Below are 144,179 nucleotides of genomic sequence, written 5' to 3'. Positions count from 1 at the left end.
TCTTGAGACCCATTGGAAGAGTGCTCATAATTAAAATTCATTAATATAATACATCCTTTTAAAAGGTCCTTAAGTTTGGAGCTTTGCCTGCAATCACTCTATTAAAATATCAACCTGGTGATTAATCCAAATGACACTAAGCAAATGATTGTTTGTGTCTCTTCCTCTGATGCCCACACATTTGCCTGTACTGCTCAAAATTAGAATATTTCTTTCTTCCTTCCCTTTGTAAAGGTAATTAATTCCTTTGCCAGAGAATGTGTTTCTCAATTATGAACAAACAAGAATCTGAACTAGCTCTGAATACATTTAAAAATTACACATAGAAAAAACCCCAAATCTCACTTTGAAAAGACTTTCCATATTAAAAAAGTACAACTCACAAGATTTTGAGGGGTGGAATAGGTCAGAGCAATTGCAGATGAAATTCAAAGGATTGCAGGGGACTTTTGAAAGAAGTCAGGAGTTGTACCATAGAAATAATCTTCTACCTATTCCTTTCCTGTCACATAATTGTGCTCCTTGAATCACGTGCTCTTGAATTGGTATATATCCTCACATTGTTGTCTTAGCTAGAATTTTAAAGCTTACATTTCATGGGCACTTAGTGCCCATGCTCTCTCTTCTGATATTTTTACTGTAATTGTTATGGTTTCAGCTGTGCTGGTCACTTCAGAGGGCTGGTCTTAAAAGTGTGGGTACATACATTCAATATTTATATAGCCTTTTATCAGGAAACTGATTTTTTTCATTCACTTTCTGTATAAATCTAGAAATGAAAGGAATATTATTGCAGGAGTATTGGCTTTCCTCTTGTGTTAAGATTTTTCAAATGGAAAACAGAGTTACCTTTTAAAACATACCCTTGATAAGAAATGAACTCCAGATCTGTGCCACTTGAATTATTTAGCCTGACACATAACAAATAGAGCAGCTTAAGTTCTCCATGGAAGCAATTTACTTAAGAAAGAGGACACAAATCAAACTAGTTGCATATTTAAGTGTGACTGCACCAGTGTGTAAACCTCACCACACTATCATGTGATAGCCATTAAAGGAAGATGACATCTTTTCTTTCAGCTTTGGTCATTTAGAAGGTATGTAGAAGATTTCCTTCCCCTTGCAAGCCCACATTATGCAGTCTTGGGTTTTTTTTTTAATCCAATCTGTCTGTGTCAGAAGCACAGCAGTAAGTCTGCTTCTCTGTATGAGGGAAATTGTTTTCTACTAACTGATGACCTCGGCATAGCAGTTTCTTTTCCAGCACATCAAAGCTCACAGTCAGACTTGCTGCAGCAAGTGCACTTTTGTGTGGCTTTATGACATATAAAAACCCTCTTTGGCATTCATACTGTGCTTTTCTATTGTTTACAAGCTAGCGGTGAATTATTTATGGAAGTTGCTGGAGATACGACTCTCCTTTTGCCCAAAAGCTGTATTTTATCTTATGGTGAGATTTTATGTGAAAGCTATTTTAGGGGTTTATGTCCTTTTTACATTTATTTGACAGGTTTTATGGTACCAATCCCTTGATTCAATTTTTTGTTACTGATAAAATCATTCTCTGAAAGTGATTATTAAAAGCAGCATAGCTTTAACTCAGCTGATGAGCTTTTTCTTTGCTTTTCTGTTTTTGAGTGATTTCAGATGTGATCATATTGAACAAACACATAAATATTCTCAGCAAAGGAGCAGCTATTTTATTTCTTCCAATAAACTTTAGATCTTGGATTCCTTTATAGTCTATAGTAAAAATAGCCATTGAAATTAATCTGACTCCAAGATACTCTGTTGTTGTCAACAACACTGGAATGTTCATAGTGAAATAGTAAAAAATGTGGTATGTTCACATGATTATGATCATGGCTGATTGGATCAAACTTTTTTTTGGGGTTGGCATGGTTTTTCAGCTTATAGATATAGAATTTTGTGTGGGAGGTGTTTTGAATATATATAACATGGGATTTTCAGAAGTGGGTAGGACCATTAAAAATCTGGTAAATTTCTTTATAAGAGAGCTGGATTGACACTGAATGCTTTAGGATATACTATTTTTAGTGTGAGCTGTTCCTCTTCAGGGTTAAGTATTTATGTTGGTTGCTTCTTGTTTCTCTTCTTTGAGGAAATATGTGATCTTTTGAAATACATCATGGCTGCCAAATTTTAATCTGAAGGACTCAGCTGAGTTGCCTAAACATTGACATTTAGCATAGACAGAGGGCATCCCTTACATCTGAGCAGGGCTGACAGATTACTTGAGAAAGAGGGGAACTAGATGTACTGCTGGTTGAGCAGCTGAAGGCCGGCCAGAATACCCTAGAACATCTCAGATGGCATTAGCACCCTGTGCTTAGGATGTGAATCATGCCTTAATTTCCTTTGTGGTTTCCTTCAACTGTCCAGGTATGGTACTGAGGGAAAAGAAATTGGAATCAGCTTTGCTAATTACTTTTGCTGTAACAGAGGCTTAGTGGAGACGCAACACTTCCCATTTATTGTCACAGTAGTTGCAGTTTCCTGTTTGACTGACGTCTTGTATTTACATGTAGCTTTAAAGATCTCCATATGCAGGGCCCTGTTTTATGGAAAGGCATTGGCACAGGTCTTGGCAACAATAGATATTCCAAAGCCAGAACATACTCAACTGTACAGCTCTGCCTGTGCATTTGTCTCCAGAGGTAAAGACCCCACTCCTGCTTGTTTATTCCTTTTGTACTTACACAGCCCAGCAAATAGAACTTGGTCTTTATCTCAGTAGCTGGGTGCCTGGCATTTTATAAAGACCTAGTGCCTACTTGACTGACATTTTTAAATTTGCTTCTAAATCAAGGCCTCCCCACTCAGTCAACCACCCACAAAATGACATTTCAGAAATAAAAGTGTAACTTCTCTGCAGATATGTCCCTGGTTACTGAAGCATCTCTCAGTCTCCAAGATAATTACAGCTTTACCTGTGAGCTATGGTTCTATATGTGAAGCAGGACCTTGTCTCTCAAAATACAAAAGGCTTTGGAACCTCAAAAATGCAGATAAATTTTAGTCAGTGACTGTAAGACCTATTTTCTGCCTGAGTTAGGAGTCAATGTGGATATATGATGGAGCCAAAACCAGTAAGGGATAAAGCTTTCTGGCCCTCAAGGGAAGTTTTCATGCTTGCTTATACCAAAGTTCTGCATACAGAGCTTCCACCACATTCAACTACAGCTGTATGTGAGGCAGATATCGATACAGTCAAATATTGCAACCAAAATTAAAAAATGACCAACCAGTAAAAAAAAGCTCAAAGTGAAGAGAAAAATACTGGGTAGGTAATTATTTCAAAGGAATTTTGAAATTCCAAAATAGTTTAAAAATTTCCTTAGGAAAGCTATTTATTTTTTCCATAATGGGCAAAATTATTCTTAATCTCAGCCAGTATTTGTCCTATCAGTACTACTACTATTACTATATGCTACCACAAGTACTACAACAGCATACTAACTAGAAATATACCTGGTTTAACTCACTTCATTTTGTGTACCTGTATTTTTTTCTTAAATGCAGAAGGGCACAGTCAGGCCTATCATCTTAGAAAATCCCCTTAAGGTTTATCAGTAAAAAGTAGCCCTGTGTCCTTCACTGGAAAGCTGATTGTTTTGTTCAAACCACAGTCAATTGCTTTCCTCTTCCAGATTTCCACTGAGGAGCAGTGATGTTTTATTCTTAGTTCTTTAAATTCAGCAGACAAGCTTCTCACATCTGGTCAATTACCTGTGTCCTACTTGCCCTTTCTGTCTAATCCCCCTCTTATATACAAGTCCTTTATGATGTGACAGTTGAACATTAAAAACAATGTGAGGTTAGATCAGAGGCAAGCTGAAAGTAACCCCTGTCTGAATGACAGATGCCTGTGCTGTACTTACATTTTGCTTCTCCAGCACAAATGCCCATGAAGATAATCTTTCATATATGACTTTACAGAAATTTAATTTGGGATGAAATTGGTTAAGAGACTTTTTAAAAATTAAAAACATTGAAAAAATGAATTCTGCATAAATGAATTTGGTATTTATTGGCAATGTTTGTTTAAAGCTATAAGATCTTGTAAAATTCTTGTTAGAAATGACTGAAGAAACCCTGGATTTGATGCTTGGGCAGTGAAGTAAAAATAAAGCACCTTAAATGCCTCATGCTGATGGATGGCACCTTTATGTTCTGTTTATGAGTGACTTTAGTGCTATAATTTTGTGACATTTCAACGTGGGGCATTTTTTAACCCCATCCAGAGATAAGTTAATTTCTCTTTTTTGCAGTCTTTTCTTTCTCCTGTACCTCAGCCTTTCATACTCACAGTAAAAGCAACAAAGAATGTACTCTCACATTTTAGTTATGACCAAAATTTGCTTGGACCGGGCATAACAGAAGTGACCAAGAACATGTATCTATGGAATAAATATTTCTGAATAACTATAAGTTTTTTTCTGAGGGCCATGGAATAGACTTAGCCAGTGTCCTGGTTCTGGACTGGACAGGGTTAATTTTTGCAGTAGTGGGAGGGGCATGGCCAAGACACTGAGGTTATTTTATACCACCTCACTCATTGCCTGTGTCAGGGGGAAAGGAGTCTCTTCTGGGTGAGAGATTATGTCTCATGTGTCCCATAAATATGTATCATATTTGTCTATATTTACATTATATTTTCTCAGGAAATGTGCTCCTGTGCCTAAGTCACAGATCTCCAGAGATTTGTCTTATTCTTCACTTTACTATTTAGTTAATCATAAATGATTTTAAAAAGATTTTTCCAAATTGTGGTCTGAGGATGACTAGTGGATTGCAAAGCTGTGGAAATTGTTTTCTGGGTTAATTAAACTGTGTTTTCAATAACAGTTAGAATTTGAATCATAAAGTGTGCATGACTATCTACAAAAAATAAAGAGAGCAAACAATGGCCCACTACTTATTTCCACAATGTAGTGTGATATATTCTATCATTAGTGCTGACAGGGTGAATGAAGACTGCAGGTACTGATACCCAGTTACAACTAATTTTCATTCTGGCTATTCCAGTTTGCTTGGCTTGCTCATTCTTTCAAAAGCAGCAGTTTTTCAGGCACGCTGCATAATACTGAAGACTAATCTAGCACAGCATTAACTGAAAATGTTAAAAATATATTTTAAGTTTTTTGCCAATACTAAGTATAAACCTTATGATAAATGAAGAAAGGATATTTATATCTGTGTTTTCAGAGCTGTCAGAGAACAGAGGAAATCTGTATATTCACACTACAGTCCCCAACCCTCTGCCATTTCCATGCCCTTAACATGATATTTATTCATTGCAAATTAAAGTCTTATCACTTCTGCTTTCAATTCCTCTGTAATAGCGGAAGCAGCAATCTAAATAGACTGCTAGATTCCAATGACATATTCATTAGGACTGAATTATTAGTTTAGCACATCCTGAAAATAGGGCCTGCTTACTACATTTGTGCAGATGTCATTTTGCTGTGGGCACAAACCAGGAAAGGAATGACTACAAAACAAACTGCTACAGTTCTGTGCATACCAGTTGTTTTGGTAACCGTACCCTTCTTTCCTCCTCCAAACAGTATTCCTCTGACAGGGTTTGCCTGGCACAGCAAAGGCACAAGTTTATATCTGGAAGTCAAACTAAGAGAAAGAAGGGGATTCAAAACTGTTGGGTGGAATAGTTTCTGAACATAAGACACATCAGAGAATAAAACCCACTTTCTGCAATATAACTGCTGTTTTAAAATGGTAAAAAACCCACATAAGTTCACAACGCACCATATGTTGTTGAGTTAAATCTCCTTCATAGTTTTGAATCAAGAACATATGCACCCAATGAAGTGGCAGTTGTTATAGAAAATACGACTGTTTTGTTAGTAAATAACATTTGAAAGCTACAAACACTCCCTAATTTTTTTTCTTCTGCTGTAGATTATTATGCAGAACAGCTACTACCAGGAATGAGCATTTAAAGTCTATCGACTCCTAATCACTTTAGAGAGTGAAGGAGCAGGCTTGGTGTGAATGAGTCTGCACAAACTTGCTTGTCAGAAGAGATCACATAAATACATTTGTTATACTGCAGGTGGCATTTTAATGTTCCAGTGCCACCTTTTTGAATGAGGAATGATCAGGCTGTCAATCAGAGTGGAGCAAGAGAAACAGCCCCTTTTTTATCAGATGCATTTTCCCATTTCATCCCATATGTCTCACATGCGTAAATCAAGACATGAATCGTGCTAAGTGCAGGCTAAGCCAGGCTACTCAGCCTTTCATATTTACTTATTCCACTGGGGCAAAACTGGAGCTATTTTAGCTTGGTGCTCTGAACCTAGTGGACAGGTGTTGGGGCTCTGTACTGGGTGGTGGAGGACCAATGTGCCCCAGGCACCTGGCAAACTGGTGACTTTGTGCGCTGTCAATACTCGGTGACTGCTCTGTGGAGGACTGGGAGAGGGACAGAGAGCTGTAGAGGAAAAGACATAGAAAGAGATTTCTGAGGATACAGCAAGGACTCAGACAAGTCTCTGCCTTCTTGTTAACTGGCTTTTACTGCGTCTAGTCGCATTCTGAGTTTGGGAGCAGTAAGAGGATATTTTGGGTCCCTGCCAGGATTCACATAAGGAACTGTCCACACTCAAATACTTCACTGGCTTCAGTGCTAGTGCTGTCTAAAATAGCAACTGCAGTTTCTGCAGAGCAGCATGTCTGTGTGCTGTCAGGGATGTGATAAAGGTTTAGAGAGAAAAGCAGTGTGGGGAGCCCAGATAGCGCCCTGCCCTGCTCAGCTGCTGCCAGGCTCAGCCCAGGAGCCATCAGCCCGCCTTAGGCCCACTTGCACAAATCCAGAGGTGCACAGGGGCACAGTGGCAGGTAGGAGTGGACCTGAACTGAGGATTCCTTAGGGATCACCACCTGTCTGGGCCTCTCCCAGGGCTGCCCCAGCAAAGCTCAGCCCCAGTATCCAGGTGTGAAGTCTGTCACCATGGGAGCAGGGCTCTGAATCACCTTTTGGACTAAGAGGGCTACTGCCTAGGGGCAAGACCCCTAGTGTGATGCAGGGGAAAGGCAATTTGGCATCTCACAAGATTTGGGGGGAGGACTCAAAGGTGGAAAAGGGAAATGTTTAGATGATTCAGGGAGGAACAAGAATGGGAAATCTGAGGGTTATGCAACACAAAAGGGCTTGCTGTATGTAAATTGTGGGCTGGTCAGCCTGTGTGTCTGGCCATATCCCGTGCCTGGTCAGCAGTCTGTCCTGTCTTCTCATTAAGTTGCTTTCTAACTGTTTCCTGGGTCCGTGACCTTTGTTCTGTGTATATACACGTGTACATGCTTTTGTCCATGCATGGGGGTGTGAGTGCAGCGACTGCAGTCAGACCATGGGCTGGAGCAGCTCCGTGTCCCCGGTGTCCTGGCTGTATGGGTGTGGTGTGTCACCAGTAGTGAAGACCAAGCTGGTGAGCAGGCGAAGAGGTCTGGGAGCAAGGGGGTCTCTAAGGGCCATCTATGAGGGCCAGAGTGCCTGTGTACCTTTACAAGCCGAGGCTTAGGGCACAGGAGGATGGCTACTGGGACCTGGGAAGTGCCAGCTCTTTGTGTTTGTGTTTTTATGTGTTTGTATGTCTGTGCATGGTGATTTGCACTAGAAACTGGAGTGGGATCACAGCTTTGGGGTTTCATATGTCCAGGTTCCAGTAGCTGAGGAAGCTGAGATCACGGGATAGCTACTTGGCAGACTGTCTGAAACCAGCCATTGACACACAGAAACACACAGGTATATATGTATATATTTATGTGTATATAATTGTGCATATAGGTATGTATGTGGGGTGTGTGTGTTCAGTGTGTGTGCATGTCCCTGCTGGGAATACAACTTCAGCCTCACTTTAAACTGAGCCATGGGACATGGAGCAGCCTTACCTCTATCAGGGTTCTGAATCCAACATGATCTATTTTACTCTAACATATTAATTCTGTATTATGTTTATTCAACTGTTTATTTTGTTTCCTCACTCATCAGTCATGTTAAACCCCAGTGTTAAAAGGACAGCTTTCAAGTGCAGCAAATGTCTTACAGTAGTGCTAGTTCTGTATTTTAGTAACACATATCTCTTTCTGAACCCATGCCATTAGAAGCAATTATTTAAAGCCCATCCTGCTGGAGCACATGGATGCTGGGATAGACCCATGTGGTACCAAGAAAATGAAACTCTTTCTTATCTCACAAGCCACTGACCAGGAACAGAGTGCATGGAAATAAGCTCTTGGCAGCTGTGAGTCTCCACAACTTTTGCTCAGCTCTCCATGACTACCTTTTCTCAATTAATTCTGACAGAAGAAGGATTGGACATGTGACAGCTGCCTTGACAAATATTTTGATCATAGTGCTTAATCTTTCCTTGACAGTCTTCACAACCAATGAAACATAACTCCTATCTTTAAGCTTGACAAGATCCTGGAGAGCTCGAACTAATTGGTAATGTTGAAGTGAAAAAATGTTTAAAGGTTATAGTGGCATATATCTAAGTACAAAATTCTTTAACACCTCTAAGACACTGTGTTATTCTGTTCTCTGCTGAGGGCAGTTGCTTTACTTCTGCTTTTGCTGACCTTCCTTTCTCTCATTTTTGCAGTGCTTGCTCAGGTCTTGTTTTTATAATTCCCCTCCTGTACTGTAGCATGACTGTGTTTGAATTTACAAGATGATATTTGGTGAGTAGCTGATCTCTAACTAACTGGGGTGCTCATCCTAGTCAGCATTTTAGCTTTTAGATGAATAAAGCATGAATTTGCCTTCAAGGTTCTGTGAAACTCTGACTGCAATATTTAAGAAAACATCTTTGGCTTCTTTCAGTTCCTTGCCCCCTTTTGCCCAAAAGAGGGCACTCTATACCTGACTTTCTTTCAATTATTTTCACTCTTTATTTTCTTCCTTGCGTTCAATCATTAATTGCACAAAAGACAGTGCCACTTTTTATTTACAGTTCAAAATACGTTGCTCTCCCTTGTTCATCTCTAATGAGAATTATTCACAAAGTAGGGAAAAGAAAAACATTCACTGTAATGCAGTGAGTAATAAAGTACTTATTCCTTTTCAGTTGTTCCCCACATGTTAAAAACAGGAATTGGCTCACAATCTGACCTATAGTGCTAACCAGGAAGCAATTTCATTGGGGAAGTAGAATTTCCCATGGTGGAAGCATAAAATAATCCAGTCCTATGCTTTTGTGCGGCATCATGTTAGGCTTCCCTCTCTTAATCTTAGTGCTTCTTGAGACAAATGTATCATAGAATCATGGAATCAGAGTACCAAGCTGGAAAATACCTCAAGGATCCTCTGGTCCAGCATTTCTCAGCAAAAGAATGGTCTGGAAAGATGGGTAGGCACCCTATCTAGCTGAATTGTAAGAGAATCCAGTGTTGGGGAATCCTCCACTTCCTTGGGGAGATTATTCCAATGGCAGATAGTTTTCAATGGGAAAATTTTTCTTCTTATGTCCAGTAGATATCACCCCAGGAGTGACTGGCACCCATTACCCTTTGCCTTTTTCCTGGGACTCTGTGTAAAAGAGGAAATTTCCACCTTTGTGGCCACCCTGGGAGTATTGGAGCATGGTGACAAGATTTCCCTTTGGCCTTCTTTTCTCAGGGCTGAGCAAACCCAGGTCTCTCAGCCTCTGCTCATACATTTCCTGTCCTTTGGTTGTCTTTGTGGCCTTTCTCTGGACTCACACACTCACAGCACTCTCTCTGCTGTGTCCACATCTTTTTTGTATAGCAGGGACCAAAACTGAACATGTTGTTAAGGCTGTGATCTGATCATTAGGGTGGGATAAGGATTTCTTTGCCTCTGCTAGTGATGACATATTAGATTAGGGTTTTACCTCTATCTATCCCTAAACCTCTCTCTGTCTTTCTAACACATCATCTGTATCTGCCACATTATCTCTATCTTTATCCATATTCACAGAAATATATTTTTTCTTTGATTCAGTTTGAAGTCTTGCAGATCAAACTCTTAGAAAATCAATTAAAGGGAAAAAAAAGAGGACAACTATTTTTATACACAAAAAAGGAAGGTTATTTTTAGTTATTGCTTAAAAAATATCAGACCAAATGTTTAACTCCACATATTTTATCTGCTGACTTTGCTGCTTCTGAGCACCAATGTTGTCTTAATAGCTACTATTGCTCACTTCTCAGGGTCAGGTTTAACACACCTCTACATCTCTTCAAGCCTTCTTGATTTCCATTTAATTGTATGTATTTTAAATCAGCTCTGAACAGGTCTGCCTGTCTTTCTATTTGATATTCTGGGAGTCAAATCTCTCCTATGACAAGTGCAGGTGAAGCAAACCCACTTCATGTCTTCATGAAAAAAAACTTTTGACTTCAGAAATAATTTTTGTCAGTAACAGATTCACACATATTTATATATGAAGTTATAGTTGTATACACTTTTAAAGACTATTTCAAGAGCTGTAAAACATATTTTTAGAACTGTAGACTCCTATTCTGGCTGCTCAGCTACCTTAAAAAAATTACTGCTGATGCTTCAGTTAAAGAATCTTTACTTGGGTCTCAGTTGAAGCACTTGAGGCTTGACAATCTCTTCAAGGAGTCTTTGTTTATACCAAAAGGATGTTGCTTCCTCAGCCCAACGTGATTTCAGCTAAATGGGATTTTATGCAAATTCATCCATTATATGGAACGTTACCACTCACCTTATATGCAGAGAGTCTGCCTTTCTCTGCAGTCATAGGCCTCTCCAGATTCCCTCATGGAATTTCAACATTGGGACAGGAGTTAATTTTTAATCTAAACTTTCTATCCCCAAGTTAAACATCCAGAGGGTGGTTGGATATTAGAACAGGCTCCCCAGGAAAGTGGTCACAGCACCAAGCCTGACAGAGGATAAGCAGTGTTTGGACAATGCTCTTGGGCACACGGAGTGACTCTTGGGGATGGTCTTGTGCATGGGATTTGGGTTTGATGATCCTGATGGGTCCTTTTCAACTCAGTTTATTTTGTGATTCTGTGATCATATTTACCTGAATAGTCCTGAAACAAAGTACCTTTTACAAGGAAAAGTTTAGAAACTGATTGAGTTGAGGTATTTTATGTGCATATGCCTACACACGCACACACACAGATGAACACAAGCACACATATATATGTATATTTGTACATATATACACATCTCCCTAGAAAGAAAAAGAATCCAGAAATTGTTCAAATTTATTTTTTTTTCATGAAAGGACATTTTCTATGAGAATAAGTGGTGATTAGATAAGAAAGGAATTGTTTAAAATGAAAGACAAGAAACACGTAAAATCTGCTCCATGGTGCAGCATAGGATTTTGAAATTCTTTATGATAAGCAAAGCTTTATAAAGCATGGAGAAAATGAGTAATGGATCAAATAAGATTGTTTTCTCCATTTAAAAAGTTTTGAGAAAGAGTGAATTTGTTACATTCAAATACAGGATACTAAAAATGTGAATGGAAATATATTCTTAACATAGTTAGGGATAAGGAAAGATGTATGTGAAAAAGGAAAGTGACATCAGTTCAAGTAAACACTGTCATTTTATTCTAAAAAATACACTGGTTTATATTCATTTAAATATATAAATGGACTTTCAGGTTGATGTAGGAAAAAATAGAATGAAACAGATAAAGGAATCAAGTTGGCACAGCTGTGTGTAATATTCAGGAGGCCTGGTGTTACAGTATTTAATTAAAATATAAAAAGAAAGCAATTCAAATTTCCTCTAAAGAAGTTTTCAGAAGTTACGAAAGGGATTGTATCAGGCTTTTTGTGATAAACAATACTAAATTTGTTCACCTTGGAGAATGATTCAAACCATAAGAATGAGGATTCAGTAGGGCACATTTTGCTCAAAATTACTCACATAATAAGTGTGACTGGTTTTCTGAAATGGAACCCTGTAGGAAAATCATCTAGAATTACAACCTGTTAGTAATATTAACCCTGTGGGATATATTATTGGGAAAAGTGGTTTTAATAAATAATACATTTTTGTTCAAGGGACACAACACTGAAGATAAATGTTCTGAAACAGGGTATTGTGCATGTGAAAAATCTTGGAAACCAGGATACTGCTAGAATAATGCAAGAAAATTCATTAACTTTTGATCCAGCTGTCTTTTCCTGCTCTTAACACTGCTTATGGTTTAATACCATCTTGCTACCACTGCCATTAGAAAAAGTTGCCTTACTCTGGATATGCCATTGCATGCAGTGTTCAAACACAGTCCTCTCACAGGTTTTCAATTAAAATACAATAAACAGAAATAGATGTGCCTCTATTTTGTTCAATCTAATTATATATTGTGAGTAAATATGTAAGAAACAAGAAATCAGGAATACTGTATATTATTTTCACTGTGGGTGATCAAAACATTATTTAGTGCTTCTATAATTATGATGTATTAGGAAAATTCACATTCAAACTAGCAACATCCACCTGAATGGTTAGACTAGTTAAGAGTACACTGAGCTATAATTGAAACCATAAAAGAGAACAGTTTAAAACATGCTAGCAGACTTTTCATTGATAATGTATTCAACTAAGTTTGTTGTTAAAAACCCACAGGTGTAAAGCACATTAAACTGTAATTGCTCTGACAGTTCAAGGCAATTGTTACATATTACATATTAAAGCATATTTTTACTATTTATTTTTAAGATATTTATGCAGCTGAGAAGCCACATCTAAAACATCATAAAAGAGGAAGTGGTAAAAAAGGAGCCATAAACCCAAATGACAAAGAGAATAAGAGTTATGAGCACAGTTGGTGAGAACTGTAATAAGTGTATAAATGGACAATGAACTGCTGAATGTTCTCACAGACACATTTTCTACCATAGAAAGAAATCAAAATGCACTTACCCACAGACTGCTGAACACTACTGAGCTTTCACTAATCTGCTGGAACATTAATCACTTGCAAATTTTAAATTGTTAATGTGAATAGAAATGAAAGAAACAATCTCTTTCTCACAACACAGTTTATTTACTTTTCTCAGAAATTATTCATCAGTCTGCAATTGTTTATCTAGTTCTTAAGAAACCTTCACTCAACCTTAATGACATCTCCATCTCCAACTTGAATCAAATGAATTAGAAATTGCAAAAAAAAAAAAAACTGGATTGTGAAGCTAGCAAGCTACTACCATACAATTACAGGGGAAAAATCCCCCTGCTTGTACCCTCAAAATGAGAAGAAGTAGAGACTCCAGAAAGCCTATCTGGGACTAGATTGTGGTTATTGATTTTACATAGAAAGCTATCAAATTCACTGGTAAATCCCCTTCAGAGATAATTCTGTTTGAAGAGCAGACAAGTCTAATTGTTAAAACACACTTCTCTTGTCTACCTTTAGCATGTAGCACATTCACATTAGCGGCTTAATTAATAAAGGCTGGCTTAGAGCAAAGTCCAAGGAATTTAGAAACTTCAGTTTTGGTGTGAATCACAAACAGATTCAGAGAAAAGCCACACACAGTACCATGATCATTCACAAACTCGCTGAAAGATTTCTGCCTACTAGACTGGGATTTACACATTTAAAACACATAGAAGTTCCCAGAGAAACTTGTCTTTTCTGTCTTCCCTTCAGGCACAGAGAGGTTCTCTTGAAAACCTTGTGGTTGGCAATCATGGGTAGCCAATGCACATGCAGAAATGCCCATGCTGGGGAAGAGCATTCCTGATGTATGAACTTTTGCAATTGAATCTCAGAAGGTGGAATGGTGTAAATGGACATTTTTCCTTCTGAGTACAAATGAACTGGAGTACAATTCTGCCAAAATACATGCATATGTCCTGAAGACTCAGGTGGGGAGCAGTGGGAGCAAAACCAACTCTCCATCTAGCAGCTGGAATTGGGCCTTCTTTACATAAGCTGAAAATGAGAGAAGAAAAAGTTAAAGGAGGTTGTCTGTTGCTCAGAGGAAGGATACCCAAGTGTGGTTCCACAGAACAGGCTGTCCTTGCCTATTTCCCACAGCTAGTGTCACAAAGAAGCCTACACACTCCAGGCAGCAAGACTGAAAATCCCAGTTCTCATCAATTCTTGATATAAGTGAGACCCACTCTTGCTTCTGGCCACGACTTGCCCCAGCCATGACTTACCTCATTGGGAATGCATGTCTTCTGTGGATCTGTTAGTGTGCTACCTCTCCTCATACTTCTCCTCAGCTACTTCTCTGTGGCTGAGAATATCTAAACCCCATGTCTTAAAGCTGGCTGGCTGAATACCAGTTTCTGTAGCCTGTCACTTTCTCACAATTCACAACAATATACGCAGTTCTGAAGATTCAAGGGTACACTGGACAAATTGCAAATGTAATTTAAGTCTAAACATTTTCTGCTAGCCCTGCTCTCTAATGATGCCAGTTAGTTTTCTGTTCAGTGCCCCTTAGTATAGCCATACACCAAGTGCTTCCTTGTATGAAGCACTGAAATGAAAAAATCCATCTTGTAATATCAGCAACAGAGACATGACCAATATAGGAGGAAATGAACTATTGTTTCTGGAGCACAGAAGTTTTTGAAAACTGTTCTTGGCCTGCTGATTAGCAATTGCTTGCTGACTTCAGAGGTGCTGCAGCAAACTTGTACATCACAACAAAAAGCTTTTTTCTTTAAAAAAATCTTGATTTTACTTCGGCATTTGCTGTGAATCAGAATCTCATTGATCTGCTCATGACTTGCATCAGTTTATTCATTGGCTCATTACACAACTGCTTTTGGAGATGCAACTTCATCTTTGTCAGAGGAAAAGGGGACTTGTTTGAATTGATCCAAATGGTAGTAAAAAGCAAGACAGGAAAATAAGATTTCTTTTGTTTTATTAGAAAAGTGTAGTGTTCCCTTACTGATAATAAAAATTTAATGAAAAGCAATTAGCAAAAGAAATAATTTTCAATAAAGGAAGTAATGTTCTATTAAGTCATACTTGATAGCTCAATAGAACTGTGTTTTATATTCAGTATTAAACGCTATGACAAAGAAATTACAGAAGTTCTGCCGGGCATAATAGGATTTATTCACCATGAACATGCAATAGTGACTGGTAGTATCTTTTCTGTGACAAGACTAAAATTAAACTCAGGACTTTCAGCAGATAAAAATACCAAAGCACTATGAGCCATGAAGATCTCTGTTGGATCTTAACTCTGATGTTGATTAACATCCTGTGATGGAAGTCATGCTTTATTTCAAGGTTTCATTTGTAAGTATTGTACAAATTAATAATAAATAGACCTTCAATTAGTGTTTTATCAGTTTCTAATGCCTTCTGGGATGATGGACTCTCTATAATAATGTTTTATTGGCCTCTATTGATGTGCAGTCACTATTAATGAAATACTGCTGTCTGAAATAAGGAAATAATGACTATTAATCACATATTATCCATTGAGAATACATCCAGTAGAGACATTTGGGGTGATGAGATTATTCCTCCTGCATTGTGCTCTCCTTCAGCAAAATGCCTTTGCCAAATCTGGCAGCATTATTTCCCTAAATCTCCTGTTGCAGGCACCCTCAATGCAGTGGTAATCCCTTCTCATTTCAAAATGTTCATGAAGAGATGAAATTACAAATTGGTGTCTGTCTGATTGAAGGGCCTTATGTATGTAATGATGATATTGACTCTCTTAGCAATCAAAAAACCAGCTCCAAGTCTCTATATGCTTTATCACTCCTCTTAGCAATAAAGATTGAGGGGAGTACTAGGAGAGTAAATGTTTTTAATTTGGCTCACCCACTACCAAGAGATTTTTAAATGGAGCTCTTTGATCAGAGGAATGAAGGAATATTGCATTCTTTGTTGCTGATTTCCAGGTTTGAGTAGTGCAAGTTTGGAGGGAAGATTTTACTTATAAACAACTGATGTCATCCAGGCTTGTCCACTAAAGTTTTTATACATGGACAGATAAAATAAAATAACCAACTATCCTTCTATGTTTCCAGAATAGTTTTAGGTTATGGAGCAGTAAATCACTTAGTGTTTCTGTGATTTTAAGTATCTTTATTTTTTCAGAAATTCTGAGCATAGTCTTATTCCACTTCCAAAGTTCTAATTCCACTCCTGCTTGGGAAATATTTAAAGTGTTATTTGGACTTGTTAATTCTATGTTTAATGTCTTGGAGAAGGAAAGAAGAATGTTAAATGTTAGCTGGCATGAAATATAACAGTTATTTATCTTGTGTTACTTTGTAGAGATAGGCTAGGAAAATAGATACTGGTTGGAAATGTCAGAGAGGTCTGGGAAAGAAATTCCCAGTCTGGCAGAAGAGCAGTGGCAGTGCTGGGAAGGCAGGAGCATATCACTGAGTGTGGTGACATGCTGGCAGTGGAAGGGATGCTGGTGATGAAGATGCTCCTGAGAGCTGGGATGAGGAGGAACCCGTGGTGGTAGCTGTGTCAGCCTGTGCCACAGTCACCGTGTGCTCCTGCTCAGCCAGAGGGAGCCAATGACCGCCGAATCTCTGCAGTGCAGCTGCAGAGAGCAAATTTTCCATGTCTTTCAATATGATACAGCAGGTATCTGCTCCTGGTGTCTGAGGAAATGTTAGTTACTATCCCATGTCTTCACCTAAAGCCCTGGAAAAAGGAGTAAGGAGTTCCTGGCTGTGGTGTGAGAAGGAGGCAGTAAATTCTGACGGGAGCTTGGTGAGTGCCAGGGAGTGCTGTGGGCCTTGACAGCCTTTAGAAGGATTCTACTTTTCACCAATGGCAGCTGCTTCTATCACTTGGCTCTTCTACTGATTAGAAAAACTGGAGCCAAAATTCCCAGGACAACCCACGTTTTCTTAGGTCTTCTAGGATATATTGCCTCATTTTAAAATGTCCTGGTGGGTGAGGGAATGCCTTATCTAATGGAGTGGGACTGTCAGTAAATAAAAATCTAAATTAAATGAGGATCCATGACAGGAAAGGTGAAATGAGAGCTTCTCTAATTGCAAAATAATTTCATTTTGCCACACTAATTATTGAAGTATGAGCTTCATGTAATTATACATGACTGGAAACAGCTCCAGCTAACGCTCACTACGTTTGCCCAATTAAATTTTACAGCATTGTGTTTGAATACAGCCAGTTACACTCATTAATAAAACTGCAGGTGACAATAGACACGAAGGCCTTCTGAAAGGAAGGTTAGCATTTACTCTTTCTTTTTCTTTTGGTGCTGTGTCTTGCACATCTGTGCAGAGGAAGGACTGTACAGCACAGTTCTGTACAAGATTTGCATCCTCATGTACACACAGCACTCGTGTGTGTTATCCACTGGGAAGGCCTTGCTCTCAGACAACTTTGCTTAAGTTTCTAACAGAAAAGAGAGCAGGACAGAGACTTTTGGCAAAAGAAAAACTCCACAAAAAACCATTAACCTGTAAGACAGAACAAAATATTAAGCACAATGACCTGAGAAAATCTCCTGAGACTGAATGATTTCTAAATTTTTTCTCTCTCTCCTTTCTCTGAGCCTCCACCACTTTTCCACTGATTTGAGAGGTCTGAAATCACTCCTGAAATCACTACTCTGAAACATTTTCAAATAAATTTGATGCTAACCTGTTTTTACATTATCCTATTTTTCTTCAGTCTTTATCCATTCTCTCAGGTCATTTATGTCTGTTTCTGGCTTATATCCCAGTCCTCTTGGATAGTTTCAATGCAGTTTTTTTGGTGTGTTTTATCTTTCTGTCCCCTCTGTCCCTGGGCTCATCCCATGGTCTCAAAAGTGTCAGTGGCTTCCTCACAAGTCTTTTGGTAGATATGTATGCACACAGAGACACACACACAGCGGTTGCAAAAAGAGGGAAAGGTCTGTTACTCTTTTAGCCTTGTTCTTTCCTTCTCTTTTCAGTTATGAACTCCTTTTTTTTCTCCCACCTTTCTCTTTTAATATAGTTCTTTTTTGATATTTAGCAAGAAAGTTACTTTCTTGACCTTCATTCTTTATAATTGAGGCTGACTGCATAGCATACATGGCCCTCAAAAATACAGTGTTAAATATTAAAGTGATTAAAATGATTTTTCAAAGAGAAAGTCTACATTGCACATTTCTTTAGCCCTCAGACCAAAGATCCATGTATGCCTTATATTCACTTAATTAGCTACAAACTCAGTGAAAGAAACGAATAGATTCTGATTCTGATTCTGTGAATTCTTTGAATGGATTTTTTTTTATTTCCTGTGATGCGAAGGACCAATTTTCACAGGTTTCAATCACCAACATGTATTTACACAATTTGCCATCTATTTGACATTACTTGAGGAACTTGTAACTATGGGTAATTTTGTCTTGGAAAAGGAGCTGGAGGTGGCTGAGTCAAGTTAATAAGAGGTATAATAAAAGCAATATGTTCTGTATTATCTTGTTCTTTCAGTGAGGTCTGTGCCTACTGTACTGACCCTGCACCTCTTCAACCACACAGCACTTTTTAGGTGGTGATTAGAGGCTAAGGCTGTGTCAGAGACTGTAATCATGATCCTTCAGTATTACAACAATTAGCTTAAGACTAGAAGAGAAAACTTGAGAGAGACAGAGTAAAAGGTTCCTCCAGCAGCTAACCCCAACAAATAAACTAGTTTAAGCTTGATATTCTAGAAATTGTTATATTTCAGGTCCAGCCTATTAAAAACTTTCACTCACTTCACTCTCTGTGCTGGAGACATGGGACACAGAGGTGCTCAGCACTTCTAATCATGTGCACCTTCCCATCCCCATAGGTAATATGTGCTCTCTAATTCTAGTTACCAGTGGGATAGCGTGCACAAAGAAATATGTGCAAGCAAGAACTGTAGGAATTCAGCTATAACTGGGGGAGCTGGAGAGGTGTGGGAGTCACCCACCCCAGGTGATAGGACATAAGCCAGTGCTGCTCCCTCAGCAGCCTCAGTGTGTTCACGCTGTGTTCACTGTGTTTATTAAACCTCACCGTGTTCACAGGGACATGTGCTCCAAGGAAGGAGCTCTGCTCCAAGCACAACACCCTGCAAAGGGCATCTTTTGCCTTGACAGGCAACTGCAGCCAGTGCTGTGCTGCACTGCCTGATCCCTGACCTGCATTCCTGAAGGACCTTCCACTTGGCCTTGTTGACCTTCAGTAGGTTTGCACAGAGCCACCTCTCCAGGCTGCCAAGGTCCCTCTGGCTGGCATCCCTGCCCTCCAGCATGTCAACCAAACCACACAGCTTGGTGTCGTTGGCAAACTCGCTGAAGGTACCTTTGGTCCCACTCACCAAGTCCCTGACTAAAATGTTAAAAATTTCTGGTCCTAATACTGACCTCTGGGGAACACCACGTGTCATTGGTTTCTATTTGGACATCAAACCACTGTCACAACTCTTTGGGTGTGACCATCCATCCATTCTTCATCCACTGAGTGCTCCACCCAGTGCTCCATCAGAGCATGTCTCTCCAGTTTAGAGACAAGGATGATGAGTGGGACAGTGTCAAATGCTTTGCAGAAGTCCAGGTAGATGATGTCACTTACTCTTCCCTCATCCACCACTGCTGTAACCCTGTCGTACAGGGTCACCAACATTTTTAGGCAAGATTTGTCCTTAGTGAAGCTATGTTTGCTGTCATCAATCACCTCTTTATTTTTGTGTGCCTCAACATAGCTTTCAGGGGAATCTGCTTCACGATCTTGCCAGGCCCTGATGTGAATTATGATTTCATACTTGACACAAAAACAAGGAAGCATGGTTTAATTCCTACTTATGTCCCTGAGTAATAAAATAAAGACATCAATGCTGTAGGTGATAAGAATTAAAAAAAAAAAAACCAACCAAAACTTTTGCCTGCCAGTGTGCTCACAAGCACAGAACTTCCCTGACAGCATTTAAAATAGATCCAGAATGTAAACTTAGCCCCAGCAGTTTAATGGTATGTTTGCAGAGTATTCCTTATCTATGTTTGCAGAGTACCAAGTGTATGTATAAATAAATACATATTACTATAAAAATTGGCATACATATTATCTATAAATTAAAAAAAATATTAAGCAAAAAAGGCCATGCTTAAAGAAGCCTGTGTTACTTTTATGATATCTGAAGTCCAAAGACAGGCTTGCTCAGAATGTCTTTTAACTGCTCATTTATGTGATGTCTGTGACAGTAAATGGAAAAGTGGACGACCAGAGTCTTTCATCATACCTGAGTAAAGCAATATTTTACTGAGCTTGTTTTGTACCATCTACAGTTGACAAAACACTGAGATTGCTTTGCAACATTTGATAGAAATAAATTGTGAGCCTGAAAGATATCTTACACCAAAGAGCCCTCCAGAAATGTGAGTTTGCATCCAAAAGTTAAGTGTGGAACGAGAATATGAGTTAGATTTCTGTTCCAGAAAGACAGAAGCAAGGGACTAACAAAATTGTAGGTGACTTCAAGGACCAGATCTTCATGGCTCTCACCTGGAGTGCATGTGGAAGGAGTGGCAAGCACAGAAAGAGTCAGGGAACAGCTCTGCTGCTCAGCAGAGAGCAGGACTGCATTTAGCAGTTACTGCTTTTGTTTTTTCCACTCTGTATGTGACATGTTTGCACAGTAAGTTTCTTAAACAAACCTTCACTTTTAGGACCAGGGATCACTTTTCCTCGAAGAAAATAGACACTGAGAATCTTGAGGCCTACTGAGTAAAGAATCCAGTGCTTAAAACACAAGCCAAAACCTTAGAGGTTAGATTTCAAGCATGGTGGCTGGATAAGTTGGGGAATGTATTTATGCTATTGTGGTACAAATGCAGGGGAAAAGAAGTTAAAATTCTGACTGTTTTGTTTCACTCTGCTTTCAATTTCCTGAAAATGAAAGGAGTCACTTGAATATATTTGACCACCTGAGGAAGCAGGTTCTCCCTTTGCTTTAGTTCCTGGTATGCCCTCCTTTGGACATAGCTGATTGTGGCTTTGGAGAGTATTTCACAGGTCCCAGCTGATTGTTTGGCAGAGGCTGATCAGCCTTTTCTGCCATTGTTTTTTATTTCTTTTTCTGCTAGTTCCATCTCTAAGCGCTCAAAGAACATGGCCCATTACACTTGATTACTTAGAACATCTTGCAGTCGCCCTTCAGAAGAAAGCAATGAAAGTTTTAACTTACAAAGCAAGAGCAGGTAATAAAAGGTTGTTAAAATTAGAGAAAGAAAAAAGACAGGAAAAACTGACTCAGTAACATAAGTACTGCATAAAATAGCAAGAACACTGCAATGTCATTTGAAGTTATGATTTAGACAAATATGAAGCATTTGCATTTTCAGCCTTAAACATGTAGTTTCTTAATCACAGATTTTTATGTGATTACAGCTGCAAAACCCCTAGAGGATCTTTTTTTAAAGTTTTAATTTTTTTATTGTTTTATTTTTTTTTCAGCTAACTACAAATGGATTTGGGGGGAATATTAAAGATGAGAATTTGTGTTTGGCTTTGATCACTAAAACTTTTATTTTTATTTTTATGCTTTTCAGGGGTGTGTTAGATAAGAATGCAAAGTTTCTTGTTGAAATGTATTTTCAGTCAGTTTTTTTTACTTGGAAGAAATGAATCAAAATTTTTTTTCCAGTTTTATGAAGAGGAGAGTTGTTTATGATTTCCTGTTCAGCAGTGGAATCTATGTAAATATTATACATTTTAATTTTTTCTGTATATTCCTAACTGTGTTTCCTGTTATTAGTTCCTTTGCATCTCATTCCTCCTCATAAAGTAATAGATTGGTACCAGTATGCTTTTTTTCCCCAAATCAAATGTTTAAGTTCTTCAGCAAGTAAATAAAATTTCACTCAGACTGTGCTGAGTGGAGGGCTGGTAAATGAAATAAGTGGAGCAGACATGGAGTATGTATGACTGACTGCTGGCTAGAAAACGAGAGGGACAGCATTTGAATTCTGCCCAGCTCCTCAAACCCAACCACATCTTGGTTGCAAAGTCTGTGTCCACATTATAATTTAAACTTGGTTCTGGAGTGTGCTTTTGAAACAAATCTGATCTATTTAGTGTGGTTTTGTTCACACACTTAAGAGCAGGTGCAGAGAAATGGGTTCCTTTCAGACAAAACAGGCCAGATGGCCTGACTTGTGTGCTCCTTCTACTAACACCCATCCAGGCTGTGGGCATGGGTTACAGATATTCTGAAGCAGAAGTTGCAGAACAAGTGTAGTGTGAATGTTGGATCCTCAGCATTGTGTCTCTTACTGTGGCTGTTTCTTGCTTCTTACAGCTGCAGATTCAGCCAAAGTCAATGCTCAGTGCTCAACAACTTGGTGGAAATCAGAAAGAGAGAAATCTTCAATTATATACATACATATATATATATAAATACAAATACTTTTTATTATGAAAGTACATTTATATTTTAAATCTGGTATTTGGCTAATGGACAAGATTTTGCCACAGAAGTGAAGCCAGATGAATGAGAGAGAGTCAAAGGAGTTCCACATGAAACACTGGTGCTGTAGAAACTGAGAAATATAATTCAGAAAAAAGATAATTTGTGTTCTTACTAATTTATAGGCTGTCTTTGTAAATGCTGTCCAAAGCTTCTACAAAGTCACTACATTGTACAAGAACAATTTCACCTTCCTGACAAAATTTTATTCTATATAACTGTTTTCTAAGATTCTGCAGGTGATTTTGACTAGTATTACACAGTTAGAAACCCTACTCCAAAGGTTAATTGTAGCTCCACAACACCTTCCAGCTTTACATCTCATGTTCAAATGAATTATAAATCAAGTTCCTATTTAAAAAAAATCCTTTCACTAGCTCTTCATCTTCTGAAATAGATTCTTCCTGTAGAAAACAGACATAGTGTTGCAATTTCCAGGACAGTGCTGGGATACTTGTATGCAGAGTAAAGTTTGGACAGCTTTCCATGGTTTATCCATGAAGGCATCTAAGGTGTTTTCGGGGCTATCCTGCCTCAACCAAAGAAAGAAACCTCATCACTGGGGTTGCTAATGGGTTGAACTTCAAAAAAAGTATGTCAGCATTTTATTCAGGATGAAGCAAATGTGCTAAAAGCTTGCACTAAGAAACAGGAAACATATGTTTGCCTAAAGCAAACACAATTTTTGCTCATGTAAGTCATGAGTATGTGCAAGGAGTCTCTGAGGTTTTTGAACAGTTTTTAATATGAGACGAAGCAGCTAGGTAATAGACTTTTGTAATGCTGAGAAGAGAAAATGAGACGAGAGTCCATAATCTTTAAAACTATCACTCTTCAAGTATCTTAGAAGAGAAGAAATGGGAATTGGCTATAACCTGGTCTTGTGTGTTAGCATAGGTACAATTGCAAGCAATATTATTAGCATACAAATTGATATTGTGCAAAAGCAGTCTTTTGTTTGAAGGTAATGGCCACGACACTGCAAAAAAAGAGAAGCTTATGTTCTAATGTAGCAGAGGAAGCACATAAGCAATTTACACTGTAAAAACTTGCTGTTCCAGAAATGTGACTGGAAAAATTTTCAGTTTGCAAGCAATCATTATGTTGATTTGGGAAATTTTTGAATACAATTGCTTTGTTCATCAGTCCAACACTGTTTTCTGTTAAGGCACTTGCTCCTTTTGAAGGGTCAGATTTTGACACAGTGGCAGAACCGAGAGTATAAGAGGATCAGGATCTAAATGCTGCAATTGCGATTTCGTTTTTATTATTTTCAATGACAAGACATTAAGATGTATATCCCTGGCATAAGGAACACCTGCAGATCCTCATCTCACTGATGCATAGCCAGAGAAACACCCTCACCCAGCAACAACATATAATGTTACTCATTCAAAAGGCAGAACCTTAAGAAAACAAAGTCCAAATTCAGCAGTTGAGAGCTCTGAGTGTATCTTTGAAGCACTGAGTTATTCTTTATTAACCCACTAGGGGAGGATGTGTAGGACTTTTCAAAGACTTGGACATTGGGTATGAGTCTAAATATCTTGCTGAACACAACCTAAATGAATATCTAGGCAGTGCTTCTTGATCAAAGCCATTTTGGGGTGAGGTAGATGTGAAGCGATATGCAGAATAAATAAATAGACTCCACAACTTGGTGTAGTTATGAAGTGGGTACGTATTGTCAGCGCCCAGCACAAGTGAGATAGCTCTCCAAAAACTTGTGCCCCGTGCCTCGGTCTGACCCACACCTTTATTCACAAAGGTGTTCCATATGCAACATGTTACACAACTTTTCATGCCTATTCAACCCCTGGCCCCGCCTGTACTCTCGCCTCTCATGCTAAATAGGCCCACGCCCTTCTGAGCCTGCATGGTTTGCTGTGGTGGTCCTGCGGGGGTCTCTCGGTGGTCTTCTGAGGCTGAAGATTGTGGTCTTCCTCATGATTGAACTTTTGACTTTTCTCCTTTGCGCATGCGCTTTTGGTCTTTTGGTGCTTATCTGAGTACGTCTGTCAGTCTTGATGGGCTTGGAGACAGAGGAGCCTCTTTATCTGGGTTCTTTGCCTCCTCTGGTATTGTTCTTTATGCGAGAAGATTCAGAAATTTGCATTTTCCTATGCCCTTTGTACTATGGCAGAGGTTTCTTTAAGCAAAATGTTAAAATTCAACACATAATTTTACAAGCTAAAATTTAAATGCTTAATTCATTTTGTTAACTCAAGTGAACTCCAAAAATCTCTATTTCAGATGTTTCCACAGTTAAGCAAAACATGGCATTGTGCCTCTGCTGGAATTTTACAGTGCAAAGAGAGTGCTGCTTTGGGGTGTTTATGAAAAACAGTAGTGCAAGCTCTATTAGGCATCCAGTTAGAGGTAAAAACATAAACTCTGTGTGAAGATTATCTGGGTAATTAAATTACTAAGTAAGCATTATGTCAGGTAGGGGGAGGATATTGATTATATTAAATTTTGACAGCAGAGGGCAGACAGGTGTCTTTATTCCCCTCCAGATGATTATCTCTTGATAAATCCCCTCAGTGGTCTTGTTGGAATTTCAGAACAGGCATATTATTAACAATACTGTGTTGTTCTATATTGGAAAAGATAAACTTCAGCAGGCTGAACTGGACTGCCAGCAGAGCTGCACAAATCCCATGGATCATTTGGACTGTTAACCAGGACTTTCCCATTGCCTATTTGCCTCTGGAATGTGAACTTCCAGTGTTCATTTTCAATGTATATTCGGTGGGTAAACCTTCTGGAAAATTTAGTTAAGTTTAAGAAACTAAAATTACTATGAAGCTAAGAATAGTCACCTTCTCCTCATCATTATCCACCCCTGGTGGCCCACAGTAGTCTCTCTTTAAACACAGTAAAAAATTGGGCTCCCCAGGACAAACCGGGAGGTCCATGAAGCAAAGTGTGAACTGTGTAGGGTACAGATTCCAGGGGAAAGAGACTGCCCCATTACCTACACCAGAGGAGGCAGAACAGACTTTTCTAGCCTGACAAGCAGCACATCTCCAGAGCCCTCTGCTCCTGAGAGCTGGACACCTGACCCTGTAGCTGGGAAGATCCTGGTGAATGGAGAAATATTGCAGGGGACAGAGACAGGAGGAGGTTTCTTGCAGGACACAGGAGTGTTCAGAGAAAGGCGCCTGCTTCCCCCAGGGCTGTGATGGAGCTTCAGAGGGGCAGCACCGCTTCTATGGCACAGCCACTTCTCACTCCCCATCCTGGCTGCAGGGAGCTGCTCTGGAAGTTTCCTTTCTGACTGAGCTCTGGGACTGCTGAGTTGTCTCAGGTACAGATGCCAGCAGTTAAATCTCTCATTGCTGTGCAAAGCATGGGGTGTGACACGTGGTGCTCTGCTGGGCATCTAATCCTTATAAAAAGGACACACAGTTTTTTTTGTTTGTTTGTTTGTTTGAAAGAATATTGCAGACATCAGTTTTTCTCTCTTCTCACTAAACAGAGAAAAGCAAACCACAAAACATTTAAATGACATAGGTTAATCTGCTCTTATGTTATTGACATGATGTATTAATACAGGGATATAGACATGTAGCTTTGCACATACACAAAAATAAATCTGAAAAGAAATGGTTACTATTTTAGTTTTAATTTATACTCAAAGACAAGAGGTATGGTTTCTCTGTAATAGTTACATTTCAGCTATTTGAAGCCAGCTGAGCACCAGCTGTGTGCCCACAGCCTCTCAAGGGTGTGATTATTTAATGATAAAACTAATTTTCCTCAGTGCTTATGATTACCGTTGCAAAAATTATTTTAACATAAACTGAAGTGGTGAATTTTTGAGCTGTCAGAAGGCAGAGTTGGTTACTCAGAATATTGAGCAGCCTTTTCAGGAGAGCTGTAGAAAGTCCCATAAAATGATGCTACCTGTCAAAATCTAGGCTGAAGTCTAGAGTCCAATTTATCTTAGAAAAGCAAATAGTCTGCCCAGATGAAAAATAAAAATTTCTACTATGCCATAAGACACTAATTTCTAGTTGTCTTTTCTTTAAAGACAACAGCTATTCCAGGTCAAATGGGCTTTATAAGCACTATATTTGGCATCCTCTGATGCCAAGACACTGCATTGGGGAAAACTTTCTCTTCACTCATGTTCAGAATGAGCCAGACATGGTCCTTTGGATCACAGAACCATAGAATCGTTGTGTTGGAAGAGACCTGTAAGCTCATGGAGTCCAACCGTGCATGAAGATGAAGGCTGAAGGATGTGGTGGACCTTGGATAGGACCTAAGAAAATAGGATGAAATTTTGAGGCAAACAAAAAGGCTATTGTGGTGATTCTTATGAGATATACAGCACCCTCATCATTTTAAGGAAAGCATTTGCATAAATCACTAACTTTATACTTTCCCTTATTTTCCAAGTGGATGTATTCTCACCATTGAAAGGGCTGCCAAGGACCATCCTGTCTTCAGTATTTGGAAAGGCAAAGGAATGAATGATGTCTAATTTCTTATTTTTCTTCTGTCAAACTAGATGTTATACACTAAAAAAGAGAAAAAAAAGCATTTTAAACTTTGTGAGATAAATAGTTTTTAAGGTAGACCCAAAAAAAATGCTTTTAGGTGGGATCTTTCCAAAAATGGAAAACTATAAAAAACTTTCATTTTTAATTGCATCTAGAACTTGTAGATCTTGATGCATAATTTTTTTACATTTCTCTAAATTTAAAAATTTATTCTTAATTTCTCTTTCACTTTTCATTTCTCATTTGACACCTGATACAGTTGCCAAATTTAAAAAGAGAAAATCTAGTTTAAAACATGTTTTGGTTTACAAATAAAATATTTTTGTCTTATTAAAGTAAAACATTTGATTTTGAATCATTTACATTTTTCATATTAAAATATGTTTTTTATTTATGCCTCTCTAAAAGTTTAATATTTGGATAAGATTATTAGTAGGTAGAAAAACCCCAAACCCTCTAATTTTTGTGTTCATTACCAGAATCCACCACAGATCAGTGGTTCCAGTTGATGAAGACAACATAAGCCTAGAAAAACCACCATTAGTCATAAGCATGGGTTTTCTCTGGAGGATTTCAACCACCCTCTGTTTGGGTGACCTTGCCAGATGGCAGCTGATAGCAGTGCAAATTTTTAAGCACAAAGTGGTACCAGCATTTGCTGTCTGATAGCTGCCCAAAAATGCAGGATTAAAATTTCTATATTTTTAGGTGTACTGCACTGAAAGAAGCAGCCATCTTAAAATTAAAACCAAGTGATAGAGTATGGGATATAAAGACTATATCTGAGGGTTATTATTACCATGAGTTATTATGTAAATGATTCCCCTTGATCACAAATACACACACACTTTTTTTCATCCTGATTTAAGACATAATTGCAGTCCTTGACAGATTGCCATTGAATTTTTTCTCATAGAATGAATTAAAATATTGAAAGTAGAAAAGGATAGAATGGAACATTATGTCCTATTATACTAATCAAATGTACTAAAACTAACCCCTCCACCCCAAAACCACCTCCTGCTGCCATCTACTGCATCAAAGTGGGTTATGAATGAACAAATCCACTTGGCACTTTACAAAATGAGGTCATGATAAGTGCATGAAAAAAATTAAATCAAAGCCCTTTATAGCTGGCAGCATTCTGTCTTTGTAGCAATGAGTTTAAATTAGGGCAGCAAGATCATCAAAGTGTTTACAATTCCTTACAAGAGCAAATGATAATTTTCTGTTTCCTGACTGTCTTTTGTAGCTGTTGTGAAAGTTTGTTAAAAATACTTCCCTTCTTCCCACAGGATGTTGCAGAGCCAGTAGCAGAAGTTGACTGGAAAAAGAGACTTATCATTTGCCAGGAGGGTAGGTCCAAGGAAAGCTGCAGAAGAGGATGCACTGCATGTTACTTCAGAGGCAGGAAATCCATCTCTTCCTGATGGTCAAAGGACAGGGCAGCAGAAGGAGGCAAAATGGAGCAGCATCCACGCCTGACTTGGACTCCTGATTAGAACCTCTGTAAAACTTGTTTCCCCTCCACAGCCTTTCTTATGGGATCCCTTCTGCACTTATATTTAACTCAGGCTGTAACAAAAGGATGATGGCAAAGGTCCTTTACTACTGAGAAATAACCCGGGAGTGGGAATATAACTCACCATCTTCAGAGGGGCTGTTTTTCTGTGCTGTAGCAATTTCATTACTGTGACAGTTAGTCAATGCAATAGAGCCTTTGTGTAAATGAGCAGGAGATCTTTTTCCTTTATAAATTAACACTGAAGTACTTCTCTTCATTTAGGGATGAAGGAACTTGAGCCACCTCAAGCTCTTCGTGCACTGAGTTTTTTGGGAGGTTAGTTCCAATCTGGTTCTGAGTACTGTTTTGGTTTAGTAGACATATTAAACCAACCAATCTAAATAAATAAATAATTGACTTTTGCTTTGAATTGGTTGGAAAAGATTCCCCTACACACATCTGGGTATGCCTCACATTTATATTGTATGTGATATACACTACTCAATAACATTTGGTACATTTTAGAGACCATGGCTTCCTGTAGCAATTGCCCTCCTGAATGCTTATGCTTTAAACAGTTCTGAAAGGTCTCCCAGGAACCCATCTCTATTTCCTTTAACTTTCCTTTACACACCAATAGAAGAACATATTTAGCACACTGATCTTTGCACCATACAGCATTTGCTTAGGTCAGTGGTTTCTTGTGGTTTCATGTCCTGGAGCTGCTCCTCTGTGCTAAGTACAGCTTAGTCCTCTGTCAACTTTCAAACTATTTGAAAATGCACTTCAGATGTGATAACCAATTTGCATAAAGAAAAGACATGATCTAATGTACTAACCTGAAAGGATCTTGTGAAGAATAATTTCAGATGTTTGCATATATTGAAGTGTTAAGAAAGATGTTCTTCAATAATTTAATGTGCATACACATTTTCAAGAATGGTTTCTAAAAATGACTACTCAACACATTACACCCTCTTAACTTGTAGTCTGAGTAATTCAGGTATGATTCTATTTCAGGTAGCAATGAAAGGAAGAAAAAAACTAATAGAAGTAAAGATCACAGAGGTTACACTCTCCCCATAGTGATGCATTTTTGACTGTGGCAAGAAGAGAAGTGCTGGCCTGGTTTTTACATATCAAAATTTAACTTTGTATTTAGAATTTGCCAAAAGAATTTTTATTATGGTAAAGACTGATTTTTTTTTTCTCATTAATGATTTCAAAAACTGGCATTTTTTTGCTGCTGCTTGTTATCTAAGATGATGAAATGGTTTTCAGCTGCCTTAACACAGACCATTTTTACTAATTTAGACCTTCAAGGGGTGTTCCCACCTGCCTCCATCAAAAGGATGCAAGTTCCTCCTGGGTCCCAGGTTATATCTGCCAACATTCATGGATGCCTCAGATACCTGAGGGAATCCAGAATGGCACTGGGGGTTTGTGCTGAGGCAGCTGAAACACATTTTAGCTGCCTTTAAAATTCTAATTTGAAGTTACTTTGACATATTTGCAAAAGCTATTGATTTTCCCTGAGTGGTTCAATATGGACATTCAGTTTATTGCTTAATATCTGGAAACTGTTACGTGTGCCTTGTAACTGACCTCTTATATTAATATTTTCCCTGCTTAATAATTTGACAATAAACATAATTAAATTCACTGTAACCTAGAAGTGACATGCAATTTTGGGGTGTTGGTTAAAGTAAGAATTATCCAATCAGGACTCAAAAACTAGACAAAGTATCTTTGGTGGTTTGTTATAAATTCCTGGTTTGTCAGCTATGTAAATGATTAGTTCCTAATAACCTATCTTACAAATATATAATTTTTAAAAAGCATAAACAATAAACATGATTTAGACTAATATTCAGGTTCCACTGTGCTGGCTGTTTGGGAATAATGACATTCCTGCATGAACTACAAGTACTCAGCTCTGTGCTGACTGCAGAATTAGTAACTATATAATTAATATAAAATTAAAAGTTTGCAGTTGACATGGTTTTTAGCTAGCTTAAGCTAAATACTGACTCTTTGCAAGTTTTTGCATTAATGAAATTAAAGTACCTCATCTGTATGGGAAACAAACTTGAGAAGAATTGCGAATACAGTAAAATGAAACTTCTCTTTTGAGAATTTTGTGCTCAGACAGTATGGAGATGGGTAGCAGCATAAAAATCTTCAAACAAATTTGAACAAATGTTCAAATATTCCCCCAGCACGCATTTACAATATTTGCAGCTAGTCATCCATTTCCTACTGAATGCTGTGTTCTGGAAACCAAACAAAAAAACAATAGTAGAGAGGCTAATTAATCATAAATGAGTCTCTTACTAGAGGATTTTTATTAGCCCTAAAAGACCACAGTAACAACTCCACCCTATGTACACAAAAAGAATATGAAATGTTTATGGATTTACTGGGCTTTTTTTACTCATTTGCTGTTTTATACTCTAGGGAAGACAGAGTGTGACCTTCTCAGAGGCTCCTTACATACATTGACCAAAATCATAAGCTTCTGAAGAGGTGTAATTTTGGTAGACAACATCATTTTCATTTTGTTTCTTGTAAAGTGAATACCATGGAGATACCCTGTATTTTATTAAAATATGAGTGAAACACATAAATAGTTATTAATGGTGGGCATAAGGGAATTATTTTGATATTTCCATGTAATGGTCTTGGACAGTAGTTTGCCAGGCTATCACATGCAGATTGAACTGCACAGAACCATAAACTTGGTGCTTAGTGTACTAGTAATGTCTAATTATGAAATGATTTGGGTTTTTTTTTTTTTTTTTTTTTTGAAGAGGTTATAAATGAACACATATAGACCTTCTAAGAATTCTGTACTGACTTGCAGTTTTTGAATTGGTTGTATGAGAATTGGTTATATGAGTACCTGAAGCATCTGGACATTTGAAATCTTTATCATGGTATTTAGGTTATTTAGGAGAGCAAAATAGACATGCAGATCATCTGTCTCCTGAGAGGAATTTATATGACAATAAGCAGGATTCAGAAGGAAGCCAGCTTGGAATTTCTGCTTATTTGAGTATTGCTTCAAGAAATAACTCAGTTCAGGAATATTTAGTAAGTAAAACCAGAATAGTTTAATGCTGGTCCACATTTTGATTATTAGAAAGGATCAGTTTTCACTGTTTTAGGCAGTGCTGTGTTCTTTCCAAGGCAATTACTGCTATTTCTCCTCTTTTGGGTGTGAAAGTAAGAGCTAAAGAATTAGGCTTGTGGAAAAAGCCTATGAAGGATGAAAACAAGGGGATGACTCAGAAAAATTGAGCAAAAAGGTGGCTGAGGAGTTAGTTACATGTTTTAGATGCTCTTTATTTGCTCATTTCTCTGTTGATCTGTTTATTGATTTAAACATTTTTTTGGTTTTAAATTTTCCAAATAATTTAAGAATGAAAGTCTATGGCACAGTGTCAATAAAAGGGTATTTCTGGGTAGGTTAAGTTAATTTACATGGAAAAGTACTTCCATTTATAGTACAAATTAGAAAGAATATAGCTGAAAAAAATTACTCCTGTTAAAAACTAATTATAAATGAACTTCAGTGGAAAATTTATATGCTCATTTGAGAAGGATCTCTGGCTTTTGCCTTGGAGTGCTGAATGATGATTAGAATAAAAGGTATTCCTGCAGTGGAGCCAAATACACTATAAAGGCTGTACTACACAAGCCCCAGGTTTCCATAGTGTGGAACCCTTAGGCATCAACTCATATTTTCCAATTAGGACTGACTAATATTCCTCTATATGTGGCAAAAATATAGTCAGTCATTTATTCCTCCTGGAAGCATATGAGCAGAAGCCACCACTAAAGTTGTTTGTATATATATATATATATATATATATATATATATATATAACATTGTAGTTCTTTGCTATGATTGAATATATATCATGCTATTTTTTTACTGAAGACCCCCCACCCCTGAACTATTTAGGATTCATTATAGTATAGAGTCAGGTTTAGCCTATGCAAAATTGTTGCCTGCTGAGTTACAAAGACAAGTTATTTCTTCATAACTGAAAAAAGAAACTTACTAAACTATCCATAGCTTATCATGCATAGCTTGGATCATAAAAGATTAACCAAAGGTTGGAGCAGAGTTGCCCCAGCTCCTGCACTGTGTGAGTCCCAGCTAAAGTCTGTCACACAATATCTGGGCTGAGTATCCAAGTATATGAGTGTGGAAGCAGTATTAACTCTCTCAAACCTTATCTGAGCTTCTGGAAGCAGAACAAAAAATTTTTCTAGCATTTTACATTATGTAAGTAATTTAAACAATATTTTACATAATTGACCCTGGACACACTTCTGTCTTTTGTTTCCTGGATGACCTTGATGATGAACCCTAGATGCTCTTTGCTTTCCAGTGCCATGATGAAAATGGTAATGTGTGACAGACAAGGTATGAAAGAGTGATCCCTCTGGAGGCTATGGTGTTTTACAATCACTGGAATCATAAAACCCATTCCTGACCATCAGCTTTTAAACGTGGAATAACTGATTATGTAATTTTAATAAAATGCTTTTTGCGAGGCTCAAAAAGTCATGGAAAGTAAATGCAAGCACAGAAGGAAGAAAGCAGGTTGCGGACTTCCTCCAAGTTGGACAGGAATTAGGGCTGGGGATCTTTTTAGAAATGACTGACTCATAAGCATTAAGCACAAGAAGTACATATTTCATAATATGCCTGCATTATATACTGCTTTGCCTGAAATTATATTCCTCACAGAAGGTGTTATATTTATTACCACTTTTAATGGGAAATGTCAGAAAGGTTTGTAAAGCTCATTTTCCCAGAATTTTAGAACTATTTCTTCCTTTGTTGCAGTATATTGTATTTCTTTTATTCAATCCCAAGGATGTTTCTTTTTCCTCCCCATGATTTGCTCCTATTGGAGGAAGCTAGTACTTAGTCTCCTAGATGTCTTCATTAGATTAGCATCACAAAATAATACATAGCTTGATTTTAAACAAAAGCAGATCAATTTCAGACATGTTGAAGAGGTAGTGTACTTTCTCTGGCTGCCACTTCAAATGTTTCTGAGCATTCCACTGTGCCTTGATTTCCTTATCCATAAAATAAAGATGAAAATAACAGCCTTTGGCTTAATTTTTTTTAAACCAAAAATCTCCAAAATCTCTTGTGGAAGAATGAGATGTATATGCTTAAAGTTCATTACTATACCCACCACATGCATGTGATGCTTGATACCTCCCTCCCCTCCACTCCCCTCCCTTTCCCCTGTAGTCTACACTTAGATTTTGTCTGTGCCATCCTGTTTGACCTCGTTTCTAGTTCCTGTATACATCTGACCCATCATCTGCTCTTCTTAGGGTCTGAGCTGCTGCACTTTTCCCATGATGAATCTCTATCTATATTACCTGAAAACTTGCTTAGTTGTAAGAAAATTCTTGTTTCTTTGCTTCTAGTGTTTGCAGAATTTTTTGGATTAGAATCCTCAGCTGAGCTAATTAATGCAGCCTATAATGGTGTATTTATACATTTAAGTGATCTGAAAAATGTTAAATAAGTAGTTAATATTGGGTACTACAATGGGAATGCTCAAAGTTCATGAAGTTAAACCTAGGCAGGATGCTGGAGCATCTGAAGTCATTGATTGAAACCAGCACACATTCATTTGGGAGGCAACAAAACTCACTTGAGCTGGATGTGTTTTGACCCTGGATTTTCTTTAATTTTTTTTTTTCACATGGTGGTTCTTGACCCTCTGAGCAGTAAAGGCTGGAATGTCTTCAGGAGAGTAGGACGTTCCTTCTTGTCTTTATACAGACAGGAATACTGTCTGTAAATGTGACAAGATTGATCACTCAGACATTAGTATTGATAATAAAACAGTTAAGGAATAAACTAGAGGGAAGAAAAGGAGCAATAGATGGTAATACAAGATGATCTCTAACAGGTTGACTAAAATGACATGTGCCTAAGCTCTGTGCCTTTTCTAGCCTTGATGGTTTTTAAATGTCTCTGTGTCAGCTCTGAAGTCAATTGTCCTAGAAAAGGCAGTAGACTCTGGTGGCAGTGGGAGTTTGCTGTTGCACACTCACCCAGGACAGCTCATTGTCTGCTGACAGCTTGTTTCACATGTGGTTTATAAATGAACCCTCAAAGGCTTGATGTTTGGAAATCCAGTTGAAAATTAATGCTTCATCCAAAACCCTAAACCAGATGGTACTTGGCCAGTACTGGTGTTTGGAGCATTTCAGTGTATAAATAGCTGGCCATCTTCTTTTGCTGAGGGTCCTCTTCTGATTCAGTAAGCTATAATCCTCTTTTTAATGTTTGGACAAATCATTCACCAAAGTCATGGCAGGAGGCTGTGATTGAATGTGCAGTTCTACACAACTCCTAGAATTCCTAAAATACCTGGCTGAAGCTAGGGTCTGATACACACCAGAAGCTGTGGGAAACAAAAATAGTATTTTTTAATCTCAGTGACAGGAACTAAATTAGAGCTCAGAAGCCAAACACCTTTGCTGGAAATAGTCTGATACTTGCTGATGCCAGTAATTGCAGCTAGTCTGCTAAAATGAGCCAAAATGATCATTGTCACTGGCAGTCTGCTCTGAGATAGCAGCTATTGCAAGCAAAGGGCTTGATACCGAGGTAGCATGTGCTGATATCACAAGATGACATGCACAATTTCCCTGGAGGCTTCAAGCCCATGTCAGACACCTGGCCTGCCTTCCCCATGCTACATCTGCAGGAAGCCATTTCCTTGCTTTCTTTCTTTATGGGTTTGGGCCACACTCTACATTATTTGGCTGTAGAACAGTTTGGATACCAGTATTTTGCTCTAAAACATGGTTCTTTGCCAGATCTTTCACTTTAATTGTACACAATTTGTTTTAGTACAGAGAAACAGGGGGTTGGGCTGCTTTGAGCTGGAAATGTTGATAAAAATCTGGAGGAGTCATTTACCTCATTACAAATGTCTATGGAGACATTTTATTCTTATCTTTAGTTTAACAGTTCAGACTTTGGATGGTATGTGCACTTAAAAATTAATACCTTTGGAATAATACAGAAGGTGATGAGATTTTTGGAGACAATGAACGCATTCTAGCTCTGTAATAATTTCACTTTGCTCAAGGAAAAAAGGCTAATACAGGCAATACTTGGATTTTTCCAGCAGCGTGTCTCATGCTGCAGCATGCCAGGAGGAAAAGAAGAGCCCACGCGCCATGCACCAGATGTGCACAACTGTGTGTACAGAGAATAAATCTTCCAGACAGGCTGCAGTAATGTATTTTTCTTCATCCCTTACAATGTGCTTGAGAAGAGTGCCTTCTAGGCAGAACTCTGAGAAGGATGAATAGATATGATCCTCAGTTTTAAATGCTTGTGTGGCTGTGCTCACAGCTCCTCAGCTGTGCCCATGCTCAGTCCTGGAGGCGATGCTGCTGCCTATCTGCAAGGCACTCTGCTGGCTGCTTCTTCCAGAGGACATCCCTTTCTCATGCTATTCGTGGGACTTCTAACCAATGTAATTTGCTACTACATAGCTGCTCAACTGCAAATAACCTAGTGTTAAATAGTTCTGATCATTTTTAATGTTTGTGTGAGGAGGGAAAGGAGACTTTACAAACACTGCTGGTATGAAGGTTCACTTGACATTGTGGTACCACAGCTGTATCACTTACAACCATTAAGAACTGAAACTGTGCTCTAGTGGCAGTCAATAAGATCAGAATAAGACCAGAATAAATACCTGTTGCTTTATCCTCTGATTTATTGCTCAATAGCATGATAATTTTTTTAAGTTATTCTATAGATTATTGTCTGCCTAGATAGTACTTTTTTTTTTTTTTTTTTTTTTTGGTAAAACAATACACAGTGAGGAATTTATTCTTGGAAGAAATTTCTTAAACATTGATAGAATGCAAGTGGCACCTTCATACTGACTGCCTTTCATTATTCAAGACAGGAATGCTGCATTGTGTTAGCAGGTTTTAAAATAAAAAAGAGGAGTTTTTTTACATGCCTCTTTTTAAAATGTTTAATATGGAATTTGAGTAGTGGTTCATATGGCAATAATGACTCTGAAATATATACTGTTACTCAAGATGTATTTGTCCTTTCTGATGTTAAAAGCTATGGATATGTAAAGCAATCAAGATGAATCCTACTTATTGCTCACTTTCACAAGTACAAATCCATAGAGCTCAAGTTCTACTATGAGCAGCTGACAGCTTGTAAAAATAACTCTCAGTTAAAACTGTATGTGTTTAAAACTGTACCTGCCTGAAAAACTTCTGTAGAACTCCATGCTAAATCTTGTGATTCCACAAAGATATTTTTCAATAATGAAACAGAAGATGAAATGCCTGAAAAGAATCAGCTCTTGCTGACGCAGGGCAGAGATGCATGCATTAAAATGGTAAAACCCCCCAGTCTTAAGCCTTCAAGCTGAGTAAAGTTTTGAAAAATTTACCTAGCAGTGGGAATCCTGGATGTTTATAAATAAAGTGGTGACATTTTTAAGACTGTTGTGAAATGTTACCTTCATGTAGAAAGAAGCTATTTTGTGCTCTGATTCTATTCACTGCTCTGCTGTTGTTTGTGGTCCAGTTCATGGGGAACCATCAACCTCTGATACCTCTGCAGGCCGCATTTTTTCTTCTTGTAGTCCCTACTCAGCCACAACTTTGCTGCAGTTTGGTTACACATTCATTTTGACAGATGTACTTCAAAGTTCTGTTCAAATTTCAGCAACAAAAATCCTCCTCATCCAAGTTACAGCTCATTATTAGTGACTGTTTATGTTATCTCGGGGCTTGCTAGACAAAGAAACTGCAAACACTACACTGAGCATTAATCAGTGTATAATCTTATGCAAAATAAGGCCTGGTAGCTATGGCTATAGTGTTACTTATGAGTCAAAACACATCAAAGTAATCTTACAATAAAGTGGCCTCAGCCTTCAAAAGCAGTTTTATATATGATTAGGATAATTTACATCAGAGGATTATATTCCCTGTTTGGGAAAGGTTTGTAGACAGAGCTGGAGGCAGTGGAGGGACTGTGCCAGAGGATGCTTAGATGAGCTGGCCTGAGTGCCAATTCTTGTTTGTCCCTGGTAAAAGATTGCACTTTTTGGATTACAACCTTATCCAAGTGTCTGGGCAGAGGGGTGGATAAGCTGTGTGTGTGGTGGCTTGCTTGTAACCTTTTTCCACTTACACTGTTATAACCATGTTAGGCCATGCTGACATCAAACACTTTTGATGGAATTAAATTTGTATAGATGGTAGATTTAATTCTGGACATATAAATGAGATTTTTATGCATCAAGGGCATATGAAATGCATAAAAATGCATTTCAATCACTAACAATCTTTGACAATATAGTTTAAAAAACTCACATGTGCCAGCCAAAGGAAAGTGACTTTTGTATTAATTTTCATAGAAAACGTGATAAGATGGAAATGGAAATCTGCACTGGTCAGCCAGATTCTAGAGGCATTGCATTTTCTTGCCCTTTAGGAAATGTGTGGGAGAGAAGCATTTTCATGGATCTTACAATGCAGCACTTGGCACTTGTAATAACGATGATGTGGTTAAAGGTACACCATCATTTAATGGAGCAACTGTTTCCACCAGCTCTGCTTCTGTATTTGAAGAATTCGGTGGTATCAGGGGAATCCTGGCTGCCTTAAGCCCAGAGAAACTTTTTCCTGGGTCCTCTGTGCTAGAAGGCTTAAACTAGCAAGGAGTGATAGGGCTTTGCCTTCTTGAGCTTCTTAAGGTTTCATGGTTGCAGAGGCAAAGGGACTTACAGCTCTCCTTCTGCCTTTAAACCTTTTTATGCATATAAAATTTGAAGTGCTGAAGTGCTAAATTGGCTGAGCTCTAAGCCAGTTTACCTCTACATGCATAATAGTTTAAGCAGTTGAATGCAGTCAGAGGTTCCTGTTGAGGACAAAGTGCCTGCAAAACTTCTGTGGCTGGTAGATTTCCTGTGCTTTGCTTCATGTCTTACTGGCCATAACCGGTAGCCTGACATAAATGCAAAGACACTGTGGCTTCACCAGGAGAGATAAATCTGCTGGTTTGAAGGCTATTGTATGTTGAATTTGTTTTAGAACTCACTTCTCTAGATATCTGCTATCTATGTATCAATGTGGTTATCTAAATAATTTTGTGAGTCAGGGGACAGGGTTCCCCACAATTTTGTCTTGAAAGGTATGGCAATATTGAGCTTGCTGTGACATGAAAAATATGTGTTTTAAACAACTGGACCTATGGAATAAATTCTTTCTCTCAGTTACCTCAATATTTATTCACTCAGGAATTAACATAGGGCAGCTTGGTAGCCAGAAGTGCAGAAGGAGGAAGATGGGCTTCCTGAGCAAAAGAATGAACACTGAACAAGAGATTTAAAAGCAAAGGATAATATTTCTAAGCTTATTTCCACCACCTTCATGATCAACAAGAGTAAATGTGCAGCTAAGGCCCAGCTAACAACTCTTTCCTCTCTTTCCTTTCATATGCAGAGTCACTGTGTCTGATGGCAGTGCAGGCAGTGCAGCAGCTATAGACAGATTAGTCCAAGTGAGGGGCTTTGCTTGTTTGTGTGTTATACTAGGTTTGTACAGGTACTTTTCTGACAATGATCATATGCTCAGATTCCTCCATATGAAAAGCCCTCAAGAGATCCAGGAAAAATGAAGAAATCAAAATCAAGAGTGACAAGTTTGGTTTTTTTGTGTGTTTTTTTTTTTTTTTTTTTTTTTTTTTTTAAGCAAGGAATAGTGGGTCTACAGCTGCTTTTTAAGGTGTATTCTGCTGAATTATGAATCAAGATGAAGCTTATTAGCTTTCAGGCATAAAACTGCATTGTATGGTTGACTATTCTTTGCTGCTATTCTTTAAGTTTTCACATTCAAAATCATACTTGAACGAATTCTTAGGACTGAAATATATACCATGGAATTCCCTTTAGCCTCACAGGCATTTGGTTCTTGAGATTACAAACTCAACCAGGCTGCCACCAATCCTGTCTCCTTTAATGAACTCATCCATTAACATTGGATAATTCAACATGCAACATGAATTTATTAAAAATTCATCAAGAAAGTTCAGAATCCAGGTTTAGTTCTGTGTTTTTGGAACAGTTGACTAATATTTCTAAAAAGCTAAGCCCAGAAACTATCTCCAGTGTTCTTCAGGGATCTAATGTATAAACAGGAATTGTGCACTTCTAAAAGTGCTATAAATCAACACTTCCATGCACTGCTAAAATATTCAGCTCCTTAAGACAGGTGAATTTCAAAGGACAAGCAGGAGGCCTGTGATGCTGTCGTAGACCTTCAGGTCTCACTACCAGATTTTGAGACCACGTGCAAGTCGTACATGGTCCCACTCACCCATTTTCCAACACCTTAGTTACAGAATTTTAGGCAAATGTTAATTAGAATTCATAACAATATTTTTGCACCACTTTGATTCAAGCACAGGTGCTATTCTCAGCTTGTCAAAATACCAGTAAAATAAAGGAAGCAGAGTGAGGGAAAATTTCAACACAGCTCAACTTCTTAAGTGTGGTTAAAATATTCTTCAGATAAAAATGGTGCAAATAAGCAAATGGCCTTTCAATTTAAAAATACACTTGCTCTTTTAATTGTGCTAATTTGTTTCTAGCTAATATTGAGAGAAGACATGACTAATGCCTTTATTATGAGTTTATGGTTAATAAATGAGGAATCCTTCTCAATTTATTAGCAAAATAATGAATATTGTTGGAGAAAGGGAGAGACAAATGCCAGCATCTCAGAAAAAATATTCATGAGAATTATGATTCCGCAAGGCTCTATTTTTACTGTATGATTCTTTTGCCCCTACTGAAAAATTTAAGAATTGCATCAATTTTTAATACAATAGTTATAGAAGATGATACCTTATTTACTTTAATTCCTTATTTAGTTAGGTAAAATGTTCAAGATTATTACATTTCAATATTATTATATATTATTTGATTTCTGTGAAACATGGATGAAAGGACATGGACAAAATTTCCTAAATGTCAAAGAAAATAACACCTTCTGAACCATTAACCTGAATTTGTTACTCCTGAGTGTGAGTGAAAAATAAAGCAAAAGCTTAAATATTTAAGAATTTTGGAATATATTCTGTATCAAAATATTTTTAAGCTATAAATAATGCTAGATAAATTTGTTCCTTGCAATGATATGTGATTTTTTTTACTATAAAATTATAAATATACCCAAAGGAAAGGCTGTAACTCCTTAGTGCATAGCCAAAAGAAAATCAAATGAGTAGGTGGTGTAACAAAGAATAGGATGAATTTCTTCTAATCAAAAAATCACACAGCAGACACACCAGATCTTTAAAAATCAGATACTCTTAAACTACTCATCTCCTTGGCAAACAAATGCCAACAGAGCTGCAAATGGAGCAAGCACCTGACCTCTGTAATTTCTATAATGTGACAAACAGAGTAGGGACTTCAGAATCCCTGATGAGATGGTGTTTCCAAAAGTGATGTCAAAGTAATCTTCCACCTTGCCCCTTAATGCAGTTAATAAGATACTGAAACTCTGCTGTAATCCAAGTCACTAATTGTTCATCCTCTTCTATGCCAGACTGTTTTGACAGTGAATTCCTAGAAAAGAGACAAAAAATCTAACCTTCACTGGCAGAGAGAAATCTAATATGAATTAAAATTTGTTAATACCCCTGTGACAGTTTCAGGACTGCTCTTTAGATAATTTACCTTTAAATGAGGTATAAAGCTGTCTTAATTTAGATAAAGCTTAGTTACAATTATTTCTCCTTGCCAGATGGGATTCACCAATATCTCCTGTCTTTGTATAGAAGATATTAGCAATATAGGATGGAGCAAAGCAGGGCTTGCTGCTATCATCATGGGATGAATTTCTTTTTCTAGCTTACTTAGACTACAGTCTCAAACACATGGATCACTCTCAGAGACATGGTCCTTGTTAAAAAAGAGCATAAGGATGAATCTATATATAAAATGATATGTTCTTCTTTTCCTTCCAGCAAAATATTCATAATTAAGAACAGTTGTTGCTTAACATACTCTTAATGATAGCGTTTTCCAAGGTCTTCCACATTGCCAAAATGACACTGAAAGAGTTAACACTTGTTTCCCAACAAATTATAAACCCCAATCCTTTTACTTACTGGGAAGATAAAACTTAATTATCAGGGTATTTTCCAGATAATTCTATGTTCCAATCTCGTTTAGAGAGGGTAACCATTGTTATGGCCTTACAGTTAATTTAAATAATGAAAAAAGCAGCTGTGGTTTAAATGAAATTGTTTCTAGAAAAAATGAAATGCAGTATTGCATTCTATCAATTTCAGAAACTATTTTGAATATTCTGATTTCCAGACAGACATCAAGAGCTGGTGTACAAAGAAGAAATCAGGGTCAGAGTGAGATAGATTTTGGATAAACAAAATTAATGTGGACTCTGGGCCAAAGAAGTTGAAATAAAAGGTAGCCAGAGATTACACACAATTGGAGACAGCAGTTAATACCAAAACTCTATCAGAAAAGAAAGGGTAAATTAAGATTATCACAGGGCAGAATTTACAGAGCTGGTCCAGAACATCATTGTTGTGAACAATATCATTAAAAAAAACCATCTCCTATGGATGTATGTCCTTTATCCTCTCTCCACACACTGTAGATCCCTCAAATGTGAATGCTCCTGCCTTCTTGCAATTCAGCCAGTTCCCTGGGCTGTCCCTTCCCCCTGCAGCCTCCTCTGCTCTCTAGGCACCATTTGGGAAAAGCCCTGAGGATGAGTGCTTCCAGGTTGTAACTGTGCTGCTCAGCTGTGTGTATTTGCTGGCTAGTGTGTATTTGCTAAGCTGCCACCAGAGCAAAGAAAATAGATAATTGTTGAAATTGGGTGGCAAAATTTGTGTTAGATGAGGCACCAATTTGTGCTGCTCTCTCTATTCAACTGTCTGTGCTCATGACAGTATTTCCTTTGAGACTGTGCTCTGGTAGATTTGTTGGAACTGGCTAATGACTTCAGCAGCTAAAGGGGAAAGATACTGAGAGGCTTACAGAGAAAAGGGCAGGCACATGGTATTTTCACTCCTTGAGAAGCTTAGGGGAAAGAATAAAACTATTTTAAAGAAATTTTTATATTCAGTATATGATTTACTGATCTTTCATATCTTGAGGACAGTGATAGGGCAAAGCTTTAAGTATTCAGGAAACAGATCCAGAAGTAAGTTTTTCCTGTTCTCATCTGTGCCATTAGAAAAGAAGGTTTAGTGTGAGTCCCCAGCTGAGCAGACAAAAACCTGCACACCAGGGTAAAGTCCCTTAGAGCAGATAAAAGTACATATAAGTACATAAGAGCTATATTGCACCAGACAGGCTGAGGACAATGGCAAAAGAGAAGAGAGGGAGAGGAGGAAGAATTTACACAAAGCAAAGTACAGATTACTGTAATACATGGTAACACTCTCATCTTACCAAATAGTTTCATAATAAAACCACCAAGTACAGTACAGCAGTGGTCGCAGTCCTCCAGGTCCTGATTTCACCTGGTATAGAGTTCATTTCCTCAGTAACTAGTGCAGTGCTGTGTTTTGAATTCAGTAAAAGAATAACATTGATAACACATTGATATTTTAGTTGTTGCTGAGCAGTGCTTACATTTATATAGGCACATTTCAGGGTGTCATGCTCTGCCTGTGAGCAGGTGCACAGGAAGCCAGGAGGAAACATGGCCAGGACAAGTGACCCAAACTATCCCAAAGGATGCTCCATACCGTAGCAGGTGATTTCCATTGTTTCACCCGGGGGGGAATTGGCTGGGAGAGGCCAATTGTTGTCTGGGGATGGGCTGAGCAGAGGTGAGTGTGTGGAGAGCAATTGTACTGTGCCTCACTTGTTTCTCTTGGGTTTTATTCCTCTCTTTCTCCTTTTGATTGCAAATATTATTGCTATGGTTATTATACTTTTATTTTAGTTTACTTCAATTATTAAACTGTTATCTCAACCCACAAGTTTAATATCTTCTTGTTTCCAGTTGCCCTCTCCATCCTATTGTGGCAAGGGGAAGGAGTAAGCAAGTGGCTGTGTGGTACTTAGTTGCCTGCTGTGTTTACACCACAACCATTTTCCTGTTACTTTCAATTCCAAAAAGTCTCTAATATTTGCCCAGGAAAATTTGTCTCCAATCCATCACACCCTTTGTTAGCTTCCTGCCAGACCACTGCTGTCTAAAGGGGGAATGCCACCAAGACTCAGGGGGACACCTAAACTCATGAGGTAATTCATGTATCTTTACTTAGTCTCAGAGTACTGGAAAAAGCCTTAATGCTTTTTCCAGTCTCTCCTAACAGACTGGAGCATGCCATGTTTAGTGCTATTTCCCCAAGTGAGTTCTCCCATCCTGGAGAAAAAGCATAATGGCCCTGAACAAAGGGATTAAAAAAATTGCTGAGCATCAGCTGGCAATTTCTGTGGCAGAACTACATTTACCACAGGGTAGAGTATCTTCTCAACTTAAGAGTAGGGAGATTGGTGAAAACATTTTTTTGGTGTGTGGGTGTGTGTGTGCCCACACGAGGGCTGACATTTCCCATTCATTCTGCTTCAGTATATACTCTTTGGATTCCCACGTATAAATATCATCCTCTAGGAACATAAATGCTCTCATTGTTTTTTTTTGGGATTGTGTATGAAGTTTGAAGGCCTTGACAGTTTTATCCAACTTTCCAAAATTTTACCCTTTTATCTGCAGCTATAAAATACTTTGAGAAACATCCTTGGTGCACTTGAATTAGAGGAAAGGTTCAGTTTCACAGCTCTGTTTAATCCAAGCTGTTGCACACTTGCCAGTGGCAGCATTTGAAAGTCACAGTTTCACTTTCAAAGGCTGATCATAGATTTACTTAAGCTGTCTAGACAGTAGTTGTCTGTTTTATACTCCAGCTTTCCAAAATAGGTATTTAAATGGTGCTTTCCTTTTACCTCTGACTAGCAAGGGATAATAGTAGAGACCAGAGCAATAACCTAAAAGACTTGAAGAGGTCATGACTGCTTGCAAAAATGAAAATAACAAGGCATCTCAGAAGACTGATGGACTATTGCTTCTCAGGCCTTAAATCCAGTGCATTTCATTTGCTGTGCTGATATTTGCAGCCCATTTTAGCAGCTGTCCTCTCCCTGGTACTCTGTTTCTCTCTGGTAACTGAGAATTCAACATACCAATTTTCCTGTTATAACAGGACCATGTTGAAAAATAAATAAAAAATACATAAACTGAAAACCAACTGTGAACAAGACAGAAAAATACACTAGTCCTAGATTTTTTTACAGAAGTAAATACTCCCCCAGAGTCTGAAATATGATACAAAATAAAAAGGATCTTTTAATCTGCAGGATAGGGCTGTGCAGAGGAGTGAGAATTTATGGCAGTTTGTTTTGTGGTAAGTGATAGGGCAGAGCAGTGAAAAAGAGATCCCTATTGAGCCCAGCTAGGCTCCATCATGCACATCTCATCCTGCAGTTAAGGATGCCCAGGCTGGCTCTTGGTAACTGGTGTGTGCTCTCAGCACTGAGCTGCTACCCTGGGCCTTTGACTGCGCTGCCAGATCAGGGCAGCTTTCCACCTTGCTGAGAAGCAGAAGTTTTACCTGACCACAGAGACATCTACACAGCCTCTGCTTTGAGAGAAATGTTTCTCTGCATTGTGGAAAACACACTGGAAAATCTGTGTTTATCCAGGAATGGGCTTGCTACTGGCTTGATTGCCTGGGAGTCTGGCTCTCAGACAGGTCTTCTCATGTTGCTCGAGTCTCATCACAGGAGCCAGCACATTCTGAGTCATGTATCTGGCAGGATGTGAGACCGCAGGAGCTAAGATTGGGACATTTTGGCACTCTGGTGTGATGCTTTGGCTCTGAAACCAGGTTAGAGGCTGGGATAGAGTAGAGCCTTCTCAGGTTCATCAATTATCTTCCTTGGAAGGAAACCTGTGGCACAGTTAACAAATAAAATAGAGATACTACAGCAGGAAGGTGCCTCTGGGTCCAAGTGTGATGCTGGACATGCCAAGCACACTATGAAATACAATGCTTCTATCACCAGCTTCTATCCTTGCCTCAAGACGCTCAGGCTGCAGAGAGAAAGCAGCCCAAGACTTCTGATTGCTAGCTAGATTCACACAAAAGATAAGGCAGTGTCCAACAGCGGTGGATCAAGAATTTGCTTGCTCTGCTAAAAACACTGACTACTTTACCCCAGGGAAATTGGACACCACATTGTGAAGCTGAGATGAAACAACTTTCAAGTGAAATTCTGCCTCCATAGAAGAAGTGCCAGGGTAGCGACAGACATTGCTTTTACTGCCAATTTCATATGAGCGATATTCACACCTGTAGGATGGACAAAGAGATAAGATTTGTCAGATAGACAGAAAAAAATAAATAGTACAAAAGCAGAGACTTCTACAGTACTCTGTTCTACAGTGAGACATTTCTGGTAAGAACTGAAAGTTCATACCATGGACAGCAACGTAACAATGACTGTAGATTCCTATCTCAACAGCACTCAGAGATGTCATTTGGTTTTATTAAAGAAAAAAGGCACATTTCCAGCTTCTTTAAAAAGCAAAAATTCTTCCAATCACAACTGTCTTTCAGTTTGTCATTTCCGATATGCAAGTGCAATTATTTAGCCACAAAAACATTTTGTGAACAAAACAATTTAAAGAAATCATCAACAGAAAATGAATGGAAAAAATACTCAGCAGAAAATCTCTTTTCATCCTCTCATCTTGATACTTTCACATTATTGTGTATTTCTTTTCATTTTGTATTTTAGATGAGGGCTAATGCTATTGGATTTTTGGAAAGTCGGGAGAAAAGCCTACCTGCATCAGAAATAATTGTGCTGTGCAAACCATTATCATAACTTTGGAGTAGTTTTTATTGTGTCTTTTATTAATGCAAGCATATGTGTTTGATTCAAATGTGAATTACCTTGTCATTTTTCTGATATTTTTTAAATAACTTGTTCAGATTAGTTTATTTACACTTATTGTGTACCCTCTTAATGGCAGAGGAATTTAGCCTTGGCTCTAAAATCATGGTTTAGACAGCTTATTTGGATTTTGAATCTGCTCTGACCAGCCTGTGGGCATACAACATGAATCTAAACACAGGAAGTCTGACCTATCAAATGAATACATGTGGTACAGATGACCTGCATGTGCAGGAAAGGCTACTTGTTGGACTAGAGAACATTTGTAGAGGAAATGCATAAGAGGTAATAAATGACAGATAAATTTGATTTACTGCATTTGTTCTGCCTAGAAGTTCTTTGTTTTGTGTTAAATGCCCTGGATTCAGAACAAGTCAGGCTCACTTTACCCGTTGAGATGAACTATGCAAATCCCAACTGTAATTTATATTTTATAGCTTGGGTGTTGCTGTAGAAATAGAATTCTTCCATCCAGTTTCTGCATGTATTTTGACATCTATTTATTGCAACTGTCTAACAAAAAGAAAACCTCTTTGTTTTGCAATCACGTTGACATACATTAAGGGAAGCACATTTGTAATTTGTCTCTTTTTAATGATCTCATTAAAAATGATAAGGATGCTTACCCAATCTTCATGTCAAAATTGATTTAAATTCTGTATACAAGGTACAAGATATTAGATGCATTGGTATATGGCAAAGTCCATTTAGACTCAGTCTAGATGTAGGTGTTATAGACATCTGTTTACAGACTTGCTGCTCTAGACCCGGCTCCTGTTACAGACATGGAGAAAAATTCTAAAAGAGATCAGATGTCTAATGCCTACAAGTTCCTGTTTCTCTGCACTAGCTATAAAGGGAGCTCTGCTGTGTGATAAACTCAATTGTACAGGTAGTCTTTGAAGGTATTTAAAGTTCCTGCCTTGTTCTTGTATTTTCTGTAGTAAAAGAGGGGTTCACGCTCCTGGCAAAGCAGCTCGGGGCATAAGATGCAGCTTACAGACACAACTTGCATTTATAACAGAAATGTTTTTGTTGTTATCCATTATTATGATCAGAAACCTGGATTTCTGAAGTAATTGAGCCCAAATTTCTCTGTTTCCTCAAGACAACAACTGAAAAAGATGTTTAATCTCTTAATTTAGAAAACATTAAGATGGAAAATATAGCCAGCTGTGAGGAATCAGTTTTAAAATCAAGACAACCTAGTACAAATTCCAAAGGATTTAGAAAAAGGTTAAGAAAAGTAGAAACAGTTAAAATAGTTTAAGATTTAAAGGCACTGGGCGCTATTGAAATCTGACAATACCAGTTTTCTTAATGGCCTTCTATTTTTTCATTTCACACAACTTAAAATCTTCCCCCTCCCATGGTAAGTATGGAGGATTTGTGACTGTAAAGTATTACGTTCCCTTGGGGATAATTGTAATTTGCCATTTATTTGGCAATAATTGCTTATCTTTCTGTTCCACTCTAGGGAGCATCTGAGGACACCAGCTGACTGTACATTATTCTCCCTCCATCATCTGTATTTTTAGATAAATAAAAGAAGCCTTTGGGAAGAACTAATGCTTTCTTTTAACTTTAAAATGTGCCCCTTGGGATAGTATCACCCTTCTTTTTTAAATCCCATACTTCCTGCTCTGAAATTTTCATGACTACAGTATAGTTCCCACTATACCAGTATGTGTCCCAAATCATTCCATCTCCAGATCAAACATCAGGAATTTTTCCATACCCCAAATTCTCCTTGCTCTCTTGATATTAAGCTGGAAATAACATTTTTTCACTTTTAATCTCAGTGAAGTGCCTCCACTGCAAAAAGACAATAAACCATTGTGCTAGTAGTTTGAACAGTCATTTGTCATCCATGGAGCAATTATGCTCAGAAAGAGTTGACAGAATGGACCGCTTTCTGCTAATAGTGCCAACACTCTGCTTTAGAGCAGAAACTACCCTCAACCAGGCCCAGCTAATGTGTATGTGTCAAAAATGATGTTTCTGAAGCAAAATCTCAGGTACTTAAGGTATTCCTATTTCCTCCCCCAGACATCTGCTTAAGCTGATGAATGAGAAACTGCCACTCTCCAGTATAATTATTGTCTGAAACAATATTTGCTGATAGCTGACTGTCCTTAATATTGATTACCTGGAAAGGTCAGAATGATTCCTTGGTATTTTATTAGCTTTATAAATAGAAATGGCAAAGGCAAAACATGAAAGGTAGCAATGAGGAGATTAAATAGAATTAAAAGTGTGAAAATGGGAAAGACAGTGAAGATATCTCAGGTAAAAAATATCTGTGAAGAATAGCCATAAAAATTTCTTGGTTTTATGTGATGTATACACATAATTAAAAAAAGTGTTATGAGAAGTAAGACAGAAAGCCAAGAGAATTAAAAATATGCCACTAAGAATGATCAAGAAAAGGTCACATTTTCACTTAGATTTAGAAGCATCTTAGTTGCAGGCGTAAGAAAGAGACAAAATGTGATTGAATTGGTGCATAAAGCAGAACCACACAGGTATTTTGAGCTACATGAAGTGCCACAGCTATTAAAGTTAAAATGAGAATTTCAGTCAGCAGCAGCATTTTCTACCCAACAGTCAACAATACTCTAGAAATGGCTTAAGTCATATATGTGCCTGTGTCATGGTTCTGGCCAGGGCAGGGTTGATTCTTGCAGAAGTCAGGAGGGGCATGGCCAGAGCACAGAGGTTGTTTTACACCACCTCCCATCATTGCCAAGGCGGGGAGACGGGAGTTTTCCCAGGAGAGGGGGTTTCTTCTGGTCACTGACTGTGGCAGTGGGAGTGCTTGGGCGACACTGGTTCTGAGCAGGAGGGAGTGGGAGGGAAGTGGGGCCGTGGTTGGGCTGGGTTGGGTCAGGCTCTTTGGTGACCATTTTGCATGTCAATCACTCTCTCTCCTTTGTACACTTTTGTTATTAACATTGTTCCTGTTACTGTTTGTTTTCTTATCTCGTTGATGTTTCCAGTACATTTTTTCTTATTTCAGCCTGTGATCTTCCCCTTTTGTGCCTCCAGTTCTCCTCTCCAGCTTGAAACAGGGGAGAGGGAAGGTGGGTGAGTGGCAGGTTTGGCGTGTCTCAGTGGGAGCCCTAAATTGGGGCGTACCATTCCTAAATCCCAGCCTAATAGCTCATCTTGGTTAATATTTTGTTCTCTCATAATTTATACTCTTTCTCAAAGTTGTCATATGCTGTCTAGAACGCAACGTGTTTTACCTCTAAATAGGAAAAAGTGCCAAGAGATTTTCTGCTAAGTGGCACTGCCAAAGTGCTGAAGACTTCATGCTTGGAGGTCTCTGACCATCGTATTATGCAGATGTAGCTGCGAGTTCTTAGCAATGCACAAAAAGAGAAATAGTCACTATTAGTTTTGCTGAACCTGTCACATGTCACCACCAGCTGAAGTGCACTGCCACTGACCAATTGCTCCTGTCAGTCAGGGAAATATATTTGTTCCCTTTGTTGCTTCGTTTTCAGAAGAGGCTTGGGAGGGAAGCCCTACTGTGAGGATGCATAGCTGTCCCAGTTTACCTCACAAGCTGAAAGCATTGCCACCTAAGGTATCATTCTATTATCAATTCTGTTATCAAGATGCATCAAATCACATCTCATTGTACTGCCACTACGTAAAACTAGGACCTATTTACTACACAGTGTGTACATTTCTCATATTATTGCAATTTTAAAAATGATCTATAAGGTATGAAGAAATAGTTCTGAGAAACCACCCTTCCATGCCAATAAATTGTTTATGCTGCTTTAATTTGCATCAAATGACAAGACTGAAGCAAAGAAGCCTAAGTATTGATGGTGTTAGGATTGTCTTTTGGCCTGGTACTCTCCGTGGTAGTCTTTTTGCTAACAAATAGTTAACACTCCTAAGGGATTCCAGTCCTCTTACACCACTCCTATCCTTTCTCACTAATCTGGAACAGGAGAGCTGCAAAAAAGCCCCAAAACCCAAAGCCAAACTCTCCCTGTCTCTGACAGTGAGACTCTCTTCTTGAAACTATATTAAAAAAAAAAAAAAAAAAGATTCATTAAAGCTTTCCATGAAAGAAAATACATTTGGATTAAGTTGTTAATTTCAGTTTCTGCTGAAGAAATTTCAGGTCACTTAAATTTGGTGTTATTTTTTACTGCTGGCTTTCTAGATATTTATAAGCAAGTTTTCCCCTGAAATTGCTAGAGGAGTGTGTGTGACTTCAGGAAAGCAGTGCAGAAGTGACAAAAAAATCATGGTCCTACCTTTATGGAAACTAAATGCAACACTTCTCATATCACACTGTTCCTCAGATTCCAGGATGTGAATGGGTGCAAGAGATCTGTAATACAGAGCAGATCTTCAGCTGAGAAGTGAAGCAGAGAGATGAAAGTTCTGGCAAGATGTTTTTTCTGCCCAGTAGCAGGACTATTTTTCCTTTTCAAAGCCCTGCAGCTTCAGTTTTTGAATCCTTTCATGACCTGAGGTTCTCAAATGGCACAAATCATCCAAGCATGCCATCTTGCATTTGCGTCAGGCTAGGTACTTATCAACAGCCCTCTCAAAATATTATTTTACCATTGCAATTATCTAAGCTCCCTTAACAGATCAGAGTGCAGCCATCTGCTCTGCACTGGGCTAACCCTGAAGCCTAAGAAAATGTTACAACTCATAGAAATCACAGATGCTTATTTACTTAATCATATTAAATGTAAAATATTATCTTAGTTCTTTCCCAGATGAATGAACTTCATAATGTTTTCTGGAAAATATTCAAGATGTTTGTATCAAACTTTGGAAAGCTGTATTGGTGTTAAATACCAAAAAGGCTATCACTGATTAAATTACAATATAATGAAAGTAATATTCCCAATTTCAACACCAGGTGGTTGCTGCAGATTTTTATAATTGTAAAGCCTTTGACTGGACTTGATTCAACCTTTATATAAATATTTGATAGAACTAGAAATTTACTGAAGGGCATAATGAAAGGTTTACATTTTCAAATGCTTGTGCTTTAGAGAAAACTACTTATATGAATATTTATTTTTTGATAACATTGGGTTTTATATTTATTTTTGGGGTAAATGACCAGATCATATGTAGTGTGATATATGTACATGAACATCAGTAAAATGTACACTTACTGCAAGTAAATTGAAGAATCTTGAGGCAGTGTATTTTCTCAACTATATTAACATTAACTTAAAATTAAATCCTTAGGCACTAAAAGTTTCAAGTTACTCTAATGAATTAAAAACAACAGGCAACGTATAGCTGGACAGTAAACTTCTGAAAAATGTCAAAGAGTTTACATTTGGATATTTAAATTCACTGGAGGTAAAGTAAGAACTTTTTGCTAAGAAACTTGACCCCAAATTACAAGAAGTTCAGTACATCAAATGTTTAAAGAGGAATTATTAATTCTCAGTTAGATATTCCTCCCTGCTCCTTTCTATACCCTGCTGTTTTCTTGTCCTGAGTCAGACTTTTGGTATAAATGCAAATCTGGAAACTAAGAAGTATCATGACACATATCTGGAGAAATAAAATAAGACTTCTTTGTCTCAAGTATTAGTTCTTTACACTGATGGGCTCTCAAGGGTGATTCCTGACCAAAGTGAAAATGATAAACAACAGTCCGAAAATCAAAGCAGTTTTTCTTCAATCCCATTCACTTGTTGAATTACTGTTGCTCTTACTGTTTTCCCACTACTGTCTCTACATTTCCTAACATAACTGTCTTTAAAAATGTTGGGCCTCTTTTGAGTCTGCATCTTGCTGAAAATAACACTTGCTACACCTGGCAGAGTCAGACAGCACCTCAATTTTTGACAATGCTTTCTTGTTCAAAATGGGGTTTGACAGGTGTATTGGACAGGGCCTAAAGCCAAAGGCACCACTGTAGGAGCATAATTTCTGAGCCACCGAGGATAACTACTAATCACAGCCTCTGAAGGAACAGATGGAGTCTATTTGGTATCAACTGACAGCCTAACATTAGCTCAGACAAATTTCTTAACCTGATGAGAGGCCAAAATAAAGCCAGAGTTCAGGTGTTACAATTTGTTGAACAAAGGGGTACCTAAGTTCACAGTGCTGTGGGACTCATAGTATTACCTGTGCATAGCTCTGCTTTTGGACCAAAAGCTGCTTTGTTTAGCAGAGAGCAATGTTTGGGACTTTTGAAGCCGGACATAGCCTGTGCAAAAGAAATACTGGAATACAGAAGGCAGAAGATATTGGAGATCCATTCAAGGATTTAGCTACTCAAAGACATATCACAGTTTTTCAGAGGTATGCTTTTGTAGGTAGCTACTACAAATGCTCTCAGAGAACAGTTGCATTCTCTCTGCTTTGTCAGCAACTCAGCCTAGTTTATTCTTTTGTGTAATAAAGACTGGTGTGGTCATGGGAACAGTGTGGCTTTCTTTGTACATTTGTTCCAATTAAGATTCTTTGATTAGGACTGTGGGAGTTGAAAATTGCACACACAGTAATTTCTCCTCCATTATAGTTTCTAATTTCTAAGTTTTCTGCTTATAGCAGATAATATTTTTGTTATTCTTTAAAGACTTTCAGCATACTTTTAGTATCGCACATCATCTACATCAAAGTCCATTCACATCTCACAACATGATGCCCTTATCCTCTCCTGCACAGAATAAAATCTCTTATGCTCATGTTCAGAATTCTTAGCACATTCCTGCTTTGTTGTACTGAGGTATCTAACAAAACTGTAAACAATTTTTAGGGCAAATTCTTCTGGATTCTGAACCTTTATCCAACACCAGTAGTTTGTTTTCAGCATAACATTATTACCTCCTCATCAGGAAATTTAATAGACTTGTTATAAATCCAGTATTTCTCTTCATCTTCTCTATCTTCTCCAGCTGAACTAATTCCTGTATGTTCCCATGCTTTGTTGAAGCACATATAGATGAGATCTGCTGAATTTCCCTGCTCTAGTAAAATCAGTCCTTACCAGAAAAGTTGTCACATTATTCTCTAAAAATATCGTTGAAGGTCTGACACCCTGAATTTTATAATTTTTCACGATTTTACACTGTGTCTTTGATTTATTTTCACATCATTTGTCACCTCCTCCTTGTCTAGCTTTTATTGAGTATTTTACTTTTGCAGTCTGCAATGCTGGGTTTGTTCATTTTCTTTGGCTCTTTCTCACCACTTTTCTCCCCACTTTCTGAGGTGATAAGGTGATAACCAGAGATTAAGTCTGGCTTTGAATTTCCCACAATAGATTGTAAGAGGAATCGCTATTTAAGCAGGGAAAGGAAAAAAGAAGCTCTGCAAGTGTGACATTATCATTTGAAGCAGAGCTTCATATCCCATTATTCACTGATGAACTACAAATGTCATACTCTCCATGCTCACTGGCTGCTCTTGCTGGGTATGCCTGGTTTCTAATCTGGATCTGGAAGCTCTGATCTACTGCCCCAAGCAAGCTACATGCCCTGGAAGTCTCCCTGAGAGGTGGAGAGGGGTCCTGGTGTGGACACAAGTCACTGGTGTCACTTTTGGTGTAGACAGTTGTGGATGTTCTCAGTGCAGTCAGAGATAAAAAGAAAGAGAATTCTCCCAGGCCTAGCCTGGGTAAGTTAGGAGAAGGAATGAAAACAATTATTATCTCTCTTTCTATTCTTGTTTATAGATATGTTCTACCACAGTGTGCTATTCATAGGGCACCAATGGTGTGAAAGGTTTTCACTTTGAGACCAACCATATTTCCCCTTGTGATCCTGGCTATAAAGGGACGCTACTTCCTGCTGATAAACATTCCTCTTTTGCCTTCTGAACTGTGTGAGTCTTTTCGTCCGTCCCTGCCTCAACAGCATCAGACAGTTATGCTGTCCTTGAGATGTGGGCTCCTGGGCCTTATAGAGAGCATAGAGACTTAGATTCTCTTAGAAATGCAACCTTACCCTGATATTGAAAAGTTTATGATTGGAAAATCTTCAGTGAGATGTATCCAGTTGAGTCACTCTATATATATATATTGCTTGTTGAGCTTGGCTTCACCTCAAGGTCTAGTCATGCTGTTTTTGAAGTCAGCAGGAGTTTTCTCTTCATACTGAAATGGAAGAAGGTTCTGAGCTGCAAATATGTGCCACAAGACTGGCAGTAAGATTTGAGCCCTTGGGCACTTTTGCCATGGAGCCAGGCTTGTAGGGCACCTGGACAGATCAAGAGCGTCCATATGAACCAGTGCTGGTTCCCGGGCATGACAAGCTGTGTCATTCTTACCTTTCCAATTCCTAACAGCCATCAGGAGAAGAAAGCTCAGTGCAAAATGCCACATAATTCAAATATCTTTCCTGAAATATAAATGTATTCCTATCAGTAGAGTTGCTCTTGATCTACACCCATGTGAACGAGAACTGCATCAGCTCTGAAAATCATTCAGCACAGAAAATATTGATGGGCTCCCTGCTGTCTCACTAGGATAAAACAGTGTTTTTAAACTTCCACTCCAGGTAACTAAATCCTAGAAACGAGGTCCAAATCATTTTCACCAAGGGAATGTTAATTAAGAAGTACAGGAATCCAGTACATGTAGCAATAAAAATAAAATCAAATACTCAAACAAAAATAAAATATAGTAAAAAATGAAGTAAAAGGAAATGAAATATAAAAGTTGCATTAGTGTTCAGGCATTCAGTCAAAAATGAAATAAGGTTCTAGAACTACTGAGTAACAAAGTATTCAACATTTCCATTTGCTAAAAGTAAAGGAAAACAAACTCCAGTGACATGTTTAGCCAGCATTATTCTTAGTAGTAAAAACTACCCTGCTTCAAACAGAAACAAGAACTGTGCATAGTATTTGTCTTTTTAAAGCTGCATAATAAATGCAGACATAAGCATAAGCATAAGCATTTGGAAACACACTGAGGGAGCATAAATGCTGTGGCTCCTGGTACAGAGTCCCAGTAATTTGAGAAATGTGCTGCCGGACAGAAGACTTCAATATTTCTGTCTGGTAATTTATTCACTACCTAAATCCCTGACAATGCTAGGAAACATAAATGTAACTGTTTTTATTGCCTTCATCAAGCAGAGGTAGTGAGCTAATGGTAAATAGGCAGTTCCTGGAAAGTAAAAGTGTCTGGAGTTGTTGGTTTTTCAGTCTAAATGCTGTCTACAAATTATTTATTGTACCAAGAGATACAAAAGTTAAGGAACGTGAGAGAAGAGATTTCCAGTCTTTAAATTATAAAGAAAATTATTTATTTCCCTTTTAATGGTCTTACTGTGTTGTCTTAATCTTGGCAACAGAAAGATGTATTATTGCCTGCTCAGAAGAAAATGGGATATCCTTGGTTTGGTAGAAAACACTTGTATGGATGTTAACCAAAAATGACATAATGAAGAACAATGAGGTGTGTAACTAAACATTCTTAATTGGCCAAACACTAGACTCTGTCAGCCAAAACAAGTGAAGATTAAGCAGGAGAGTCAAAAGGAGCTATAGTGGATTTTTACACATGGAAAACCTGCTATAGCATTACTAGTATAAAGTATTTTTTCTGGCAGTCCAAATCAGGCATACCTACAACATTAGCATGAATTTAAAGCTAAAGTTGAAGAACTTTTTAAATGAACACACGTACACACACGTAAAATATGAATTTCACTAGATGTAATTTAACACTGGTCATAAGCATTTATAAATTGTCATTCAGCTATGAAATGGTGTTTAAAAACCCAGGTCATTCATTTATATACCTTTCTTAGGACGAGAACTCTCAAAAGGCAGAGACATGCATGCAGGTAAGAATAAAATATCACTATCATTAAAAAATACTTTTGAAGTGTTTCAAAATCTACTGACCACTTGCATTTCATGTCATTTCAGCCTTTACTTTCTTTAGCTGATTTCAGCTAAAAAAACAGTGTTAACATCACTTCTCAAATAAGATTAGGGCAGGCAAATCCTTTGGTGATGATTTGAATGGGTCCAATATGAACTAAATCTTTCCAGAAGCCTCAGCAGACTCTAACTGAACAGAATCTTTGTGTGTTTGTTTAATAAAAATAATCCTTATATTTTCTCAGCTGTTAAAACTGATCCTTGGTTCCTTACTAAACATTATACAGCATTTTATGAGTTGACTGTTGGACGTTTACAATGATCCATAAGTTCCATTAGTTTCCACACAGAGAGAACCAGCACAAAGTGATATAACTTAGCCTTTATGCTGGTATGAAATATAATTATCTAGCAACTTTGTGACACTAAGTTCTGAAATTTTCACACCTTTTTCCAACAATTTTGCCAGATTTTGTGGAAATCATCACTTTGTTTTTTTTCCTGTTGTTCCCTCACAATTAAGGATACTTGAAAGAGGGACAAGGTGTGGAAAAAAAAAAGGTATAAAAACAGAACAAGCAAAATTAGAAGAGCAAATATATGAAATGATTGTGTGACTGGTCACATTTAAACACAACTTGTTTGGTTTATAGAACTAACTCAGCCCAGTACATCTGTCCATATACTCCCATAAAAAGACAGCAGGGCAAAGAACAGCAGCTATAATAACATCACATTTTTATCTCCAAAAGCAAAAGACATTCACAAATGCAAGATGCATTGGCTCTGTCTTGTTCCTGTTGCAGCTGTAATAAAGACACCCACAAGACCAAGTACTGTGCATGCTTAGTCATGGCGGGGGACAAGGGTGCAAGCTGAAGTGTAGCCCAGGGAATGTGTTCCTCAATTTCCTGGTAGGTTAGTGAGCTGCCAGGGACACATGCACAAGGCTGTCCACCAGCTACCCCAGGCACTGAAGCCCTTGTGTGGACAGATGCAGGTGGGAGGTGGAGTGGGTAGTGCTGCTGGTTGCCCTTGGGACTGCCTTTGTTAGAGAGGAAAGATAAAGGCTCACATTTATGGCAGCTACATGACTGTAATAACAGTCTCCTGAGGAGCTGGAGTGGAGAGCAGGCTATGAGTAGCTGGATACAGCTAGAAAATGTACATGGCTCACCCAGCAATGATCTCTTGCTTTGGTACTTCACAAAAGAAGAAACCTTGCTAATAGTCTGTGAAAAGAGGAGGTTTTAATTTTCTCTTCTCACTCTGGATCTGTGTCTGCTGTCCTGCTATGGATTGTTTCCTCCCCAAGGCAGTGAGGACATACGGGTGTAATCAGCCCTCACATGCAGATTATCTCTCCTCTTTGTCCTATGCTCCAGCAGTGTGGGAGGGACAGGGCACTGTCCCTCAGCTGGCTCACACCACAGCTGTACACACGTTCAAGCACCGGCTCACAGAGCTGGTCTTAAAACAGTACAGCAGGCAGGCATTTGTTCTGCTTACCTCCAGCTCACCTTGGGACCCACAGCTGTGCCCAAGTGAAGAAAGGTTTGCCTGGCATGTTTAAAACAGTGCTTAAACACTGAAATTCTCAACAAAATCTTATGCTATCAAGTTCTTACAGCTTTTACCAGCAAACTCTTGTCTATCCTGGCAGAGGCATTAAAATCACAGTTAGGGTAAGCTTGAGAAATGAAAAATAAAAATCATAAATGAATCCTTGGTGGCACTACTTAACTGGATAAGAGTATCCAAAGATTATCCAGTTAAAGATGGGGATTTAGATGAGTTGTTCTGAGCTGGAAGGTAACCTGGGTTAAGGTGTTATTTTGTGCCTTCTCCATTTTCTACCAGAAGAGGTTTTTCTAAGGAGGCTTGGAGGACTTGTTAAAGGTTTTGATTTGCTTTCACATGCCTTGTAAAACATAAATACTTTCATATATCTCAGACTTCTCCTCCTTTTACTTGCATTTCTATTAACATTGTTTCTACATTAGTATACCATTACACTAGTTTATTTTATCATTATCTAAGTTAGATCTTGTAAATATCTTAAAAAATTGGTCATCAGCACACCCTGATTTCACCAGTATTTAATGAGAACAGGAGGTGGTAAAATCTCATTCTTGCCTTATCTAGCCTTGTGTTTATTGAACCCATTAATGCAGTACAGGTCGCCCTGTTATCAAAAGCTTAGCTTGCCTTGTATGTTTACAGTCCTACCATGACCTCTGTCATCAACATATACTTCTGAAACAGCAGTCTTTCTTGGGCACTGAGCTTCTTATTGCTCACCAAACTTCAAAATAAGCATAACTAGAAAAATGTTTGAATATTCAAGACAGCTCCTACATAACATCCCCAAATACTGATCTCTCTTCCCTGTAGGGTCTGGGAGTTGCAACCAATCTGACTAGTGATCCTATTTGTGGGAAAACCACAACTCACTGTTTTCTTTACCCAGGACTTTTCTGAGTTAAAGCCAGTGCTTTGCTCATTGTCTGATCTTGATAGCTGAATGAGCTAACCCATACTGAGGGGAGTTAAACTTGGCTGACTGCCACATGCCCATCAGCACTCTCTCAGCCCTCCTCTGCAGCAGGACAGGGTAAGAAAATAAGATTAAAAAGTTCATGGGGAGATTTCTTACTGATTACGGTCATGGGCAAAACAGACTTGAATTGAGAAAGATTAATTTAATTTATTGCCAATTTAAAATAGGGTAGAATCATGAAAATTAAAGAGAGAAACTTAAACATCTTCCCTCTATGAACCTCATTCTTCCCAGGCTCAACTCCTTCATTCCGGACTCTTCTACCTTCTCCCCTTGTGAGCATTGGGATGGGGAATGGGAATTGCAGTCAGTCCACAATGCCTTGTCTTTATTAATACCTCCTCACACTTTTCCCTTGCTCCATCCAGTATGGGGTCCCTGCCATGGCATCTGCTCCTTATGAACTGCCCCAATGTGGCTGCTTCCACAAGCTGCAGCTCTTGAAGAACTGCTCCAGAGTGGGTCCTTTTCAAGGACCTTCAAGGTCCTTCAAGGTCCTTCAGGAATAGATTGCTCTAGTGTGGGGCCCCCACAGGCCACAGATCCAGAAAACCTGCTCTTGTGTGGACGCCTCTCCAGAGCCCACAGTTTCTGCCAGGTCTCTGCTCTCCAGAGGCTGAAGCTTCCTTTGGAACACATCAGCCTGCTGCATGGGGTCCCAGATGCTGCAGTGTGATACCTGCTCCACCATGGTCCTCCACAGGCTGCAGGGGAACCCCTGCTCTGGGGCCTGGAGCACCACCCTCTCCTTTCTGATGAGCTCAGCTCTGTCCCATGGTGGGTCCATTGGAGCTGGCTGGAACTGTGTGTCCAGCACAAGCTTGTCTCTGGTTTTGTCTCACAGAGGGAACGCCTGCAGTCCTCCAACTGCCAAAATCTTGCCAGGTAATCCCCAAATGTCCCTGTTCTGAACACTTGTGAATGAAAAAGTGAGCTGGTTAGGAGTCACAATAAAAGAAACAATAGGAGTCACAATAGGAGAAACAGGATCCCCAGGAACATCAGTTAATCTGCTCATTAACAACAAGCCTAGTCTGGAGTTGAAGAGCAGAACCTTTGGAACACCAGTGAATAAACATCCTAACTGGTTGCTGTACTGGAAGTTTTGCTGGACTATTACTTGGCAGCATCATTAGCACTAGAATGTCTCTTGGGAAGCCAAGTAGCCTGATCCCTGCCATAGGAAACAGCCTCTACTATGTCTCTGGAAGCTTACAGGCTTCCATCTGTATCCATAACAGATGCTGAGAAGGCTGAGTGGGAGTCAGCACAAACTTGGTATGACTTGTATGGCTAATGACCACATAATCGGGTCTGGAGTTCTTTTTCACTGCCCTGGACTCTGTGTTCATCCAGCAAGTGGTGGGGTTTGGACTTTTCCACCTTCTTCTCCAGAACTTTCACTCTCATTAAAAGCTCAGACTGTTTATCACTAATATTTTCTGTTTTCTCTCTCTTTTTTTTTTTCCAAACCAAATAATTAAAGTATATATAAATATAGTGTCTCTTATTTTGTCATAAATTTTTCATGGATCTCTTTCTTATTGTGCTAAAAGATTTCTGTTGGTCTGAAGTGCTCTGAAGCTCTGGTAGCACCTATTCCTCTACAGCCCAGGTATTCCTTTTAGCCTCCTTCCTGCCCTCCCCTCCTGGCAGCAAACCCTTTTTGTCTCAGCCACTGGCAAGATTGGGCAGAGTTCATTCAGCTGTGAGGTCTAAACTTACCTCAGGTCTGAAGTTATACTTTCCAGAGAATATCCAAAACACTCCTCAATCCATGCAGATGTTGTTGTAGCATTAGTGGCACAGCTGTTTCTGTTGTTTAGTTGTGAACTCTGGCATGTGCTGAAGGAACCTGGTAGCTGGGAGAGCTTGGTGCTGGTGAGCCAAGCAATAAGGCTGATGTAGTGTGGAATAACCTGGCCTCAGCCTCCCTGGACTCCCCGTATGGAAAGACACAAACTACACCAGAGTGCGACTCAGAGCAGCTTCATCTTCTTCTCAATGTTCCTGGCAATTGCCTCTCCTTCTGCATTGACAGTAAATATCACTAATGGCAGCCCCTTTCTACCTTAACCACTGCTTTAATAGGGAGTGGAAAGGTCAGAGTCTGATAGAGTAAAGCTTGAGAGCTGAGTAAGGATGAGAAAAGACTTGCAGACAATATACCAAAGTTATACTGGAGGTACGCATTAACTGCAGAGAGTCACTAATAACACAAAACAATAACAGCAAAAAAGCCTTGTAGACAGATTTTAATATTCTTTTTTCACCCATCTTTAGAAGTTGCTAACTCCCTCATCAGCAGAAAAGGGTAGCAAGGAAAAAACAGAGAAGAAAAATATATTCTTATTATCTGTATTGCATTTTTGCATGAAGCTTTCTTTTTCTTTTTTTTTTTTCCCTTTGGTGTGACTGAGCAATGGCTGCTGAACTGCCAGTGAGCGTGTTTTATTGTGAACCTGTGTGTGTCATCGCCCTGCTGCCAGTGGCATGTATACTCATCAGTCAAACAGAACTATCCAACATGTTTGATTTACTGTCACTGAATCAAATCTATTTGTGGGTTTCCATAACATAAAACATTTCACTAGAGATTAATCCCCTGATTTACATGTTGCTCTTGGGAGCTATATCATTACTTTCCTGGATGGATTCATTTTGAAGTCAAGAAAGATGCAACTTGATTTTTTACTCTGTATTCAAGGTGGTGCCTTGCTCTTTGTTATCTGACCTTTATATTAACTCTTCCCCTTGTCAGTCTCAGAGGCATTACTCATATTTGTGTCTGCTAGTGGAAGATTAAGTGATTTTAGCTCAGTCAGGACAGTAAAAAGAGGCTCTTAGCTAAAAGAACCTTTACTTAGGTAAAAGTACCAGCAAACGCCATGTTTCTGATTTTGGAATTGTTGCCTTTTCTCAAGCTGGCTGCTGTGAACATGCTAGAAAATAAAATTGTATTTGTTCACTGGCATCTGTTTCAATTTATACCCCAAGATGAATATCCACTTGGATAAATACTTACAAAACTGGTCACTCATAAGGAAGGTTATATATGGTACAAAGGTCGTTAACTTACTGTAATGTTTGTAGGAAATTCCAAATATTTTGGACACTGCTTACTGGAATTTTTGAGGTATAAGGAAAATATTTAGTTTTTAAAAAAGTGTTTATAATCCTCTTTTAATACTCATAACCTATTGCTATCTAGGATAGTTGCCAAAGCAATGATTTATAACTTCTCAATTCAAGCAAGTAAACACTGAATTTAATTTGACTTGGTAAATCCAACATTCTTGCTTGAGCTATCGAAATAATTTAACTGGGTTTCTTGCATTATAAGTGTTACAAGCGCTGCTAATTTTCATCTTGCTCACAACATTGTGAACCTGATATTCTTCAGTCTTATCAATTGTATCGCTGGTCAAGAAAAAACCCAGTTTCAATGGGAATGAGAAAATACTGTCACTAAATGGGTCTCAGTTTCTGATTAATCCTGTCAGTACATCATTTGCTTTCATCACTTTCTCATGTTTTTCATGCTATGAGAATTTGCCCCAACAAAATCAGCAGAATAAAATAAAGACAGTGGATACTTGACTCAGTCCTCCACAAAGAGTTCCCAGAGGAGTCTAGCCTGGTGCTTAACTAGTACTGCAGAGGGCAAAGATCTTCTGTAGGTCTTGTATCATCTCTGCCAGTGTCATGCAGGGGTGTCAGATACCCCAGGACACCTGAATGGCTCTGGGAACATGTGCTTGGGCAAGCCACCTCTGAGTCAAACCCCTCATCCTGTGCAGGCCATGGAGCCTGAACTGTGCAGTTAACAGCTATAGCTGGGAGCCTGCAAGGCTTTTCTTAGTTCTTTGCCTGTGCTGAACAGGGATTCAATTGGCCACAACTGAGAAACTGGTGACATCAGGGATATCAAAGACATCCCTACAGGACTGGCAGGCATGGCACAGGGCCTCCGTGGCCTCCTGCTCTCTGCTGGGTGTGCTGGGGAGGAGGGTGGCTCAGTGGCAGCAACTTCATCTGCTCTGGCAGCAGAAGTGCCCAGTCCCAGATCTCTGTTTGCCATTAAAGCAAATTACTCAGTGCATGTATATTTACCTAGATTTAGACACCTAAACTGCGTGTGTCCATTTGGTAGCTGAATCCAAGCATCAGTAAGAAAAGCCAAATCTTGGTCTCGGGCATTTCCATGGGTCTATACATAGAAATGAGGGATATTTTTGCAAGAGACAGATTCCTAGGTCACTTTTGAGACACTGTCTGAAGGTGTCTGCTGCTAATATTGTTGAGATATGTCATGTGAGAAAGAAGAATTCCTATCCGGGAGTCATTCTTTAGCAGAAAGAACTGGAACCCAAGCCTTCATCTTTAGACAGTTTTTAAAAATATAACAGTGCATTTGTCAACAATAGTGAAATGAGGTCAGTGTCCACAAGTGCCCTACCTACTCTTGCACAGTCTTGTAATTTTCTTCATATTAATATGGTACAGCTAGAGTCTGTGTTGGCTGGTACACAGATGTTGCCACTGAAAACTAGGTGTTGGACAGCGTGATAAATGAAGGCAGAGTCCTTTTACTGATACAAAATTTGCCTCATTTGCTCTGAGTTCAGTGCAGCTGAACAACTTGGAGCTTTCAGACTGAAAGCTCCTACAGGGCAGTGTTTAGTAGTGTGTTTTGATGTTGTTAATCATGTTTCATGTTTTCATCAGCAAGGTTAATTACACACCTTGTGAGATTAGATGCAAGCTTGTATCCCATATTTCTTTAGAATGGGAAGAGGCATGTTTGGAGTTTAGCTGAGGACAGTTTGACACAAATTCTCTTGTGTTCTGTAAACATGCTTACATCAATTTGTCTGAAAAAATACCCTAAACTGCATGCATTTCTCAGATTGCATTTCAGATGTGTGCATGGCATCATGTCAGTAATCTTTTCCCCAAAGTTATATCTTAGGCTTTTTCTTTTTTTAGATTTGTGTTGAAAGATGCTTTTTTGATCTATACATAAAGATCATTTAAACCTTCCTCAACTTCCTTCTGGCCTCATTTGTTTTCTTTGATGACTGTAGCTGGAATGATTCTTTTTTGCTGCTGAAATTACCTAGGATGTTAACTAAGACAAATTCAGAAGCTGATAGGAATAGCCCCAATTTGTGATAGTTTAAAGCAAGACTAAAATGTGGCACTATAATTGTTAGAATTTTGGGAGGCAATATACTATATGGATTCATAGGAAAAGGGGATGTAGAGAAAATGGAGTTAATCTAATATTCTGGAAAGAACTGACAAAATAGCTTGTGAATATATTGCTAAAATATTCTAAAGATTCAGAGAAGAATTAATTGAAAGAAGTAAGAATTACATACCAAAATGCTATTTGTCTAACACAGAGGCTTTCCTTCTACAGAACCTGTACATTTAGGGCTGCCCATTTTTCTGTTTTGATAAATTTTTGGCAGGGCTTCTGACACAGCTTTGCTAGAGAATTCACTTTTCAATGCAGTGTGCTACCCTCACCTGAAAGGAATTTTGTCTCATGAGAGAACAGTGCATGTAATCCCTTTTGACCTCACTCTGGCATACCTGAAATGCAATGTAATTCATGTGAGCTTATGCTGCTAAAATAATCATATGCCTGAGATGGATTGGGATGTGTTAAACTGTTTTATGATAGCAGAAAAACTGCTGAGGAAATTCAATTAACTTTGTAGAGTACAAAGGAAAGCAAGAGAAATGGATTTTAAGAATATGTTCTGGGAAAGTATTAGCTTATATAAAACAGAACACAGATAACAAACTTTTCCACATGGGTAAGAGCCAAACTTAATGAACATAGCCAATCAGAAGGATGATGTTTAATAAGAGTGATGTAGATGGATGAAACACATTTGGAAGGTACATCATTTGCTTGGTGCACCTGGGCATACAGACATTAAATTGCTTAAAACTCCTCAGAGAACAATAGAGGAAAGTATAAGGAAGAATAAAGCAAGAATGAAGAAATAATTTATGCTTCCTGTTCTAAATGGAAGACAGGCAAGAAAGCTGTCAATGTTCCCTGAAGGAGAGAAGGAAAATGTGAGAGAACAAACCCAACTTGGGGGACAGGGAGAATGAATCTGAGTGAGCTTTGATGTTAAACCCACAAAACTGCTCCAACTGTCCCTGAACTGAAATTTTCTCCATTAATTTTTTTTTTAAAGAAGAAACTTTAGAGTGAATACTAGGTCCCGTAGAAACCAATTAGAGTTATTTTCAATGACTTAAACAGGAAGATTTTCCATCAAGCACATAGATATTCATGTGCTCCTCCCCAGCTCTCTATTACTCTTTAAAGTTCTGCTTGTTACACATGATGCATCTTGAACTATAGGGATCACTCTAAATATTAACTGGAACCAATATCTGGCCAAATCTTTAAATCTTCTGCTACTTTTTGAGTGCCTGACACTGTTCAGGTGAAAGAAACCCTTACTTTTAGGGTGGGACTCAGCCCCATGATCACAACTGTCACTGAAAAATAATTCCCCATCACTAACAGGGGAAAAAACCTCCTAAAAATAACTTCTAAAATTCTCACTGAGTTCTGTGCAAAATGAGTGCAGATTGTGGGGAGTGAGGACAGAAAAAACATTCCTTAAATGGAGTTTACTGGCTTACCATTTTCTGTACTAAATTTCTTCTCCCTGTCTCTTGCTGCCCCTCTATTTTATCCCCTCTTAAAAATATATATGGTTTTAAAATCATTGGTATTGTGAGGCAAAAACCCCATGGAACTATGCAAGATCTGGCAAAGGACCTTGAAAGGACAAATATGGAAATATTCCTGCATGTTGTGTGTCTTTTTTACATTTCCCTGGAAACAGTATCCCACCTACAGCACTTCAAAGAAATGCTGAGGAGAAGCCAATGTGGTCTCCTCCCTCTAAAGTTTTGAAGGACTGAAAACTGTTTTCAAAAGAGAGAAATGTGATTCTGCAAAAATAGATTTTAGTGTCCAGATTCTGATCTTACTTTTATTAGTGTGTATAGATAGGTATATATTGACACAAGCAGTAGAAAATCTCTATAATTACTCCAGTGTAACTAAGATCATATTGTACATAAACCTGTTCTGAAGCAGGTTGTGGATAACTTCAAAATCGATTCAAAAAGCAGGCAGTTTTTCTCTACAGAGACTAGCCCTCCCTTCAGTCACCAACAGAGACAAAAGTAAATCTCATGGCTGGGACAAAATTTTAGAGCAACAATGTCATTGTACACCAAACGATTAGGATTGTTGATACTTTACAGCTCTGTAATGCATAGTGTTCATTTTGAGCTAATTAAAATGAATAAAAAGTATTAATATATTTGAAAATATCAGTTTGTTTGCTGATGTTAATTTCCTTCCTAAAACTGGATGCTGCTGAGAGGTTGAAGGCTCTAAATCTGTTGGACTAACATGGAATTGTCAAAATACTCAGTATCAATGTAAACATGTTTGTGTAACAGATACTGAGCAATAGCACAGTGTGGTTCTGTAGAATACTTTTAGCTTTAGGTAATCAATTTCATAAAAGGCTTGTGACCTGTCTTGGGCTCCAGAGACAGTTTTTCAAATGAGTTCTGACATAAAACATCACAGATGGGAATACAGAGCTGCCAAAGGGTTTGATCAGGTTAAAATGAAAGGGGGAGGAAAGGGAGTAGGACTTTCATTAGAATCTATTTATACTTAGCTATGTAACTTAGGAGCCTTGCTTGAGTCATGGTCAGCAGAGAGAAAAAGGGTATCTTTGGGATGACTCAGGACTCCTGTGTGTCAAGGTCTTACCAACATTTTTCAGATATTTTCTGGAGACATCTTTTTCTCTCTATAGATGTAACATTGGGAAAAAAGGGCTATTAATTGATGGACCTAAGTTCTATTGTTTTTCAGACCTTTGCAGACCTACTAATTTCTACTTTATACCCACAGGGCTGTATCTTAGAATTTATTTATTTTTGTGCTTTTGTCACAAAAATAGCAGCCTACACAGAAATGAATTTGAGGCAGACATTGATTTTGACTTCAAAGCCCAAATTGATTTACCTCTTGTGAAATCAAAAGCCAGCTCATTCATTTGTTCCTGTTCCTCCATGCCCTATACCACAATGGTCTGAACTGGACTGGAGGGGCAGAGGTGAGGATTGGTGTGAGGCTCTCTTCTTCATAAATATGACATAAAATAGAAACTTCAGAATTGAAATACCTGTCAATATTCTATCCACCCAACTTGAACAAAAATTTTTGAATGTTGTATCACTGAATGACATGATTCTGTCTCTGCAGAGATGTCACCTCTGAATTCCCTTGTGATCAAAACATTCAGAGAAATGAGTGCTATGGAGAACTCGGAAGGCAGCTGTGAATTCTTATGGATGGATACCATATATCTCATTTTTATAATTGTTATGATATTGTTTATATAATTATACAGGAAAATGTTGTTAGGAATGAACAGGGCATTTATATGGGAGACTGTGTTTTAGTTTCATGTACTACCATTTGGTAGCTTTCCGAAGATGACACTGCAAGGTGATGTTAGTGAAATTTCCCAGCTTGCAACCTCTAAAAATCTGCTGACTCAAAGTGGAACACAGGTTTTTGGAATAGATAAATAGGCTCTGAGCTCTTGACTTTGGTGGAAAGATAATGGGAGACATTCAGTTACTTTGTGGCAGGAGTCTATCTCTGGACTAGCAAATCAGAATTTTGCATATAGAGCTTCTACCTATATAATATCATAGAGATCTTCCTGAAGCAGCAAATAAGCAATTTTTTTCCCTGTGTAAAAATGTGTGGCTTTAAATGTCTTCAAGGGCATGGCTTGTTTGCAGGCAAAACACACTGAGGGATTGATACCACAAGCTATATACCCAAAGTGTTTGTATTCACCTGTCATACTTTATTCCTGAAAGAATAGAAGATAACTGAGTTCAACATGATTTGGAGAGAGACAAACCAGCAGAAAGGCATCTTGTTTCATTGAGCCTGGGGTGCAATGTGTATTTCAACCACATGCTTTACAGGCCAGAGCAAAGCAGATGACAAGCAGGTCTGGTTCACCTTCCATTATTTCTCATACACTGTTGCATGATTTTTTCCATCAGTAGAAATAATTTTAGAGCATTTATAATCCCACAGATATTAATCTGGTTTTTTTCTGATAAGATCAAACGACAAAGGAAAGCAAGCTGTGCCTGCTAGAGAAAGAAAGCAGTGATGGATTCCAACATTTTTTACGCAGTCCTCAATATACACAAGGTCCTGCCATATTGTAGTTGAGCAGGATCAAGGTTTTGCTCTATGGCCGTGGGAGAAATCCCCTTAATTAGGGTGAGAAAAACTCACCCCCACTGCCCTCTGGGAGTTCATATGTAAATGATTACTACAAAGTTCTTTGTTCCTCCTGTTGTTATTGGTCTGTATTTGTCACATTGATTTTAATATTCCTAACCCCAGTTTGTGATTTATACCCTGTCCCTCAGAGTCTGCCCCTAACCTATCCTATATATATCACTGTTCCTACCCTGGCCCTTGCCTTTTTAATGTACCCTATATCTTGTTTGCCTTCTGTGCCGTTTGTAGTTTCTGATGTTTAAAACTACCTTTTATTTTCGGGTGACTAAATCATGCCAGTCTCTTCATTTATTTGCCACAGGATTTCTCTGAATAGTCCTGAGGTGACAGCTGGCCATGAGGTGACCCATCCAGGCCCGGTGTGCCACACTGCCACTCTGAACAAAGCCAAAAGCAGACATCAGGCAGCAATATCTTCTCGCAGTAGAATTCCAGGCACTGTGCAAGACAACAAATTCTATTTAGTTTTTTCAGGAAACATACCCTGCACCCTGGAGAACATTGCTAACTAACCCTACATCCTTGCTGTGCTGCTGGTGCCTGCTGACAGTGCGCATCGCTCTGAATAAGCAGGGTTCAGTATCCTCTTTTACACCAGTTTCCCAATACAGCTTTTCTGCCCACCACATTTAAGACTGCAGGCCCATTTTGAATGTGCCAGAATTGCTGTGTGATGTTTTCCATTATTTTTTTTCCCATGGAGGGACCAGCTGGTTTCTTACAAACCATCAGTGGTGTTCTGCATAAGCATTCTGCATAACAACAACTACAGGAGGGGAAGAACAAAGGAAAAAGTTGGTCTAGATTCAGATAATTATCCAAACAATATCCTGTTAGGTTGTATAGTCATTTAAGAAGAGCAGTTATCTGGACTATTTGCCTTTGTAAATACTCTGTATTAATCAGCAGATGGCATTCATTGTACATTAACTATTCTACCAATATTACCACAACTACTTTAAAGCACAAAGCATATGGTTTCCTCAAAGAGACACATTATTTCCTCGTTTGCAGTTCAGTGTTAATTGCAAACTATTTAGTGACAAACAAAGAAGGTGATTTTTCATCCCCATTTACTTTGAGTAACAGATTAAATAGAGTCTACCATTGTGCAAAATGTAAATAAGACCCATGACACTAAGAGTATTCAGGGTATACAAGCTAATGGAGGGTCACATTCTGGCTTTTCCCAGGAAACTCAAGAGTATTGCTGAAACATTTTGGATAAGTCTAATTGAGAGGTTCTAGCAAAGTGCCAAAAGAGGTAAATATATTTTTCCTTCCTTCCACATTAGTTCAGATAGCAAAAAACTCACTTAAAATGGCTTCAAAAGAATTTTTTGCATTTTCATTATTAATGTAGGCCACACTGGAATGGTGATAACATACCCCAACCTCACAAAAGTGCTGACAATCTGCAGAAACTGCCCTTTCAGTATCTCTGGGGAGGAGTCTGGCTGTTCCACACAACCCTGATGCACACATTGTTCTCTGGCATGCTTTGAACCTATGCTCATACCCATCTGTCTAGATGGCATAATGCCTGCTGCTCATAAGGTGTCATATCAGTTTTGATAGTGCATAAGTGCCAATTAAAGATTGCTTTTCAGCTAGACTGTAGAAAGTGAAAAGTATCATTTTCCTTTACAAGGGGTATGTCCTAGTGGAAAATAATGACAAAATGAAGCCCATGTCCCTCAGCCCTTTTGATTACAGCTACCGATAGAATTTTGGAGACACAAAAAGCAAAATCAGCACAACAGGAAATTTGCAAAATTCCCATCTGTTTTCACTCATTTAATGAATGCTATTATGATACTTTATAGTTTTATTTCTCAAAGGCATCTTTGAATACAGAAATAATTTTACAAGGGATAACTTACACACACGTACATATATATTTGCTTACACACACAATTTATTTCCCTTCTTCCCAACCCCTGATATTTCATGATTCAAATTCTAGTTTTAAATAGTCGTGAGCAAATTTAGCATATTCCTGATGCAAAGTTTTCAGACTGTACATGCCTTCAACCCATTCACCAAGTTCTGCACTCATGGAAAAGATTTTACTCAAACAGCCATTACCAGGAATGTATTCCTTTAAGGTAGGAGAATATGTATTCCAACAGCTTTTCCTCATCCTCATTTTTGTTCTTCTAACTGTTTGTGATCTTCCTCAGACAGAATTATAGATATACCTGCTTGACAGGATAAAACAATCTACTTTTTCATTTACCTTGTCTCACAGAGAAGTCCGAAGTACAATAGGATTTAGTTATTGTATGCTGTAATCCACTATTAGGTGTCTCAGTGTAACAATGAGGAGATAAAACACTGTCCTAAATGGTAGCACCTATTACACAAGTCAGTAACCCATATCCACAGGGATGTCACTACAACATCTAGATGCCAGATACCCTGGGTTCTGGCATGATGTTCTTAGCATGCATAGGAGCCAGTTGGCAGTGCATCTGGGAGTCAAGCTTGCTGAGTTTGGATGGCACACAGGCACATACTTTACTTTCATAATGTTATTTCACAGTGCAAAAAGACCATGGTATTGCATAGGAGAGTTTCTCCCTGCCCACCTTTCTCCATCCTAGCAGGAGAAGGTTCTTCTCCTTCACATAGAGGAAACAGGTGAACAAGCTCACAGGAACCCAGGGAAGCACACATGACAATGGTTATATTAATGATTTTCTCACAGGAAAATTTTTCTCTGAAGAACTAGATATTTGCATCTGGGTGAAAGTCACCAAATAACTTGGTGTTTTTTTAGAAATTAGCAATACTTTGAGGGATAGTATAGTTAGTAGCAATAAGCTTGTCCTGTACTTCCAAAGAATTTCACAAATGTCCATTTGCTCAGTTTTGCACTGAGCAAAACACAGAAGCATTTCAACAGGCGTATGTCTAAAAGGGTCTTTCTGGGTCTTAACATGTAGGAGGCAATCTCAGAGCTTTGATGAGCTGTGCTATTTTTCTGAACCAAAATAGAGAAATTTATAGCTGAATATACCTGACATCCACTATATATGTACCGCATGGTACCGACATATCCCAGGTGAGGATATGTAGAGTATTTCAGGTCACTGACTCCAATGTATTTCAGAGCTGTTCAGTGAGCCATGAAAACTCAGTCAGTGTGATCACTTGTTGTTGATGTTCCTTATCAAAAATTTCAATCAATAATTACAGTGGTCGCTACTGCGACCAGTTGGAAAATGCCATCCACAACAGGGACAACCATGTTGTCTGGGGGTAATGCCACTGTGTGTTTATTTATGCAAAACTTCTTGTTCTGGCCTGAGCCTGCAGATTCAGGCTAGTCCTTCCTTTATTGTCATTATACATTTGAAATTATTATCTCTGTAAGTCTATTCCTTCCACACAGGCCATAAGGTGAGATGTGTCTTTATGGTCTGTAATTACAGGGGATAGGAAATGGAACAAATAAAGCCAGAAGCATCAATGGCTATCAGTTGAGACAGGGGAATTTTTGTCTCCAAAACCAGTTTTAGGCTCTGCAGGTTCCAGGAACATAAGTTATGACAGAAACAGAAAAGAGCCATCTGGTCCAATTTGTCTGCATATTTGTGCTGTTCTGAATCCCAGCTCTTACTTTATTCTCCAGATTCCTTATTTTCCTTTCCTTCCACAGATATAATTTGATATTTGTCACCAAATATACAACCGTTTGCTTTCATTATTTTCCTGGGTGATTTTGAAATTTTATGTCTGACCTCTGTGTCACATTCTCCTCTACTGTGTTTCACATGTGTTTTGCTTTTGATTCCTATTTTTAGTTAGAATTCTGCAAAAATTTTAGCATAATACTGGTGCAAACCACCTTAATACATATTATTGCTTAGTCTGGCCTAAGCTTTTGCAAACTTCTGTGACATGATCTTTCAGCCTGATCTACTTTTTGTAACTATAACTCATTGTACTGGATCTGTACATATAGGTTATAGTCTTTTTATTCCAACTTGTTATTGTAGTATAGAGATGTGTACTGTGACCTATATTCAGAAAGACCACCTCTAAAGTGGTCTAAAATCAGAGCAATTTATCAGAGCTAGAAATATCTCAATATTACCAGATAACAGTATATTTACAACTGCATGGTCTCCCTTACACTCACATTCCTCTCATTAACTTGACACAAAATCCATTGCTTCTGAAGCTTTGGATACAAGCCTGGCCCTGGCACTATGATAGAAATGTCTGAAATTCTGAACCTTTGAATTTCTGAAGCAGTCAGATTCCAGAAAGACATGAAGGACATCAGACTACAGACAGCTGAATGTTATGGGAATATTTCCTTTAATGCTGATACAAGATAAGGTGATGGGTAATAGAATCATAGAATATTTTGAATTGGAAGGATCAAGTCCTGCTCCTGGCCCTAAACAGGACACTCCAAGCATCACACATGTGCCTGAGAGCACTGTCCAAATGCTTCTTGAGCTCTGTCAGACAATGCTGTGACCACTTCCCTGGGGAGCCTGTTCCAGTACTCAGCCACCTCTGGGTGAAGAATCTTTTCCTCATATCCAAACTAAACCTTCCCTGATACAAATTTAGACCATTCCCTTGGGTCCTGTCACTGTCACCACAGACCAGAGACCAGTTCCTGCCCCTTCTCTTCCCCTGATGAAGAAGTTGTAACTGCAATGAGGTTTTCCCTCAGTCCTCTCCAGGCTGAACAGACCAAGTGACCTCAGCTGCTCTTCACACAATTTCCACTCAAGGCCCTTCATTACCTTTGTTGCTCTCCTTTGGACACTCTTTAACAGTTTAATATTTTTCTTATATTGTGGTGCCCAAAGCAGCCAACAATGTTCAAGGTGAGGCTGCCCCAGTGCAGAGCAGAACTGGACAATCTCCTCCCAGGTGTGGCAGCAGTGTTATTCTGCTTATTGGACTGGAAGGTCATCCACCATTAGAAAAAACAATCATCATTCAAGTTAGATGTGTTTAACATTAGAAAAGTGCCATGAAGACTGGCTGCTTTTCTTCATTTTTCTGGTGTTGAGCAAAGGATTTTGATGATATGTGGATGAACACCTTTAGCCAAGAGATGAGTAAGGGACTCATTTAGGTAGCATTAGCAACATTTCCAATTTATTTGAGTTTTAAATTGATAGCTTTCTTCTGTATCCTTATGTTTACTAAAATTTTAAAGAATGACTAATTGACTAGAGGATGAATGTAACTCTGACCAGCTTGGTAGTTGAGACATTATATGGAATGCCAGAATACCAAGCTTTGTTCCAGCTCTACCAGAAGCTGAGTGGTTCAGTGAATCCCTTTCCTCCTCTATTCTTCCTCTATGTCTCCGTTTTTCAATCTGTAGAAATAAAACATGTTCCACCTTTTATTTTTGCCGTCTAGTCTTCTCTTCTCCCTGATAAATGAACAACCTTAGGAGTAGTCTCTTGACTAAAGGTGCTGTTTAAGTGTCGCCAGAATTTTGTCCTGCCTAAGGGAAGACATCTACAGTGCTTATTAATAAAAGCCTCCCATAAATTGCTCTGATTTTAGACTGCTAGAGCATTCACTGAGAGCCATGTCACATGTTTTAAAGGTCATTAGTAGAATTTGCAGTGTATAAAATATATTGCGAGTGACCAGTCCAGGTGAAGTTTATGCAGCAGGGGTGAGGTGAGCTGCCTGTTTCCTCAAGACCTGGTGTTTGTTTCAATGCTTTGGAAGAGATTGTTCTGCATCAGTTTTCTCTACACAAATGTAACAAAGCTAAATAATTCTTTTGAGTCACAGACATTCAGGGCAGAAGTAAACAAATTTGTTCTGATTTGATTTGGTTAATTTCTCCAGTAATGTTGCCTTTATATGTGAAATTTCTTTTTTGTAAAAGCAAAAGCGAGGCTGCAATAATGTCTTTAAAAGAAGAGCACAGGCAATTTCACCACTTATTGTGCTAATGAGCCTCTCTGCAGTCAACCCACTGAACGTTTTCTGCACATGGCCAGCAACATCAATATTAGAATAAAATACACTGACCTATTTCACTACAAAAAGAGTAAGTAAGGTGTAATTTATCATTTAGAGACTTTTCTATATAGAGGGAGCTGAAGTTATTGTTTCAGAGAATTCACCGTGACAATAATCCAATTACTGATGTCTGTGATCTGCTATAAAAGAAAAATGCTCTTGATGGCAGCAGAATTCTAGTCATAGGCATGTAACTCATGTCAGCACTCCAATTAAGTATTTTGTGCCATGTCTCTGCCACATGTAGGATGCTGAATAAACTTCAGCAAGCTGAATCTCAGCTGTGAGATTTCTTGCACTTTTTGTTTTTCTTTTAGTTTTTATTTTTTTAATTCAGAAATCCCATTGAGTACTAAAAAGTTACTGAAATGGAGGAAATCACATCAAAATCTTATTACTTTGAGGTTGGTGAAGATGACGGCCTTTAGGGGAACTGATTTTTTTCAGTCACTCTGAACACCCTCTCATGTATAAATTTCAACTAAACAATCTCAATGAAATGAATGAAATGATATGTCATAAAAAAATAATTTATGCTCTTCTTTATTTGAGCAAAGTACGTAGAAGAAGAGTAAGCTTCATATGAGTTCTCCTTGTAAAGGAAGAGATGAGATTTTTTTTTTTTTTTTTGTTTTGGATTCCTATTTTAAAATTTTCCTGTATATTTCCAATTTTCTGCTGTGAATCAAGAACTCATTTCTTATCAAATTCATATTGAACATGTGGAAAAGATTACGTAGATACATAAAGTCAGATAAAGACAATGAAGAAGTCAGATCCAGTATGAAAACAAATTAATATAAACATTTTCAGAAGTATTTCTCAGGGGAAAAAAAGTCAGTAAGAATAAAAAGAAATTATTGTTGGTTCATTCTAAAGGTGTCTCTGGCCACAAAAAAACTCTATTCAGACCATCGATGTTTAGGTGTAAACTTGAAGAGCCAAAAGTAAATGGCAATTTGAAATGAATTTTTTTCAGAATCCCTTAATTTACCCTTCATTCTCAAACATCCTGCAGTTTGTAATTTATTACTCTTTATAATACATAACTACAAGGCTGGAAAACTCTCTTGCTTCTGCTCTACAAATAAGAAATTGAAACCAAGTACTTGGAAAGTCTTGGTTACATCAAGTGGTGTCAGAGGAAAATAATTAAACTTAAGAATAATCTCGCAGAGAAGAAAAGTTGATATATTTCAAATAATATTTTCAGTAAACTGAAAAAGACCTGGGAATAAATAACTACTAGATAACTATAGTCTGAAAAATTGAAATTGACAGAGCTTAGTGAAGGCTGGATGTGTCAAAAATATTCTTCACCATTCTTTTTGGAGGGGCATAAGCATCCTAGAATAATTGTCAGTCAAAACCTGTCTTTTTCAGGGAAAATTATATGCATGGCCTATGGACAGAGGGAAGTGTCCCTGATAATTTTCGAGAGGCTTGTGCATGAAAAGAAAGCTGAGGGACTGTGAAAACCTTAAATAGAGTCCAAGAGCAGACGTGGGCACAGGTGCCTCTTCACAGTACTGGCACTCCCAGTCATTCTAATGCTGTCTCCATGGATGATTTCTGGGTTTGTTTTTTCTTTTTTATCTCACAATTAACTATGGGCCAAACTTCCCAAGTTAGCAGGGCTCAGGGCTGTGTGCAACAGAGATGTTGCACAAAGTTATGAGTCCCATGACAGCCCTGTGCTTCTACTTTACCCTCACATCTGGTAACCAATGAGAACAGCTACTGGGCCCCTGTTAATCAGCACACACTAGTTGTTGGTCATCAACAGCCCAGTGGTGTTTCCTGGGTAGCAAATAATTGAATGTTTTTTACTGAGGACTTCAACATTAAAAATTTTCTTCTTCTGTGCTACAGAAAACAATCCCTCCTTTTATTTCCCCCAAAAAAAGCAATTTAATAAATTCCCTCAGAGTTGTCCCAAATATAAGAATGTTGTAGAAAATAATCTTTCCTGAGAAACAAGGAGGAGAACAGTGTTGAGAAAAAGAAAATCCTATGTGGCTATGGGATATTCTGACCTATTAATTAAGAATTCACTAGCTGTGCTACTGACCATGGCAATGAAGTGAGGTCTATTAAAACAGTTAGTTTTTGCAAAACTTCCTTATTTGAAAGGAGGTGGAGAGCTAAAATATCACCTGGAGATTGCAGGGAAGGATGTCTTGGGTAGATCTTGCTTCTGACTCTGCTGTGGCTGCCCCATATGTCACCATTTCTCCTTCCAGCAATAGCACCAGAAATCCATGATTTCCAAGATCTTGGTACAGGCCTTTAGCAATAGACCTATTCCTTATTGCCATTGATATATCTGTGCTGTTGGACAAGAGGACAGAAATTATTTTTGTCAAAGGAGCAACAATATCCATCTGGGCTGTGATGGAGGACATGCTTCCTTCAGATAAGACCACTGTCTATACCTTTATATGCCCTTATATACCCTTATATAACTGTCCCTTGCTGAAGCAAACCTAATTTCTACACTTTTTTTCCAGAAACAACATGTTCACTTTTCTGAGCAAACAGATTTTGCTTTCATTTCTATCTCTTGGTGAATCTTATTTAAAGATTTTTTCCCTTCCAAACTGACACATGCAGTTATTTCACTTCCATACATAATATGATTTCTTTTCATGAGAAAACAGGATTAAAAATTATTATGTAGATTGCCTTTTCTGTCCCACATCTGTGTGTGAATAATCAAACCAGATTTGCAATCTCCTTTTACTCCCACCTCACCCAGGATTTTCCTCTCTGAACTGTTGTTATCAAAATATGCTGTACCCACATATTCATTTTTCTTCTTGTTATTTATTGATATCACATATCATTTCTTGACTAAGAGTTTCTGAATTGTCACAGAATAATAAAAGACCTTAACAATATATTGTTCAAGGAGCCTGGCATTTTATCTTGAAGTATGTCTAGTCAAGCAAATCCTCTGACTTCTATCTGGTTTTAGCTAAGGCATCAAAAAATACCTCTTAAACACTCCTGCCTTTCATTTATCTTTCCTAGGTCAGCAGTCTTTAGTGTGTTTGGTGTCCCCACAATTAATTGCACTGCATTGCTGAAGATTTAAGATGCCTAGAGAAGTGTCACCGGGTGAATGGATTTGGTGTCCTTGAGAGTGTTTGCTGCTAAACTGTCTGGAGAGGGTCAGGAGAGGCTGTGGCTCTGTATGTCTCTCTACCCTATCTGAGCTGGTGCTGAGCTTTGTGGGAGAGCCAAGTTCAAATGCACTTTGAGACTTTGAGAGACAAGCTGCAGTATCCTGGGTCCTGAAGAATCTTGTGGCAACCAGAGGTGATAGGAAGAGCAAGATACAATCTGATTTTGCTGCCTTGTGAATGTCCTGTTAGGTTCTATAACCCAGATTGCCCTCTGAATGCAACCCTTATGGTTCAGTGGTTGTAGAGAACTGGAGCTGTCACATAACTCTGCTTTTTCAGCTACAAGACTCTGACAGCCTGACCTCTTATTGCAGTCCTGAAAACTAAAGCACAGGCTCCTCCTCTGGTCTTCTGTCTCATGGAATGTATCTTGTTGTGTGTGGCTTTTCTGTGGTGAACATTGCTTTACTCCTAACTCTGCATCAGTGGTGTCCAAAGGCTGACATTCCTGCCTGCCACAGAGCTATTTGTATCTATTTCACTAGTCGTGCATAAGCAAGCTTTATATCTTTTCTTTCTTTATCTCTACTTCAAATATTTATAAGCAATCTGAATTTTTATCATGTCTTCTCTTTGAACAGCTGATGGATGGTTGTAGTGTTTCTTTTGTCTTCTTTCTCTGACTCTCTAGTCCTTCTAATCCTATTTCTGACTACACACTGTGTATCCTTCTCTGACAAGCTGTAGTCCTCCTCCCAGTAACTTACTTCTTCCAGGAGACACATGCTATTTTAAGGACTAAGCAGTGTCACTTTATGGATTCCTCTCATGCTTTTGACACAGCCTTACAGTTTTAACTTCCATTGGGAAAACACAGTGTCTGCTTGGCAGATGGAGTGGTAAGGGATTGTAAAAGGATGGGGCTGCTACTGACTCTGGACTCTGGGTTTTATAACGTGTGCATGTCCTGGTTTTGGCCAAGGACTGGGTTAACTTTTCACAGTGGCCATGAGGGGACGGGGCCTGGAGCTATGTGGTCATGGCCACGACCCAAATGCTATTCCACACCATAGAACATCAGTCTGTGTGCTAGGGGAAAACATCAGCAGCCTCCAATGACTGCTCAGGGATGGGCCTACTGGACATTGGTCAGCAGCTGTTGGCCAATTGCATTATGCACCACTTGTTTCTCTTGGATTTTATTCTTCTCTCTTTTTTCTTTTCATTGTATTTATTGTCATTATAAAACTTATAATTAGCATTGTTGCCATGAATTATGATAATATATGTATATTTATTATTTTTATAACATTTTTTCAACCCATGAGTTCTCCTTTTTTATTTGCAATTCTCCCTACCTGGAGTACTTCCACAGCAAGGGAATCAGCCCAGATACACCAGGAGTAACACCTGAAGACACGGATACTGAAAGTAATTTCCATGAAGACCTTAATTCAAATGAAAGACAGGTGAAAACTCTGAGGGGTCCTGGCAGAAATGAATTGTTTTGTAGATCTGCAGGGGGTTTTTTAGGAGATTCAGCAGAAAAAGCTGTGTTTAAGAAATTCTCCTTGAACATGGAGCTGTGTTTAAGAAATTCTCCTGCTATGTGATTTCCAAGGGGCTAAAGTTGGAAACAAGGTCAACGGTGATAAGAACCTGACTAATATGGAAATGACTGGAAAGGCTTTATTAGAGTTAGATTTTGGAGACCAAAGCAGCTCATTTTGGAGTCCTCTAGCCCACAGAGGAGAGATCTGATCCTGGGTGAGTGGTTATGCACACCACAAGTGGGAACTATAAATACACTTTGTTCTAAGCTAATCACTTCAGAGAGATGTGTGTGGTACAAAGGTTTGGTCCAATTAATACAGTCTGTTGACTTTCTATATAGAGGATTTCGCAAGGACTGTGATTAAGCTCAGAAATACATGCCCCTTGAATGATTTCTCTGCCTCAGAAGAAAAAAAGCACAGGTGAACTTTTTTAATGGAGGAGGACAAATATATTAAAGCAAGATATACTGTACCTTTGAGATGTATGAAAGAAACAAAAATATTAGAGCAGGTTGTTGTTATATCCAAATTATATTTTAAATTACTCTGAGTATAGATGAATTCTTTGTTTCACAACACATTTTATATAATTCTGTTTTTATATAGAAATAAGATTAATTTTCTTGTGTTTACTGCTAAGGGACATATTATGATGTTTATACCAGCAAGAGGAAGAAAGTGCATATCCATCACTTTTGCTTAGAATGAGTATTCTAATAAATAATTCTATTAATAATTCTAGAGTAATTTCAGCTTCCTGTATCTTAAGAGTCCTCCAGTTATAAATGGAAGTCTAATATCATATGTAGCCTGCTATGTTCCTTTGTAATGTGTAACATTTGTTTCGAAAGTCTGTCACTTCACAGGATACAGAGAAGTACTTGCATATTAAACCCATGACATCAAGGATATATGTTTCTGTCTCAAACACATAGAATCCCACAGGAGTTTCATAGGTAAGGCAGTCAATTTTTTCTATTTCTAGAAATTTTGGAGCAAAATAGTGTTGGGACTGTGGTAGAAGTGCTGGGTGAGAAGAAACAAAACTGTAGACCTGTAAAGACTGGAGAAGCTTGGTGACCTTTATGAAGTGTGCCTCTGTGGAATCTCTCTTCTTGAAGGAAGCAAAATGCACAATTCCAAAGTTGTAAGCAAGTTTCCATGATGTGAACAGAACCATCTTAACCACAGACTCAGGACTTAAGAGAAATTGACCCTGGGAAATGATTAAAGGACATTTCCTTTGGGGGAGGTCAGTTCTGAAAGGTCAGCATAGTGTGTCTAGCATGGTTTCACATACACATCCATCTTAAAACTCATGATGACTAATATGTTATCAGGTATCCTAATGACACAGTTGATTATGTAGTTCTACACCAATCCGTTTTTCAGGGTTATTCTTAATTATGCCAATGAAAGCAAAAGTTCTAGGATCTCTATTTCTATTTGCAAAATTATTTGGTCTATATTTTCATTATTCTTTCATCATTTACTGACAGCAGCTTGAAGAGTAAATGTGTAGATGATTTTTAGATATGTTTGAGAAAACTTTTCATTTTACATGTGATGGGCCTTAAGTACAGAATCACAATGTTTTTCTGATGAGCTGAGATGCAATTCTGTTTTAAGGATAAAGATAAATATGTCCTCAAAACTACAAGTTCCTCAGTGTCTGTAGAGACAGGCTTTATTATTGATCAGATATGAAGTGTACTTTGGTACCTAACAATATTCCTCATATTTCTCAGAGTAACCTATTTGCAAATGTAAATGTTCTGTCAATGATAACTGAAGCTTGGGAAATATGTCAGCAAAACTTAATTTGTTTACTCTATGTAATTTGTTTGTTAATGAACTGTGCATGAATGGAGTGCAATCTCAGCATATACATTTTCATTATTCAGATTTATTTGTTGAAATGTGTTGTTGACAGGGCTTACTGCTCCTTTGTGATTAACTCATTAAACAAATTTGTTACTCAGTATTTTTAAAATAAGCTGTTCTGCTTCAACACAACAAGAACATTGACTGGTTGTTCCTTTAATTTCTGAGTACCATATTTAAGCTCAAGATCCACATGGAGACTCCTCAGCACATAAATGTGAAGCAGTTAATTTAATTAACCTGCAGTACATTTATTGAATTTTATTATTCTTAGCATATCTGCTTTCTAAAATGTCCTTAAAAAATCTTACATATCATTTTATTGTCATGGTAAGTTTGCATAAAAATTCTGAAAGCCTTTTTATGGAGAAATTTTGCAGTCAACTCTCCAAAATCCACTCATAAATAGCAAGAGAAGAAGAAATAGTTTGACAGTTTCAGTTGCATGGGATGATATTCTAAGTGTCAAATTGTTGTTGTTGAGAATAAGGAAATGTAGATGTGCTACACTGGGAACTTTTCTCTGGGGCTTTATGACTTTAAGAAGAGATCCAGAATATTATTTTTTAAATGTGTAAATGAAAATACTTATCAGTTATTCACCCTACTATCTGCTTTATGAAAAATAACTAGATGTTAATTTGAAAATTTTAGGAATTAGAACGTGAAGCTCATAGTTATCCTTTTAAAACAAACAGATAAAAATAATTTGTGGTTCCAGTGCTGGGATCAAATTCCATGGAATTCATCACTGTTTTCCTCTATGAAACCTTAGGTATAAATAATTCCATCTATGTTTTTCCATCATATGTTATATCAGAATATATTTTTCTTCATATTAAATTAATATGTATTTTTTAATTGTGAAATTTAAAGACTAATATGTTGTCAGTCCAATCATAAAAAATAGTTGATAGAATCAGTAACTTAGGTGGAGAGGGAAGCCTCATTCAACTCACCATGCTAAACAAGGTCTGATTTTTGAGTATGTCCAAGAATGTCATTTAAATCCCCACTGTGCGTACCTCTTCCAGTGTTTCAGTGTTCTGCAACCCTTGCTATTAAGACCTTTTTTCTTTTTTCTCTTACAGAACTTCTGTTTGTGGGGCAATTTGTGTCAGTTGCCTCTTGTCCTTTGGCAGCACACTTTCAAAGCACATGGCTTTCCATTCCTTGTACCCTGTCTCTAGTTTCTTCCTTACTCTGCTCTTCCCGAGTGAACAAACACAATTCTCCCCCCTCTCCTGGTATGCCATGCACTCCACTGCCCCACCAGTGCACTGCCACTGGGCTCATTCCAATGTGCTCATATTCATGCTCTTGTTCTCTTAAACTGACCTGGCCAGAACTGGACCAAGCACTCCAGATATGTTTCACCAAGGCTGAGAAGACAGGAATATCACTTCCCTCAATCTGCCAGCTGTACTTTAGACAGCACAGCTCAGGATGTGGTTTGCTTCCTTTGCTCCCTGCTGACTTACACTCGGTTTGTCATCCACTGGGATACACAAGCCTTTTTCTGCAAAGCTACTGTACAGCCAGTCACCCACCAGTCTGTACCAGTTCTTGAGTTGTCCTCTGAGGTGCAGAACGTGACATTTCCTATGGTTGAGCCTGATAAATTTCCTGTAAATGCATTTCCCCTGACTTACAAATCCTTCTCAACAGAAAACCTGTTGGTTTGGTATCATTCACACTCCTCCAGTTCGATATTACCCATGAACTTTCTCAGGATGTATTGCATTTTATCATTCAGGGCATTCATAAAAACAAAAACCAGTGTTGGCCTCTGTATAATTCCTCCTCCTGAGTATTACTGGCAATTTTCCACTGCTGGGCCATTGAACCCCTAGTTACAGCTTTTTCAGTTTGGTAATCTGACAATAATTTTCTACTCGTCTAACTGTCCACCCATCAAAATTCTATTTCACCAGTTTGGTAATAGGATCTTTTGGAAATTTGTATGGAAAGCTACATTTAAGGTAAATGACCTCAACTGTGGTACTCTTGTTCACAAAGACAGTAATTTCTTTGTAGAAAATAATGACATCATGCATAGGTGGAAAATCAGCCTTTCTATGTCTTTTGCCATTTGGTCTCTGGCCCCATTCATAATTTCTGTAATTTAATTCTCTTGGTGCCATATGTATAGAAGCCCTGGTTGTTGCCCTTCACATCCCTTGCTAGTTTCAGCTCCAGCTGAGATCTCTTTCCTAAATCTTCTCCTTAAGTTAAAACATCACCTCTACATTCCTGAGTCGTGTCCTTGTCCACACTCCTGAATACTTCTTTTTTTGAATTCATTCTTAAGTGCCTTTTTCATCCATGCTTGCCTTTGACCACTCTTCCTTAGACTTCTGCACATTGTAGTTGTTCATCTGTGTGCTTTGAGGACGTTGTTCTTGATCAGCAGTTCTTGCCACTGTCCTTCAGAGCTGCCTCACACACAGGATCCTGCCTCAAGCTGATATATACTGTCCTGACACAAGGGATTTTTTTTCAGTGATGATCACCAGAGCTTTTAGAGAGAAGTTTCGTTCACTTTTACTGGGTTTTTCTAGGGCTTGACCCAGCCCAGTTGCACTTGATCTCACCCCAGCGATCTGAGCCAAAGACATGTTATCATCCCATGTAACAGAAACACTGAAGTCTCTGGCCTTGAAGATATAAAGATACCTACACTGATTTAATTGAAAATTAGAGTATTTCTACACAGATAGCTGGATATAGCCCCAAGATTTCTTTATTTAGACAGTGCTAATAAAAACACTTGGCTCAAAAATGAATTTCAACAAAACTGCAAGTCCAGGGAAATAAACCAAATTCAGAGATCTGAGAGTGAGCACACACCATCATGATGCATAAATAAGAAGGAATAAGCCAATGCAGATGCAATCTGGAGAAGTATAAGGAGGAAATACTGAAAAATCTTTCTTCACTTACAGTTGTCAACTGCTATCTACAAGATGAGTGATAGAAGCATCTCAAATGGCCGTTTAATTTCTTTGACTAAACAAAGTCATTCTGAATAGCTATCAATGGAAAGCTAAACAGATTAGATCATTGGAACATTTGGATGATTACAGAACTTTAAAATTATCCTGGTTTTGTACAGGATAGAATTAATTTTCTTCTTAGAAGCTGTTACAGTGCTGTGTTTTTTGATTTGGTATGAGAACAATGCTGATAACACACATGTATTTCAGTTTTGTAATGTAGTGTTTATACTAAGTCTATTCAATAGTCTATTCTATACTATTTCAATGTCTCATGCTCTGCTATTAAGGAGGTGCACTAATCTGTGACAGATTACAGTCAGGATGTCTGACCCAGACTTGCCAAAGGGATATTCCACACCACAGAATGTCACACCTAGTGTATGAACTGGGGAGAATTTGGCAGGAGGAGCTGATTGTTATTTGGGTACTGTCTGAGCATCAGTCAGTGGGTGGTGAGCATTTGCATTGTGCATCACTTGTCTTTCTTGTGATTTATTTATCTGTTTTCTCCCTTCTCTTGTTAAGGGTATAGAAATTTGGCAGAAAATACGCCTTCCCCCTGAAAATTTAGCACACCATTTTATTTAAAATTCTTATTCTCTGAGAGTGCATAAGAGTGAGGAGGTTGCTCAAAGGAGCTGTGGATGCCCCATCCTTGGAAGTGTTCAAAGCCAGGTGGGATGGGACTTTGAGCAACCTAATCTACTGGAAGATGTCCCTGCCCATGACAGAGGTTGCAACTAAATGATTTTTAAAGTCCCTTCCAACCCAAATAATTATATGGTTCTATGTTTATTATTAGATTTTATTTTACTTCAGTTATTAAAATGTTCTTATAATTTTCTTTTGATTCTCATTCTCATCCCACTGGAGTGTGGGTGAGCAGCTGCATAGCACTTTGTCGCCAGCTGAAGATAAGCCAGGACAAAGACCTAAGATGAAAAAGTCTAACATAGATCTTATTCCTCTTCCCCAATTCCACCTTTCACAGAAAACAAACAGGTGCATATCTATCTATCTATCTATCTATCTATCTATCTATCTATCTATCTATCCTTTTTCTATTCTTAAAGCAAAACCACCGAGTGCTTCCAGAAAATAAAATGTAAGAAACCTTTGTGTCTCTGTTTTCTGGAAATGCAAGTGACTGCTTTACTTGTCATGTGTTAGTAAAGTGCACTGAGTCTGCAAACACACACTAAAGATTGAATTGGAGGGTCCAAAAAGTAGTGAGGAGCATCCTGGCTATCTGTATTGCCACCTGAAGGAACTCCACCACTTCCAGTCTGGAAATCAAGAGATCTATGAAGACAATGTGAAGAGAAGGAGATGAAGTATATGCTTACTGTGAACAGTGTGAAATTTATGATGCATTCATGATACTGTTTGCCACTTAATTTGCATGGGTTGTGAGGAAAAAGCATGCTAGATAAACTGCTCAATGAAGAATATGATCAAGTGAAACTCTGATACACATGTAAATCAGCACTGACCCATACTTCAGCTCAGTTGTCTCATGTTTTTTTCCTTTATTTTTATAATATTTCTGAGTAGGATAAGAAATGTTTTCATTAGATAATAATAATTTTCATTCTTTCTCTTGCCAAGGACTTTGTACTATGTATTTACCTTTTATTATCTTAGTCACGCGAACTTTACTACTCTCCTGGATATTTGTTCTGTGTGGTTTATGTATTTTTAATTGAGTGGCATAATATATTTATTACTTGTTCAGAATAAGAGTATAAAGTTTAAGACATACAAATTTCTGCTGAATCATTATTAAGAATGAGAACTCAGATTGTATGGCTTTTTTTGCTTAGGTTTCATCTACTGAAAATACAGCAGAGGAGCTAAATCATTTATGTCTGATTTTATTATACATTGTTAATCTACCTTTCTTTCTTAATTGATGACTTTGTTTGTGCCCTTCTGACCCATGCTGTTGTTAAAGGCATTATGACCTATATGATATAATATACAATATCTAAATTTAATAGTATATATAGCATAATTTATCGCTTTTGACTGATTGTCTCTAACAACAAAACTCAACCAAACCAAAACCAAACTAACTACTTTAAGAATATTTTTCATAGTATTTGAATTTATTAATTCAGAAAGAGTCTGGAAGATTACAGTGTATGACATAAGATCATACATAAGGTAGTCTGAAGTACTTATAGGCAAGAATCCTCTTACTCTATTAAGAGGTGTCCTTAAAATCTATGTATTTGAAAAACAACTCAGAAGGATGCTCAGAAGGCTATTAACTTTGTCTTGGGAATTTCAAGGTCTTCTTCAGAACTATTCAAAACTATTTATGTGTCTAGAAGATAAAGAGGATGTAAATATAGATAGTTCTGGACATTGTTATTGTAACTCATACAATAACATAGTCTAGAACTGGTTAATTCTCCAACTACCAAGTGATAATCACAAGTGGAACACATCATTAAAATGAGAGCTGTTAGTAAGATAAGTGTGATTTTGTGCCTGATTTCATTTGTTTATATATTCTGCTAATTTAGTCAAATGGATAATATGTTGTTAAATTCTGTAATGAGTTATACAGAGTTGTAGAAATAAAAAATGATACTTTGTCATTATATTGATATTGAGGACTGAAAATAATTACCTCCACTGACGTTACAGTGCAGTACACACACTGTACTGAAATGGATTAAAAAAGTGCCTGAAAGCTCAGGTCATTAATTTGTAAAGAATAATGTAATACCTCATTTCCCCAGCAGGAAAGACCAATGTAGGATCCCAAAAAGAATATCTAAAGACTTATGCTTATAAAGTAAGCAAATACTTCAAATATTTACTGTCTATTTCACCTTCTTAAATGTTCGTCTACAGTTTTGTCACTGCACTGGAGGTGCGCTCTCATCAGCAGCTTTCAGGAGAGACCTGGATTTATGTGCCAGGCAGCAGGGGAGCCCCAGCCCCTGCCTGGTTCCTGGGGCTGGCAGCTGCAGCAGGGACTCAGAGCAGCAGTGACTCTCAGCCTCGGTGGCTGCAGAGCCGCTGGCAGCTGAGCGTGGTGGCTTTGTGCTGGCTCAGTCGTCTCCTTGCTCTCGTGCTGTGACCTCTGTGTCTGTAGCACGAAGGTGAGCAAACAGAGAGGATGCAGGTTTTTGGCAGAAGAGGGAATGCATGTAAGCATTGCAAGGTGCACAAAATGAGTTAATCTGTTTTGACTCTATTATAGAACCTTATTTTAAATGTGACAATACGATGTAATTGCTTTTCTTTCTCTTTTTCTGTTGCCATTCATATCTTGTGTTCTGCTTTCTTCCCAAGGTTAATGTGTCCATTAAAAATAAGAATTAAAGAGACAAAATGTAGAAGGAGCATCTCACTGATAGTGTCTGATCATTTTCACTATGTACTGAAACACCTCATCTCTGTTCTTTGAGGATTTTTTTTCTCAGAGTTGCAAACCCCAGGCAGAGAAGGGAAAATGTTATTTTATGTATTGTATGATGACAATGAGGGAATGGCAACTTGATCAAGAATCCCGGGTAGTGTCTCACTGTAGTTTTGTTTGGAAATTGGGTGGGAGGAAGAGGAGTGTTTTGGAAGGTCTTCATCCTGAATTTAGTGTCTGTGTTTTTTTATATAGTAGTAGTAGTTTCATAAAGTTTTTTCCTTTGTTATTAAGCTTGGGCCTGCTCTTCTCTGTTCCTGATCACATCTCACAGCAATTATTTGAGACAGTGCATTTTCATGGGGCACTGGCATTGCGCCAGTGTCAAAACATAACAGAATGGGAGATTGCTCCCACTAATTAGACAGTTAAAGAAATGGACTTTTATGGTATTTTCAGACCTAGGACAGAAATATGTTGCTGGTGTAGAGTGTATGATGGACTGTCTTAGCTGAGTTAGATGGCAGTCACCCATGGATTGGGAAGACACTTGAGAGGCTAAATGCTCCCCACATAAACATATCATACCTGGCAAGGTCTTCAAAACTTAGAGCTCCTTTCCTCTGAGAAACCCACCAAGTTGATAATTGACAGAGTAATGCATTGGGAATTTTATATTTTATTTTATTTTATTTATTTTATTTTATTTATTTTTTAATTTTATTTTGGATACAAGTTAGCTCAGTTTTTCCTTAGAACAGCTCTAGCATGATGGATGTTGAGCACTTTTGACATGTAGATCTTTAAACAAACTAGGAGCTTGGTGTCATGGCATGTATGTAAAAATGTAGTGGTTTCATAACCTGAATCACTGTAAATGTAATATATATCTTGTGTCAACAAGATATATATAATTCTTCAGTTTATAATAGTCCAGTTTTGGGAAGTGGATCAAATTTCTAGTTCCCTCACATAATATATTTTCTTGTAATATTGCTATTTTCCCTTAGAATGGTCAGTTGTTTTGTTTTCTTTCCAAGTAAATAGGGAGAAAAAAAAATACAGCTAAAAAGGCTTTGGTTTATTGTTTTTAACATTTCCTTCTCTGGTGAAAAAAATAGACTGTAGCTGTCTATAGTGACTGGTGTGAGGACAAACCTCTGATTTCCAGGTCTTCAGGAAAATTTGATGAACCAAAATACCTATGGGAGAATATGATGCATTAAAGTTTTAAACTTTGCCTTTTCTACAATTCAAGTTTCATTTGTCTGTTGAGTTTATATGTGCCTTGTATGTTCCTCATTAGGGGAAAAAGTACAGAAAAGGTTTTCAGTGAAAAAAAATCTGCCACATTTCAGAGATATTTGTATGACTATGCCAGGATGCACTGAAGCAGGCAGGAAAGCAAGGATTATGGTGAGATATGATCTTCTGCCTCCCTGTGCCCTGTGCACACTTCCTGCAGCTCTGTTTTAATAAGATTCTTCATTGAGAATTTGAGAGAGCAGACCTATTTTTTTGTGCATGGCAATAAAGATAACTGTGGGAAAATAGTATCTAAATAAAAGTTGTGGTTTTAGGTTTTTTGTTTAATTTTTTTATTTCATGCACTTCAGCATATTTTTCCTCTTTGAGTTACAGATTTCCCAGCTTCAGATTGGGAAATGACTTATAAATGCATGATAGTCACTGACACAGTAATTACAATCTTTTAAACACATGTTAAGTCTTTCCTGAAATTATTATCAATTTGAATTAGTAATCAGACATGACAAAAGAGAATGCTCTTTCTAGGAAAGTCTCCAAAAGGGTAAGGCATTGTTTAAAAATGAAATCAAAGAACATCTGGTTCAAATGAAAAGCAAAACCATCTCAAATACTTTTCTTATAAGCTGCATACAGCTGCTGAACAGTAGTTGTCTCAGCCATCTTTTTTCTCTGATTTCCCTTTAGCCAATTTTACCCAGCTGCTCAGGCTGCTGGAAACATCTCTCTTATGAGGAAAGGCTGAAGGAGCTGGGCCTGTTCAGCCCTGAGAAGAAATGACTGAGAGGGAAAGTCATCACTGTCTATAAGTATTTAAAGGGAGGGTATTAGGAGGATGGAGCCTTCTCCAGCCTCCTCTTGGTGGTGCCAAGCAACAGGGAGAGAGACAAGGGGCAGGAACTGATGCACAGGAAGTTCCACCTGAACATGAGGAAGAACGTCTTCCCTGTGCAGGTGAACAGTCAGTGGAACAGATTGCCCAGGGAGGCTGTGAACACTGGAGACGTTTAAAAACCATCTGGACACAATCCTGTGCCATGTGCTCTGGGATGGCCCTGCTTGAGCACGGAGGTTGGACCAGATGACCCCACTGTGGTCGCTCCCAGCCTGACCCATTCTGTGGTTCTGTGACTCAGTGAAGACATAGTGCACTCCTGTATGTGAATCATGAAGGAGCAGATTTTTCCTGTTCTGGCTCAGCAACATGCTCTTCATCACTGCACAGTGAACAACCTGCTTACACACTCAGGGTATCCAGTTTCAGCTCTCATGTGTTGTATAATTCTACTATTGGTTCAGTGAGGCTGAACTTGTTACTGGCAGTTTGACCACATTGCACATCCCAGATTCCCTCACCTTTTCATTTGCTCTTATTTTCTCATTCTGCTTCTTTAGATTTTCTGCTTTTCACCTCTCGTGGTTCATCCTGTACAGCCTCAACTCAGCAACTCTATTACACCAGTAGGTTTCTTAGTTATCAACATAGAAAAAACAAATTATTTTCCTTCTTTTTCTTAATTTTTTTAAAATTATTGTAGGTACAGCTAAATGGTTCGTTTTCAAAAGCAACCAAAAACTTAAAATCAAGGAAATGTCATCCTTCTCCTGAGTCACAAAGATGTGCAATGTGTCACAATGCTATTGTACCTTAAATGCCATACAGTGATGTCCTAACTGCTTTGCTGATGGAGCCCTATGCTTCCCCTCACTATATACAGCTTCATTTTTCTTTAAGAGCTTTATTTCCTTGGATTGCTTTTCCATTGCACTTAAAAATTAGTGGAATGCTATTGCTTGCTGGCATTTACTGATTTCAGTGTGAGTTTTGGTACGTACCTGCATCTGCAATGAATTGAAAATAAAGAGATTTAGGTCAAGAGAGAGCCTAACTCTTGAATTAAATTCATTCGTGTTGCTCTGTCTGACCTTTGGCAAATCTCCCTGAATGCATTGCATAAAAGAGGAAGTGCAGTGAGGATTGCAGAAATTTGCTCTTATAGAACTGATAAACCACAGAGTTTATTAGCAGCAATATATAGTTAACAAATTAGATGTAAAAAAAAAAGGAAAAATATTAGGAAAAGAAGATTACAGCAGGTAAATCACTTTGTGACTTAACTAAAATACAGCAAGATCCCCAATATTTTGCTCCATGCAAGGAATTTTCCCAGTTTATGAGGAACAAATGTAGGACACTGCTTCCTCAATGGACTTTCATGGTAAAGGTGCAAAACAATCCCTGAGCTGTCTCTGGTGGATAAAAACTATAAAAGCAGCATTAACTCTGATTTCCACCTCCAGCAGAAAATGGAAGAATGAGATCCTAGCTGATGAAAGGGGGGAATTTTAAGGTGTGTGGGCTTTCCAGGAGATGTTTGTAAACTCAAATTGAAGAAGTATTTTTGGAATATGGAAAAAACAGAAATATTTTTTAGGAAATCTTATATGAAAAACCACTTCTCTAATTTGATTTATATTTTTCAGGCAGCTTTTTGGAACCTTTACTCTTTTAAACACAGATTTAGATTAATATTCTTGCCACCAAGATCAACCACAGAGTCCTCAAAAACATAATCAAAAAAAGCAAGCATAAAACCTATGAAACCAGTTACTAAGTCTATGATGGACTATTTAATTCCACCTATAATGTTTTTGAGAAAATCAGCTCAGCTAAATGCAAGTCAGATTTAATGTATTTAATAACAGACCTCTTAAATCAGGGCTTCTTCAAGATGAATCCATGAGAAAAACAGTACAGGCACAGGTACTCTTGCTTTATCTGCTGATGAAAGACTTTATAAATAGCTATTATAAAATAACTGTTAAGAATGCATACTATTATACAGAAAATGTTTGGAGATATGACAATCACAATGGTTAGAAAAGTTGTGTTTACATGAATATAACTTTTGCACCACAAATTATTCTGGTTTCCATGCTGAAATATGAAGAACATTGCTTTGTACTTGTGATGAAGAGTTGACCTACTTTTTTAAGCTTACTTTGTGTTATAGTCACATATATTGAAAGAATTCAACTGTAACCTTTTATAATTAAGAATAATAGCTATGCCTGAAATGTGAACTGCTTACAGGACTTAAAAATCAATTAATTTCTTACTAGTTGTACTGTGCTGATTAAACCTATTCAACAAAACACAAAATAAACTTCTGAACTGAGCTTTGTGAAATAAACCCAACCTTAGCTAAATAGTTTTAATGCCTGTCTCTGATTTAATTGTGTTTGATCCTATAATGCAAGTTGGAAATGGAGAAAAAGTTTTATTTAGTTTTACCTGATGGTATAATCAGGATAATGAAATATCTAGAGTATTATAAAGCTGGCTAACAACATAAACTATACCTAAGTATATTATACTGTTTAAAAAGTGTTTATGTATATGTAAATAAAATACAGCACAAGAATGCTATATTTATGATCTGAAAAATAATCAAATGTGTAAGGAAGTATTAAAAAATGCAATGCTGAGTTAGATCTGTTGCAAAGCCCAATCATGTTCATCACAGGCATCTTGCCATACAGTCACAGACCTCACCCAACCTGCACATAAAACTGTTTTCACATTTGCTGGTTTTGGCCATACAAAATTATTGCACATGGTTGGAAAGAGATGCTTTATGTGATCATATGTGGCACACTTAGAAGCTCTCTCACATGGGTGCACAGTTTCCCTCCAGGTAGCAGCTCTGTTCTGCAGAACCTCACTGCTCTAGAGGCAGAAAAACTTATCGTTTCCAAGCTAAGTGTGTTGCTCATCTTTAAACAGTCATTTCTTTGTAAGCCAAAATAAAGTTTTTTTTTTTTCTCAGTATCATATCCTGATATTTCTTTGTATTGATATTAACTTTCAGTTTCATGTCACCAAAAATGTTCTAGGTATATTCCTGTAGTAAAACAGTAAAGAAAGTTTATGAATAAATCTCTAAGCAAGAATGGTTCTTTTAGTGCTTCTGAAAAACTTATGTATCTTTTTTGAGCAGGACATTTTGTCTCTCACTTGTGTTGGATTCCTCATTTTTGTCAGTCTCTTATTCAGAATACATTTCCTTTAGGAACTTCCAACATTTGCAGATTTTTCAAGAGTTTTCTGCAAGATATCATGAAATGCTTCACTGAAAATCCTCATAGCAGGTATCTGTCACACTTTCTTTGCTTACTTTCTTTGCTTAGAAAAATCACTTTTCTCATAATCTGACCTTTTATCTTTCAAGCACATGTTGCAATGCTATGGCAATTGCATGGCCTCAGAATAGCACTGGTTCAGGAATCCTACCTCTTTCTCTGCAGACTCGGCAAGATATGAACAATAAGCAAATAAGTAAGTTTTAATGTAATTCTGAATAAAAATTTATAACTGTGTACAACACATCTTCTATGAGTTTATGAACATTTAAAACTTCTATGTGGCTACACAGACTTTATAGTGATAAAATTAAATTTATAGTACACCTCCAAACATGGACTGTGAACTGCTTCTACATCAGTCCTGACAGCACTACTCACAGGATTTGATCAAGGCTGAATGAGGGATTTGAGACTTATGGTCTTATTTTCACTGTGCGTTGTTCTGACAGCATAGTGAGGAAATGACTTTATAAAACAGCTGGAAAATCCATTTCATTTTGACTACAAGAGCTATTGCATTCAAGTTGTTGGCTCTGCAGCAATACTGCAGTGGTTGCCATGTGTCATTGCATTTTGCTTCTTTTTACATTTATGTGCTGAAATGATCAAGTTCATTATTATATAGACAGTATTAAACTAAACATTTCTGAATTTGCACTGAGACCATTATCTTAATTTGATCATTTGTATGCAGGCAGATATATACTTCAGTGGTCTACTTTTGATCTTAAAGAGAGGACCATATTTAAGTGGTTTGCTGGCATGGGATCTTAATGTGTCATTCTTTCAAAAGGATTAATACCACTTGTTCAAATAATTAAAACTTTTTTATAATGAAAATTCTCCCTTTCTCCCAGTTGGAAAACTTGATATTTGATGTGCAGTTTCAGCATTGTGATTTCATATGTTCTGGATGTTCTGTTTTCTATAAAAGCTTTATTTGTTGGAATCTAAGTTTGGAATGTCCTATGGTAATTTTGAAAAGAGCAATAGGATAATTCTAGCACAGGTATCTAAGAGTTATTTTATGGAGCTAGGATTTTCCTTCTTATGATTTGATATTTAGAAAGGTGGTACACAAAAAGTGCAGTAACATGGAAGATGAGGGTGTTATCTCGTCATGCTAAATATAGTATGTCTCTTGTTCCTATCTTGTTATCTTGTTTCATTCACATGGAAAGCACACACTTAAATATGGAGTGGAGGTGGCAAAAGTGATGACTTTTCCTCCGCTAAAAGCCAGCTATCCAGTTATGGGCTAAAAGTTTAAATCTTTCATAGTGTGTTCATGAATATGTTCTGTATAAATGCCTCAATTTTTCTTACAGCTTTAAGGTGGAGTTTATTTCAATATACACCCAAGTACATATACCTAAAACCAAATAAATATTCATATACAGAGGATGGTATTCTTACCTGTTTGAAATTGCTACTAATATACTTTTAGTTAAATATGGTCTCACATTTTTTGGCATTGCTCTTATGTTGTGAAACCAGTAACTTTACTAAATGATTAAAATCTTCTGTCCCTGAAAAAGGACTTTTTCAGGAACATGCTTTGTGGAATGACTCAAATTTGTAGGTATTTAGTGAAATGACTGGAATAGCAAGCAAGTTTCCAAGTTGGACTGCTATACTCAGTCACATGAAATCACAAAATCACAGACTATGAGTTGGAGGTGACCCATCAGGATCATTGAATCCAATTCCTGGCTCTGCACAGTACCATCCATGAGTCTCACTATGTGTCCAAGAGCATTGTCTGAAAGCTCCTTGAAATCAGACACTGAAATCAGGTACTCTGACCACTTCCCTGGGGAGCCCGTTTCAGTGCCAAATCACCCTTTGGGTGAAGAAATTGTTCTAATATTCAATTTAAACATTCCACGACACAGGTTCAGGCCATTCCCTCGCATCCTGTCACTGGTCAGAGAGAAGAGATCAGTGCCTGCCTCTTCCCCTCACAAGGAAGTTGTAACTGCAACTCCTCAGTCTCCCCTCAGTTTCCTTCAGGCTGAACAGACCAAGTGCCCTCAGCCCCTCTTCACATGACTTTCCCTCAAGGCCCTTCCTTCACCAGCCTCGTTACCCATCTTTGGATGCTCTCTAACAGCCGAATGTCTTTGCTGCCAGTGTCCACAATATTCAAGGTGAGGCTGCTGCAGAGCAGAGCAGAGTGGGACAATCCCCTCCCTTGCCTGGCTGGTGATGCTGTGCCAGATGCCCTCAGGACATGCTTGGCCCTCTTGCCTTGTCCATGTCCCTGTTTTTGAGATTACCATCCTCATATCATTTCTACACTGCCTTTTGCCATTAATGTATTTGAAAACCTCATTTTATTGTCCCCCACAATTCTGGCCAACTTCAGCTTCAGGTCATCTTTGGCCACATGACTTTTCTCCCAACAGTGGCAAGCAGCATCTCTGCCTTACTGTTTTGGGCAGTTTATTAAATCACTCACATCAGTGAAATCTAGCATATTAAAAAGTGTAGCATGGAGGATGTTCTGCTGCAATACCACTACAGAAAGTAAAATCTTCCATCAAAACGGTACTCTCAGAAGCTTTTTACAATCTGATTTATACTTGATTTTAGCTTGGTATAACTTTTTTCATTTGAACCCATTTCAAATTAGATTTGTGATTGTGTCTGCAGCTGCAAGCATTGTAGAAGAGAGGTCACTGACACTAGAGGATGGAAGTTGGGGTTTTGGTTTTCTAGAAGGGAGCTTCATGACATCCACTGTTCTTTTTGAAAAACAAGAATAGGTTCATTAGGTCATTGATGGACTTATATTAGGAAAAGGCAATAAACTGTTCTATAAATGCAATAAACTGTTCAATAAAGAATGCACATTGCATTTCCATATAAAATAAAACTCATTGAACAGGCTTGGGTTCTTAGGGGAACATAAAGTCTCCTTTTAATTAGGTATACAATGCTGTGTCTTTGTCATCTCACTAAAAATATTTTAAAAGCATTGCAATGTTGGCTGTGGGTTTAAAATTTTTTTACTTACATTTCTTTATAATTAACCACATCAATATTTATACAGACATTGCAGATCTTTCACATTTCTGTTGGTTTGGACTTGATGATCTTGATGGGTGCCTACCAACCCAGCATATTCTATAATTAACAGCAAAGTATACTAGGTCAAGTGGCCATATGTGGCACTAGAGGCTATATATGGCACCCAGGTGCCACTAGGTACTGCCTGGAACTGCTACGTTAGAATGAATATATATATATATATATATATATATATATATATATATACACACACATATATGTATATACACACACACACGTGTTATATACTAGAATATATATGTATATATATTCTAATGATTGGTCAGCTGTTGAAAAACATCAGCAGTAGGGAACTGGAAAATTATTGCTTTTTATGAAAATTTTTTATTGATGTGTTTATAACTGAGTGCATCATATACTGCTAATATTTAATGCTTCTAGCATCTACTCAGAAATCAGAATTGTAATACAATGTGATAACAAAATTCCTCTCTAAACCCTATCTAATAAATTAATTTTCTTATTTCATTATGCCTGCTCCAATAACATCATAAAATCACCACTAAAAACATATTTTTGACTCCAGGGGAGTAGGCTTAGAGAAACTGCTTAAGGCTCGAAGCAGCAAATTTGAATACAAAGTATTTTTGCATGATATATTTGTTATTTGTGCTGAGGAGGAGGAAAATGAGGCCCCTCGTCTTGTGGAGAGATTGAGAAAGGGAAATGGATCTTTGTGAATTTTTAGAAGTTTTATTTTTTACAATATCTCTTAATCTTTCTCTCGCTTTTATTTATTTTATTTTTTTTTTTTTACACAAAACAGACTTGGTAGACAACATGCTGTGCTTTTAATTGTTTTGGCTTTACAATCACTTCTAGAAATCCATTCGGATAGAAAAAGAGCTTTTTCCCATGTCTACTAGGGAAGAAATCACAGATCTGCACACAATCCTATTTTACAGCAGCACTGTAACTTTTCTCACATTGGTTTGATGCTAATCCTGGAATGAATCCCCGTACTCCATACATATCTCTTAATTTTGAAGGGTAGGTATGTCTTGCAGATGTTATGTGGTATAATTAAATGAGTAAAGAAAGTCTTGTCTCTCATTTAATGCAATTGGATGAATTGATCTCTGACATCCATTTTCCCTGATTACTTTAGCGAGACAATTTACTCTAAATTAGCCAATCTTCACAATAAAAAAGAAATAACAACAGAAATGAAATAAATAGGCAAAACTTCAGAGTTTCTATAGAAAAAATACTGTGCGGTGCAAAAGGTAAACAAGGATTTGGTTTGGTTTCAATTCATATTGCAAAGCCTGAAAAAGCTTTTTGAAAACATACTCTGTATTTTCGGGTGGGACTCAAGTGAGTAAATAAACACCTTTAGCAAAGAACCCACAAACTGATACCTGGAGAACATTCTTGCAGCTCTCTTCAAGAAGTCAGAGCCAAAGGTGACTATTGCTGTTGTAGTCTTCCTCACCTTGGCTCTCTCAGGCCAGGTGAGATAAAATCCACATTTAGTATCTGTATTGCAAATTCACAGCACTCAGCTGAACATATGCTCAAAGTCTTAAAAAATATAGGTGTTTTGGATGTGTGTTTTACCATATCTAAGTAGGTTTTCTGATGATATCTAACATATCAGGGAAAATTACCCACATCCAGAATCTTGAAAAATTATCTTGCAAATATGGATAGCTTAATTTCCCATCAGAACTGGTAAATGAGTTTCATGTATTGGGTTATTTGTTTAATTTTTCCCCTATTTACTGCCTTTAGTTTTAAATATTCCCTTGGCCAGGTGATTAAGGAGGTTACTACAAGAATCTCATATAAAGTTTTCTATTGGCTATTATCTAGTTTACATTTTTCCTGTGTTTTTCCTGTCAAAGTTCCATGAGTGGCTGTAATTTTAATGAAGTGACATCTAAAATTTTGTCTGATTTTCATATTAATTCCTTATTAATATCCATCACTCCATCTGCATGCTTGAAGATAAATAAAAATTAGAAAAATAAATAAATTGTATTAATTTTGCATTTCATCCATTCAAACTCTACAGTGTAATGTCAAAATATCAGAAAACAGTGTACTTTTGTTGGTGAAAATCTGGGGAAAATGAAGGAATATGTCTTCAGAAAAAGAGGATGAAATGTCTCTTTCATTTTTAGAGATATTGAATAAAACGTGTATGTCTTACTGAGATAAGGAGTTAGTCTACAGGTCATCTATCTCCTTCAACAGTATTGTTATTGGTAGGCTAGAGAAGAAGGTTCCTTATTGTTTTCACTCTGTTTCTGTGAATATTTACTCTTTGAAAGGTGTCACTGCCTCCATTTCAGTGACCAAGACTGCCCTGTGGCTTTGAACCACTTTGGTTTGAGTCTATGATTAATTCTATTATTCTGTTATTCTGTGAACTCAAAAGTAGAGGTTCTTTTCATATATTTATTTTTCCAGAATAGAAAAAGCAGACCTGTGGCTTGGAAGTACCTGTACTGTGTCTAAATAAGAGCATTGTTTTTTGTCCCTAGTCCCTAGGAAAGTGACATATCAAACAACATTGTGTGGAATTTGCTGCTTCTTGAAGCAGACTTCATACTGAAATACATCAACATATACCTACAGCAGGCATTTTAGTAACCCAGTCTTGCTACACAGCAACAGTTTTAGTAAGGAGGGCATAACCAACACATAAATTATTGCAGTTATCCCAGGTCCACATACCAGCCTCCTCTCTTACCCCTTCCCAACCACAGTGAAGTAGAAAAGGTATGACTGAAAAAGATGCTGGAGGGCAAAAAAACTTTATTATACTAACTGTTTCTTAGAACTACGAGACAATTCAAATTTCTGATTGCTACTCTAACATATATAATTTTATATGTATGGATTTTAAATAATTTTGAGCAAATAACTCAAATACTTTCTCTTGCAGCTTGTACTATATGTTATATTTAATTTTGACTCCAGATTTAGAGCCATGGTAATGACTTTGGAAGATTTATTCATCCTTGTCACTACTATAAGGCAATTTCACACTTCCCTGACTCTTTAAAGGTGTAATACTGGGAAGTGTTAATTGACCAAATCCTCAGTAAGAGGGAGAGAAATAAGGGAACATGAAGTATAATTCTGTTTATGAGTTTGACTTGGAAATTACACATCACACAACAGATATTCAGAGGCAATAAAACTTAAGCTCTTTTCTATTTCAATAAACTACTTAAAACTCTCAAACTTGGATTAAGTAATCTATATACCATCTTTCTGTTAAATATTACACATATAGCAGGAAAGCTGGTTGGGCCAGACACTGACCTTAATTTGAAGATGCACCTTCCTTCTCTCATCCAAATGCTTCAACAAGAAAAGACAGGCATGGCTGTGAATACAGAATAGAAGGTATTTTCAGGTGTGGGGAAACTGCGACAGTTATCTTGCCTGTAAAAATCCCATGCCTTTCCTGGATTTGCCAAACATTGTCATCTGTCTTTGCTCCTGATGCTGGCAGATGTCAGAAGGTCCTCTTCTCCTTCACAGGCAGATGAAGTGAAACTTCTCCAATGAAGTCTGCGTGGATCTCAGAGGGCAAGGGAGCGGGTCAGCAAAACAAACCCCTTACTTAAGCAGACAGGTTGTGGCTATTCCTGTTTAATCTGACAGGTCTCTTTCTCATGAGTAATACAAAAAAAAAAAAAAAAAGTTATTTTTCACTCTGTTTAAAAGCAAAAATTAGTTACAGTTCTTGTCTTTTTCACCATAATCTTCACCTTCCTCGCTTGAGAGCAAACAGAATAGCCAGCCAAAATCAACCACCAATTTTTCTCTTAAAACATGTATTTAAACACTACCTTCTTCTGATTCTTCCTGAAGCTACACAATCAGCAAATATCTGGGTATGACTAGCCTTGGTAAAAACTGTGCTTACAGAAAACATGTCACTCTTATACTGTTTGTTGGTCAGCCACAGTGTGTTTCTTTTTAAAAATGTCTAAAACTACCTTGGCTTTGGAGACAAAAGAGAAAGTGAAACAATTAATACCACAGAGTTAACTCCAACTAAAATTTGCATTTTACCTTTGGCTTCTGAGCTAACAGTGATTTGCATTCTTCCTTGCCCTCCCTCCCTCCCTCCTTCCCCCAGGTGTAAAGTAATACTTCAAAGCTTAAAAATGTGTCTTTGATAACTTTAAATTACTCTTAATACCACCTCCTCTTGTCATAATAAAGCAGGCTTATACTCCAAAGGGGACTGTGTGGTAGTTTTGTCTAGATCAGTGGAATTATCATTGATTATTTTTAACTTTGGTTCCAGCTCTTTGAGTTTTGTTCTGACTGTCTGATTGAATTCATGGGAAAAACTGAAAGCAAATTCTGGCTAAAGCAATGAGTTTTAAGGTAATTCTAGCCAAGGAAGTTGATAAAACTCTTATACAGACCCTGTTAAAGACTTAAAGGTCTCAGTCCAAGCATGTTGTAACCCAGTTCAGGTACTTGTAAAAAAAAAACAAACAGGTGAGACCTGAAGGTAGGTATCATATATTATGACTGGCTTGCAAAGTCATAAAGTTTTTTATTTAATTGGAGGTAGGGGAACAGAGTCGAGCTTGAAATCAGTTATAAATCTCATCCTTTTCTTGCTGATTTCTTCTTCTTACAAAAATAGTTTTGGTCTAGTATGATCTTTGGCATTTTTTTACATCTACTGGAAAAGTGGGAGATGCACAAGGTGAAAGAGTGTAAGAAATTTGAAGAAGAGGAAGGAATAACCAGAAGGAAAAGAAACAGAATCAGAGTAAACTGGAAAATGAACAGGAAGAGATAACACTGAGAAGGGAATATATGTTAGGTAGTACAGATTCTTTTATCTCCACTTTTTAGATTTTATGAAACTAATTTCCTGCATAAGCATACTTAATTGGGGGAAGAAAACTAATCAGATCAGATTCAAAGTTTACTACAAAAATGATACTTTAAAGTGATAAAGTAACCATTCTTTGTTCAATCTTTTACATCTCAATTGTTTATTTTAAAACACAAGGACTTGTAAAGATAATGAGGTATCTGATTTTTTTTTCTATCTTTCCTACTTTGTCATTGTCAGCCTGTTGTGCCCTCCACTGCATCATGAGCAGACTTTTCATTATAAATCTCTTTAGCAAATCTAAACCCTTTCAAAGGGGAACAGCCCCGTGTTTCCTCCCTGGAGAATCCTGGACTAGTGAGGTGTTAAAATTGACTGCGTCTCTTCCTTTAATTGTGATATAAACATTATAATAAATGCAATGAATGAGAAAAGAAGTATTTGAAAAAAAATCAAAATAAGAAAAAAGGGAAACAAAGCAACTAGGGTGAAAACCCTATACTGGCTCTGTCCTTCAGGGTTGGGTTAAAAAAGCCAAATGCATCCATTTGTGTCTGGCCATTTAAAACAGTCCATCTGAAGCTTCAATATAATCAGACAAATAAAATTGTTTATAGCTAGTTGTTCTGTTTTTATTGCCTTCTCTGTCTGGAAATTAGCAAGAGAAAAACTGAGTTTCTGAGTTGGTTTAATATAATTACATGAAGGAACAAGGTTTCAGGGACTAAAGTTTAGAAGATTAACACAAGTAATTTTACTCTCAAAATTAATTTTGGGTTAAAGTCTGCCTCTAATACAAAGAAAGAAAGTGGTTTTCCTTCATATTTTTGATCAGCTTAATGTCAGTGTGAGCAGCTTTTTAAAAAAGGTTGACTATCAGATTCAAATGTGCCTATGATCTTGCATAGATGTCATAGTGCTTTTGGCATCTCTTTAATTTAGTCTGTCTTCTATTATGTCAACATGTCATCCTTCCAAACAGGAGTAATATAGGGTTAACTATAATACATAAAGGGCTTTTTGATTAATAAATGAGTGCATAAAAATTCAACACTGCATAGGTAGATTATGTACTAACAGTGCACCAGTGCATAATTCATAATTGTTTTTGACACCCTAATGAAAGTGAACATTTTAAATCATCGGTTAGGACCACCCCTCTGTCTCTGGATAAAACAAAACTCAAAATAAACAGCACATTTTAATGTTAGCATCCATCAATATGGATAATTTTTTTAAAAACAGAATATTTTAGATCTTGTAGTAATACAGGCAGCTACCCAGTTTCTGAACACCTTTTGGAGATGGGTACAACCATCACCAGCTCTGTGATCTGCAGTTTAAGGACTGTACTTGACAACCAGACAAACAAGTCTGTTGACTCCTTGCATTTTAGGTTTTTTAAATGGGCTCACAGCCCTCACATGGAGCAGATTTAGTAGTTCTGTTTACTTAGGGGCAATTACTTAAATTTGCTATTCCTAAAACTTTAATAACACAATAATGACAAGTAGCAAGAATAGAAATAAAGTTCTACAGGCAATCTAGAAAGAGTAAAAATAAAGCTATACAGTCAATCAGGGGAGTGTGAATGAGTGACAGAGTGAGGAAGAGAAAATAATAGATGGCATTTTCTAGCTGACTAGGACAGGTCAGTAAGGAAATAACTTCTTGTAGGATTTCTTTTAGTGGCAAGGCCAGAGGAAATGTCATATATGAACTGTAAATACAACAGTGATAAGATTGGAAAAATTGCAAATATATATCATTATGTAAAGTACTTTCCACTTATTCTGACAAAATCAAAAGCCAACTTGTGCTGTATAGCTAGTAGGAGAGTATTAGGCATTCAAGGATGTGATTTGTGCTGAGTTGATGTAGACACCAAGTAAAGGTCAGTTGAAAACTGACCTATAAATATGGGTTTCATAATTTGTTAAATGAGTTATTTTCTTCCTGACATAGAGAGCTTTCCTCTTGCATTTCCCAGTGTTATCTTCTTCATCCATGGAAATCAATGTAATTTAATGGTTAAAACAATATTTAGGATTTTAGAGTGGAACGAAGAAGCCTTTATTAAGATTTTGCCAGATAGGACTCAAAAAAGAATGTAATTTACAGAACTGTGGTTCCCAGAATGGCTGAGAGAGGAAGGCACCTCTGGATATTGTCTTGTCTAACAGGTTCAGTGAGAGAAGATTGCCTGGGGACACGTTTGGTTGGATTCTGAATATGTCCAAGATGTAGAGTCTGCAATTGCCCTGGACGACCTGTGGCAGTGTTTCTTCATGCCCACACTTACTCTTACTCTTACTCTTACTCTTACTCTTACTCTTACTCTTTTACTCAGCATTTCCTGTGTTTCAGTTAGTATCTTTAGCCTCCTGTCCTGTTGCTGGGCAGCACTGAGAAGTGTCTAGCTTCTGCCTTCCTTACTTCCCTCATCAGAGTTTTACACACATGGATAAGATTCCCCTGAGCCTTCTCTTATCCAGGCTGAACAACCCCAGTACTCTTTGCTATAACAGTAGCAGTTCCTTAATCGTCTTCATGAGCCTACACTGGATGTGCTCTAGTATGTCCATCACACTCTCTCATACTCAGGAGTCCCGAGCTGGACCCAGCATTCACAGAATCAACTAAGTTGGAAAAGACCTTTGAGATCATAGGATCCACATATTCCAGATGTGTATCACCAGTGGTGAGCAAAGGGGAAGTTCCAGCCACAAGACTTCACCTGCTGGCAAAATTTTGCTTAATGCAGAGTACCATTGCCCCTCTTTGCCACAAGGGCACTTTGCTGGCTTTGTCAAACCAGGATCTTTAAGACATTTTCTGTTGCACTCCTTTTCAGCTAATTGGCACCTATGTTATACTGATGCCTGGTTTATTTCTTCCTTAGGATAGGGCTGACATTTCCTTTTGTTGAGCTTCATAATGTCCATGTGTTTTCCCATTTCTCCAGCCTGTTGAGGTCCCAACTGTGCTATTTGGTGTATCAGCCACTCCTCCCTGTTTTGTATTGTCAGTCCACCTCACCTTTCACTTAGCCAGACTCTACTCCATCAGCTTTTCTATGGGGATGACATGGGAGACTATCAAAAGCCTTGTTAAAGGAAAGGAAAACAGTATCCACTGCTCCCTCTTAACCCACCAATCATCCAGTTGTAGAAGGCTATCAAGTTGGTTAAGCGTCATTTTCCCTTAAGTCCATGCTGACTGCTAAGATCACACTGCTGTCCTTCATGTACTTGGAAAGGCTTTACAGGAATATTTTCTCCATCAATTTCTTGGAGACTGAGGTGTGGTTGTCCAGTATGTGGTCCTCCAGGTATTTCTTCTATATTTTTCAGAATAGGAGTGGCATTTGCTTTCTTTCAGTTCTCACAAAACTCCCCCAATCAACATGTAATTTCAAAGATAATTGAGACTGACATTGGCCAGCTCCCTCCACACGTGTGGGTCTATCCCACTAGGTCCCATGAATTTGTGTCCATCTCTTTTCTTTAAATGTTCCTAAGCTGACGCTGCTCTGGTAAGAAGTGATCTTTACCACTGGTCTCAGGGGTCTGCGCCTGCTGAAAGCCAAAGGCAAAGAAGGTATTCAATAGTTTAGTCTTTGCTGTAGCTTTTGTCACCAGGTCTCCTGACCCATTCAACAGCAGGCTAACAATTCCCCTGACATGTCTTCTGCTGCTGATGTATCTCCTGGAGTCCTTCTTGCTGCTTTTCACCATCCTCATGAGATTCAATTCCACCTAGACTTGTCCTTCCTAACCATGTCCCTGAACTCTCAGTGCCTCTCTGCATTTTTTGGGTCACCTGTCCTAGCTTTTGCCTCTTGCCCAGTTCCTCTTTGTGTTTGAGATTTTCTGGGAGTTCCTTGTTCATCCATGCAGGGCTTCTGCCACTCTTTCTTGACTTCCTGCTGACAGAGCTGGACCCTTCTTGGGAAGTGACACATTCCAGTGGCAATTTCACAGTTCAGCATACCTGTATACATTCCACTTTTGTGGCTCAAGCCCTAGACATATTGAGCCTACTTTAATTATGACCTTAATTTTACTTGTGCATTGTTCCATCCCTAATTAGCTAAATAAAATTGCAATACTTTAGCTTAATAATTAGCCTTCTCAAATGAATATTTGCTTGCTCACCAATTTTAATAAAATCAATGAGAGATATGCAGATTTGGGTTGCTCTAACTAAGTAAAATATGGTCTGAGAACTATGAGGGCATGGCTAGTGTCAAAGGTGTCATTTTTAAACAACTCAGTTCATCTTTCAAATGAATATTTAAATATTTTTATGCTATAATTCTTGCAGCAGGCTATATGGGTTAAAAAGATCTCCCCTGACTTCACTGACAGGGAGCAGTATGGCTCAGGCCAGGAGGTGATGCAGAGCTGTAAAAAACCCGATCTTTGAGATAGCTGAGCACCTTGCTTTCTGTTCTTTTCGAACACTACAAATCACCTCTGCTTCTATATGGCAATGGGTATTGCACTCATGACTGGGACTTACCACAAGAACACTGTAGATGTATCTTTTCTCCTTCAGTATGCCATTGAAAGTTTTTTTTTAAAGCTATGGGTGAGAAAACTATGGAATGTACATGTTTGTATTGATCAGACTAAGTTTGTCAGGCACTCTTCTTCTGAACTAGTTTTTTGTCTTCTTGTACATCATACATAAATAAACTGCTTATTTGGGATTGGGAAATGTAATGAAGAACTCTTGGCCTTGACATACTCCACTGCGTGCTTAACACCAAAGCTCGTGTCTGTGTCTGAATAACCTACTGTCACAGTGACTGCTGTTCACAAAGTGTTACTGGTGGGATTTCCACCAGTAGAATTTAGAAATCCCAGAATACATGCACTGTCACAATCCATGGAGGAGCTTGAAACTATACCAGCATGCAATATTTTTGGAAATCCTTGCCCACATGCTATGGTGCAGTCAGCTGGGAGACGTTATCTACACTTTTTGGCAAGATGTCAGAAGATAAATAAATACCTCAAGTCCTGGGTTAATCAAATAATAAACACTCAAAATCCATTATATGAGAAAAAAAAAAAATGGAGAAAAAAAATGTAGGTAACAAATCACCTTGATTCAAAGCCTACCTACTACTCCTTTCATGAAGTAGTAAAATACCTAAACAATCTCAGCTCAGGACAGGACACTAATCTGGCATAAAGCCCAGGTTCTGGACTCTGACATTTTTCTGCATAGACAAATGCAGATACTAATAAAACACAATTTTAATCAATATAGATTTGGTTGTTGAATATAGAAACAAAATTTTGGTAAAAAATACCACAAATTTTAATCATAAAAGAGTTATTACAAGCTGCTTGAGCAGCTGCATTAAATGTCTCTGAAAGCCATTTCAAAAACTGAAATGATGGGTGACATTTACTTTACATAGTGGGTAACATAAAATAATTTTGAAATATAATTGGTAATAAAGAGAAAAAATAGTGTCTTATAAATATGCTAACAAGCCATTTTAGTGATATTTAGTATAGACATACTTAAAAGCAGTTAATAATCAGATCTTCACATTTAATGATGTTACTGTTTAATGGTGTTTCACTGCTTGATCCCTGAAATTATGTCTTTAAATTATGTTATCAACTGTAACCACTACTGTGCTATCAATTAATATTTGAAACTGTCTATGATGGCAAGAAAAAGACACACATAACATGCTTGTGTAATAAAAATCTCTATTAATATGAATTTACCATGTGAGGGAGAGAGTTTTTGTATATAGATGATTTCAGTGTTGGTGCTCAGTTTAGTAACTTGATAACTTTCAGCAGGGGATTTAAAAAAAAAATTAGAATGATTAATTCCAAGGCTAATCATATAATTTCAGAAATTTCTTAGAGGACTTTCAAAGGAAAATGATTTATATAATCAGTTATCTTCCTGAAAACCCCTTCAACCTGTGAAACTGAATAAGAATGAACCAAAAGCCAATGCATGTAGTTATTTATCATGTATGTGGAGTAATTTTTATTGAGCTGATAACTAAAGATTAATAAGATTTTTTAAGAAATTCTATTTTTTTTCCAAAACATTGTGAGAATTTAGTGTCACTACAGAAAATATTGCTGAGTATCTCTGTGCCGTGAACAAAATTTCCTCAAAATAATCTTTGGACACATACTCTCTTTTTGCATATTAGTGTGAAAGTGGAATAGCTGCAGGTAGTGCTAGGAGACTCCTTCCCTTGCTGTCCTTTCAGCTTAGTCATTTAGGCAATGGCTTCTGCATCTTTGCAAGTCAAAAAGCACCTGATACAGTCAAAGCAGTTTAAACAGCAGATCTTTCCTACCTGGATTACTCTGAAAAGGACAGAGGCAGTATCAGATTTGTAACTCTGAAGATCCATGCAGAGGGAGTGGATCAGGAGTAAGTCAGGGAGTCCTGGAGGAGGAGCTTTTCTTCTTTTTCATCATGGCTAATGAGTCCAGAAATGAGAAGTGCAGTGGGGTGGATCTGCTCCAGGGAAATCCACCCTGGAAAAATCCTAGCACAGGGACCCGTCCTTTACCACTTGCACTTGATGTGCAGGCTAAGGAAGAAAAAGCGTATTCAAGATGTGGAAAAGAGATAGTCCTGTCCCTTTCTTGCAGTGGTGTCAAATAGTCCAAGGAGCAGGAAAGTCAACAGTTTTCACATTGGCCTATTTCCCCCTGCACTACTTCTGCTCTCTGTCTCTTTCAGAATCCACTAGTGCTGAAGGTCAGAAATTTCTATGGCAGAAACCTTTAGTATTTTTATGCAGGGTGATTTTTCCTATGTCCTGGAAACAGACATCTTTAAGATTTTGTTTTGCCTGCTCTTATTCATGGTTGCCCAGAGAAGCTGTGGTTGTCTCATTGTTGGCAGTGTTCAAGGCCAGGTTGGGGCCCCAGATGGGGCTCTGACCAACCAGGGAAAGTGTCCTGCCCATGACAGGGACATTGGAAATAGATGATTTTTAAAGTCCCTTCCAACCCAAAGTATTCTCTGACTTGGTGCCATAATTTCTAAAGTTTAATTGCTCTCCTAGGAAAAGTTTTCTCTTTATGTCCTTATATATGTCACACAGCTCTTTGTAGAAAAAGAATGAGAGGTTGTACAAATATAATGGTGAAATTAATGCAATTAATGTGAGCTCATGTGACTATCCCAAAAATATTTCCGATAGTAGAAAGAGAACTTAAGTAGACTGACTTAAAAAAGCAACAAACCAAGACCATAACTTTGTGTGCCTGACTACATAAATTCCTCATTCGCTATTGCATCTGGAACCCTTGCACTTTATTCATCTCCTGACATAATTTTTAACATGCTGTGATTTTACCAGCAAAACTATTACTGACTCTTTGTATTTTGTCGCAAGTGCCCTCAGGCTTTCTCCCCACTCAAAGTTAAAATAGTGGACTTTTATACTGCTCCCTAACCCCTCCCATGCCACTGAAGAAAAGTATTGGCTTTATCAGTCTTTGTGCCATGATTTCTGATTATCACATTCTGTTTTACCTCGATTTTGAATTAGAAGCTTTTTTTTGGAGTGATCTGGGGTCCTGCCTTTAAGTGTCTAGGCATTATGGAAAATAAGCTTCTGGTCCATGTTTGGGTTCATTAAAGGTCCAAGAAATAGTACAGAAACATTCTATAGAGTTAATTGCTTATATTGGTGTACAAATGAAAATTTGAAACACAAATAAAAGATTTCATAGAAATAATTTATGACAATGTCAATGCATAAATTTTTGAGTTTTTTAAAATATATTTTGGTAACCAGAAAATTAATGCTTTGGTTTTACACCTGGAAAAGTAGATTTTTTCAAAACTATCAGAAAGTTTACAGTGTGAAACTACAGCTTATTGATTATAAGAATTCTTATATCTTAAATCTCAAGATTATCCTTGGAGTTATATTGAAATGTAATTTGCAAGGAGCAGAGGATGGCACTGTTGGACTGCAATTAGAGGTGATACAGACTGCATATCTTGAGTAACAACATTGCACTACATTACAGAAACTCTATCAGATGTCTTACAAGAAGCAATAGCAGGAAAAAGATTTAAACTCCTTTTGATCACCAACATTGTGCTTGAACTGTAGCAGTGAGATAGGAAAAATGATTATTTTTTTCAAATGGGACGTGGCTGTAAAGTAGAGTAATGGAGCAAAAGTGAGTGAATAAAACCAAAAACATTAAATCACATATTTTGAGAAATAAATTATTAGTATAATGTTGAAGGGTCTTTCTGGCACTGAGTCCTTAGCTGTGAAATGCCTGAGGTACTGAGTGTTTGCAAAGACTTTGGCTCTCTGAAGCAGGCACCATGGTATCCACAGGCTTCTCAGATGAAATAAGCTACAGAGACTGTAATTCACATAGGAACAGAGGATAGACCTGCAAACCACTTCAAAAAAATGGACTGTCTTCTCAGATAGATATCTCCATTCCCTATTGGTATAGGATACTGCCAGCCTGCTTCTCCAGATTTCACAGGAATATTTTTATCTTAAAAAGCTATTCAATATAGTGAAGTGGGGAGAATCACATTTCAGGAATGTTAATATGAGTATTTAAAAATTGTGCAGTCAAATAATTCAGTTTTGTTATGCAAGAGGTCATTAGCTGTGCAAGCTTCTGAATTTTGCTGTCCATGTGTTACCGATAAAACCAGCATTCACTTTATTTATTTTTCTCTAATTTTAGCTATGCTTTAGAAAAAAAAACCCACACCTGCCCCTTTTGGTTAAAGAAATTAAATTTCACCTCCGATCTGACTGCTGCAGTAGTCTCACTTGGTCTAAAAAATTTTGGGAGACCTTTCTTTTTGTGAGAGTGGAGGGAACTTTTGTTAGATACACACAAGCCACCTTGCAGTTCAACAGGGTTTGTTTTCCAGGATTGCTTATGCTGCCAACTACATTGAGACAAACTTGGAGGAACATACTAGTATTATTTGCAGGTTATTATCTCTTAAAAGGGGGATTTGTGAAAAATAAAATTCAAATAGAAGTAGATTTTATTTGAGATCATGAATTTAGTACTGAGAATTTGTTGTGATCATTTTGCTGCAACTGGATTGGCATTCAATACCCAAACCATTTCAAGCTGCTCCTATAATTTTACATTGTAGCTACAAACCCCAATAAAATGCCATATTTTCTTGGGAGTTTTATGAATTCAAATGCACTTCTCAATATATCTCAGCTCAGTTTCATTGTAGTAAGACCTCAAAACAAGTGATGTTTTTTGGGTTTACAATTTTTATAATAAATCAGTTACAGAGTTCTGCCAATACACATTTTCTGTATGTTAATAATGTGTCACTGTTGCCTTATTTATTTTTATGTTATGGAAAATATCTTTTTTTCCTTTTTATTTTTATCAATTCAATTCAGTCATAGGAAGGAGAGAAGAGAGAAACTTTACATTCTGAATGTCATTTTTTTCATATTACTTGTTTCAGTCATTCCTAGTTTTATTGGCTCCTTGTGAACAATGAATGCTGTGGTTTGCACCGAAAATTATTGTGTCAGCAGTTGTGGTTTTTTCTTTCCCCAGTGACAAAGACTGTTGTGATTCAAGCAAATTATTATGTTTTTTTACTGGGAATAACTCCTGTAAGAAAAATTTAGTTTTTAGGAATCCTCTTTAAATTCTCCTTCGCAAGTGTAATTTAATGCTCAAAAGTTAATTTACATAGGTGTAAATTCTCTACAGTCACATGGTTTATGGCCTGAAGATATCTCAAGGATACATTGTGACTATTTGTACCAATTCTATGTTATCATTACTCTGGTGACATTTCTGGTTTCTCATGGTTTTCAATTTTCTAAAATACTTACAGCATAAAACCTGTCAAACCAACAATGCTCAAACATAAAAGCGAACATACCAACAAAAAAAACCCTATTGATAAAAATGCAATGTAATGAGCAGTTCTACCACAGCAGTAAGATGTTGCATCCTGTGTAAGACTCCTCAAATTTTTCCAAATGCAGTCTCAATGTGTAGACTTTCTAAACCTGTCATCTTTCCAGAAAAATCCTAGCAGAGATAATCAACATGACAAAAATAGTTTCTAGGATTATGGCATCTGCAAATTGCTGCCCACAGAAGGATGTGGCAGCAGATAAGTAATTTGATAGAAATGTAGAAAATTTCTTGGACTATTTATCCATAAATGGATCAAAAGACATCTAGGCAGGAATGTACCTTCAGCATCCCTAGGAGTTGCTGTGGAGAAGGGATCCCAACAACTGGCCAAGCTTGAGGGATTGGTTTAACCAGAATCTTCTCTGCCACTGCCCTAGGCTGAAATTTAGGCATTCATGAATGCTTGGCCAGACATAGCAGTGCATTTATTATATTCTTACAGACTGAAATGCAGGGCAAACTTGGGTTTTCATACAATTGCATGGGTTGGTTTTAACATTCAGAGTTTATGAAGCTTTGGAATAATGCTGCAAGAATATTCAAGACTGCTTTCAAATCTTTCTTTTGGAATATTCAATATCCTGTTAAATGAACCTTTTAAAATGAAATGAATAAGATGTTTTTGTTTGAAAATGAATTTTTTCTTTGGTTTAAATTTTTAATTGAGTGACGAGAAACATTTGTCTCAATAAATAACTGCCACACTAGGACAACCTTGTGCAGTACCTTATTCATTTGTTGGTCCTAATGCTGCTTCTTTGAGTCAAATGTGTAAGCACAAGTTTTAGTTATTATTTTAAAAGACTATCAGGAAAATCCCCTCTAATTCAGACTGTACATCAGGTATGTAAAATTAGATGTTCTTGAAATAATATCCTACAGTCAACACATTTTTAAATAATATAAAAAAGAAACTTCTGGGAGGTATAACAGACTAAAATATTTGGAGTTCTTAAATTACTGGGATTAATTAAAATATTGCATTTTAAGTTTTAAAGCATAGAGAGTCAGAAATTAAATACGAGAACGAAATATTCAGGATAAAATCCCAATTTTACTCAGGCCAGTGACAAAGATTTTATTATTTTCTTTGGGGCTCTCCCACTAAAAGCACTGTCTATACAACATGCATGCTTGCTTTACCATTAATGTATACTGTGTATATATACCATATATGAGGCATGGCTGACAAATGAAAACTTAAGAAAAAATATCCTAAAAATTAATTTCAAAAATTTGAAACATCTATAGCTGAGGCAACATTTTAGAACCTTTTTCTTGTTCCCAGACCTTTCTGAAAAATCAGGGACAAAATGCAAGCAATACTTGTACAGAAACACAAGTGATGCTGAGCTTTCCACATGCACATAGAGAGGAGTGACAGTCCAGTTTTATGAATAGAGATAATCACAAATACTAAAATAAATCCACTGAGAGTCTTCTCAAGGTTCCCCCCCCCCCCCCATTTTTTTCTCTGTTTTTATCCAAAGTACTGAAAGGTTACCTTGTACCTGCTCCTGGATTTTTTCTATAACTTCTGTATCCTGACTTTCCAAAATTTGTACTGGTACTCACAGCAGTACTCCAAGGTAATTGGTCAGTGTCAAAGGCCATCATGGTTTATGGGGCAGAAAATTCATTTTAGAGATATTTAAAGACTGTTTTTGTTCCATACCATTATTTTTCTTGTTCAAGTGCTTCACAGTAATAGAGAGCTAGGCACTGTTAATGATTTCTATAGTTGTCACCAAAGCAAAAAGAGATATATTTGTCTAAAGCTATCTGTCTAGTGCTCTTCATATAGTAGCACAGTAAGCAATTACTGTACACTAGAAAGTTCAGGTGAGAATAGTAAGACCAACAATCATGTGGCAGGCAGCTCTGAATGCCTGCAGGGATTAATCTCTTAAATCTCATTTATATTGGAAGATTTTCACATGTACAGCCTGCATGTCAGATATCTTTAATCCTTGCAAAAATCTTGTCCCCATGATAGGTCCTGAGGAAACTGAGGTCATTTCAGAAGTGAGGAATCAGGGGTTTGAAGGAAAATTAGTAGGTTATGAGGGCCAGAGAGGGGAAGTTCTTGGAAACAAGGAAGCTCTAAGATAATTTTCCTCTTTGGGTATATGCACACATATAGTCTGTTATTGAGCCACAGGCTATGCTTTCTTGATTTTAGTTTTTTATTATTACCATCACTTTCATTATTTTTTGTTTTTATTTTGTTATGATAAGTAACCCAAAAGTTATGCAGAGAAATCCCCTGGTAAAACATGCAAAGATAACCCTTATATGACATTCAGAGTAGTATGGTGGCTGAAGACCTACAATACAAAATACTTTTTGAAACAGTAAAATTGCCCAACCAACCTAATCAAGCAAGTTTTCACGTCTTTTGAAAGAAGTTGAAAAGAGCACACAAAGAAATTTGTCATTTTGATTGCTATTTTTTTCCATATATTGATAAAAATATATACTGTGATTTTGGAATACGCTACTTATTAATAAAGCTGAATAGGATTTTCCATCAACATTACTTCTCCTTTAAAGACAAATTCAGATTTTGTATTCTGAAAATAAAATATTAAATACCTACTTTTCTAAACCCATTTGAAAACTGTAATTAGAAAACAGAAATTTAATGCATTTCTAATAGAGAAAAATGTCTAGTAGAAAAAAAGTGATCACCTGGATGTAATAGAAATAAAAATGAAAAAAAAAAAGATATTTCTGTTTTCCTCCAATCTGATTTTAATTCGTATTTATCGACTAGAGAGGATTTTTAAAATAAGAGTGACATTTGTCTTGGAGACAAAGAGCTCTCTATTTTTTTTTAAGTCTGGCAGCTCTTTTAGTCTTACTGTTTTATATAATGATGAGAATGAAGCATAAAAGACTCTCCTGTCTGCTAGATATTTCTCCCTATTAAGAATTTTTCAAAACCAAAATTTTAATGAATTATGTCTCATATCTCCCTACAAATACATATTTTCAGTGGATTTTTTAAGCATAATTACTTTTCCTAGTGTTCTTCTAGGTCTTTCCTCGTTACAATAATACAGTAATTTACTGGATGAACAATAGGTAGCACTTGTTGTTTGAAATGCTGGTCATCAGAATTTTCTGTCTGTGCAGACACTCCACTGCAGCTTTAAAAAAATACCTCATTACAGCAGTATTAAATCTGTATTCTGTTGTCATGACTTTGCATTCTCTGCCAAGGGCACCTGAGCTCATTTGTATGAAGATAAAGTAGGTAGGCAATTCTGCGTTCACCAACTTGCCTTTGATCTGCTGGCAAGAACACGGAGTTTATACATACAGAATCTCAGTTTAATGACTGACTGAGCAGGACAGATTTTTACAGCTTTGGATAACAATGTATTTTCTTCTATACTGCGTCTGTCTTCACGCCTTTTACTTGAGATACAAAATATACACCTAATTTTCCCTTTAAATCTTGTGTTTGCAGACAAGAGATTGTTCCTTTGTGAGCTGTCCAACTTTCTGCTAAAACTCCAATATATTAGATGCACATGGCTGAATACCTTTAAACCCCACTGGCACTGGATAAACTGGTGAAAGTTGGAACTATTTTTTTCTAAAAATGGAAATTTTTCCTGTATAAAGAATGCCGAATATTTCCAATCCCCTGATAGTTTTTCTTTTGCCATCTAGGATTTTATAAATTAAAAAAAAACACATTCTGTTGGATTTTTCTTAATAAGTTAGACATATAACAGATAGAGTAAAAAAAAATATATGGACATATTTTATGAAGCTCTCTAATTAAATACTTTCAAACTGTTCTTGGCACCATAACTTGCCTGAACTATATCATATCAGGTCATTGTCTTTTTCCCCTCTTGCATTATTATTCTTTTTATATTCAACTGTGATAGTTAACATTTATTTCTTACCATGCCTACCTAAATTTGATCTGAGTTTTATTAAAACTAATATAATAATACCTGTCTAGGCTAGAAGTTTCCCAGAAGATCATAGCATATTTCATTTATTAACAGTTAAAAGCAATTCTTAGGGGGATTCAGGTGTTGTATTTTGGCATTTCATAATTTTTTAGTGTATTTTATGAGTTACACACACATATTTTTATCTCTATATATTTAAAGTTATATAGATACAGTTTTATGTAGTGTGCAGTGTAGGTATACACCATATACTTGTAACTACTGATGGAAGGCCTTTCAGCGCGATATGTAGATAATGCCCTGATGTTCTGGTTTGAAAGCAAAACCAGGGAGAAACTTCAAGTCAGAAATACAATTTATTAGGAAAAGGGAAAAGAAACAAAATAAATTAAATAATACAAAAGAAAAAACACTGACAGAATCAGAACACAACCTGACACCCCTTTGGCTAGCGTGTTGGTAGCAATTCAAATTGGAGTGGAAGATGTGGTTTTGTCAGAGCAGTGATCTTGTAGAAGGATGTAGTCTTCCTCTGAAGGTCTAGTAGAAAACCCCAGCTGTTCCTCTTAGGAACCAGTGGAAAGGATGTCTCTGATATCTCCAAAACTCAGATTATATCCAGTTAGGAATGCTTGGCTCCTCCCTCTGGGCAGAGCATCTCGCAATGGGATGTCATAGTTCTTATCAGTCACACAGTGACATTCAATAGCCCATTATCAGCAGATGTCTCCCCTGAGAGAGGATTGGTTGTGAAAAAGATAAGGAAAACTGCCCACTTAACAGAAGACAACTGCCATACAGATGGGAAATGGAATACATTTTGCTTCTCAATCTGGGACACCTGAAAAACAGCACATCTGTGTCTGATGCCTGTCACCAGCATGGTTGACACCTGAGGCATATTCCTAGCTGAAGATACTGGAGAAGAGGCTAAATGTTTGGCTGCACATCCCAAATCCAATGCAAGTTTTTGGAACAACAAGCAAACTTAAATGCTGGTAATTATAGATATCAAATAAACAAAGCTCAGCTTCAGAGTCCAAAAGCCATAAGTGATAGAGGAAATACGGAAATAGTGAAAACCAATCAACCCTTCTTTGCTTCCTGGAAAATCATTCAATCCTTCAGCTTTCCCATACAACTATTAGTCTTCAGGTCTTGGTCAGCTGTTGGTGTGCAAGCCCATCACAGGTGGGTTTTTGGTGAGCAAGTTTGTGTGAAATGCTGCTTTTATGTAACCAGCTCAGTAGACTGGAATAAGTTAAAGGGAATAGTATCTGCTGGTCCATTGGCTCTGCTGTCTTCTAAAATGTGAAACTCCTCTCTTGCATCCAGAGGAGACATGAACCAGAATTAGGATCATGCAGGAAAGGTAAGTCCATATGTGGACTGCAAAAGGTTTCCTTGTGTGAGGATAGGGTCACATCAGGTGTTGTGCATTACCTCAGTGCTGCTGACACCTTAGCACACTCCACCGCATGCTCAAAAGTCTGCTCAACCAAGCAGAAATGAGACAGGTGGATAGGAAGCCTGAGTAACTTATATCTCTGACATAATAAATCTGTTTTTGATAAGTAACTAGGTGAGAGCTGTGCTGTGGTTTAGTCTAATATGTTTCCAAAATCGAAAATATTACCCAGAAACAGTTATGATCAAGCAACTATGTCTGATAAAATTAAAACTTTGAAAGAGTTAAGCGGTGAGGATTTAGTGGTGTATAGAGATTTAGAAACTAATGTTTTCTGGAGCTAGAACCTGGCTGAAGGCCTTGAGAGGATCAGTAGTCTGCCAGGGAAAAACAGGTTACCCTGAAAAAATAAACAGATAAACTCCCTGCATTTTTAAAGTGAGATTACTGTGGTTGCATAAACATGTGCTGTTTATTTCATAGCTATTTGCTGAAATAGTTTGATAAGAAATGAAGAAATTTGGTGTGACCCAAAACATGCATTGCTTTGGTAACAGTCACTGTTGTGAGGAATCCTCTGTGAAATTTCTTGTATTTTAGGAGGTGATTATAGCCTGCAGAGAGATTAGGGAGAAAAGGATGAGACACCCATGGGTGCTTGGAGATGCCTGTGGAACAGAGGCAAAGAAAAGCCAGGGAGATTTTCTTTGTAAAGCCTGAGGCTAAATGTCTGAAGAAGTGAGTTGAAGGCAATGGAGTGTACTCTGAGCTTGCCTGCACATTTAGAGAGAAGATAAGGGCAGACTATTCTCTGTGCTGGAAATCTGTCGCGTCTCTACAAGACACCATTCCCACAGGAAAAGCAGTCATGATGGCAGGGCTGCCTCGGCCCTGTGGATATGTATGTGGTACTTAGGGCTTGAGCATAGGGAACATACTGAGAGAACAAGTCTTTCCAGAAGAAAACAGGAGAACACGAATGAAAAACACTTTCTCTCCACCAGCTATTTCCAGTGTTTCTTTCTAGTTTCTGATAGCTCCATGTCAACAGAATCCACCTGGGTTTCCAGCAGTGTAACTAAGATTAGATGAAGAAGTTTTGTCTATATCTATAGCCATCTACACCTATATATCTGAAGCTTGCTGGCATTTCCTAGATAAATCTACCTTTAAATTTATCTGTAATAGTACTATGCATTAGAATCATGACTTCTTAAGGAACCCAGTGAATTGTGGTGAGTGCTAGCTGCAGTTTATTTGGCTCAGTCTGTTCGCTAGTGCCAGTATTTAGTCAATGGCTGAGCAAGGCTGATTCCTCAGATGGTGTAAATCAGCCCAGCACCACTGACATTAATAGATCTTTGCCAATTTACATCAGATAGGAGCCTCTCTTGCTCTTTCTTCCCAAAATTTATGAGGATTATGGAGATGAGCTGTAGCCCTAGTGGCAAATGTATCATTTATATATGCCAGGTCTCTGCATATTGTGATTGCTGTGCTCTCCAAATCTTTACAGACATTCTATGATATATGTGGTGACTAAGTAGTGGAAGTCAACAGAAAGAAGACTAGGCAGAGCATATGGAATTTTTCTTTGGATACTTTTCCCTTTTCTTTCTTTCAGCCCAGGGATGAGGGTTAAAATTATACTCAATAAATAATTGTATGGAGTTATTAGCATTTCAAGTCATCTTTACACTTGGGTTTCCTTCTTTTCTACTTAATATCTTCATCATCAAACTACTTGTATAATTTTCAAGGTCTGAGCATTCTCTTCTCATAGCTTATTCATACGCTGCCTACCAAGGACTGAGGACCTAAAGGCACTGCTGAGCTTACATTTCACACAGAACTTCTGAACCTGTTCTGTGAAAGTTGTATATATGTGAACTATGGTAAAAATAAAAACTTACGCTGAGAAAACCAGAACCCTGTGAATCCTAAAAGTAACATTTATTGTGTCTCCAATGAAGACTTCTCTGAATAAATTCAATATTTCATTTTCAGATATCTATGCCTTAGTATCAGAGAAATAAAATTCATGAAACAGAGACAAGGAAGGAAGATAACAAGTATATACACGTTTCATTTAAGAGACCACTACATCACCAATACCTATTTCTTTCCTTTTCCTCTGTGGCTTAGAAATAGGAAAAAAAATGTACCTTTCAAAAAGTTGAACATGAAGTCTCTATCTTTTTTTGTCTTTCTTATCTCATGGTATATTTCAGTTACCTCCTCTTGGTTTGCTACAGAGATTAAAATTGATAATAGTTATATTTACTTTGCTTTGCACATCATCACTGAGGATGTCAACTATGAAAGTACCACCTGCCATCTAACTAGTAGCAAATAATTAAACTTAGAAGTTTCTAAAAGGTTGATGACACAAATACTTCCCCAGTGATTTCTGATCAGAAAGATCTCACTTTTAGGAAGAACATGGAGTTCTTGAAGACTTGTGGTGCCAGTGCTGGCTCCAAGAACAGCAACAGGCTTGTCTTTCCCCTTTGGGAAATACAACACTACTGTGAGGTGGGTACAAGTGTAGGTTAATATGATGAACATGAATGCTTTAAAATGGCTGGGGATAGCAAAGAAATATATGAAATGTCAGGAAATGACATGGGAGGACATGGAAAAGTGCAGTAGTGCCTGAGCAAGTGCTGCTGACCAGGGAAAGCAAGCCCCTCTTGGCACTTCAGCCCTGATACAGATGGACACGGCTCCACAGCTCTTCATGGATCAAACAGATGCTAGAAATGGATAACTTGACTATTACAGCAAAGAACATATTTGTATTTTGGCAACATTTAGTCCCAGCTCAAATCAGGCACCTCAGGGCTTTACACAAAGCAAACAGAAAGATGTTTTTCTCCTGCAGACCTTAGAATACAAATAGAGAGTCCATCCAAAGAGTAGGAGGAAGAACTCCTCCTCAATTGTACACAGCAGATTATATTGCTTGTTAATGACATTAAATTTTGTTCTGTGGTTTGGCAATGGAAAACATCCTGCTTTGTTTCACCCAGGGTCCACCCCTCCTTCTGGAAATCAGTTCCTCCCAAAATGGCACTCAGACTCTAATATGTTAAGTTGTTGAACAGCAGATGTCAATGGCAACACTGTAGGAGGAGAGCAGGGCTCTGTTTTGCTGATCATTAATAACAGAGACACATGATAATAACAGATTCACATGACTTTTTAATGGTCTCAATGCTACTGTCTGCTCCTGCCTATATGCATTTCTCCTACTTGACCTTCACTGCCTTAGTTCCATTTAGAAGTCACAGTAGAGATAATTTATAATTATATCACTGCAGATACAGGCATTTTTCTGTTCAATTTTTCTCTCAATTTCCTCTGTGATTCCTATATGAACCTGTGTGTTTACCACACTGAAGAAGAATGAAATCCAGTTGAAAATGTCAAGAAAATTAATCAGAATAACATTCAAAAGGTATTAAAATCTTGTTTGTTCATGAAAATATGTTATGAAATAGGCATTCAATACACAGCTGTTCTGAATGAAGGGATGGCTGATCTTGTTGGACACAGAGAAGTAGCATAAGGAGCAGCTACAATGAACACTTGAGAAAAGCTCTAGGAAGAGATGATGTACATTAATGCAACAAGAAATGAGGCAGCCATAAGAAAATAAGTTTTAACTTGGTGCTCCTAGAAATGGTTTTCCTAACTCTATAAAAACTGGATAACCTCATGGGGGAAAGCCAAGGTGCAAGAACTGATCTCTTCACTCTTGTGATCAGTGAGAGGACTTGAGGAAATGGTACGAAGCTGAGTTGGGGGATGTTTAGGTTGGATATCAAGAAAAGGTTTTTCACCAAAGAGGGTGGTTGGGCACTGGAACAGGCTCCCCAGAGAAGTGGTCACAGCACCAAGCCTGACAGAGCTCAAGAAGTATTTGGACAATGCTCTCAGGAGCATGGTGGGGCTCTTGGGGTGTCTGTCTGGACTTAAACCATGACACCTGGACTTGGACTTGATGTTTCTGATGAGTCCCTTCCACAGCACATTCTGTGATTCTATGAACCAGAACGGTTGCAGTTCATCTAAGTGCAGGGCATATTCTGCGAGCTGCCTCGGACTGTGTCCCGCAGGGTAACCCGCTGCTGGCCAGTTGCCGGTGCCCGGATGTAGTAATAAATGCTCCACCACAGACAAGAGGACTCTCAGCTAGGGTAAATCCACCAGGGTTTACTGTAGGAAGATCTGAGGGTCTGGGAGGGAAGGAGGCAGGATCCAAGGATGGAGAGCAACAGGAAGCACAACCACTAGTGAAGGGATTCAAGGCTGGAGAGCAATAGTTGAGGGAGTATCCAGGGTGTATAACAGGGGACTGGTAGGAGGGGTCGGGGTACAAACAATCCAATAGGGAGAGGCTTCAGGGGAGGAGCTGGGATGGGGTGACACAGGCAGAACCAATGAGGGAGAGGGGAGGGAATGGTCTTTCAGGGAAACCAATGGGGAGACTGGGAACTTAGAACCTTCCAGAACTGGGGAGTGTACAATAGTTGACAGACAGAGGCTTATTTCCAAGGAGATGCAGGGAGTCCTGGGAAATTGCCTCACTTCCTCACTCTTAGTTAAACAAAGGTGTTCTCCCAAGGCATCCCAGAGCTGTTCTCCCCCTGGGCGTCTCCCACAATATTCACTTGCTAATCTGGTTTATTAACTAGGCTATTTGTTGGTGTACCCTTATTACTCCTCTGAATGCATTTATGACTCAAGATGTGCTTTTCAAAAAACCAAGATTTTATTGGAAAATTGAACAGGTAGACTACCAGTGGAAGCAAAGCCCTTCTGAGCTTTCCTGTGTACAGTGCAAACACACTGTAATGGCAAGCATGGATTTATTCTTTGGGCCACTGTTACTGAGATGAAACAAAGAAGGCTGGCACAGGACAGGTGGGTGTGCCCATCAGATTCTCAGGGTTTTACAGGCACCAGGATCAAATGAGAACACAAACTCTGTTGATGCCAGTAATGCACTCATTTTTGTTATTTATCCATTAAAACCACAATGCAGTCAATGTATTTTTGTAGCAATAATGACCAGAAACCATTGAGTGCCATATGTCAGCCCAATTTAAGAAATTACATTATGGTTTATTTCCATTATATGACCCATTATATGACCAGCCTAGGGTCAGGTAAGTGACATAGAAATCAAAATGTCAAAGGAGTTTTGACAGATACTTCCAATTCCTAAAGAACTGCTTTTAAAAATACTTTAAAAGGAGAATGTAGTGGAAAGTACACTATTTTGACAGAAGAGGAATGACTGCTCATTTCTCTTTTGCTGAGCTTACTGTTCGTATTTACCAGCTGTTTTTGAGTACATCTTAATGGAAGATATACAAATATAAACATGTATGTATATCTACATGAGCGTGCATGTGTGCACACACACAGGGACACACATATATGGGTATTATAGAGCTCCAGACATCAGTTATAAATGTTGTCTGGAATTTCTAAAGCTAAACATTAGCACTGTGTTCTTTAACCTACAGGTAAAAAATCATCATGCTCAAAATAATTTTAAGCCCTGCTTGATGCCACTTCAAACCCTCCAAATTGCTCTGTAACCTCTGCCATTAAAAAGGTGCAGGCTGGTTGTAAATAATTTTAGCTGTTGCTGCTGCTTATTCAGACAATAGCAGAAGTCAGGACCCTACTGGAGCAGAGCCCATGACACAAGGTGCTGTATGAAGATGAGACAGAAAGACAGTTTATGCACTGTGAGTGTGAAATCTTCTGTTTTATACACATCCAGTATATTTGATACAGTTTTCTTCCCTCTTTACCCCTTAGCTCCAGGTAAAGGTGGGTCTTGCTTGTATCTTACAGGGAAGTAGAGACTGTCTTTTATCTTCTAAGGTGTGAGATTAGTAAAGAACAGAACACTCTGTGAATCTAGAAGACACTACCAGAGCAACATAAATATACACTTACAAGTTCTGCTAATTAAACTATTTTATGGTGACTCTGATGCTCCCACTGCAGACAAGAGTTCTTATCCTGTATATACATGTTTCAGAAAGAACATAAATGTTCTAGCATAGCTTTTCTGAGCAAATATTATGGTTAATGGTTGCCTTCCTCACATAGCCCATATTCTTTTTCCTCTTACTTTTAGTATTGAATTTATTGTCTCCCTTCTCCCCTCACATTATTAGCTGCTATTAGAGAATCAGATTTATTTAATCTGTACATTCTTAGTAACAACTGATATTTTCTTCTGTTTTATGATGTCCTGGTTTATTTGTGTTATATGTAACAACAACAACAACACAACAACATCATCAAAATAATAATAATAATAATAATAATAATAATAATAATAATAATAATAATAGTAGTAATAATAATAATAACAACAACTTATAATAAATATGAAATACGTGAGTACTTCCAGGTACTCACTCAGGCAAATAAAACAATATTTTCATGCTGGTGTGCACAATAACATGCATGCAGCAAGATGGACAAAAGTCAGGAGGGTTGCTAGCTGCCCCTGTGGCTAGATGTTTTTCTGTAATACCATGTTTCTCAGATTGTCACACATCTAAGGAAGAGTTATCTAGGGGGGTAAAGCCTTCCCCTCCTGCACTGGTATACTGGTGAATTTGAGGAAAGTTTCAGTGTCTCTGCTGGTCAGAGATACTGGAACACAAAGCAATTAAGAATGCTTTTCCCATTTTACAACAGAACAGCTGTGACTGATGTCTCCCTGACCAGCCCCAAAGCTGTAAAAGATTAAGTAAGTGTAAATGTGAAATTTACCATGAAAATCCTGTGAACTTCACTGAGGGGTAAATGGATGGCCTAATCGTAATTGAAATTAGCTTTGATTTCACTATGATAAGGTTATTTGAAAAAGCATCATCAAGGCAAAAACTTACTGTAAAGCTGTGGAATATGTACCTACAGATGACTGATTACACATATTGGCCTAATATTTCAGTTTTGCTGTAAATTTATCAGATACTGGGTGTAAACTGGACTCGGTCATGGATCCAACAGGCTTGTGTTGGATTTTCAGTTCAGCTCCTGACATCATGTTATTCTTCAGCTGAAATATTAGCTCTCATTATTAAGCAAGATCTTTTCTTCTAGGCTACCCTCCCCAGAGAGCCCTATAGAGCCACACCTTGCTGGTGAGTAACAGAGGCTTCTGTGTGGGTGGGCAGCCTCAGAGGGACAGCTGCCACAGCCTGGCTCTGGGGTGTGTAGAGGGAGCGCTGCTTGTGTTGTCAGAGCCCAGCACATCGTGGGACAAGGCAGGAGCAGGAGAAGGGCGCCATTCTTTGGTTTTAAGAGAGCTGAGAACATGACTGTTTCCCACACTGCTGCTCTGGTGGACAAAGAAACACTTGCAAACTCTTGTTGAAATAAAAATTAGTTTACTTCATTCCATTTTTACTCTTCCAGCCTAAGGGATGAGGAAAAGTGAAGCAAGGAAGAGCTTTGCCTTCATGTATAAATATACATTTTCCAGGATTTCCCAGAAATACCCCACATATGTTTCATAGAAGACATGTTATTCACTATGGCTGATTGGAGAATAAAGATACTTATCTTGAATCACTTTAGAAACCAAATCATTTAGTGTTAAATAATGTACTGAAATATTTATTTTTCTGTAAATACCATGTATCATTTTCAAGACTACAAAGTTTATATGCTGAATCTTATAGAGGCCATTTCCTGCAAGTTCAAAGCAAAATACTCTATTAAGATATGCCCACATATGATATAAATAAAATAGAATTAGACAAATAAAAGGCTTGTGTATCTGCTATCAGTGTGCTTACCTACAATGCCTTATTAAAATAGTTTTGCATCAAATACTATGTGAAAGCAGAACTCTTTTGAAATACAAAGTCTTTCAAAGTTTTCCATGGATATGTAAGAGGTTTTTTTAAACAAAAAGGAGATAATAATTTGCATTGCTACAGGGCAAACATTTTTAAAAAATGTATTTATGTCACCAAAGGAATATACCACACTGAATTCGTGACTTTTCTCATATTTAGCATCCCTGTAATCACTCCCTTGGCTTGTGCAATTAGTTTTTCCTGGAGGTCTGCCTCATGTTTTTGTGTCTTCCTAATTAGCTAGGAAAAGCTTTTGCTTGCAGTTGTGTGACAGGTCTATTCCTGTAAACTAAAACAGAAATCATTCATATGGAGGTTTAAAATCAGGGCCATCATTTGCTTAGGAAACAAAGTTTAGTTAACAACTATGTTTATCTAAAAAACAACCCTAACAGGATACACAAATATGAAGGTTTAAAAAAAAAAATCTTTCCTACTTATATCTCTTGGCTGTGTAAATGAATAAAACAAGGAGCAGCAGAAAAAGAAAAAGATTCACACAGACTGAAGGATGAAAACAAATCCATACTTGTCATCACGGTATAAGATGGAATGGTCCAGACATACATATATATTTATTTATATTTAATGTCTTAGTGAAATAATAAGAACATTTTTGCTCTGATTGTATTGGTAAGAAAAGAAATGAAAAACTAATTTAAACTGGGTTGAAACTTCGTTTTTCTTGCACTGTCTCAGGAATTCTTCTAGTGCTCTGTTAGTAGTTTCACAGGTTTTCATTTTCTGATATACAGAGACTCATGGAGTCTGAAGGGGAAAAGGAAAAATATATCAATTTGATCTGATTTTGTGGAGAACTTTGGAAATCTTTGCAGCACTCATCTGTGCAAAATGTAGAAGTCCAGACTGAGCTATTACAGTTCACAGCCTCAGCTGAAATAGTTATTCCTCAAAAAAAAAAAAAAAGATCTTTTCTAGTTAGCTTCCACACTACATCTTGTCTGTGGAGAAGAGTTTGAGGGTTTGCAGCGGTTTAAACCCAGCCAACAATGCAGCCACATACATCTGCTTGACTGCTTCCCCCTGCTGGAATGGGGGAGAGAATCAGAAAGGTAAAACTGAAAAAAAAACCTTGTGGGCTGAGATAAAGATTATTTAATAGGTAGAGCAAAAACTGCGTGTGCAAGCAAAGTAAGACAAAGAATTCAGTCATCACTGTTATGATCCTATTATTGAGAGATATCTCTACTCGAATTAAGGTGCAAATAACACCATATGCTGAAGTCAATAGTATGAAGTTTATAACAATAAAATGTGATGGTAGAGAGAAAGAAAGAAATAGAAAAGACAGGAGAGAGAGAGGGTGCAGAAATGAGAGAGACTGATCAAGCAGAAGATATTCACCACCCGTGTATCCAACAGCATCCCATTGGTCCTTCTTCACCACTTTTTGGTGGTGGGGGTGCTGAGGTTGTTCAAAATGTTCACTGTTTATGCATTTTAGCAACCAAAGGAATAAATGCCCTTTGGCTATGCAATTCTATTGGTTAAATGAATCCCTTGCTTCTAATGCTGATAAGTCCTCATGCTCAGTCTTTCTCTTCTCTTCAGTCTGTTGGGGTGGGTTTCTTGGGTCAGTGGGCCCTGAGTTGGTGGTCATGATCTCCCCTTTGACAGAACTACCTTTTAACCAGCTGGGGCTGATTTCAGCACATTTTCTGGGTTGCCTTTCCTTGTGGCCCAAAAATTCTGGGTTTTTTTGTCCAATACATTCTTCTCCCCCAGACTTGTTAACCTCCCCCTAGGTCTGAGATAATACCCGGACAAATAGTACCACCTTTATCTTATTTAAAGTTTCTGCTGTGGTGGCTTATCTTACAGTCCAAGTTCCAGGTATTTACAGAGGCATATTTGGGGGGGCTTTGGTGGTCGTTGGTGGCCACAGATACCATCAGTCCCATAACTTGGGGTGATCTTTGTTTGATGGTTGATATGCATACGAGTAGTTGCTTGTCTACACAGTTTGCCGCAGTGGGAATTTTTGTTCTGATGCATTAACTAGGATGTGCTAAACAGATACCTTGCTTCCACTAGGCCTGGAGTTTGTGCCATTCTGTTACTCCTTTCTGTACTCATCTCATGGCAAAGTCATCCTGAGCCCTTAAGAGTTTTTGAGACAAGCAACTGTACTCTTTAAGTGCTCTTTTAAAACAACTTCCCATGAGCAAGCAGGTATTTGGTCATCCCTAGGAAAGCTGTATTTCATCACATGCAACAGTGGCTTTGGAATACAAATACCATCATTCAGAATGTTCACCCTTTCTACGATGTACCCTAGATTTATTGCTGAGCATGATGCTGTGTGGTGTGGGATATCTGTTTGATCAGCTGGCATCAGCTGTCCTGGTGGTGTCCTCCTCCGAGCTCTTGTGCCCTTCCAGCCTGCTCGCTCGTGAAGTGGGGTGAGTGTCAGGGAAAAGCTAAATTCTGTGCTAGCACTGCTCAGCAGTAACTAAAACACCCCAGTGCTATCAACACTATTTCTAGCACAAATCCAAAACATAGCTCCACATTAGCTGCTATGAAGAAAATCAACTCTACCCCAGCCAAAATTGGTACAAATGTCTTCGGTGTCTGTGTCAATTTTTTCCCCATCAGGATACATTAGAACTTTATTTATGATTTTATAGAGGTGATGTGATTTCTTCTCTATAGTTAATCACACTAAATTTTCAAGTCAGTTTGTTTTGGTTCATGACTTAACATTCTTTGTCTTCTTCAGAAATACCTGGTAAGTATAACCTCCTTCTCCACAGCAAATTGATATAAAAAAGAAAAAGCTGCTTGTATTCCCCTCTTTCCAGTAGAGGTTCATGCTCCACTGCTAACTACTAAAAGCTGAATGCACTGATTCCATCAGCATGGTTCACAGCCTGTGAAGAGTGAAACTAGATAATCCTGAAAATGTACATGAATAAATGAAAAGCCCACTTCTAAAGGAATGGAAAGTAATTTCAGGTAGACCCAGGATATTTCAATGCCTGTCATCAGAACTTTTTATGAGCTCATGGATGTTCTTATCCAAGTTTGTTGTCTGTACAAACTTTGACAGGGCTTTGGCCCACTGTCTCTACGAAGTAGGTGTGTAAGTCCTCTAGGAAGTTAAGTACTTATAAAAACGTTTTTAGACATTAAGATTGAACTACATTCTCTAATGACATAGCAAACAATAGCTCCTTTAAATCTCCTGAGAAAAAGTGTGGAGAACTCAGATGAAGTTAAATTTGATTTCTTGTTTTCCTTTACTCTGTACCTTCCCTTTAAATAAAAGCAGCAATTACACCTGACCAAAACATGTATTCTAATTTTGATAAGGTGTCACACACTTATAGACCCTTCTAAAAATCACTTTGTAGTTATACTATCCCACTTGTGATTTTGGGAAAAAATGGAAGTTCTGACTTTGGTTATGGAACAATCAATTGGATACTTTGATTTATGGCAAATATGGTGACCTAGCAGAGTAATGTGATTCTTTGTAAAGATTTTGAGAACACATGCACAATCCTGAAGGTAAATCTGAAGGGTTTCTTTATTCTAAGTAATTTCTATGACAGCAGCAAAACTGACATTACCTATTTAGTTTCAACTCAAAACAGACAAAACAAAAAGCAAGTAATTTTTTTTCTAATTATGTACAGATAAAAGGTGCTACTTTGCAAGTCTCCAATTATTGGAAAGATCATGATTTGTTACTGTATAAGTAATGTGAGTAGAACATATCATGACAAGCAGACAAATAGAAAATGGTGCTGGGTTAAAAAAATAATAAAAGAAACCTGAGATGGTTGCAACTCACAAGGAAGCATGCAAGAAAGTTTTGCAGACTCCACAGTTTCAAGAAGAACAACAAGACAAAGGTAACACAGAAATAAGGAGGTGAATTTTATGAGCTGTAATGACAGACACCAGTGTGAAACAGGCACAGTGCATACTTGGCACTGGTGAGGCCACATCTCAAATCCTGTGTTCAGTTTTGTGCCCTCATTACAAGAAAGGCACGGAGGTGCTGGAGTGAGTCCAGAGAAGGGCAGCAGAGCTGGGGAAAGGTTTGGAGCAGAAGTCTGAAGAGGAGCAGCTGAGGGAGCTGGGGGTGTTTAGCCTGAAGAAAAAGAGATACCTTATCACTCTCTACAAATGCCTGAAAGGAGTTTCTGGTGAGATGGTGCAAGTAATGCAACAGGAAGAGAGGAAATGACAGCAAGTTGTTCCAGGGGAGCTTTGGATGAGATATTAGGAAAAAATTCTGCAATGAAAGGATGTTTAGGCATTGCCCAGGGAAGTGGTGGAATCATCATCCTAGGAAGTATTCAAAAGGCATGTGAATGTGGCATTGGTTTAGTAGGGAACAAGGTGGTGCTGAGTTAACAGTTTGACTCAATGATCTCAGTGATCTTTTCCAATTCTATGATTCTGTGTAATGACTAGGAGAAGGAAGATTGTTCAAACATGATTAGGTGACAACTATATAATATTAGGATAAAAATAAAAACAAAGATGAACCATGGAATTCTATGCCTATTTTAATTATTGAGCGTAATTATAAAAACTTCATGTAAGTTAGTAAGAAAATATCCCCATTTGCCACATAACTATTGTCAATGACTGACCAAGAAAGTAGTTAATCTAGGCTTTTTTTGTGGTTTCGGTTAAGTGCCAGTTCTAAATCACCACGCAAAAGAGACATGGGACATATTTAAAGTAGCTCAGGCCACAGAGACAAATGAGCTTGACTAGGATGGAAGTATAATGATGTCTACATTAACAAGTAAAGCAGGTCAACAGGATTGTATCTGCAGAGAAACAGATGGCACTCAGGAGCTGACATTCATTCCGTAAGCATTTAGAAGGATTATTACTTCAGGTGGTTTCTAAACCAAGCCCATGGATTCAATGCCTGGGAGTAGTTAAGAGAGCATTAGAGGTACCCCTGGAGTGCATATTTCATTTTAGATTCATACAAAAGATTCTAATTGTCATCCCAGAGACTGCTTTGAAATGTGAATCAAAGCACATTTGAAGGGTTGTTCAGAAGATTGGATTCAAAATCTGTATTAGAACTGAACTAAAATGTTAATGCAGATGCATCAAACATGCATACATATCTCCCCTGGGAAAGAGACCAAAGATTGCACTGAGATCTGTACTTTTTTCACTTGCCATAGCAAAACTTTTACTGGTATAAAACTTTTTATTTTCTATGAATGTCTATATGTTTTTTACCTAAGAGGCTACGATCTTTCTATCTTGGAGAAAGTAGCCTTTATACCATAGGTTTTAAAAGATGAAAAGATGATTAAGGGAAAAGAAGGATGACTGAAAGGGCTCAACATTTAAAAAATCTAAAATTTTAGATAAATATACTCTTCTTATTGTATACGTGTCCTCTTCTCTTAGAGAGAAGGCTGTTAAGGGGGGCTGTGTCTAAGGCTTTGCAGGAGTCCAGATAAATGGCATCTGTATCCCTTCCCTTGCTCACTGATGTAGCCACTCCATTATAGAAGGCCACTGGGTTGGCCAGGTAGGACTTGTCCTTGGTGAAGCCCCAATCACCTCCCTGTTCCCCATGTGCCCTAGCATGGCTTCAGAGAAGATCTGTTCCATGATCTTCCCAAAGGTAACGCAGACAGGTCTGTAGTTCCCAGGGTCCTCCTTTTGACCCTTTTTGGAGATGGGTACAATGGTTCCTCTTTTCCAGTCACCAGGGACTTTACCTGACTTTATCTTTATTTTCATGTCTTTTCAAATATCATGGAGAGAGGCTTGGCAACTACTTCAGTCAATTCCCTCAGGACTCTGGGATGCAGTTTATCAGATTCCATAGACTTACATCCATTTAGGTTCCTCAGGTGGTCATAAACTTGATCTTTACTTACAGAGGGAGGGACTTTGCCCTTCCAGACCCCATCCTGATTTCTATTCACTCAAGGTGTGGGAAGAGACATTGCCATTGAAGACTGAAACAAAAAAGTCTCCTACCCACTGTTGTTACCAGTTTTCCAGCACTGTTTATCAGGAGTGTGTTTGTGTGTGTGTGAGATACAGTAATGCTGCACACTTCTAGAAGATTTTGTGGTTTCAAATGTAAAAATGTTTCTTTATAACAGATAGAAGAAAATATTTTAGCTATTTCATACTTTAATTATCTGAGTCCTGGAGAGATCAGATAAAGGAAATTGAAAAAATTACACTACAATAATAGGGCTTCATGGTATGCACAGAACATAATTTAATAGTGCTTCTTTTCTGAATGCCTACCAATAGTACAGCAGTCCACTATCTGTTATCATTATCTATAAACCATATAGTCTGAGGAACCATATTTCATACAGGGAAAATAAGTTAAAAATGAATGTAGCAAGGTGAGACATAATGAGGAACAGACATGAAAGGATCTACTGCACATCCTTAATTCTAAATGTAGTTCAGCATCTGGTATTTACTTCTGCTAGCTTCATATTGGTTGTGTAAGCAGTGCTAGCATTACCTACAATGTATTTTAATGTATGAGTTTAATATTGTAGCTTAGGTGTCTGCAATATCTGAGGACACTATTACATGAATATCAAGACTGTGTTTTTGGTGAAATTTTTTTTTTCCATTGCTCAAAGTACTTTAGCTTTTAAAATACTTCTATGCAAAGTGAATTACTAAAATTAGGATGTGGCTCAAGTTGAGTCATGTAAATGGAAAACTACATCAGAGGAAATAAATTTTGGAGGATTGCTATACAAAAACCAAGAAAAATCTTTTCTGTAAATGTCTAAAATGCCTACCTTAGTTCTGAGTACTTTAAGCTATTAGATAGCACCTAAAATTGTATATTCAAAGTACACAGTTTAAGTACTTTTGGCACATCTTTTTCTACTATTCATCATTTTATATTCATGTCATTAGCATTGCAAGAAGAATTTGGCAAGAAGCCCTCCTAAAAAAGCTATGAATTTGAAAGTCACTTCTTTGTAAATATGGAGGTTAAAAGCTTGTAAAGTAAAATTACAGAAAGCAGAAATTTAAAAGCATTTGTTTTTTTTTCTTGAAAGAATCTACCAGAAATAAACTAAATCTTGGATGGAATAGAGATTTCCTATAACAAAACAGTTGAGTAAATAATAGCATGATATAATGCATTTATTGGCAATGTTTAGTTGCTCAGAAAAGTACTGACATTTTTCAACCACCACGAGAAAAATTATATTAATAAAACACCAGACTAATCTGGTTTTTTTTATGGTTTCTATTATGCTACAAAATCCAGAACATAAAAAATTTAAGAGAAGAAAGACAATGAATTTGCTAATTAAAATAAACCCACTATGCAAATTCACATTAAGAAACGCTTTTGCAAATACAGAGTGTTCTTGTGGCAGGTTAGTACAAAACCCTGAAAAGACCCTTCTCCCTCTTTACCAATCTCACAGTTTTACACAAGTGGCTTCTCTCATTAGATATGCTACAAGCTTCAGGTCTACCACAGAGCTGGTCCATTAACAAACAGTTTGTTGTTAAATATTTCATTGTTATGAGCTCATACTTAAACTTAAAGAGCAATCTGTAGAAGAAAGGAGTGTTAAAGATTTTATTGCCCATAAAACAACAGGAAAGTAACTTTGAGAAAGCTGTAGATTCTGGAAAAGGATGGCTTTTTTTCCATTTTACTGCTTTTTTTAGTGAATATTTTCTGTAATGCACAGGATGAATGTTAAGTATCTTGTGCAAAGAAATAAATTGATTGGAAAATCTGAATATTTCTAGTCAACTGTCTCCATGTCTTTTGGGGTGGTGCCCTTACAAATATGAGCATAGCATCATTGAAAATATCTAGTTTATGAATCTTGATTCAACCTTGAATTATTTATTACTCAAGGACTGAAATTTTGCACAGGTAAAATAGCCTACAATGGCCGTTGTGGTGATGAACTTTTACCCAAGAAGCAGCACAGGTCTAAAGATGGATGTGTTGTCCAAGGAGAAGAAGCTAGAAAGGGATCATGGAGTTTACTCATTTTGTGTTATTCTTCAGTCTGAAGTGCTGGTTTCAAGCTGATCTTTCTTAGAGGAAGTTGCTGAGGTTCCATTACATAAACACCTTCCTCTTTTGGCAAAACATGGGACACGGGCTTGCTACCTTGGCAAGATGAACTGAATATATGAATTGCTGCAGTTAATAATTTAGGATGGCTTTATTTTGCCCTATATATGATTATTATTCAGCCTCTTTAAAGCTGAAACCTCTTTTTACATTCATCTACTTCAATTCTGCAGTTCGACTCAAAAAACAAATCTATCAGACTACTAAATGGTAGATATTAATAAATTTATTATTTACAATAAGAAGGAAACCTCTCTCAGATATATAGATATAATATTAAAAAAAAAAAAAGAAAACAAGGTTCTTCCTTGGTTTGGAGTATATACTGTTATTTTAAAGATTTTGTTTTTCAAGATGGGAATTTTCTCACCTTGTAAACATGTGGAAAGTTCTAGCAAATATTCCCCCTTTTTTTCTTGAGTGGATACAGTAGAAGTACTTCCAACAAATTCTATTTAAAATGGCAGTATAATTTCACAAGAACTGGGGACTTTTGCAGGTTCAGAGAGTGGCAACTCAATCAGGGCTTGCATACATGCCACAGTCACGGTGTTGCATTTAAAATCACCAAGTTATGATGCAGGTAGTGCTTTCTCTCAGTGACAGGAAAATTGAGTTTATTGTTGAGGCACATGCACTCATGTTTTTTTCCAGGCCATTTACACATTAGATACAGAGCTGCAGTCACAGGGACATGATATGGTCTGCCCTTCTAGCAATTAGTGCACTCCATCAGCACATGCTTATGTTTCTGAGATACAGGCAGAGCAATGATGCTGCCTCCTGGTTTTCTGATCCATGAACTCAATTGAGGAATATACTGAAAGGACATAAACATTAGTTGAAGATAAAGAATGTTGGCAAAAGATTAAAAAAGGAGTCATGGATAATGGCAGTACTTCAGAAAGAGGTCTATTGATGTCATCTGAGAACTATAGCAAAATGGAAATCAGTTAAGAAAGCCCATAAATAAAATGGGAAATAAATGGACCAAAGCTTATATATTCCAAATTAGAACTAACTTTGAATGAATACTGTTAAGATGATTAGTTCCTTTTTCTCTTTTCCTTTTTTAAAAGTGAGCTGCAGATTAATGTGGAAAATGATTATGTTTCATATGAAATATTATTTTTTCTGCTTTTCTGTCTCCATTCTCTATTTTTAGAAGGTTTTTGACTGATAGTGAGACCAATATCTCTGTACAACATCAATGTGATGAGGTAAAATAGTCCATCCAGTCTTTCCACTTTGAAATTATACCTCATCCACAAACACTGACAAAACCCAGCTATAATGAGGCCAAATCCTTGTCAGAAACTTACTTAGTCTAACAGGCCTATGCATTAGTATGGACCAATGTACACTTTCTCATCTCTCAGCTGTGTGTACCATAAACTCTTAAATTGCTTGTTTTGGCAATAGCTGCAGCTGTGGGAAACACTTCTTGCTGATATGTAGGATTTTAGAGGATTTTATTAGCTTGTTGAAATGAAACTGTAGTTGATATGAACTGCTTTGATACGGCCTAACCAGGCCGCTCAGCTGTGGCCATTCGCGGGAAGAAGATCGGGAGGGTGAATGTGTAGGTAGGTTGATGGCAACACTGGAATGATGGCAGGCCCCTTAAGAAGAGAGAAAGAAAACTGTCCGAGATCCCATCTCTCACATTAAAGAACAATGTGTCTGGCTCATGACCTGTTTGGTTTGGGCAGGTTGAGGAGTGGCTCTTTTAGTCACTGATGTGAGGTATGGAACTGCCTGTAGCTCCTTATGGTCTGGTGTACTCAAGTCATGGTCACTAGCAAGGACTTCTGAAGTAATTGTACTTGTCTTTTATCATCACCTTGGTTCCTTAAAACAAAAGTTTTGCTGCAATGAAAAGGATTGTCTCTGACTGCCCAGAAAAGTGCAATCTTCAAACTTGAGAAGGCAGCCAGGATCCAGAGCAAAAGCTGTTGCTAACTGACTTGTCAACTCAAAGTATCTTCTTCACTGAATGTTATCCTCTCCTTGTTCTGAGAACTTTCAGAAAGGGCTGTAATTTTTACAATTTCTGTTTTCTGTTGTCTTAAAATTTGTGTCAAAACCAGGAACATCCCTGATACTTTCTTACAGATGACTTCAAATTTTATCAGGCCTAATCTTTATGATGAAGCATGCTTTTGAATAAGGCTCAAACTGAATGTATTCATGAAGGCAAAAAAAAATATTTAATTTTAATATAATAATCTTTGATTATTTTTCTTTTTGAGCTATATACTTTCAATTTATGTCATATTTTTTTGAATTTTGCAATCAAAGGCACAAAAAATGGTTAACTTTGCTATAAATGACAAATCAATGGTATTATGTTAGAATTTCTTTGCCCAATAGTTTCATTGAAATTAATGCAATTTTTCATCTCTAAAAAAAATTAAAATATTATCTGGATGATGATATTCTGTGTTTTTTACTGCACAGCTCAAATTCTAAATTTTACATTTGATACTAAAATATAACTTAGAGCATTTTTCTAATTTATAGAAAAAAAAGGATATCTTTATCTCAAGGAAAGCTACTTCAGTGAAAGAGCAGATGCACTGATTTATTGACAACACTGGGTACTAAACTGACACACTCCCAAATGACCACTGCAAACACCTGTGAAGTTGCCAATTACATCCATATGAGTTTGATCACAGAGGGGGTGACCAACTGGCACTGTCGCACCAATCAATCTGTGGCAGTACAGTTACTGAAGTTTAATATTAAAAATGTTCTGTCCTGTTGGCATTCAGCACCTGCCTATATAAGCAGAAAATTTTCTTATTATGAAAGGATGTGCAAGCACAGTGGAGTTTTCTAAGTTACACAGAGACTTCTGACTTATGAATCATTTTGTTCTTACACTTAAATAAGAAAAAGCAGTAGGAAGGATGGCTTGTGTTTTGTCCACTGACTGGAAGTGCTCATAGCTGATTAACCTGCTGTGAATTCCAGCCACTGCTGCTTGTGTATCCCTTTGTGTTGTCACAAAGATTGACCAGGGAAAGCTCTACATGAATGCCTTAGCGCTCATCTGCTCTCCAAGGATGGAGATCTTTGAGAAACACAGAGGACTCAGACCATGGCAGTCTCTCCAGGGCCTCCTGTGTGCAGGTGGTCTCTTCTTGATGAGTGGCAGAGAAAGGAGGCAGAATAGTCAATCTTTTCTGTCCTATGAACCAGAGAATCCTTGTCTCAGAGTGACCCTAAGTGACAGTGTGACATTACAGAGATTGGAAACACTGGGGGTCTGTAGGATTTCCATGCAGAGAACAGGGAAAAGAAACTCCAGAATGGCATCCAGATGGGTTGCACTGGTTTTCATGCTTTAAACAGTTCATACGTCTGAGAGATAAATTTGAGTAATTTACTAAAGATTTACTAAACATTTACTAACCATCTTAATGGTGCTGAATATATACTGGGGTTTCTATAAACACATAAAAATCTCACTCTTCTACACCCTCAATTTCACATCAATGGACTGTGTTGGCTAGCACCTGCCAGAATTCTCTTGCATGAGAAAAATCTTTTGAAAAGTAATTAAAAAAAACAGGGAAGAAAATAAAGGGAGTCCATGGACTGAGAGCTGTCCTATTGAGCAGGACTCACATGGCTTTATAATGAAAAGAAAATGTGGAATCACTGAGGGACTATTTGATAATTTTAAACCTATGACTGAAGAGATATTTTGCACTGGTTAGATGGATAAACAAAATAAAGGTAGAGGTGTAAAAGTGAGTTGCTATTAATTTGAATGCATAGAAATCACTCTCACTGAAGAAAGACGTGAGAATATCATTGACAGAGAGCAGGGAGATTCTGTCTGGTAGACCCAAGTGGCTGTCTAAACATCATAGAAAATTCTGAAAATTCTGTGCTTAAGTACCTTGGCTTTTTGGTAACATTTAGAAATAATGAGATTTAATGAAGATCTAACCTAGTTTTTTTAAATATTTGTTAAAAACTAAAAAGTCCTACAGAAAGACTTTATTTTAAGTGTATGATGTAAATGAACTTGTGAGGTCACTACAGATGTTTTTTTTTTGTAAAAAATCCACAAGGATAAAGCCCAAAAAACTGACACATTATTGTCTTGAAAGTAAAGCCATCACGGAGAAAGGGATCTTAAAAATCCCGAGAGAGTCCTGAATTTCCTGCCCCTTTTCAGTGTAAAGAAGAAAACAACAGAACAAAACTGAGTTCAACAAAACCATGTTTTATTCTAAATGAATTATGGAAAAGGTGAATAAGAGATATTAAATACAATAGTATACTCTGTAATGCTTGCAAAGTTACTGCCAGGAAGCTTTCCAGAAAAGCATTTTTTAAACCCCAGAAATACCCTTTGCAATAATTGATGGGCTACAATAACATTCACAAAGATATAGACATACCCCTGGCTTTTAAACTCATTATACCTGTGTATCTTAGCCTGTAAATTCCTACTAGCAATAAATGGCAATAATAATTGATGGTTGGACTTAAAGTATCAGGACCAAAAAAAAAAAAAAGAAAAAAAAAAACAAACTGGAGGTTGAGATGGAAAAGTAACAGTAAATAATAAGGTAGAAAATAAATAAAGATAGAAGAAGAACATTGCAAGAATAATGGATAAAAAGGACAGTTTGACACATATAAATGTAAAAAAATTGATAATTCAGATGAATTTCTATCACCATACAATTGTTTGAGTTAGATGGGACCTTAAAGATCATCTAGCTCTAACCTCCCTGCCACAGGCAGGGACAGATTTCAACCTAGACCAGGTTGCTCAGAATTCCATGCAGCCTGGATTTGAACACACAGGGATGATACACTCATAGGTTCTCTGGAAAACCTGTGTCAGTGCCTCACAATCCTCACAGCAGAGAATTTCTTCCTGATCAATAATCTAAACCTACTCTCTTTTTGTTTAAAGCCATTCTCCCTTGTCCTATCCCTGCATGCCTTTGTCAGAAGTCCCTATCCAGCCTTCCTGTAAATCCCCTTTAGGTACTGGAGGCTGCTCTGAGGTCAACCTGAAGACTTCTCCGGGCGGAGCAACCCCAACTCTCTCAGTCTGTCTCCATAGCAGAGATTCTCCAGATCATCTTTGTGGCCTCCTCTGGACTGTCCTTCCTGTGCTGGGACCCCAGGGCTGGATGCAGCTCTGCTGGTGGGGTCTCACCAGAGCAGAGCAGGGGGGCAGAATCCCCTCCCTTGCTCTGCTGGCCACGCTGCTTTGGGTGAAGCCCAGGACACTTTTGCTTTTCTGGGCTGTGAACACTCATGTTGAGGTTTTCATCAATAAAGTCCTTCCCCTTAGGGCTGCACTCAATCTATTCTCAGAGCAGATAAAAAATGGAATGCAAACAAAGACTGCTTGTTCCATTGCTGACTGATAAGAAATTCTAAAGAGAAATAAAAAGAAAATTACCATATCTACAGAGTCGTAATGGATCAGAATGCTTACTATATAGTCCTTCAACTTTCATTAAGTAGAAAGAGTACTGAAAATAAGAATAATAAAATCCTACCATTGTCGTATTTCAAATCCTGTATTCCTACCTAAGTAAAAGTGAAGGAACAGAGAAATTGAAGAAGAAAACTGAGTTGTGTCAATTATAAAAGAAGAATATACAAAGGGATGTGAATGTGTCCCAGACCTTTACGCATTAATGTATCCCAGACAAAAACAGACAGCTTGCAAAGCCTGCAATTTACCAGTATGTTGGTATGGAGAAATCACCAGAGAAAACACAATGGTACTGACATCAGAAGTCTAATCTGATGAGAAAAAGCAGGGCAAGCTTGGTCAGGAACATAGGAGCTGCCACAGCAAATTAAATCAGTAATTCATTTGTTCTGTTATCCTGTCTTTGACAAGGGAGCAGCTATCAGTGCTTCAGACAACAGAGGAAAATATTAAAATACATAGAACTCTACAGTGACCATCTCATTGAACATGCTTTTTTTTTCCCTATGTCTGTTGGCTTGTCATCTCAGGATTTAATCTTATTACTTCTTTCAAGGAAACATTTTAAATATAATAGCAAACACTGAATTTTAATCATGGCCATATTTTTCCTAACAATTTTTTACAAAAATGGCTGTGAAAATAAAAACAACTGCAGAGCTGGAAGGAAGAGATTGTACCCCAGGCAACAAAGTATTTTATTATGCTTTCAAGGCTGGCTGAGAAGCTGTGGTAACAAGGTAAGTCCTGTTCTTCAGCATGTGTATTTAAATGTGGAAGTTCTATGTTGACCAGAAATACCTACAGTTTAATTAAAGCCTTGTAAAATAAACAAATTCTCATCTTTGACACTTCTGAAAAAAAATCAGGTTCAGAAGAGGAGTTCTAGAAACACACAAAACTTTTAAATGAGTCTTAAAAATTTCCTGTGATGACTGCCAGACTTTGAACATTGACTTTTTGCACAGACACCCTGCCTTTACAGCACTTAGTGGTATGTTTGCTCTGGGCCTTAGGGATTTTACCTTTACTTAATTCTCCCAAAGCTTTAAGCAAGTATTTTTAAGCTCTGGTGACTCTTTCCAAGGCATCACTCATTTGAAATTCACTTGCTTGCGTTCCCTAGTCCTCTTCCTTCCCATAGGTAAAGTGATAGTTTTATATTTGTCATATTCTCAGCCAGACAAACAGAACACAATTTTTTTTTTTTTTTTTTTGCAATCCCATATGCCTTGACATCTCAGCACAGAGTGATTTGGGGATCCCAAGTGAGTGCTGATGGAACTGCTGCTGGTGTCACCGTGCCAGGGTCAGCTTGCCCAGCTGCCTGTCCTGAGGTGAAGGGCTGAATAGCCTTAGGGCTGCACTCCAGTAAAACAGCCTTATTCATTCCAGCCCTGTTGTTGTCCATCTGGATGTTGTCCTTGTCTGGCCTGAGGAGCCATCCCTGGGGTGGTTCAGGAAAAATGGGGCTGAAACTCTGAAACTGAGATAAGGAAAAACCCCAGTATGTTCTGGTTTCATATTCACAGAATATCATTGTAAAATGCAAACCCACTAACCTATATTCTCCTGTTGGTCTTAAATGTACACATCCATCCTGCAGTAGATTTCCGTACATTAGACACAAATACAAACATCCTGGTAGACTGTGGGAACGTCTAGGAATCCTAAGGAATCCTTAGTGAATCCTAAGGAAAATGAAAATATAGTAAGAATTTTGTTTCTACACTATCTGAATGATGGCAGGACCAAATTGCTTTTTGTCACCAAATGTAGGTGATTATTCTTTGAACAAGTCTTTGCATTTGCTTTATAGAGAAGCCATAGCAGATGTAAGAGAATTTGGTAGAATGGATTTTATTATGTATTTGGTGCTTGAGATTTTTTAAAAAAATATCTTCATCTTTTCAGTAAAACTATAAAAGTTCATGAGAATAATGCAAGGAAAAAAGATCTGAACAGCATGTTTTCCTTAACATGTGACATGCTATGGAAAAATATAAAAAGAAAAAGCAGATTTAAGAAAAGACTCTTCCAATTCTGTTTATCTATTCTAGTATCTATTTGTATTAGAAGATTCCAAATGAAGATTATAAAACTATACAGAGACATACCTTCTATATTCTCCTAAACACACACTCATCAGCCAGAAGTTGATAAACTTTTTCTTCTTAAAGCTTTTGAAAATGTACTGATCATCTTAGGACTTGTGGAAAAATTGGATTTCAGTTTGATTGTAGGCGAAGAAGGACTTCACCAATGACACAAGACAGAATTTAGCTCAGTCTGTTGTTCATAGATGGAGTGGGAACATGGTGTTGTTTCCTAAGGGCTAAAAGCTTTCCTTAGCTCACAAGTGGACAGGTTCTGTGACTTTTTCTCTCTGTAAGCTTTTATACAAAAGTCTAGAGTCTTCTTATGATTTCCAACTTGAAAAGTTTCTGAATTGTTCTTGAAGTAATACACAAATAGCATGAACCACTGTGGAGTAGTAGACAAAGCCACATTATTTGATTCTCTCAAGTCTGACTTACAGACTTTTGGTTTCAACAACAAAATAATGCTAACAGTGATAAGTTGTCATTCATTCAAGTGTTTCTATGATTCTGGTCTTCTCTTTATGAAGAGTTGGTTTACAGATATGACAGAATTACATCTCCTTTATGATTCTGTTATGGCAGAATTAAAACATACATGAAACTCATGACTCAGTTTCATTCTGTTCTGTCTATTCACACTGTTCTGATCATAACTGGGGCTTATAAGTAATATGTACTTCTTCACAAGCCCTTCTTACTTCTGGAGAATAATCTAAGTTTAAATTCAACAGTATAGGTTGAGCCTACCAGTCTCTGATTTTTTGCAAATGTTAATTTAAGATGTATATCTTTAAGAAACCTGAACCCCTTGAGGGAAATTAGGCATTAGTTAGGAAATTCTGAGGGTCCATTGCATTTGACAACAATGCATGTAAAATCTTCTATGCCTCTTCTGACTAACTGTAGACTTTTGTCTTGACTATTAATTATGTATTTGAATTTTCTTCAGCAAGGGATAACTGGCTTGGCTGTAGAGAAAAATGGCGCAAAGTGAAGTTTATCTGTGAAATTCTACAGCATTAGAGAAACATACAGAAGTCCAAAGCCATTTCAGTAAAATGCTTTGCTACATGTTGCTAACCTCACATTTTCATAAACTGTCTTGCTAGGATGTAGATGGAAGTAATCTTTTAGCTTGGCAGTTCCAGGGAAAAATGTTCCCTGTACTAGAAAGAGGTTCACCATTGTATGTTTACATGCTCAGCAGAATAGTGTGGGACACTCATCCTGACCTCTGTCAGGATAAATCATTTTGGATTAGATGAAATACTTCAAATATTTGGTTTAAGTTGCTGGATTTTGCTCAAAGGAGGACCCACTGAAACAGCCCCTTCAGCAGATCAAATGTAGATTCTGTGCATTGGTGGAGAGCTGGTGGCTGTGACCTATTCTGTAAATCTGGCTGAATCCTGTGTAAACTTCTTAATGTTATGTCCATTTATAATTAATACATTTTAGATTTTTTGTAATTGTTTTATCTTTTTAGAAATAAAATTAATGCATTCAGCTAAAGAATCCCAAATACTATACTGTACCTGTTATATTAGACTAGCTGAATTTAGATTGTTCTAAAAGGATAGGTATTCAATTTACATATCTTGCTAGAATCGGACCTGTTTCAAGACTATTCAGTATGAAATTAAAGATTTATGAAACTTTACTATTCTTCCAGGGAATTTCTCATTTCCTTTTTGGTGGTTGTTTTCTTTGTACTGTCTCTTAGAGGCTTTGGGAAATATTTTCCTGAATGTAAACTAAAAATAACCCAAACCAAACAAACTGTGAGTTAGATTTCAACTGTATAAATCAGACTAACTTCACCAGAACAGAAAAAAATATCAACATGAGTTCCCTACATGAATGGGATATCTCTTGGTGATAGGAAAACTGATTTCAACTCTCTTGTCCTTTTAACCCATTTTGTGTAAAAAAACCCAGTATTTTGTCTATGTTTTTTCTGGATAAACAAATCTGGGAAGTCTTTTTTCACACTTCTTCTGGGATAATTTTTTAAGCTCTTCACACAATGTATTTGTAAAAAATAATAGAAAATTTTGATGAATAGCCGCAGCCTCCAAAGAGGATGACTGTGAAACAAAACCTGCTTTTAGTCAGAACAAAGTATTAAAAAAAAAAACCAAAAACCCAAACCTATTTCATGTTTTCATGAAATGGCTGCCATCTCTTGAAGAGGGACCATTATATTTTCTCCAGATCTATCTTTCTAACAGTTTCAGAGTTAAGACATCTCAGCTGACTTTAAGTGGCAGATGATTGTAGTTGATTCCACAGTAAACTTAAAGTTGAATTAGGGACTAGCATCTCATCACAGTCATAACAGATGAGTGATGGAGAGGACTTTTTTTCCCCTGGCAACTTTACTGTGTATTTTGCTAAGAAGATGGACTAAACTGAAGACTATAATTTGTTCCTAAGCTCCTAAGAAAGGTGAGACAGGAATGGTGAGTGTGAATGAAAGGTATGATGACTCATCTCTAATCTCTCTGGGCTGTAATTAACAGCATTTGAAAATACAGATGAATATAGCTGCCTCTTACATAGCTTAGGCCAGCCTTGCTCTCTGCCAGTCCAGGTAGCCACTGCCACAAACTTTGTTAAAAAAAAGAAAAAAAAAAAAGAAAATAGGAAATCTCTCACTACTAGTGCATCAGGCACTTATTTGGGAACAGGGAGAGAGCTCATGTCCTTTCTGTATTTATTTTGACTGTGTGCAATCCCTTTTTTTTTTTTTTTTAATAAGCAATTGCAGATAATTCTGCCTCTCTTTTTTACCATGGAAATCCACACATTCCACCCAGCTTTGAACTCAAAATTCAATTCGCTGAAGGTGCTTCCTTCTGCGCTTGGAGACTGCAATTTAAGCTTATTCTGAGAGTGTTAATGTAGGAGAAAACATTGTCACTATTTCTCTTTGTCCTCAGAGGCCTTTTGAGCCTCTGTTGGGAGCTTTTCCCTTCTGTCTGGCACACTTGAAGGAATTTCTGATAATCTAGCTGGTTAGTTTGCGACTAATTATTTGCTAAGCCAGCATCAGGAAAACCCTTGTGGCAGAGACCTTATTTGGTGATGAGCAGACCAGCCCCTGGGTGAGTTGTACACTCAGTGCTTGCAAAGCATTAGGGCAAACAAGAAAAGACAGCAGAAAGTTACTTTTATTAGCACAATAGCTAATAACTACTCCATGTACCTACTGCACTTGAGTGTAATAATGTTATATGAAGATAGTAATAATACATGGATGTCAGTAAATTTTAATTAGGTCCTGGATTTCCTTAGATTTCATAATGTTTAAAGGCAGTAGGACTTCTCAGTTTACAGATACCACAGAGAGGTGTGCAATATAACCATACTCAGTTTAGCCAGATTGCATGAGAGGCTGAAACTCTAAACTTAGCATAGACAGCTAAACATTTCAGTAAAAGTCTCTGGATAGGCCAACAAGGTATACTTTATAAACCTGTTTTCAGCTTTTATCCAGCTCCTGGATAATTTCATGCTGTTTATATAATTTTCAAAGCTTGCTCCATAACTGTTATGAGATCAATTCTTGCTGCTGTTATCAGCCCTTCAAGACAGTCACTTTAATGGCCATGTGCAGGGATATTAATGCAATATGTGAAAATGCTACGCAGTCATGATATTTTCTGTTATTTTTCTATTATTATAATTTATAATAACAATAAATTATTATTTACTTTCTGTTATTTTAAATTTAAATTTAAATGAAAATTAAAAAAAAAAAAGTAGGAATGCATTTGTTTTCTGGCCATTTTATTTTTTAATGCTTATTTCAAGAGTATGTCCAACCATTCATGCTGCTGAATCTGGCCCAAAGTTTTCAGCAGTGCTGGAAAGCACCCTCTGTAACTACAGAACTCACTCCCAACAGCCACAAGGAATTGTCACTTGTGAAGTGTGGCTTTTGCAATTTGCTATTTAAAACTGAAAGGCAAATAAATACACAGAACTTAGAAAAAGTGGTGACCTTACCATTAATTCAGCATAATCCTTAAGCTTTGAGAAGCATTAAGAGCTTTACCTTGGGTAGGTTTGAATTATTGATAGCTCTTTTTCATTTGCTTGACTGACACTTGCTCTTCTCATAACAGGCTGTTGTTGGTCCAGTTCTTCATCATCTGTAGTGCACAGCATAGATGAAAAACAAGGAAAAAAATTGCAATATGAGGCTACATATGAAAAAGCTTGAGAACCAGCACACCTTAGATTACACAGATTGCTTATAAACTCTCTTAAGAGGAAAAATTCTTTTTTCTGGGGCATGTGTGCGGCTTTTACCCACCACAGCCTCAAGCAGCTAGCTGGAAAGCCCGGCTAGAGCTGCCCTTGCAGAGATGGTGGCTGCCATGTGGACGGGCACTCCAGGGCTATGGCATTTGCCTCCCTGCTAGTGCTGAGCGCTCCGGCATGGGCACGCAGCTTTAGTAGCTTCAGCTGGGAGGAAACGAAGGGACGAGAGAGGCGCACTTTGCCAGCGAGGCTGAGAACTTTTATTTCCCACGTGGTCGCAGCAGTGGTCGGAGCAACTGTTCCCAGCGCTGATGCAGGGCAAAATGGCGATGGGACAAAGAAAGCATTGGGTTAAATAAGGGGCAGGCAGACAGGGGTGGAAAAC

This window comes from Anomalospiza imberbis, chromosome 2 (assembly GCF_031753505.1).
Source record: "Anomalospiza imberbis isolate Cuckoo-Finch-1a 21T00152 chromosome 2, ASM3175350v1, whole genome shotgun sequence".
NCBI classification, from domain to species: domain Eukaryota; kingdom Metazoa; phylum Chordata; class Aves; order Passeriformes; family Viduidae; genus Anomalospiza; species Anomalospiza imberbis.
This window is presented reverse-complemented; position numbering follows the sequence as displayed.